Raw genomic sequence first — 134131 nt, forward strand, 5'->3', positions numbered from 1 at the left:
ACATTCGTACGAAATATAAATGTAATATGTGTTCCCAAAATAAATGTTACGTATTTGCGAAAAGTACTTATGCTTGTGGTATAAAAATTTTAACCATTTACCACTCTGGTAAAAAATTAGACGGAAATATTTTTACAAATTGGTTAAGAATTTGGTTAAATAAGGCGTATTAAGGAATATTTTTGTGACAGTTCTTAGTTAGTGTGTAAAGTTTAAAATTTTAAGTGTTATAGTAATTTGTAATATAAACTCTAAATATGTAAGAAAATTGCAAGCCAGAAAGTGGCAAACTGTTGAAACTATTCCCACTTACAACACCAAAAAAATTAACACAGTTAAAGCAATAAAATTTATTCTATTCTATCCTATTCTATATTGATATTTACCTACTGTTATAATATCCCTAGTTTTAAACATGCGTGTAACTGGAATGAGCAATTTTACTTAAATGTGTAAATTACCGGCAAAGATAAGTTAACTGGTTAATATAAGTGTGAATTAAGAACTAATACAAGAAAAAAACGAAAAATATTGACTTAATTAACAAGATCCGCGCAATTCATAGTAGAGCGAACTATGCATATTATGAGAACATGAATTTAAACAGACCAAGTGATAGAATACTATATACTACCATGAATGCGTCGGAAGGTAATCACTTATTTCTATATATATTATATAGTATGTAGAAAATATGAAAAACAAACGAAAAATATTGACTTAACAAGATCTACGCAATACAATAATCGAGCGCTAAAACCTTTGGCATTATGTTAAGAAGAATGTGAAAACAAACCACATTAGGGAAATTAATTGAAACTAAGAAACCAAATAGTTTCACATGAAATTAGACTTAAGATTATTTATCGGTTTATATTAATGGGATGAAATCATGAAGTTATAGCGAAAAAGAATTATATTTTATATCAAACAATTATAAGAAACTATTTAGAAAGTAAGCAAACTGTTCATTTGGTTATAATAAAAAAGGAATTGCAGTTTATATAATATCCTATACAGGTTTCGACTATGTTATCACATACATGATGCCGTATGAAATAAATAATTAATGTGAAATTAAAGAAAGCAAGCCAATATGTTAATTAATATAATCATTAGAAACAACTAAGATCTTATTAGCCAGGTATTTTATAATTATTACATTTTCTGGGAGTCGCAATTTCGGATTAAATAATTAAGTCTTAGTACTTTAATTCCTATTTGAAGAAAGAATATCAATTGATAACTGCTATATCAATAATTGAATATACATGAAATAATAATAAAGAATGAGGAAATGAAATGTTATAAAGAAATTAGATATAAATAGAATATGCTGTAGCTATGAAAGCTATCTTTATCATTAAATATACGTAAAAAGAAAAATTAGTATCTCTTTTTCGGCACTTTGATCGTACGGAGGATTCTTCATTGTGAAAGTTTATGTTGAGGAAAACGGCAGAGAGCTAGAATCGGTTGAATTTAGACTAGTAGATAACGAAATAAAATAAATAAGCAACTATTAGGTTATAATATATAAAAGTGCTTATGAGATTTAATACCCGTTTTCACCGACGACGAATAAGGCAATGTCTAAATTAGTAACACCTAATCTAAGGAAATTCCTAGGCACACATAAACCGTTCAATTATACTAATCACGTAAGAGTTGGTGAAACGTTTTATTTATGGACATCGCCTAAATGAAAATGCATTAGGCGATATGATTTTGGCGATCCTAAGTTTAGTGAAAACTGCCATTAAGGTCGTAATATTTTTGGGCGTAATTATTAAGATGAAAAAACGACAGACATTACCGCACCAAAGAATATAATATTAAATACAGTTTCACTTGAAATACTATGAACCTACTCGTATATCATCAAATCAATTATCATAATTTACCCATTTATATATAAACAAGTACCTACAAATATTTCCACTACGTACATTTATGTTTTAAGTTATTAATCTTTTTCTCCATATATGTGTATTTCAGGTCTTTAACATTAATTAACTGATTTTAACGCTTGTTCAACAGACTCGATTAAAAACCATCGAACATCGTGGCAGGTCGATTCCATCGATACAATAGGCCAGTATATTAGGAGTCCAAATATACAAAAAATGCGTTCCCGCGCCCTTCAAAAGCTAGAGGATTAGGCCGGTCTTGCTAAGGAATATCCCGGTCTTGCTTTGGATTATCCCGGTCTTGCTAAGGCACGTCCCGGTTTTGCTAAGGATTACCACCCGCTTTCGCTACGAGATTACACACGGTCTTCGGCGTAGAAATCTCCCGGTTAGGGATTTTTCTAGTTATCATTACGCAGGTACAATATAATTTGAGTCATTATTTTTATAACAATACATAAAAGTTGATTTTAATATTGTAGGTTATACTAAACTGAAATCTTAGTTACAGCAATACAAATAGTATTTAGTTTCTTCAAAAACTACGCATTATTTAAGTTATTTTGAAACTAAGCATTCTATGCATTTTATTTTAAACTGAGGTATTAGTAAGCGTGCAAATTTATTGCTACGTTTCAATTCGTTCAAACTAACAAAAGTTTAGATCGCTATTTAATGATAGGTTCTAAATAATAATCGTCTAGATGAAGATAAATTATCATTATTTTAGCTTGTAAGGATAGGTATCAGTAATTGTTATTGTCGATTAATTTTCAGATGTTTAGTGTTGGCGCAACAGGCAGGCTTGATCGTGTTATGTTTCGCGAAATAGCTGCGAGATTTTTAGTAACAGATGTAGATTATAACGATTACGGATAAACTCAGAAATCATGCTTAGATCCCGAGGCAGTTCAATTTTAAAATCTACATGTAAGTTAGAGTTTCTGAAAGGACATACATTTCTTTGATAAAAACATAAAATAGTTTGTATCGTTAATGAAAATATGTATAAAATCTCGATATATATTAGATTTTGAAATGATAATATTCTTTGAGAAATTGGAATCGTACATGAATTATTAGATTCGAGTTTGATTATAGGTGTAGCAACGTTTATTAATATTATGATACCTATTAAAATCTTACGCATAATCTTAAACGTATTGCAGATACTTAGCCGGACGATGACGTAGAGTTAGCATAGGATAGTATTAGTTTTAGACTGATATTTTATTTAGGTATATTTCTATCACATTCAGCATTTGACGAACTTTATCTTAATATAGTTTATAAGAGTTTTTAGAAATGGGGTCATAATATAAGATATTAGAATTATACCAGTAATAGATAGGGTATTATTTTAATAAGGTAGCTTATAAAACGTTAGCTGTGTAGCCTTTTTACATAATAGCAAGATTGAAAAGTATTGGAATCTATAAGTAGGTTAACCTGTCATGACTGACTGTCATGCCATGACTTAAACAACATTGATCTAGATAGAGCCCCTTGATACAAACATAAATAATATCGTAGGTCATGGAGACTAAGAGTATGCTCCATTAATGAAACCTAAATTGTTGGCAGGTATAATTTAGATCTGATCAGTAGAGGTTTAGAGTAACTAATTAAAAATTAATGTAGGTCTAAAATTTAGATGGACGCAAACTATTAGATATGTCAAGGTTATTAGCACTGAATGTTAAGCAAGCGTAGTTCAATACAATTTTGCGGCTAAGTCATTGCTCCGGAGTAGATATGATAATAATACAAACAAAAAAATATAAAATATTTAGAAACTCGTAATCAGTGATTTGTGTACGTATATTTTTATTAAAACAGGAATTGTAAAAAGAAAATTAATGTCCTTCTTAAGTTCATTAAATTCGATGACCTTATAATTTAATTTTATAATTTATAACTATCCTAAAAATCAAAAAAGTGTTAAAAAGCAGTTTGACTAATAAATACGAAAAACAAAACACAAGTTTATTTTATTTTTATATCAACTTTTCTTTTTTTCTAGCATTTAATTTTTTTTTACAAAATAAAAGTTTTTATTTTAACGACCTTTACTTGAATCGATTTTTATTTTAAAACAAATCAAGCAACACAAATAATAAACGAAAATAACTTATGGCAGTTACGAATCGGTACATCCAGTTATAAACAAGATGAGCAGTAAGAAAGCAATGACAACTCAAAGAAGGCATATATTTATTAAATAGAATCTTGTTGATATTTTGTATCAACTCAACTGGATAATGAAGATGGAAATTTTGTTAGTAGCATCATCATATTTGTTTTTCAATATTCAATTAGAAGACGCGTACGGAGTAATGAGAATTAAAATTACAACAATTATTAACGATGGAAAAATAATAAATGTAATGAAATCACTCAGGAAATCGATTTTGGACCACAATTAGGTGTCCGCAATTAGTCAAATCGTAGAGCATCCGAAGACAGCATAACTTTAGAGCAATTTTCAGGAGCATTTTAGGGAGCATGACAGATTTGTAACAAAGAAACCCTAAGAATTAGTTATGTTATGGTTTTACGGCATTTAGCTTAGTGCATAAACATAATGTTTTATTTCATATTGAAATTTCAAGAGAGGACTAATAAATAATAAAGATGTTAAAAACATACGCCCATAAAAAGAAACGAGGTTTTACTACGTGTAGAGGAAAAACTCGATAACTTTACCACCCATAAAGGGTTTAGTAGTATACAGAAAGTCGGAAATAGTTCTAAAACGCATACCATCAAGCCAGAATTTGTCCAAAAATAGACGAATCTTCAAAATATATGTGAAGGTAAACTCTGCATCAATAAATACAGAATAGGTTTCCAGAATTACAAAATGTTAAGCAGCAACAGCTGAGTAGATAATACAATTATGAACGGAATAGGATTCTTATTAAAGGTGGTGTCAGAATGACACCTATCGGGCAATGTCGACAGATCTAAGACTGGTGTGTTTATAAGCAAAAACCAAATTTAAGACTAAGACTAAGAACAAGAAAGAAAAAATTTAGTTCACGAGATAAAGAAAATTATAATTTTATAGAATATAAGAATTTTATATACACCGTATTATTTAAATTGGTATACACCGTATTAACTAATTTATACTTCTTGGCAAGTAATATATACTTATACCACATAACTCTAGTAACTGAAAGCACAAGTGCACGAAAATTATCACCATGCAAAATGAATCAGTACCATATGATTTTGCATATTCCTTATGCTCAACCATAGAACGAGTATCGGAATAGCAATTTTCCACAATACTTAGCTAAGAGTTGGAATAGATGAAGAATACCTTGAAAACATATCGAGTTGAGATCTGATTTATTGAAATTATCGAGTCAAAACATTTCTTTCTGTTTTTTTATTACAGATATAATCTATAATAAACGAATTTGATGAATTTTAACACAACACCCGATGCTATAACACTTAACACATATTTATAATTTATGTAATATATGTAAATGTATCAATATTATAATTGTTATTTTTTATTTTTTCAGCACTTATTGTTTTTAATTATTATTTTCATTAGTTTAAAGTAACTATTTAGATAATCTGAAACTGAAGCATGGATTAGATTCTCTTAACGGTTTGTCATTTTGCAATTTATTGCACTGTGTCGCACTTGGATGCCTAGCGGTTAATTCATAAGGTGTGCTGCCCTGTGCTTCTAAATATTTTTAAGGAAATTCTGTTAATAGCTTTACTTCGTTTACAAAGACTTGGACACATAAATACTGTCTGAATATTCTAACACTATGCTTGTCCGCGTCACAAGAATAATCGTATTAATTTTAGAGGTACATTACTAAAACTTATATCGACTTAGGGCATTGTATGGGAAATCTGCAGTGGCTAACAAATTATGGATTGTAAGATTGATATCTTTTGTCTTGATTAAGCATGAGGCTAGAAAGGTTTGGTTCAGTTTCTGAGTCGTTGTTTGTGGAAATGTTGCTATAAAGTTTTCGAAACGGCTTGTACGGTCCTAGACGCATCATCTGCTGATAACACATCAAGCTTTACACCTTTGGAAGTCATTATTATTATTACCATGATTTCAATCATCGGTTTTATTTTGTACATGGGTAATATTTTAAAGACAATATCAGCATCATCGATTAGTTTCTCGGACTGTATTATAACGTTTGCCTAACATCTTCTTTTAGATTTATTTGTAAGTATACGTTATTAGTTATGTTTGCAGGTGTTTACGAGTTTGGCTGTTTTAAAACTCCTTAAATCGCACGTTGACTGTAAAGAAATAATGTCAAAACCAGTACCAAATCGTAAATAGCGCAAGTATGCCAAAATTAATCATTTGGTTTCAGCTCAAGTTAACAGTTTGAAAAACATACAGAATAGCCACGCATAACCTAGAATGCATAATATACTGGATTATTACTTGCGACGATCGAGATTGCAGCTCAGCACCATATGCTTTTTGTTTTTTACACATAACGCCAGTTACCTAGTAACTTTGCAACAACCCAATAGTAAGCTTAACAAACTTCCACTAAGCCTGTGTGAATGGAACGTTTATCTTAGTTGTTACGTGGAATCATTTTGGTAAAACAAAACATGCTAACTCCATAAGTATCAATACTTACGTTACTGGTTACCGCTTAAGTGTTTGCATTGTTCGAGTCCTTTCTTACTAGTTTAGGTATGCTTTTATTTGCAATTTGATCATTAATGATACTTTTAGTAAACACGGTTTATTTTTGTTTATAATAATCTGTGATCTTTGGTAAAATGCACCAACATTTCTTGTGGCTAACTTCAGATTCAACAGGAATGCGCATGAAGCTAGATGGATTCGGTCTTATGACAATTCTTGGAGGTGTGTGTAGAAGGTATACATTTTATGTCACCTTTATTGTTCTTGAGCACAGAAATTGATGTTGGTTATTTAGAGGCAACGTCATCATCATGAGTAATACTGTCATTTGCGCTTGCATTTTGCTATCGTACAATGCTGTTCACCGGGTATGTAATATAAAGTAATTTACTTAATAAGATGCTTATTTGTTAAAATAGAGCTTACAATCTGTGGAATGTATGACACTGGCAAACTTTTTATTGGTAATAATATTTAATGCTGTGGAAAAATCTGCATACCTTAAAAATGTAAAACAAATTGTTGCGCGATTTACATGGTGATATTTATACCGAAATAACAGATATCGTACATCACATTGAAATGTAACGAGTAATATAGCTTTTATTTATTATGGGCCGCGATATTATTATGTGAGGAATGCGGAAATGGTATGCTATTCGCTAATTGTGTGAGGATTTAAAATCATTTTAATATAGAGCTTTAGTTCGATGCATCGGTAGTTACTAAAAATTCCAACTAAAGTTTGTCTTTATACGTTAAAGTGTTTATTATAATTGAAAAAATATGCTTTCAAAATAAACAAGCTTTTTCATTTCTAGTGTTGTGAATAGTGTTTGGTTGGTTTATTAGGTGTTTATTGTTCATTGGTGCTTAATAATAATTTTCTAATTTAAATCTCACCTAGATAACTAAATATAATCAATGTTAACCGACTTTCGTCTTTCAACCAAAGTTCTAACCAAAGTTGAGTTTGAAAATTAATATGATACAGTTTTAGTTCTTGAGAGAAGATAGTTTGTGACAGTGGTGTATTGTTTGATATAAAATTTATGAAGTTTAATTTATAGTAAAAATAAATGTAAAAAAAAAGTTTTCATTGATCTAAGAAATTTAATACAAAAATATCAAACATAAATTTTAAAATATCAAAAATATGAGTGAGCTGTAGTGGTAAATAATATTTTGATAAAAATTTAATATTTTCATAAACTTTGTTTTGTGCTCCTATTACGAGAATTGTGAGTGAGTGGTAATGTGTAATACATACAAGTGTTAGATTAACCAAATCTAAAATTACATTGTAAAAAATAAAATCCTTGTCAGAAATAATAAACACTATTATTTGCAGAATCAATTCCGGTCCAAACGTATACATAAATTTTTGGTGATAATGAATATTCGTTATTTTGTTGGTATAAAATATCTTTTGCAGATTTAACATTGAGCACTATTCAATTATATTACGCACGTAAAGAGACATATACGCAAGTTTTTAAACAGAAAATTAAATAACAATAAGTATTGTACGTAATTAAAAATTCTACGTCCTCAACTGAGACATTTACAATAATGCAAAACATGATTTATATAATAAATTAAGTAAAAGTATTCAAAAGGAAAGGATGTAGAATGGAATATACAAAAATGAAGCATTTTTCGAATTCAGGTAAACCTAATGAACTCGAAAATACCTAACATTTCATAATTCCGTAGCCAGTAAGTGTTTTTTCAGAGTGATACGCCAGGTTTTAAGGTGATTACAGTAGCCAAATATAGGTAGAATAAGACAAATCTCAAAGGGGAATTCAATAATATGTTGAGGAAGGGCCATATACCAATAAAAAAATAACGATTACACGAGTTGAGAAGGGAAAGGCCTTAGAATAACAAATTATAATATAAACAATACAGAACTTGTATTTTACTCATACAGGCGCAATACACAAATTCGTAAGATTAAAAAACATGTAAGACGTTTTAATTTTATCTGTCTTTTGTTTTTCGTGTCCTTTTATTATGCTTACAGAAATTCGAGGAGACCGTCGCAATAAAATAGTCGAGTCTGCTAATTAATTCATTTACCTTTTTTCTCCTTTTATATAGTATGTTGCAGATTTAGGTCGTAGTTATTAAGTATTCGAAGGACGGAAAAAATCTCTGAAAAGTAAACGAATGAAAGCATAGTGGTGGTGTCTGGTTCATCTGTCTGCCGTATCGTGTTACATTTCTGCATTAAAGTGCCATGAAACACATTTTTCGCTTTCCACGGGTTGCAGTTTTCACTGAGTTTTAAACTGAGATGCACCATCATTCAAAACAGCACATACGATACAAATATAGAGATGGAATTTAAACGCACTTAAACACTGCAATGTAGGTACTACATATTTCACAATTTAGTGACGGTTTAAAACATCACCGGTAGCAGCAAATAATATGATTTATTTTGTTATGTAAGTTATTAAATTGTATTTCCTTCTTCCACTTTTTATTACTTTTCCGGAAGTAATAAAAGACGAATGGTTCAAAGCATATCAGGGGTACAACTAAATTAGTAGGTACGTAAAACACATAGAAAAGGAATGAGTTTTTATCATTTAGTTTGTTTGAAGGCACGATGTGGAGGTAGGAAACTAGAATAGTCAGTGTATTTTTATTAGAGAATACCGAATAATTTTGATTTAGCTAATAATCGCCTTGTCATACATCTTTGCGCGTAATTACGTTCTTCTTGCAGTTGACACTTGGGCAGTTTGTGTATTATTTATTATTCCACGGCTGGAGCTGGTAAAAGCACTTGTTCTATAATATTAACGTTGTGTAACTAGCGAGGTGCACAACTTTATGTTCACTTATAAAATATGGCACGTCTTTTTGGTTAACGATTGTAAACTGTACTACGCCCTCTAACATATATCTGCGTGCCTTTTTTTTAATATATTTTTCACAGTTGACGGGTTCCGCGGTGGTTCGACTCGGGCTTAGCACGTTACGTGGCAAACAAAAGCATGCCTTATTGAGGTATAAGTTAGTATTTTTAAAATCTTCGTGAGTTAATTACAATTGTCTTTAAGCATGCTTTGTTACATTTTCTTGTAATATTACCTTTTAGTAATAGTATAATGTTCGTAATTTTGCATTATATGTGTCTTTGTAACATAGTTTTTTTTCTGCGTGTCCCTTTAATTTTTTCTTACAGTTAATTATTCCTCGTTAAATAACGATCGTACGTCGAGAAAACGATACAAGCACATAAAATATCTAGACGCAACAGTAACACAGTTATCGCATTATCATCCCAGCGCATCAATGCCTGCCGGCCTATGACAGAATCACTAATTTGAATTAATCGATGTGAATTCAACGAGCGTTTCTAACGTCTTGTGGAACTCTTAGAAGACACTTGCATAAAGCGTGAGGTGCTCGTAGTTTATTTAGATTTATATTCGTAAATAATAAAAACGAATAAAAAATTCTCTGAATTTTTCTTCGTTTTCGTGTTTTTTTCTTTTAGATTTATACAGTTCACTTAATATTTTGGCTCAGCAAGTTATCGCACAAGATCCTATCGCCTAGGAGAAAGCTTGACGAAGCGTCACACAGTCACAGAGTACCTATCTTCAACTTGCAATTTAACTAATTTTATTTATTTAAAATGCTTCAATTAACAATATTACATTTTTTTAAATCGAATTGAAAGTATTTAGGACAGCGACGGAGGAAAGCAAGTAAAATTAATACTTTAATATGGAGCAGCGAATTATCCTTATTTAACCGTTACCCCGTATTTGGCTTTTCTGCGTATATTTTTTGTCTTCTTCACAGTTAGTATTTGGAAAATCTTCAGCCAGGTTCCCGAGCTAAAAACCGATGGGACCATTCTGTTAAACTGGTGTGTGATAAGGAGAAGCAGCTCAAAAACTAACCATATACCTCTGTCATTCGTATGCCCTGTTAAATATTTTTGCAGTTCAGCACAGCCCATCCTCATTAACCTGCGGTCTCGCGTCTCCATTACTTAAAACATCGAAGGTGCACCTTACATCGATTATGTAAGTCGTAGTGCTAATAATTGTTTACACAGTTTTATTACGATAGAAGATACTTGATATTTATTTGTAAATAGGTTTTTAATAAGAATTTGTATATTATTAGGATTACTTTTTCAGTTTTCTGCCGATTTCAAAATATGAAATCGGATCCATACAAAGTTAATGAATTTAAACTATGGCAAACTGAAGAAAATAAATTTAATATTTTTCATACTTTCGAAATCTTCTGTACAATTGTGTAAGGCGTTTTTTGCGTGGAACCAGTTTCGGTAACTTGGAAGGTTAATGAGAGCGTGCACTTTTGTCAACAAAATAAAAACCGGTCCGTTGCCAATTTAAGAGGATACAAAGTTTGAGATCTATTAACTAACGTATTTAATATACCAAATTTACTTAATAATATGTCAGCCTAATATTTGTAACTTACAGTTTAAATGGAGGTAATTTATCTAAAAAGGTATCCCCATTAACATTAACAAATTATATACTTAATTATTGTTAATGTATCGGACTAATAGCTAATTTTGTTAGAGATACTTTAATCGAAGAGAAAAGGGCAGGAGATCCACCTCTAAGATAAAAATTCATGAATTTTAAATAATATGGTTTATTAGGTTAGTTTGTCAGGTTAGTTTTTAATAAATGTGTTTGCTTGTCTGCGTGTTATCTTCTCTTTTTACAGTTGCTAGTACGTTTTGTCCAGATTTCTTACTGAAACTGAGGAATCGTAACGCTGCACTTTATAATCATGGAGGTAAAGGTAGACAAGGCGTAGATTGAATTTAGGAGTACAAATAGTAATACTAAAATTAATCCTTGTGTTGTGCAAAGGTAAAGGTGTATTAAGTATTATTGAGTATTTTATATACATAACTCTGTTTGGTTTGTGTATCATTTTGAAATCAATGTGATAACTTTGCTTTTACACTGTTATTAAGTTTGACAATCCATGTTTAAATATTTATTTCAAGATATGCTTGTAGCAGTTTTATGTTCCCTGAGTATTGTGTTTCATGCATCACCGCTACACGGTTTGAATTGTGCTAAATGAAACTCAATATGTTTCTGCTTTCCACACTTTAAATGGTATTGGGAGGAAGCGGTGATAGACTAGTGGTTAGGATTTCGGCTCCACTTTCGGGGGGCCGAGTTCGAATCCCGTCGCGCACCTATAACTTTCTAAGTTATGTGCGTTTATTAAAATATCACTTGCTTCAACGGTGAAGGAAAACATCGTGAGGAAACCTGCATGCCTGAGAATTCTTCATAAGTTCCTCAAAGGCATGTCGAGTCCACCAATCCGTACTGGGTCATCGTGGTGGACTAGGGCCTATAGACCCATCTAATTGTGGGAGGAGACATCACCGTAGTCGCACTCCTTCCTGCTACTTGTGTAATCGAGCAGGTGAGAGTTTTTTCAATGGCAGGTTTCTTTTTAGTTAAGAAGTAAAAGTTAATTTCTATAGATTGTAAATGGAGGTACGAAAAAATTGATATATAGGTTGAGCGTGTACTGCGTGTACTGCATAGAATGTGATAACGTTGCTTTTACACAGTTTATTTAGATGTTTGAATATTTATTTCAAGATATGCTTTTAGCAGTTTTTTGTTCCCTGAGTATTGTGTTTCATGCATCTCGCCATCCGGTTTGAATTGTGCTAAATGAAACTCAATATGTTTCTACTTTCCACACTTTAAATGGTATTGGGAGGAAGCGATGATAGACTAGTGGTTAGGATTTCGGCTCCACTTTCGGGGGGCCGAGTTCGAATCCCGTCGCGCACCTATAACTTTCTAAGTTATGTGCGTTTATTAAAATATCACTTGCTTCAACGGTGAAGGAAAACATCGTGAGGAAACCTGCATGCCTGAGAATTCTTCATAAGTTCCTCAAAGGCATGTCGAGTCCACCAATCCGCACTGGGTTGACGTGGTTTGGCGAGAGTTTTTTCCTTTTAGTTAAGAAGTAAAAGTTAATTTCTATAGACTGTAAATGGAGGTACGAAAAAATGTTGATATAGGTCGAGCGTGTACTGCGTAGAACATTAATTAATGTGACACCTTTGCTTTTACACAGTTATTTAGTTTGACAATCCATGTTTAAATATTTATTCCAAGATATAATGTTTGCAGCAGTGTAGTTCATATTGTGTTTCATGCATCAAGTTCTACGCTTTGGATTATGCTAAATGAAACTCAATACATGGTTCACCATTCGTTAAATATGCAATTACTGAGGCGCAAGGCTTCCCTATAGTTATTTTTTACAGACGGGAAAGACCTGCGCGCACATACAGGATGGCTGAGTAATACGCTCTACTCATACATTTCTGTATATCGCTTAAAACTAATCCAGATAAAATTTCCTAATTTAGAGAAGCCTTCTCTAAATTCTTTACAGAAGTGCGTCCCGCAACTTTATGTCGCAGGTTAACTTCAGTATTTACTATTCTTGAGTAGTAGTCGAGATGCAGGTATTCTATGAATATTAAAGGATTCGCAATATGCATTTCCCGGAATCAAATTTGACCGCGCGCAAAAAAGGTATAGGTAATTCAGCGTAACATACGTTTTATTTACAAACGTGAGTTGAGAGAGTCTGCGTAGTAAGTAAATCATGTTCAGCACCAGAATAAGGCGTCGCGATCTTCTACTTGAGGTTTAGCATCTCAAATGTCGCAGTATTTTATTACAAAGATGTACGAGGTTCGCTGTAAGTAAGGATTTAATTGCCTTACTTTTATTTCTCACAGACTCATCACCTCGTAAAGGCGTCCACAGTGCCTCGCGGTTTAAAGACTCCGAAAAGGTTTTTATCAAGTAGACTAAATGTATGGGCTTTAACCGATAATAAAAAAAAGATTTTGAGATTGGTGAGCGCGTATATCCGGTATGCAGATATGAAAGGTTTTTACCAATTGATAATAATGAACAACCTGTAGCACCTGCAATCCTGGCGCCAAATATGTCGAATTAGTGCATACAGAGAAAGCAATTTAACACTGAACGTCAGCTGTTGCATGTTTTGATATGGTACTCGAGAAGTTTTCCCCAGATACACAGTAAGCTATGACGTTGTTTTCTGTGACCTTCCATGGTAGTCCCCGCAATGATAAGATCTTATGAATCTCCAGCTGCTTTGACCACGTGCTTGAAATACACAGAGGAACGGTTGCAGCTGTTTACGATTCAACGTTTGTATTAATTTTAAATGAGCGTCGGCGGTGCTCGATATATTTGATCCGGAATGATTGCAGAATTAAAATTCCGCTGACGGAGGTTGCAGTACTGTAGCTACGAAAGGTTAATCTTATTTTAATAGTACAGAAAATATAAAGCCCTTGCGGCATCCAGATTGAGAGGATTATAGTTCGAGTGTGCGCTCTAAGAACATAGAAGTATATCTCTGTAATCTCTATGCAGTAGAAAAACGACTTCGGTGTCCGTATAACAGCGAGAAAAAGGTATAGAAGGAAACGTTTTATTAGCATGTTCTCTATGTCACAGAATGTCTCTAATCTTTCTATCGGCAGCATCGTGGAGACAACAGAGGTGCCAGTTTTAAGCCTTATTTAGAATTGCTGCTTCCTGTTAATGCCTGCTGTCGTCTACCCTCACACTATAGTTGGTACTGCAGTCTTGGTTTTATTATTAGAACTGTAATTAAGAATAACAAATTGTTTTTCCGATATAGGTGCACTTGGTTAATATAGAGCCTACGAAACATAGCATGCTTCGACGTGAAATAACAATAGGAACTTTTTAACAATCCCATTGCACGGAAATTGGTTTTATATTAATAGCAAACAAGAATACGTTCTTTCAGTTTATGGTAGGGATACATACTTGCGATTATGGATGCGATAATGGATTTATGCAACGGTGGAGGAGATCATCTATAAAATAATTAGGTATATTTTATTGATACATTTTTTATTTTAGCATCTTACGTTTTCTTCTTCACCCGTATTTATGGAATGTGGAATAACTTTAAGTTCTTAACTATTTTGTCCGTTTTTAACATGCAGCTTGCTTTAAACCTGGTGTTTAATTGGATACAATTGAAGAGTTTTTGCTATTGGAAAGATATAATGCGAGCATTTAATTGGCATGTTTGGATTGATCTGTTTCGAGAAGTCGAAAATCTCAGATACATTAGTTGACAAGCAAAACGTTGCCGTAAATTACCTTGGCAACGCTCATGTGTAAGTATTCAGTATGATGTGATGGTATATTTAACTGTAGCTTTCGTAAATTAACGTGCAGCATAATTGTTTTATAGGTAGTCCTTAATGCTAATGGGTATCGATATAAATGTTGATTAACTTTTAGAAAATTTACCTATGTACATGAAGTTCAACATTGGCATTTGTTTCTTAGTAGGTACGCAAATAGTCACTGCATTTACTGTTGTAGCGGTTTGTTTTGGCTTGTGCGTGTTGTTTTCTTCTAAACTGCAATTATGGTTGTCCCTTTTGGCTTTTGTCCCCTAAAATTGAAGTTGTTGTGTTCTCATTGTTAGAGAATAGGGCTTTAAAACAAAAGGTACAAAATATTTTAAAAAACTGATTTTAACGCCTTTTAGTTTTTATTGAATTCTGTATCTATATTTACAACATGATATACTGTATAAATCTTCATTGTTTCATTATCACTAAACAAGATTTTCATCTTTAAATGTGAAATGTCGACACTCAAACCAATGTACATTTTGAAGCCCTTACAAGTCAACATTTAGAAGCACTAAGCTTTTGAGCTTTTTTCTTTGATTGGCAATTAACAGCGTAATTAAATTTGGGCCTTATTAATAAACGCGGCATAACGGCGGAATAGTTATGCAGTGTTTTTTCACGTTGACATTTTATTTTTTCTGTCAGTTAAAGTGACAAAACACTGCATAATCATTCCGAAGTTATGCCACGTTTATTAATAAGGCACTCTATGTATTTATTTGGGTATACTATCGACACTCAGTAGAAGCATCAAAATAATTAATAATTTATCTAAATGTGGGCTTTAAGTATCAATCTATTTAATTTTAAGTTGGTTTTGTTTGTTTATAATATGTATTATTTATCACACTGTAAATTTACACACAGCACCAATAAATATCCTAAACAGTGTTAATGGTAGGGAAAACACGATAAAATTAAGTGACAAATTATATTAATCACTAAGGTAGTGTAATAAGAATAATAATATAATAATAGGTATCGGACAAATAGAACTTATTTTTATAGGTACCAATTAATTAAGGAACATTATGGAAACATAAAATAAGATTAATTATAGAAATAATTAGGATTATAAGAACGTAAACTAAATAACTTAGTTATTTAGGATATAGTTTTGTTACAGATTCTTTAAAATTTTATTTTAGGTACAGAAAACGCGTTAACATATGTTTTAAGAACTTGCCACAGTAGGAAAATTTGATAACTGAAGGAGTTTGATCATTTTATGAAAGAGCGTATTGCTCAATAATCACCTTTATAGGTAGATAGAACCGGGCGATGATAGGTAGAGTTGAATGAGATCAGGCAGGGTGAGAACAAAATTTACATTAATTGTCAAAAAATACGGCTTTAAATTCATTCAAAAAAGGTGATGCCTGTGGAGTTTGTTGCGCCGCTTCTTCTCCACAGAAGTACACCTTCCGAAGCGGTGGTACATTTTTCTAAATTAAAAAAAAAAACACATAAGACTGTAATATTTTTTATTTACTTGTTTTATTCTAACATCATAACTGCCTCAATAGTTCAATAAATAATGTAAAGATAAATTTTTTAAGAAGCAGGTTAAGAATAACATTTAAATTAATTGACAAAGGTTTTACAAACAATTGGCTTTAAATTCACTTAAAAAAAGGTGATACCTGTGGAGTTTCTTGCGCCGCTTCTTCTCCACAGAAGTACACCTTCCGAAGCGGTGGTAGATGTTTTCCAAATTTTAAAAATATAAAATTTTCATCAAAAAACATATTTAATATAAACTAAAATATAAATAAAAAGTTTATTCATTTATTTGCTTGTTTTATTCCAAATCTCCTTTAGGTACAATGAAATTAAACATTTAAAATAACACTACCCTTGTTGTTTTATTTTCCTACACCCATAACTTTAAGCAAAGTATAAAATTGCCTAGCCTGCAATTAAAATGCTACAAATAAAATATGCAACTAATTTCCTGACCGAAATGCATTTAAAGAATAATGTCTGTAAAAAAACACTTGTTAGTGTAAGATTATGAGTATAACACTCGAGCCAATATGAATTAATGAACCTATTTGAAATCTGTGAATGAATGTATTCACAGAGACTTCAAATGCTTTTCATGTTGGTCTCTATTTATTAGTTAGCAGACATTAATTATAATTCTTGCCGCTAAGAAATTTAGCGTATACCTACGATGTCGTTTAGAAACCGATTACCTATCGGATTAGTGTTATCTGTCAGAATTGCGGGTAAATATTGGTAAGAATAATTTATTCGCCAATCTGATATCGGATTGGCGGCGGCACATACATGTTCATTTTGAAGAGGGTAGGTAGGTAGGTACTTAGTAAAAAACTTACTGTTGTCGTAGGTACCTACCTACATATATCCTGTACAGTTTCGTTCGATTTGGAAATCATACCGACCCGCTGTTCTGACCGATACGTTTAGAGGTAGGTAGGACGGTCGACTGGCGCAGTGGGCAGCGACCCTGCTTTATGAGTCCTAGGCCGTGGGTTCGATTCCCACAACTGGAAATTTTTGTGTGATGAACATGATTGTTTTTCAGTGTCAGGGTGTTAACTGTATAATATTATAAGTACCTATTTATTTGTTTTATATTCATAAAAATATTCAACAGCTATCTTAGTACCCATAACACAAGCTACGCTTACTTTGGGGCTAGATGGCGATGTGTGTATTGTAGTATATTTATTTATACTCTCTAATAGGTTAGCTCGCTACCATTTTACAATGCATCATCACTCACCATTAAGTGAAATTAAAGTCAAGGGCTAACTTGTAGAATAAAAAGACAATTTAGCACATTGGTAGCCAAACAAATACTAGGTGAAAAGATTCTAATATATATCTTAATAATTCCCATGCCATCGAGAGAATCGACCATCACACGTATAACTAACAAGTTCATATAAAAAACATGTTTTCGACCAAATATTTGCAACAATAGTATAATACCATCGATCACTAAATAATACCCACCTAGATAATTGCATTGTTTTAATCAATATTTACATGGCTTTGCCATCGTTACATTCGAGTTGGGCGAGGTAAAGAATTAATCCACTGAGTGCAAAGTTTGAGATGTTCTACCTACGATTACTAATTCGAACGCGTGATGGTTAACTACGAGCGCCATCTAGTAACATTACGGGGAAACAGGCTTGTTACAAGATTGCGCTCTTTCTATATCATTTAAATTGTAGTTAACATTAACGAGATCGAATAAGCAAACGTAGGTAGAAAATCTCACTTGGCTCTGTTTCCGGTAGTCTGGCAACAAGTGGCGTTGCCTACGCTTGCGTTGTTGCGTTTTCCAAAGTGTGCCATCTATTGCCGAGTAGTCGAACCAAAAATATAAAGACCTATCTATTGTACAATCTAACCCTAGATCGACAGGCTTGATTAAATGTAGAGCATTAGACTGGCCCCTTTGTGTGTTTAATAGAAGGCCGGGATGTACCAACCTACTTATTACTTTCTTGCAAAGTATGCCAGGGATTTAAGAAGGATGTCGAGGTCTATATCCCCGCTCCTCAGCCTTGAATTTGCTTAAAGTCGGTTTGGAAATTACCCATCATGCTAATTCTAGTTGCCTGAAATATCCAGTGGCGTGCATAGAGGGTGTGCACAGGGTATGCAGATTATATAAAATAAAGAAAATCTCCAGTACGAGTTATAAATACTAAACGGTAGGCTTTTATAACTCTTACAATGCCTATCCTTAAGTTTTTTTATAAATTTTACTAGAGATTTTCTTCATTTAATATCGTTTTTCTTCATTTAATTTAGGCTGTCATGGCCTAATTATTTTCGAAGAAGGTAACGAACTTATTATTTTCTGATGTCCAAAATAAAGACACTCTTGAGCTCTCAACTGACCAAGTGTTGCGTACAACGACTTCAATTATAATTGCGTATCATAATTATTATTATTGTTGTTAACTTATTATTTGCTATTTATGGCAGTACCTGCGAAGTAACTTGAACGAAATTGTTATTTTTTTTTTTATTGCGCTTCAAGCAACCCTGCGTAGTTGATGGTAACGGGCTAACCTGTTAGGGGGTATGGCAAACGTATAGTTTAGTATTAGAAGTAGACTAGATGCAGAGCTTTTTCGGGGAAAAACTAACAACATGCTTATTTCTGCCGCTAAGCAGCACTGTCGCAATGCTGAAAAGCGTAGTTGCCGGTGTGATAACAGGCGCATGAGACTTGACATCTTTTCCTAAGGTTGATGGAAATGGTGTTTATTTCATGCCCCGCGAAGTGCTGCATTTATAGGCAATAGTTTTCCGCTTACCATCAAAAGGACTATCTGCTTGGCCCATCAATTATTAATTATATAAAAGGAAAATACAGTTTTAATAATAATTAAACACAACTACCTAGCCCTAATCGGTTTATACGCGAACTCTAACGAATTGCTTTGCGATTATTATACCGTACCTAGCATAATTTTTAAAGCTGTCATTTCTGTTTTCGTACTTACTCGAATTAGCATGATTATAGTACTACGTTACACCTATTAAGTAGATAAGTACCTCTAATATATATATGCATTAATCACGTACTTTTGTTGCTTCGTTGCTGTGTGAAAGAATTGCAAACGAACAAACAAAATACCTACTTTAGCATCAATAATAATAATAGCAAAATATTTATTAGCATAAAATTTTACATTAAACAACCCGTTGACAACTTGGAGGAGTGTCTTAAAAAGTTCAAAGTTTGTATTCAGCGTTAACTTTTAGAAAATTTAGAACTATTCTAGTATAAAAGGCCTACGTAATCGATAAAAAAGCTTGGGTGTGAATTATTACTCTAAACAGATTGATCTTATAATAATTTTAAATGACATCTTGAGATAGTGCTAACAAAAATGAATACCTGGCTAATGTTGTTGTGATCTTCTGCGTTTGGAAATCTCGTAGCTTTCGTTTTAACTTCACGAATATGGTTATCGCCATCATCTCCACATGCCTACACATTTCTCATACGATGTACGCATCATAAGTGCCATCTATGGGCCTACTTAGTAAAGATATTTTTTACTTTTTATTTTATTGATAGAGGATTTAAATAAGACAAAAAATTAAATGTGTAAAATTATTTTATATTGCAATAATAGTCATAAACTGTCAAAACAAATAAATAGTGCTAATCTGGGTGTATGCAAATCTCAAAACTGGCAGGTCCAAAATAAGTGCTGTAAAAGTGTACTGTGTGAAAGAGACACAACATTTCGTATGAAAGTTTTGGCACTACTTTTGCACCTGTCATTTTAGTTCATTTTGGGTTTGTGCACAACTAAGTTAGCACCATTATATCACTACGATAAACCTACTAAGTATAATACCACTTACGTCAAATTTAAACTTAGCTATGTACTAGAACTTAAAGTTACATCACATGTAGAATGAGATTTCTTTATATATAGTAAAAGGGGTTTAAGCAGCAAAAGCATTTAGCAGCGTGTAACCCGAACACTACCCATAAACCTGGGTATAGTAAACAATTTGTTTCCGACCGGTGAATTTGTTCCGTTCCGGGTGGACAGCACATAAAAATGACACTTTTCAAACAGTCCTAGTTATTATGAAGTTGGCACCTTCTGTAGCTAGTTCAGATTATTACTAGTATTGAGTCTTTCTACTATGTCACCCTAATAAGCTTTTCACGTGTAAATTTAGAATGTTCTTTTGCGAAAACCATACCACGGTTATGTCATTACACTGCACAAAAATGGCTCCCACATCGGTTATTTTCGTACCAGTAATTACTAAAATGATCTTTTTGTAATAAATCTTCATACTTGCAAAAATATATCAAAGCTTCTTTATTTGACTCTGCATCCAGTTCAACTAGGTATCAACTTGCCCACTGTTACTTTGAATTCCTTATAATAGGAACGCCGCATCACTTCGGCACAGTCTAATAAATGCCAAAACTTTTGCACAGTACGCTGGTGACGCTGTTCTAGCTATCCTAGCATTTAGAGAAAACTATGATTGATGAAGTCAAGTTCCTAAGGTCACAGAATTGTTTATTACCAGCCACGTATTGTACTAGATCTACCCGATTTCATTATAATACTTGATAAGTGAAATAAACGATTTGAGAACCTGCTGTGATCTAGGTACGTACTGCCATAACAAAATCAGTCCAGTATTGCAAACAGACATACATACAAACGCACACGCAACCTCCAACTGTTAACCCACATGGATATTATGCTGTCTTAGTCCCGTCGATGAAAAATAATTTATAGAGCTATTTAATACCAAAGTAAAAAGCGCCTTATTATTTTTTTTACTATTATTATGCATATTTGTTATTAACTAGATATTTTACATCAAATATTAAATAGTTTTCTATCATAAACAGTTGTAAAAAGATACTACTGTTTATTTAGTTAGACACAAATTCTGAACAAAGTACCTACACTAAATTGACGGATTAAAAAATAATGATGTACCTACTTATGTAGATATAGTTTTTCGCAGGGAGCTTTGAAATAAATAACACTAACTTTAGATCTGTCAATTTAGTTCAGAGATTTCTGCCTGACCGAATTACCACTATTTCACATCGAATATTAAATAGATAAATAGAAAAACAGTTGTAAAAAGTTACAAGTGCTAATTTGGTTGTGCACAAATTCTTCACAAAACTATTTTTACTACTGGTCTTAAAGTACTTCTTTCCGTTTCATTATGTTCTGTTGAAAGGGATAGCACTTTTATACAGGTAATTTAGTGCTTTCAATTTAGTGTAGTTTAGAGATAGGTTTGTGAACAAGCGAGTTAGCACTATTATTTACTATAGCAGCCATTAGATGTACCTAGATTATAATTATATAATTGTAACACCAAAACATACGCTTAAAACTATTACAAAAGACAATATCTTTACATTTAATAAATTGAAGTATCATAAGTAGATATAAACATGTAAAATACAGTCTTTGCATTTTTCTTTTGAGGTACGCTCTAAAAAAAATTGCACGATATAAAAGCTGGGTTTTGCGATAGTCATCGATTCTTTAAAAATATTGCACTAGATTTATATAATTTCTTCCGCAAACCAATTGAATCTAGAATTCAATATACAACTTGAACTTCATATTCATACACCTAGAACCGTAAATACTCCGAGGCATTAAACACATACCTATCATGTATTTAATTTAACAGAAAAAAGTGCATTTAGGGCTCACATTCTGTATGAAATTGAAGACATTTTGTGACGTCAATTTTCACATCTCTTCATACATTCAAAATACAGTTGAAGGAGAGCCGTTACCAGTGATATTGTGCAACGGTTTAATTTTATTGTTTTGCGTTAAGAGCATTTTAAGAGCCCGAAATAACCTGTACAGTGTTTACCTTTTATTAGAGAAAGAATGCATAAAACCATAATTTCTTTAGTTGTATCAAACATACATTCTTCATTTTATTTTTTATTATTACTCTAGTATATAGAGTAGGTATAGATAAGTATAAAATTATTATCTACCGATGTTTCCATTTCTGTAAACCGTTGATTTGCACGTGTCTTTACAAAAGTTATACCTATGATAGTATATGAACGTGACATTGGTGCCGATTATATGGTACAAGTTACAACGAACTCTGAAATAGGATTCATAGTTACCTAGAAACGTATGGTTTGATCAAGGCTCGACGAATAGATGTGATCAAATCGCAAAACGACTTAAATAGTTTGAAAACAAGCACAAACGATGGATACAAAATAATCAATATCTTTGAGCAGGCTCAGAAACTTAGAAAGGTCTGTACAAAGTACCAAGCCGTTGATAATGTCGAATCAGTTCTATAAAGCTTCCTTTCAAAAAAATTCTACACTTGAGACCTAAAAACAATGTTCCTTACAGCAAAGGAAAACACTACATATTCACATGTCAATTTTGTTCAGTTAAGGGATTTTTGAACGGAAGGTATTGTTAACTAAGTATTTAGGATTATGAATTCGCTGCATTGTACAAAATTCTTAAAGAACCAAATTCGATCATAACCAATAAAATGCCTTGTGCTACTGAGGTAGCGGTGATAGCCTCTAACTTTTCAGAGTTATGAGCGTTTTTAATTTAAGGAATTAAAATATCACTTGCTTTAACGGTGTAGCAAAACATCGTTACGACACCTGCATGCCTAATAGTTCTGTCTCCATAAGGTTCTCGAAGGCGTGTGAAGTCTACGAATCCGTACTTCGCCACCGTGGTAGACTACGGTCTAAACACGTCAAGAAGGAGAGGAGACCCGTACCCTTAAGTGGGTGGGTAATGTGATGATTACGATGATGATCATGATAACTGGGCATGAAGCGTTGTTGGGCGTGGTGTAGATGCAGTCATGGGTTTAGCGTTACGTTCTAAAGTGTTGCTGTACCGGATACTTCTGGTTTTATCGGAAACCATAGCTTTTTTATCGAGTGACCACTAATGGTGCAGTTCAACTTCTTGTTGGGTGTTTATTGACATTTAATATTCTTGTAAGCGAGTTTTCATAACGCAGAATGTTACACTCTAGATTCAGATGCAGATAAGCTAAAACGGAATAAAGTGTAAGCAGCGTACGTAAACAAATTATCTCTTGTTTTTGTTCTTCATGGTAAGACGCCGCCAGAAGCTCGTTTTCTCCGCTGTCGGTTGCTCCTCCCTCGTTTCCTCACCCCTCGTTTCTCCTCGGAGCATATCTAGGAAAGTAGGATCGTTTTTCCGAACATTCTTCTCGATTTTGACAGCCTCTGCGCTGAGTTCGGATTTCAACTTCTCGGGACTTGTGTTTTCTACCTTGAACTCGTTCGGATCTTCGACGAAGGCCTGCTGGAGATCGCGCATGATCTTTTTCCTTATGGTTTTCTTCATGCTGAGATGTCTCTCCAGGGTCTTCACGTCTCCATTTGCGTATGTTTTGTATTCTTCCTTCTTCTTCCTGATGGACTTCTTGGTTTTGTCTTCATTGTCGTCGAAGGCCTTGGTGTCGTACTGCTGGTTGAGTCCGAAGATGTCCCTCAGGTGGGGGATCGCACGCTCCGATGTCATCTTGTCCGCCGGCGCCAATCACGCCCAGTTTCAAATGATCATAGACTCTTCATCGCGGCGACCTGGAATTGAGAAAGAAAACATACTGAGTAAGAGCTTAAAACAATTTAATAGGTAGGTTAAACATGTAGGTAAGGTAGATGAAATAAGACGCAATTACGAATTATATATAATACCTACTAGGTCAAATTATGTAAAGCTGTATGCAATGTAAAATGACCTAGCTCCGTCTGCTGTTTTATAACAATCATAAGGATTTCCTGTGCTTGAGAACGATTAAGTGTTTAGGGTGATACCTACATTACCGTGTATATTTTTTAACTTATTTTATCTATAATGATGCCTAGTATGATCGGCGGTAGCCCAGTGTTTCATCATCATCATCACATCAACCCATTACCGGCCCACCATAGAGCACGGCTCTCCTCCTACAACGAGAAGGGGTTACGTCCATCAGGCTGGCCCAGTGCGGATTGGTGTACTCTACACAAGTTTGAGAACATTATATATACTCTTAGAGATGCAGGTTTCCTCACGATGTTTTCCTTCACCGTTGAAGCAAGTAATATTTTAACTGCTTAAAACTCACACAACTTGGAGGATAAGTTAGAGGTGCGTGCTGGGCTCGAACTCGGCTCCCAAAAGTAAAGTCGAGCTCCTACCCAATGCGCTATCACCGCTGCCTCAGACGATGCACCAATCTGCACTTTGCAACGTGGTGGAATTTTTGTAGGTTTCGTTCCAATGTACGGAACACTCAGTAAGAGTTTTATGACTTAAACATGGCCGGTTTTTATTCTATTATCGAGATAATCTATTGCAACAATTTAACAATGCACCGCCTCGGAACACGACGTGCAAATTAAATGGCGGCTGCAGCGTGACGAGCTGGGAAACACATAATTTGACAAACGCGTGGCGTGACGACGCACCGGTGGTTCTCAGAAGTTCCTACATTTATCCCAACTGGCTCGTTGGTTAGTATGTTTAACTATGGCTTACGAGGGGGTTTTATCCTAAGTCGGGCCAGATTTTTTTACGTATTTTGTACCAAGCCGGAGTAAGCAAATTGGCTCTGTCAACCCTCATGCCCCGAAAAGCACGTTAAGCCGTCGGTCCCGGTTATTTCTACTAACTTGTGCTAAAACCCACCCGCCCGAAGTTTAGCAGCGTGGTGGGTCCACGATCTAAACCCCTCTTTTCTATGAGTCTGCAGCCCAGCAGTGAAATGTTAATAGACCTCTGCAGGGTTAGTCTTATAAGTGGGAGGTCCTTGGTTCTATCCCGAGTATTTAATTAAGATTTTATAAGTTTTTATATTTAGGCTGGTAAAAGGCTTCGCCGTTGGAAACACCGAGCGATTTTGCGTTCCCGTACGTTCCCGCATTCAACTGTTACTACTAACAGTTTAGCCTGCTGCCGTTTTAGACTGCATCATCACTTATCACCAGTTAAGATAGCAGTCAAGGGCTAACTTGTACTGCAACAAATTAATCAAACAAATATTGTCATGATTATCAGTTAGTAACCATCAAAATAGTTCCGCAGGTCGCTGGGCATACGAAATATAAAACTAAATTTGACTTAGCAAACGTTGTATGGCAAGCGTCATATAATCCATGTCATAAATCCATACAATTACATGATAAATGATAATAATATACGAGATAAATCAGTTCCTTACACGCTCTGATACATGCAGGAGAACAATCCAAAGCATTTTCTTTGTGACTGCATCAACGGCCGACAATCAAACAAAGCTTGTACGCGACTGTACATAACATAGTAAAGTCTATAAGGCTAGGATTACACGGAATCCTGCACCCAGTTGCACGCGGTCCAGTGGCATACAACCCAAGGTTATAAACATAACAATTCTTGATTTTTTATAAACATTCATGAAAGGGCCGACGAGGTAACAGACATATACCAAACAACAAAGTTGAACCTAAAAATTGTTGTTGGAATAAAAGCAACTGCTGAGTTTCTTGCTGGCTTCTTTTTGCTAAAATCAGCCTTTGGAGCCGGTGATAGAGTCATTACGAAAACTCGAGGCCTACTTAAAAGTAATGAAACCTTTTTTTAAATATTCTTACCCTCTGCCAAAATTTAAATTCGTTTTTGCACGCTCGACGACCGTAATTAATAATAATAAATATACTTAGGCATCGCCATCCAGCCCTAAAGTAAGCGTAGCTTGTGTTATGGGAAATAGTCTGACTGATGAATATTTTTATCGGTAATATACATAATAAAATTAACATTCATGCTCATCACACAAACATTTTCCAGTATTGGAAATCGAACTCACGGCCTTGGACTCAGAAAGCAGGGTAGCTGCAAAAGCAAGATTCGTTTTACTCCATGCTATAATTATATTCAAAGAAAATAGACTGAAGGGCGGCGCTCTTATAAAATCACTCGCGTCTCTCTTTCTTCCTTTATAAATGAAACGATGAACGATGACGTTTTTCATTCAGTAAGTAGATGCAAAGAAAATCCGTTGACGGATAGACACACGCAAGTGGCTCCCCAAATGTAAAACACCCAACTCGAAAAAAAAAACGCACCGTATTTGAACCGGCAAGGAGACATGTAGTGTGTGTTCCTAGCTTTACGATTACTCCGTGGACTCTTTGTATATAATACAGAGCTCTTCACTTCACGAGCCTCCTCTCACTACAGAACAATGCACCTAGAGTTGTACAGACTGAAGGAATGCATTTGCCTTCTTTTTCAAATATCGAACAGACCAACCAATACCAATGGATACCAATACCAATGGATATTCAACCTGGAACTACTGAAATCAACAATACGATCTTTCAATAAACTATCGGTTGACATCTCAGAGATAACTTAAAAAGTTCGAAGTTTGTATTAAACGTAAGCCTGTAGAGAAAAGTCGTAAAAAATAAAAAAACTTGGGTGTAAATATAAGTTATAACCAGGTTTCTTTTTAATATTTTTTATGACAACGTGAGATGGTGATAACAAAAAGAAAACCCGGCTATGTTATTCGTGGGCTTTTCTGTTTGGCACCCTCCTCAACCGCAGGTTTAGTTATAAGTTTACGAATATACTAAGGTATCGCCATCATCTCACTACCATGTGCACATTATTTTGTAACGTACGTATCCCTAGTTGAAAAAAGTTTTTTTTACTTTGACTTTGACATTCGACTTCAATGTTTTTTTTATTCCACTATAAGCTGGGCCTTCACTGCAATCATATCTGGTGGTAAGTTATGATGCAGTCTAAGATGGTAGCGGGGCGCGGGCTAACCTGTTAGGCGTTTGTTACCGCTGACAGTGAGGTTGCAAGTACCTTTGAAAACTTTTTTCAGAGTGTTCCTATTTTGCAGCTCAGAGTTTATTAAGGAACAACGTTAATGAGTGCAACGTTTTATTTAATTTTAAACATATATCTGCATATGATATAATAAAGAATTTTAAGTTGTTGAAACAGAAAAAAACCGGTGATTTATGGGGTATGTCTGTAATGGTAATATCTAACATTATAGACGTGATTGCCCCTTACTTAGCCATACTTTTTAATGAATGTGTTGATAGAGGTACTTTTCCAAATTTAATGAAACATAGTAAACTTATACCTCTATTTAAATCTGGCAATAAAAACGACATTAACAATTACAGACCCATTTCAATCTTACCAGCTCTTAGTAAGGTCTTTGAAAAAATTATATTAAATCAACTTTTGAATCACTTCAATGTAAATAACTTACTACATCCGGAGCAGTACGGTTTTACTAAAGCTCAACACACAGAACACCAAGACACCTCTGAATATTAATCTATCATATAATAAGAGCTTTAAATCGAGTAACAGACTTAAAAGCAGAGCCTCGTTTGAAAGTAGTACGCTTGCTAAACTAAACCAGTTCTTGATAAAAACAATGGAACATAAAAACTTCGTGTACGTGTACTCAAAACCTTTCTGTTTCGTAATATTATTATAACTTTTATTATTAAGAGGTTATGCTTCTGTGTTTCATTTCCAGTAAACAAACTTCTCTCAGCCACGCGTATACTTTCCTCTACCCGAAATATTTCATCATCATATTATCAGAATCTTTTTGCCCGGTGCTTTGACGGTTGCTAGTCACCTGCCTACCGACGAAGCACTGCCATTATGCCAAGCGATTTAGCGTTACGGTACGATGTTGCGTAGAAATCGATTAGGGATATGTGTTTTATATAACCTCCCCCTAAAAAAACCTAACAGGAAAGCCTGTTACCATCGTAGACTGCATGAGCACGTTCCATCTACATGACATTGAAGGATAAATTGTGAGGGTTGCATGCCTGAGATGCCTGCTAGGCTTGTTTATTTTGCATACTTCCATAGTGTAATGTCGTATGGGATCTTGTTATGGGGCAGAGCTGCTGAAATAGAAACTAAACAAAACATAAGTAATTATAAAAAAAAAAGTCGATATAAACAGTCGACTAACTAGAAATGGACATAAATTAGTGATATCTGCATATCGTCTGAGAAAAGTACAGAAATCCCTTGTGGGGATGGGTATATGCTTTTATAACATGATACCGAAGGTAATATTAGATCTACCTTTACCTAAGTTTAAACAATATATTAAAACACATTTAATAAATCGTGGTTACTACACGATTGATGAATTCCTAAACGACCTTTTTTAATTCGAAACGGCTGCTTGGAAGCAGGCCACTCCGCTCTCATCTCTCCCAAACAGAAAGAGAAAAATTCTAAAGATAACAATCTTTAAAATGATGTTGGAAAAGAGCAATCTTCTGAGTTTCTTGCCGGCTCTTCTCAGTGGAATCTGCCTTCCGAACCGGTGGTAGAGTCACTACAAACAGACTTGACGTTTCATAAGTGCTTATTAATTAGACCTACTTGAAATAAATGAATTTTGAATTTGAGAGTTCTCCGTAACGTTCTCAAAGGCGTGTGGAGTCTACCAATCGGTCCTTGACCAGCGTGGTGGACTACCCCCTTCTCATTCTTTTGACGGCCGATTGGCGCAGTAGAGCTACGATCCTGCTTTCTGAGTTCAAGACTGTGGGTTCGATTTCCCTGGCCGGATAATGTTTGTGTGATGAACCTTAAAGTTTTTCAGTGTCTGAGTTTATCTGTATATTAAAAGTATTTATGTAAATCATTCATAAAAATATTTACTGTCATCTTAGTACCCATAACACAAGCGACGCTTAGTTTGAGGCTAGATGGCGATGTGCGTATTGTCGTAGTATATTTATTGACTGTGAGAGGAGGCCCGTACCCTGTAGTTTTTTTTTTTATATATATTAATAGCGGGCAAACGAGCAAGTGGGGCACCTGATGATAAGTGATCACCGCCACCCATAAACATCTGCAGCACCAGAGGAGCCACCGATGCGTTGCCGGCTTTTAAGGAATTTGTTTATCCGCCGAATCCGAAATACATCAGATGGGAGGTTGTTCCATAATTTGCAAGTGCGCGGTAGAAATGATCTGGTATTTCGGACAGTAGAAGAATACCAGGCATCCAGATGATGAGGGTGGAATTTATTTCTACGGCGTGAGGTGCGGTCAGAGAACAGGGAAGGAGGTATCAACGCAAACAACTCTTCAGAACATTCTCCATATAAGGGCTGGTAATGGGCTGATAGTGATATAAACAATTATTTCCATTGCACAGACGATGGTAAAAATACATCCATCGTCTGAAAACTAAAGCTACGGGGTTTATAAACGTGCCCTGGTATAGAACACAGCTTTCGGTTATATATATAGGTCATAAACTTGTAAACAGACCGAAAGACATAAAAGCTGCCTATAAATCGTCGCAGCCGTTTAACAGCTGACATTAACATTGACAAAGGGTCAACGGACTTTACCTAACATGACCGGCAATCTTGTGGTGTGACGTCATTCGGCTCTAATGTTAGCAAACATGTTTCGTCGATTTCGAATGTTTATGTACTTTTCCTCGTCGGTAAGTAGCTGTGAAGTAAGGTTAAGTGATAGTTGAAGTTTATGCAATTAATTACTTAATGAAGATATTTACAAAGACGATTTTTATGTCCCCTCTGGCATAGCGGGTGAGCGCTTTGATCTTATAATATGTTGGAGGTCCCCGGTTCGATTCCCAGCAGTGCCCTGATTTGAGAATTTTTATTATCTGTATTTTCTCTGGTCTGTTCTGGCTTCGGCCTCGACTAGCCACCACTGTACCGACAAAGACGCGCCGCCAAACAATGTGTCGCGCAGAAACCGATTCCATTCAATATAACTACCATTTACCTATCAGGTTCATTTATGTACGTTATTCATAAAAATATTCATCATCTAAGTACCCATAACACAAGCGACAAATGTGTAAAAAAATTGCTCAAATTAAAAACACACATCTTCGAAAAGAGAGAGATGCGTGCCGGGCACCGAACTCGGTCCCCCTGAAAGGGAGGCCGATGACCTAACCACTAGACTATCACAACTTTAGTAAAGATTCTTAGATATAACATCATTATCATCATGTTTCCCGCGTTTATTACGGTTTGTTAGAAATTCCGCGGAAACCTTTTGTTTTCTTGGGATAAAAAGTAGCCTGTGTAACTTTCCGTCCTTTCAACTCACTCTTTGCCAAAAATTACGTTAATTCATTGCATAGTGAGGGCGTGAAGGAAGGTCAAACAAACACATTTTTGACGTCCACAGACGACTCATAGTGACCAATCTAAAAAAAAATAATCTTCGTATGTTTTTAAAAATATCTCAGAATAAATTCTGGCATAATTTCTTCGCTTGTAAATAACGTGTAAAATATAGGAAACATAAACCAGGGTTCAGAATTTCTTATCATAATAGAAATGATTTTTCCGACGCAGTAAAGTTCTACAATGCATGAAAGGGGGCGGGTATATAGACCCTCTTTTTATTACGCTGAAAAGTTTGTTTAAAGCAAATACCGTTTCATATTTAGCGCCTACCCGTAGTACAAGTTTGTATTTTGCAAAGTTTACAATTATTGGTAAAACTTTAGAGTAAAAAAGAGCGAATATTCGATTTTATCATCATCATCATTTCAACCAGTTGTCGTTCACTGCTGGACACAACTCTTTTGTAGGGAATTCCACAATCCACGGCCCTAGGCCGCTTGCCTCCAGCGGCTCCCAGCGACTCGCCTGATGTCATCTGTCCACCTCGTTGGGGGCCGACCAACACTGCGTTTACCGGTGCGGGGTCGCCATTTCAACACCTTAAGACCCCAACGTCCATCGGTTGTCTGAACTATGTGCTGTCCATTGCCACTTCAGCTTCGCGACTCGCTATGTCCGTAACGTGTCTTCTACGGATCTCATTTCTGATTTGACCACGAAGAGATACTCCTAGCATAGCTCTGTCCATAGCCTGCGGAGTGACTCTCGATTTACAAGCTTGAATTCGCCCGACATCTGTAGCCAGTCCTGAGCATTAGTCGTTGACAATAACAATGATTTCTACGAAGTCAGTTACAGTTATCTTAAGACATAAATCTGGAATCGACGGTATCCAAAGTTGGAATTTTTAACCACTACAGAGAACAATGCACTTTAGGGCAGTCTATACTACCTATTGATAAATTTAAGGCTGAAAATATTACTAACGAACGGAGGTGGATAAAAGTAATTTGCTAACTAAAATTTAAGCTGTTACTGAGAATAGTTAAACAGAAAATAGAGATCTGTTGTCGAAAATGCTAAGCATTGGATCAAGGCATTGAGGGCATCTGTTTTAAAGACTTGTATTAATAATACAAGTCTTTAAAACAAGGTGCATTAGACTCTTTGTCTTCTGGTGATCTGTGGCGATGGTTCAGATCGTACGTAAGAAATCGCAGTCAGAAAGTTTTTGTTAATGGTCATGTCTCGAAGACGGCTGTGATAACATCTGGTGTTCCACAAGGGTCTATTCTTGGGCCTCTTTTATTCATTATATTTATAAATGATATACATAAATGTTTCAAAAACAGTAAAATACTCCTTTACGCAGATGACCTTAAAATATTTAAAACTATTGAAATGACAGAGGATCATAGCCTTCTTCAAGCCGATCTTAATAGATTCACAGCATATTGTACAGACAATAAATTAAATTTAAGCCTGAACAAATGTAAACATATAACTTTTACTAAAAAAAATATTAGTAGCAATTTTACGTATTTACTTTGTGGAGTTAGTCTGGAAAAAGTTGATTTAATTAAAGACCTAGGAATAACCTTGGACAGTAAACTACACCTAGATTCACATGTCATAAATATTATAAATAAAGCTTATAAAATGTACGGTTTTATAATGAGAGCTAGTAATAATTTTAAACGAGCCACAACGTATATACACCTGTATAAGACATTAGTACGTTCACAAATAGAATACGCCGTTTGTATCTGGAACCCTTATTATGACAAATATAATAAGAGCCTTGAGACTGTACAAAAAAAATTTTTACGCAGATTGCATTACAAACGTACTAAGAGTTACCTCTCGTATGACCAACTGCTTAAAAAGTATAACCTACTTGACCTTAAGTCTAGACGAAAACAACTGGAAGCGATGCTCTTATATGACTTGTGTCATAATAAATATGACTGTATTACCTTAACCCGAAAACTTTGTTATAGAATACCATTTAGAACTCCAATACGAAAGAATCGAATGCATCAGCTTTTTGCTACTACTATGTGTCGCACCAATGCAGGCAAGCGTTCTCCATTATTTAGAATGACACAATCATATAACGAGAACTTTAATAATATAGACATTTTTTCTACGCGAATAGGCGCCTTTAAGAAGGCGGTCATAGATTGTTTAAAATAGTCTTAAAATTAAATTTATATACTAGTATTCCGGGTGATAATCAATTATTGTTACAGGCAAAGTTTTGCGATCACAAGATATTCATAAATAATATTACAGATCTCCTTCTTATATTTTTTTTTTTTGTTTGTATTTTTGTAGAAAATGTTGCAACAATAATGTTTTATTAGCTTTTGAATAAGCCCCATTAACAAATATTTCTTGTAATATGTGGTTTACGCAGTTGACGCCGCAGTGAGTAATTATTTGTACTATGGATACCATTGTGTAATGTGATACTGTGATGTTGTTTGTGAACCCAAATAAATAAATAAATAAATAGACGTTTCGGGTTTAAAAACCATAAAGTCTTGCGATGTTTGCAATCTCATGCTAAGGCTGTTACCGATGGCTCTGAAACTCACAATAGACCTGTCTCCCTCGCCATATCGGTAGCCGTCTGAAAAAATAATATTTGCTAAATACTTTAACGCTGCTTTTTGTTTGTTTTTATCTAAACCTATGCCTACTAATATTATGAAGGGGAAAAATTTTATTTTTCGTATGTAAGAAAAAGCTCATGCTCGAAGCCTTTACCCCAAACTGGTTTAGGCTAAAAGGAAACCCTAATAAGGGGTAATTATTAAACGTGGTATAATAACGTCAAAGTTAGCCGTGTGGCGACGGCCGATCATACAGCTGTCACCACCCCGCGGGTGTCGTACGAGGCGACTAAGGGAATATAAAGGAGAGCGGGCAGCAGCGTTCTCAGTGCTACTACTACCATTTACTGCGATAACCAGCCCGTCTGCCCAGCGTGGTGATTATGGGCGAACCCTCCCATTGGGAGAGGCCTTTAGTCTAGCACTGGACATAAATCTGGCCTGGACTGTTACAGGCTATAGATGAATAACGTCAAATACTTATTCAGTGTTTCAGTCACGCTCTGACATTTGAAAAATAATATAAATATACTGTGACAATACACACATCGCCAACTAGCCCCAAAGTAAGCGTAGTTTGTGTTATGAGTACTGAGATGACTGAAGAATGTTTTTATGAATAACTAGCGTACCCAGCCCGCTTCGCCGGGCTAGATTTTGCTTTATTTTATTTAAACAATAAATTTTTAATTTAAGTCTCATAATATATTAAATCATTTATTTATCTCCGTATTCATTCTCTTCTATTCTCTTCTCAAGCGGGTGAAGATCATTATCAACCAACCAACAATAACTACCAACAATACTATATCATCATAGTAAATAAAAGCTGTATTTGACAGTTTGACAGATCAAAAATAGGAGTGCTCCGATCCCTGAAAGTTTCATTGAAATCGGTCCAGCCGTTTCGGAGCTTATACGGAAAATACCCACACACTTTCTCTTTTATATATATATAGATATACATAAATACTTATAATATACAGATAAACATCCAGACACATACACAACGTCACACAGGTAGTTGTAGCACGGAGGACGTTGCTGTCGCCTCGTACAACACCGGCGAGAATACGGGGTGTTACAACTGTGTTCTGATCTGCCGTCACCACATGGCACTATTCCATAACCACTTTTTAATAAAAACGGCGTTACGGCACCATAGTAACATTGTGATTTGTCAGACTTCAACTGACAGCATCGACCGACTGGCGCAGTGGGCAACGACCCTGCTTTTTTAGTCCAAGGCCGTGGTTTCGATTCCCACAACCAGAAAATGTTTGCGTGATGAACATGAACGTTTTTCAGTGTCTGGGTGTTTATATTTAAATTATAAGTATTTTTGTATTATTATTCATAACAATATTCATCAGTCATCTTAGTACCCATAACACAAGCTACGCTTAGTTTAGGGCTAGATGGCGATGTGTGTATTGTAGTAGTGTATTTATTTATTTATATATTTCATCATATAGCTTGGCGATGTGTCGCCACGGCCTGTATCGCGACGCCAACAATCGACTTTACCCTCGCTTATAGATATTTTACATAAAAAGTAGTGTAATGCGAAGAAGCATTACACTACTTTTTTTTTTAATAAATAATAATAAATAATTATAAAATGACAATACACACACCACCATCTAGCCCCAAAGTAAGCGTAGCTTGTGTTATGGGTACTAAGACAACTGATGAATATTTTTATGAATAATATACATAAATACTTAGAATAAGTATACATTTAAACACCCAGACACTGAAACACATTCATGCTCATCACACAAACATTTTCCAGTTGTGGGAATCGAACCCACGGCCCTGGACTCAGAAAGCAGGGTTGCTGCAATCTGCGCCAATCGGCCGTTGAATTTGGATGTATGCAAGATCGTAGGTGTAGCATAACTCCTCGAATGCCTCGCAATAGTTAATGGTATACACTGCTATATTGTAAACATGCGGGTATTGTTAATTACCAACACATTGTGGGTATGTGGGTAACTGGGGCACCCAATTGTGATGCTGGCGATCATCGGTGGCGTTTGTTTGATTGCGATCGTTAATTGCCGCATTCACGTTTTACGACCTCGTCCTAATAGATTGGAAAACATTTATGTATTCCTGGTACTTCCAGGATTTCAGTTTGAGAGGCGCCTCGATATTTTTTATAACTATTAACTAACTACGTTTCTACGTTTCTTCTTCTTCTACGTTTCCCTCAGGTGAAGCTTTATCTGGTTGGAGGCTTTGGCCTTGGCTAATTACCAACAGACAAAGCCGTGCCGCCAAGCAATTTAGTGTACCAGTACGATGCCGTGTTGAAACCTCAGGGGCGCTTGGGTTTCATACAACTGCCCTAGGCCGCTACCATGTTAGACTGTATCTTACCATCAGGTAAGTTTGCAATCAAGGCCCTATAGTGGGGAACAAAAAGGTGAAAACTATAATATAATATCATTATTAAAAAAAAAAACTTATACACTTCATAATTGTGTTGTCTTGCGGTAGTTTAAAATGGGTTACAGGGGGCAGTGTCTTCCCTATATCTATCTATGGTCTGAATAACAAACGTTTGACAAATTAACAGGCAAAATCATATTGAAAAGAAAAAGAAATAAAAAAAAAAGATTGATATAAATTTTGGTGCTCTGAGTGGGTGCGTAGGTATACTTTAGTGGTGTTTGAGTGTGTGTGTGTTTGTTTGTGTATGTGTCGGTGTGAGTGTGTTTGTATCCTACTACATTCTTGGAGTGTTTGTTCCGTTTTTTTTTTTGTATTGCTGAATTTTATGTGGTGTACAAATAAGAATATGAATAAAAAATAAAATAAAATAATCGTAATGTTTTAGCCAACATTTAATGTAGGTCTTAATTTTTGTGTTGGTCATGTGTCGCTACTGACCCGTCCACCCTTTTATAGGTTCTTGATCTGCGCACCTTCTTCTTATAATTCTTATGGTTTCGGAAACAGCATAAAAAAAATGGACTCATACAAAAAACGAGTAATAAGCTCTTAATAAATTTTACCTATAATATGTTATGCTGTGTTTCTTATTGAACTATAGTACCGAATCCTTTTGTAAATCCAACGCGCACTTAGCCGGTTTTTTATCTCTCGATGTCTACAATGTTACTTGCTTAGACATAGAAGTATTATGTAAATAACTTTCTGCCTCTTTCCTACGTCATAAAGCGGACTCATTGCATTATGTGAGCATAGATGTACAATCTAAATCTAACCTGACCATCGGAAACGAATTTGAGTAACACAGTAGGCAACTGGTAATTACGAGTATTGCGTAGGTACTGGAACCAGCTGGTCGAGAAAGAAATTACTTACTTTTGTGGTTTTCTTTTTCGTTACACGCCTGTTTTTAAAATTTTGGATACACGTTTGTTTATAAATGTATACGTATGACTATAAATTTATATACATATAAATATAAATGAGATTATTATCTTATATACTTATATGAAAATGTTATGTTGGTTTGTGTACGCTTCAAAAACTCAAAAAGGTCTCCACCGATCGAGCTGAAATTTTAGCATGATAAATACGCATCAAGGATTGTTTTTATCTATTTTTCTCAACCATTCAATCACAATGTGCTACAGCGAAGCGTGGCAGGGTACAGGTAGTATGAATGAATGAATGAATGAATACACTTTTATTGTACACCACATAAACATATAGTAAAATTATAAGTAAAAAGTAATAGTATATTATATATTGGTGATAGCCCAGTGGGTAGAACTTCGACTTCGCTTTCAAGGGGCCCAGTTCGAATCCCAGCACGTGCCTCTAACTTTTCAAGTTATGTGCGTTAAAATATCACTTGTTTCAACGGTGTGGGAGGACACCCGTGCTATATATATTTATATATATTAAGCCGCCTTATGTTTTTGTTGTATAATAAAGTGAATAAATAAATAAAAAGGTATCTATGCCTACTAAAGCATATTATAAATATGAAAGTTTCTTTGATTGTTTGTCCTTCCTTTACGCCATAACGATGTGAGTAACAAATCAACTAGATTTTGAGCATAGACAGGATGGAGTCACAAAAGCTACTTTTTCCAAGATAAATAAATCGTTCCCACGAGATTTGTAAAAAACCGTTATAAACGCGGACCATAACAATAAAATTTGTAATGATACTTACAAATATTTCGTTGTTATACACAGGTAAACTTTAGTTTCCTTCAAGCTCGATTCAAGATCGATTGCTCCAGTTTTAAGCAGTACAGGCGACAGGGCATTAGGTAGGAGCTCGACTTCAAACCTCTAACTATTCCAAGTTATGGGCGTTTTAAGTAATTCAAATATCACATGCTTCAATGGTGAAGCAAAACATCGTAAAGTCGAGTTCTTTAGACATTATTTTAAAGCCGTTTGAAATCTACCAAACCGCTCTTGGTGGATTTCTGAAATGCATTGGACTGAAGTGCAGTGAACTGAAGTTCAGTTCAGTTCATTTTATTTTATTTAATGTTATTTTATTTTATTTATTTATTAATTTATTTTTATTATATAAATAAAATAAAATAAAAATAATAAACCGAAGAGTTATTTAAGGGAATTTGTATCCCGATAAAACGGCACATTTATACATTGACTTCGTGTGAGATTTGCCGCCATCCTAAAACGCCATAATCGTGCGTGAAATCGATTTGGCCATTAAAAATGACGGGTACAACATCAATAAGCAGTTTGAGAACAAAAGCGACCTTGGGGGAATTTCCAAACTGGATCAATACAATAAAAGTATTATAATTTATTTAACGTTTGGGTAAAAGATATTTGCTCAAGTGTGCGCAGACAAAGAACCGACTGTTGCATATAAGACAAAAGGTGATGCGATTCTATTCTTTTAAAAGGGGAAAAAAAAAAAATTACCATCGATACAAAAAACAGTAATAGCCTAGTGGGTAAGGCTTCAGATTTCCCATCGTGGAGACCGAGTTCGAGCCCCGGCACGCAGCACTATCTTTTTGGAGCTATGTGCGTTTTTAATTTTAGCAATTTAAATATCACTTCCTTTAAACGGTGAAGGAAAACATCGTGAGGAAACCAGCATGAGATTTCACCACAATGTTCTCAATGGCGTGTGAAGTGTACCGATCCGCACTTGACCAGTGTGGTAGACTACGGTCTAAACTCTTCTTATTCTGGGAGGAGTTCCGTTTCCTGTAGTGGGTCGGTGATGGATTGATGATGATGATGTTGATGTACTTATTATGACCTAAGGTATGGCAATACTTATTATCATAGGCTAATCAGGTATGGCAATTAAAAGTACACAAACAGATTAGTAGGTACGTTAGGAAAAAAATGGAGGTTCTTAACTTTTTGTTTGTTTAAAAGATTCCAGCCAGAAATAAAAGTATGGTTTGTACAAAAAGCTAAAAGAAACTTCCCTACTGAGCTGCTTTATCCGCGTGCGCTGCCTAAATGGTACGTGAAACAAAACTACTAGGTTTCAGTAGATCTAAAAAATTCTTATTTCTTACTGTACTTTATAAGTCACTACATTGTGCCGAAAATAATTTAAGAATTAAAGGTAAGTTATTTAAGATTTACCTATCTTTACAAAAAAGTATTTTAATAGCCAGAGAATCTTGTTATCTCTCAAAAAGCGCGTAAAGTTTTCGTCTAGAATGCGGCATATACAGTGCAACCATATTATAACGAACCACTATTATATAACGATTTGTCAAATTCTTCGTAATCCGGTTAAATTTTCAAAAGGACTCGATGTAAAATATACCTTTACATTGCGAACATGTTTTGCGAACAATCAATATGTGAATTTTCGACTATCAAAAAATGTAAATTCGTGAATTGTGTCAACCCAAAACAATATTGAGGCGAATAAAATATTTTTCTTACCTCTTTATAATCAATTTTAGACCAGCCTTACCAAACAAACCTTGATATAACCATAACTTGATCTAATGAATATTTACTTTACCCCTTCCGATTTATTTATGGATTTTTTATGGAATTATGGATTAATATTATTATTTGTTAATTGAAATCGTAATGGCTTTTGTTATATCGAGTTTGCACAGTATACTTTATGACAACGTATGTTACGTAGACGTGGAGAAACAATAAGTATATTTTTAATAAAATAATATTTACGAATTCATTCTAGCTTATATTACTTTACTTCACGCGGTATGCGTTGAAAATTGATCGGTGGAGTAGGTAGGTATGAGCTCATATTTTTGTTTTTATCTGGGAAAAGTGAACGGTTAACTGACATTTATTGTTGTTGGTACCCGCTTCATATGACCGTGACTTCGTCCGTTTGCTAGCCATAAAAAGTAAAAGCTTGAAACAAAGGGACAAAGAATACAGACGTCAAATATTTTTTTAAATTTTACTCGAAACTCCTTACTCGTTTGGAGCAGCAAGTTGTGTGCTGCTAAACGAGAAAGGTATGAGATACAGATAAAGAGAGGTATGCTCGATCATTTCTTTACGTGATCAAATCAGACATGTAGAGATCCGTAGAAGAAAAAGAGTTACCGACATAGCTCATAAAGACGCGAAGCTGAAGTGGCAATGGGAAATTGGATCCCAAGGTGCTGGAATGGCGGCCCCGCACAGGTAAACACAGCTCTGGTCGTCTCCCAACGAGGTGGACAGACGACATAAAGTGCGTCGCAGGGAGTAACTGGTTGCAAGCGTCACAAAACCGTGAGATTTGGGACTAAACACCTGAGGCCAGCAGACATCTCCCGGTTTATATTATGTTGAGAATGATAAAACTTTTAGGCTGCATCAACGTTCACCATTTGCCACGAATAAATTACCAGTATCGGGGTCCACCAATTCGCACTGGGCCAGCGTGGTGCACTACGGTCTTAACCCCTTCTCATTGTGGGAGGAGACCCGTGCCCTGTAGTGATCAGAGTGCAGCGAAGCGTTAGCCTATATATTATTAAAAAAATCTGATCTTTGACCCGTTATGCAGAGCTGTATTTAAGCAATAATGTCAAGTACATATATAGCGATAGATAGAAGGTACAAAAACAAGTTAGAAGTACATCGCACGTCGCGCCCTGATAATCGTGCGCACAGTCATACGTCGAGAAAAATACTTTTTCACCTACTGCGCAGGGGATGCCATGTAAAATTCCTACGTTGTAGGACAATACTGGTGCCACTTCTGACATAAAACTCTTACACCCGTGCCAATTCTGTTCTAAACAAATGTCTAAACTAAACTAGATTGATAGTTCTGAAAGTAGTGCCATCCTTTGTGGAAAAGGATAGCTGATTTTAGACTGGCCAATTAAGTTTAGATTAGAGAGTACCAACAAAGACGTGTCGTCAAGTTATTACAGCATTCCGATACAAAGTCGCGTAGGCGGTGGTGCCTAGCCACGGCCGAAGCCTCCTACCCGACCAGACCAGAGAGAATTAGGAAATTATAAATTATAAATTTTCATTTACCCGTGGTAAAATTTGGAAAATGCTGACTTATTAATTTCAGTTACATTCAACAGAAATTATAATTACTAACAAAAATAACCTATGTTAAATGAAATGTAAAACGTCTTCGAAACCACAGCGAGGATATATTTATAAAAATAATTATCAAAATATTCAAGTAATTGTGCCTTAGCTTAGAGATCTGAAACCACTCCATTTCTCCCAAAAGAATTGTACTCGTCAAACATTCTTTGTGCATCTACTTAGTACACACCTAAATGAAAAAAAATCCGCCCTTGTTTTCTCGAATTCAGATCAGACAAACAATTTTATTATGAAATATTGTAAACAATACCTGGGTTCTAAGTAAAAGTAATACTTAGGAAATAGGCACTCGTATAAGTAGGTATTATTTCTTGTAAAACGACCTGTGTAATAAAAGCCACTCTGACTAATGTTCAATAGACAATAGCGATCTGTCTAGACTGTTTTTGCAAAAATCTAAGAGAAATCGGTTTTTCCGCTATTTCGAATAAAAACGATGCCCAGTTTTTATGAAATGCTACATTTCATTAATACTAAGTATCATCTATTGCGATGATAGACTAGACTTCGTTTTTGTGTGGTGTACAATTTAAAAAAAAATCTAAATTCATTAATTTCAATTAGGCCTAATCACTTTTGAAACTTTAAGTCCGTTTGTTTGTGACTCTACCACCGGAAGGCAGATTCTACCGAGAACAAGAGAAAAGTGTATTAATGTATTCATCCAAAAGGATTTCATAGTGACACAGCGGCTCCCAGCGACTCGCCTGATGTCATCTGTCCTCCTCGTTGGGGGCCGACCTACGTTGCGTTTTCGGGGTCACCATTCCAGTACCTTAAGACCCCAACATCGTTTTTCCGAGCTATGTGCCCTGCCCATTGCCACTTCAGCTTCGCGACTCGCTGAGCTATGTTGATAACTCTAGTTCTTCTACGGATCTCCTCATTTTTGATTAGATCACGTAGAGATACTCCTTGCATAGCTCTCTCCATCGCACGCTCAGTGACTCTGAGCCTTCTTATGAGGCCCATAGTTAGCGACCCCAGAAACCCCAGCTATCTTCTAAAAGATGGCTAATGAATATTTTAATGAATATAATACAATTAAAGATTTTAAACTAAGATTTTCGTGGTTAATCAACATTTCTTAAATATAGTCAACGGGTACATACCGCGATAATATTTTTTTTGTTTTTGGTTCAGTTGCATGGATCATGGTCACACATCGCCATCTAGCCCCAAAAAAAGCGTAGCTTGTGTTATGGGTACCGAGATAACTGATGAATATTTTGTGAGTAACATACATAAATACTTAAAATATGCAGAAAAACACCCAGACACTGAAAAACATTCATCTTCATCACACAAACTTTTTCAAGTTGTGGGCATCGAACCCACGGCCTTGGACTCAGGCAACAGGGTCCCTGCCCACTGCGCCAGTCGGCCGTCATGCTTATTTCTGCAGTTAAGCAGCATTGTTGCAATGCTGTGTTTGCGTTACGGTCTGAAGGGCGTGGTGTAATTACAGGCTCATGAGGCTTAACAGCTACGCCAAGACGTGTTGCTCTGTTTGGCGATGTTTTTCCACTTAGCAGTGGCGTGCACTTCATACATGCACAAAAGCACTGCATACCCTAAAATTGAAATATAGCCCGTATAAGAGGAGGATTTTTTCCATTTTCCTGGTGTATGCATACCCTGGTAAGAAAACCAGTGCACGCCACTGACCATCAGGTAGGGCGTCTGCTCGGACTGGCACTGTGAATTAAAATATCTGTCCACCAATCGTGTCACCCTACGGGGCGCCCGCGCGTCGCCCGCCGGATATTGCGTATACGCTGTCTCTTATTGTTCCCTTATTTATTATTCAGCTCGAATGCCAGAATTAATATAAGGTAAACAAACTTTTACCGTCGGTAGAGTTGATATACTGCAATATTGTATAGCTTACTAGGTTTTGCCCGCGTTATTCGTCAGAGTTAATTTTTCTTTATATCTTTTGATAACGACTAAGACACGGGGAGGTATCATTGCATCGTTTGAGTCTATACAGCACTGAAGTGTAACTTTCGTTTTCGGATTGACACTTGCCGATAACAAAAGCACTGCCTACCCTAAAATTTTTGCATCTCTCATAAAGGAGAAGAATTTCTCTATTTCATGCCATCTTCCTTCTATATGCATACCATGGTCAAAAACTCTGTGCACGCCACTACATCTGAGGGGTTGCTACGGCGTCGACGGGGGAGCGGGGCGAACGCGAGAGTTCGCCACGAGAAGAGCCCCAGGGCTGGAAGACACGTGAGTCCGAGACCTCGCAGGAGGCACGCAAGACGGTGCCTCCTGCGAGGTCTCTTATATTTTTTATCTCGATCTCACATTTGTCATCTTTAATTAACAATTTGATCTAGTAATAAGCTTTTTTGTCGTTTCTATAATCATTTAAATTATTAAAGGATTTTACTATTAAGTATGTAAACTTTGAACTTATTATTAGATATCATCCGGTATTTTATTGTAAAATAGCAGTAATCTTATTTGACACAATTTCATTAACGATAAATCTAAATTCCCCAACGCCCGCATTTATATGGTTAGCCATTTTTAAAGTAAGCCGAGTTTGTAAGGTTAACACAGAGGATATTAGTCCTTATTGCTCAGGCTTTAGCACTCACGGTATTAAGACCATCTACGGTAGCGCAAACGTTGGTTTAACGCTCTCTATTTGATGAGCATTCTCTGTCGGCACGCAATCAGCTAATGGTAACATATCAGGCTATTTCTTGTAGCTCATTGAAATCAGTGAGATATTCGACGGCCGATTGACGCAGTGGGCAGCGACCCTGCTTTCTTAGTCAAGGCCGTGGATTCGAATCCCGTAACTGGAAAATGTTTGTGTGATAAACATGAATATTTTTCAGTGTCTGGGTGTTTATCTGTATATTATAAGTATTTATGTGTAGTCACAATAATATTTATCGGTCATCTTAGTACAGTATTTCATAATGACGCTTACACGCTGTATTTGAGTTGCGACGGTTTTCCAATGTGAGCGACAGTTTATATATTTTTTGCTTTCCACGGACAAAGAAACATGAGTCCGGGCTAATCTTTTGAACTGCTTAACTGATATTAACGGGACTATTATAAGTATTTAAGTATAGTATTCATAAAAATATTCTTCAGTCATCTTAGTACACAAGGCACGCCTACTTTGGGGCTAGATGGCGATGTGATTATTGTCGTAGTCTATTTATTTGTAATATTATCTGTTAAGCTGTACTTATCCTATAGGTGTGCATTAAGTTAATGAGTATTTTGTAACCGTATTGAGAACTCCCTACGTGGCGCAATGGTGAATATTGTGGTCTTATAAGCTGACAATCCTTGGTTCGATTTTGATCTCCGGCGATACCGTATTAATTTTTTCTGGTCTGTTCTGTATATCCATACCGACAACGAGGTGCCTGTCAGCGATTTGGCGTTCCGGTACGATAGACACCGATGAGTGGTTGGGTTTAATATAACTGCCAATGGCCATATCCCTGACAGGTTAAGTTGAAGCTTTACAATGGATAACTGCTTTTTCGAACTGGTATTGGAGCTGACGAGAAGAACTCAGAAATTTCAACGCACTGATTTTCTTGGTTTTCGCGGATTATAGAATATAATATAAAATTAAGCTAATGTATTGTATAACATCATGGAATTCCGCAAAGCGCGACATTATATTCTTCTGTGTTTTTAATAGTATATCCATCCATTTCGTTTCCTTTTTAGTTTTCTAATCCTAAGGTTGCCTGGCAGAGATCGCTACTTCACGAGAAAGACTGCCAATTGTATCCTATTATTTTAAGGGACTACTTTTCTTTTGGTGTTTTTAACTTGTGGTACACAAATAAAGAGTATAACTAAAAAAAATACCTACTATAGTATTCATCATTTTTATCCTGTATGGGAAATTTAACCGAGGACCGCGTATGTAACTCGTAACTAACTAATAAAGTAACAAGGTGCGCCTGCTCAGCGTGAACTTTAGTTTTTCCTGTCGATGCCTTTGCCAATGAGCGATGATTCCCACGAGCGTTGGATAATGGTTACTTTATTACTTAACCGCTGTTCGTACGTTGCGCAAGCGCCCAAGGCCCGCGTGTGATACTATCACAATGCTTTTGCTTTATCACAACATCGCGGTAGCTTAATGTTACTCGTGACGGATAGAAAGGTGACATCGTGATGTGTCCGAAAATTTTCAACAATGCACAGTATCTATGGGCAACGGAGCTACGAATGGCGTTTTTTTTTAATAAGTTTCAAGAGAACATTCTGAGACTTTAATAAAGCTGCAAAGAGTTGGTTTTTTGTTTGTTTATTTAAATGCGTTTTTAATCTTTGAACCAGTTATTTTAAAAAATGTCTTTTTACGTTTGATAGCCCCTTTCTTGAGTTAGTTTAGAGGTATTTTCATATCAGGCTACGACCCACGCTACGAGTTAAGATAAACTTAAATGCAAAATTATTATAAATATAAAGTAGGTATTGATAATTTTCATGATAATCTTTAGAGCTTGAAGCCGTAAGATATTTGCGATAAGATTAATCTCGCAAAATTTTGATGAGGTAATTAACGATACTATTGCTTTATTCAAAGTCAAAGTCAAAGTCAAAAATATCTTCCTTAAAGTGGGCCCATAGGTGACACTTTTGATACGTACATTACATGAGTACCTATTACGCGGTAGTGAGATGATGGCGATAACCATATTCGTAAACTTAAAATTAAAGCTACAAGGGATCCAAACGCGTCCTGGTCTAAGAAGAAGCCCACAACAAACTTAGTCGGGTGTTTTTTTTTATCACCATCTCACATTATTATTCAAAATTATTCGAAGAGCAACTTGGTTAGAGCAATCATTCACAGCCAAGCTTTTTTATCGATTACGTAGTCTTTTATACTATAATAGGACTTTTATTAATTACATATTTATTTATACGCAAGACAACACATATAGGTTCTCGAAAATACGCACTCCGCACATGTTTTGCCTCCATTCCGATTAGGAGATTGGAGTGGGATAGGTCGTAGTGCGCACGCTGGCCATAGTTTACCTGTAATTGTTATGTGACAATAATTAACTTAATCACCTGACATGGTGGTTTCCACCACCGTTGAAGCAAGTGCGATATTTAATTGTTTAAAACGCAAAAACACCCTTAACTCCGAAAGCAAAGAGGTGCCGGGGATCGAACTCCCCTCGAAAAGGAAACCGAAGTCTAACCACTAAGCTATCACCGTTTCATGCTGCTGTCGAATTTAAAGATATAAAAATAAACCTTAATATTGCAGAAATCACTAGATGCTCTTTGGGCGGCAGTATTGACCGATACTTGTGTACCTGTTTTGCCACACATGTGGTTTTATTAATACGAGGTTTAATTGCCATCAGTTGATCACAATTAAGTGCTAAGTTGCAACCGAATAATGATAAAAATGAATTTATACTAATAAACATATGTGCAGTGCGCACGTCATAAGATATTGCACATAAGAATACGTAAAGTGTTACAAGTACGTACGCGAAACATAAGCAAATTAACCGAGTGAACCTCGTTTTATTTTTCCAGACCACCAACAAACTTGCATAGCGAATGTCCAGGAGATTACGTCCAAAGGGGATATAAACACAACGTTGTTACGTCTTGCTATTAAAAATTTATGTCGAAGTAGGCATGCCATGTTGCATACTATAAAATACCAGAACAATTGGCCCATAAAAGAGTCCTGATTTTGACAGGACTTTAACATACTCGTACTATGAAGATAGAGAATTTTTCAAGAGCGTTTTTTTTTTATATTAACAATAATCAATTTCATAGCATATTTAAGTATATTTAATTATTTATTCTGTTTGAATATTAAATATATATATTAGTTTATTTAAAACCTATTTACTAAATATATTACGATGTATTTGTGTAAATTCGTTTATTGTATTCGTAGTTCGGTAGTATGTAATCTAAAATTTTTGTTTCCGAACCGGCAGTATGTTCTCCTCTGTTTTTCCTAATTCTTAAGGTCGCCTGGCGATAAGGACGCCTTTTGTATTCTACTGCATTTTTATGTTTCTGTTTAAATGTTGATTGATGACGGTGTATTATTCAAAGTGCAGCGTTCGTAAATATTCGCAAACATAAAATTAATCCCAAAGTACTAGGTAGTATTTAGGACAGTGTTCCAGAAAAAAGGAAATCATGGTAGTACGCCTGAGGAGTATTTCCATTTCCCGTTTATGGCTGAACCAGTTCCACTTTTTACAGCCTAATTTATTAGTAGTTCGCAACAATGGGAGAAGCGAACATGTTATCATTCGTTGTTGGTACCAATTTTTTTAAACTTTTAGTTCTACAAGCAGCCAGAAAGTAAAAAAAAAAACACATCCAATGCTTAGAACTAAATTTTATTGAACATCTATTATATATTTTAAGGCCGTAACATAAACTTTAATTTATGATCATTGTAGTTTGTTTTTTTTTACATTAATATTTATAAATTTTTAGACAGGCAAGTTGAGCGAGTTCAACTTTAATATTTTAAGCACCTTTATTAATTATTTTACCAATTTATAAGCTCACTGTTGTTGTATGATAAGCAAAATTCTGAAATTAACGCATATAGACATATCGTCGGATATCTACATTGAAATCATAGTTACTTTGTCTATATTTTTGCCTTTTACATCTTACCTAGCTAAAGCATATAACTTTTATACAACTCTATTTCACTTTTTTCACTCATTTTATATATTCGGGATGAGCATCCACTTTATTTACTAATTAATTAATTTGTAGTTTTACTTAATAGTTTTATCTATTTGGGTCAATCAATTCAATGACGTAGGTACTAAATTTACGATTTGCATGTCTGTTACGCGATCATAATAACAGCAAGTTCACAACAAAGGTCACTGCGCAGTTTGGTTTGTACGAATTCACTAATTGAGTACACAATAGATGCCTATACTATTTATATTTGTTCTAAACCCTATCTTTACTATTTATCTAGATTGCCTTATTTAAAGAAGAATTAAGAAAAAGTAAGTATTTCAGTAATCGATTTGTCAAGGGATGGTAAAAAATTGCGTAAGAAAAAAGAATCTCAATAAGAAAAGGCTTGCCCACGTATGCATACCAAATAATCATAACAATTAGCTCTATGATTAAATAAATATATTATAAACCAATTATTAGCTAAATTAGAACTTACTCGTATTTATCCGTAGGTTAATTATTATTTGCGGTCAGAGAAGAGACAATTGCAACAGTATTCTGAGCACTAAGCTCTAATATATAGTACTATTGTACTTGTAGAGGTTAGTGTTTCTGAGGGTAGGTACGGTTACCATCAAAAGTCGCAAAGACCTTACCAAAGAGGATACAATCACATGGAATTTTCTACCATATTTGATAGGTTCGTATAATTAATATTATTTATCATATTATGTTGGGATTATTACCGATTTCTGATACCGAGACCGATTACGGGGACATTAGTATTACAGTAGAGCTAGTTAGCTCTGCAAGAACACCAATTTCCTCCGGACTTTCAAATATAGAGGTTTACTTTTAATAAAATAATACCTAGTACCTAATCCGTATTCATTATTTATCTATGGTAGATCAAAGGAAATGATGAGACCGTATTTATATTATATTCTAAAATACTGCTAGATATTTTTAACCAAAACAACAAGCCTGATTTCGAGTTTGAAAAATACATTTTTATGACCAAGTTAACGCACGAAGAAGACAAATTGTAGTATAATCTAAAAAATATAAATCAGGCTTCTAAACTTTTTTATTTTATGAAGCCTGTTCTAGTATAATACAATGTAAGCGTGTCACTAAATCTCACGGTCATTTACTCACGGTCAGAATTTTTTAGTGTCAGTGACATAACACGTGCTAAAATCGCGCACATATACACGTGCATATAGATGCAATATCATCATCATCATCAAACGCCTATAACAGTCAAAGGATGAAGCTTTGCCTATAATCACCACACTGGGCAGCCGAGTTGGTGATCGAAGTAGATCTACGTGATCTAAACAGCTTGGCTTGGCTAAACAGCTCTTTGTTAGTAGTGTGGTAACTACCCGGGGCCGAAGCCTCCCACCAGACGATACCGGAGAACCATTATTCTTTATTTTTATAGTAATAACAGACGGACCAAACAGATCGCCCACGGATGGATGGTAAGTGGAAAAACATCGCCTATAAACAGAGCAACATCTTACAGGACATGCAAGGAGCTGGTCCTGAAACATCCTGTTCTGTGTCCATCAATTTGAGGCAAAGGGGCTTAGCCTCATGGGCCTGTTATAACACCGGCAACCAAGCCCTTTAGACCAGAACACAGCGTTGCAACAATGCTGCTTAGCGGCAGAAATAAGCATAGTACTACGAGTCACACACATCTCTACTACTACTAAAAATTCGCTATTTGTCTAATATTTTAAAACACCGAATCAATTGCAATCGAATTAAGTGCAACCGTGACTCCAGTACTTATAACTAAGTAACCAACCGGAGCTGCCTCACATAACCTCGTCAGTTTCTTCGCAATTCGGAATGGCGCGATCTGATAACCAAGTCCACAGCCACCCGACCGTTTTTAATTGCTGTTTTATGTTCATTATGAGCCAATGATACCACGTTTTAATGTTAATTTTATAGCAGCTCTGTGTCAAGGTATATGTATACAAGAACTTAAATATATGTATTATAATAAAACGCTGAATATAGAACAATAACTTTTGTTGGGACCGAAATGAAGACCTGAATGAATTTATTTTACGAATTCTGATCTTTGCTTCTTCTAATAGATGTCGTTAGTGGTATAATCAATCGCGCTACTTTTTGTTTTTAGAGAGGTTTGTTATCTGTATGCATACTGTGATATCTGTATGTCTGATAATTAAAAGGCCCGACTAGAGCACTGTGATATGATTTTGAACGATTTTCTCTAATATAAGCTTGGGATATTAGAGAAAATCGTTCAAAATCATTTCGTTTGTAGCACGCATTTTTCAGTACAAAAACTGGCGAGCGATGGAGAGAGCCAGCTCGGAGCTACGTGGAATTGGGGAACGCTGAAGGGAAACATTCGCCAACAATTTGCAATTAGGAATCCCTGGAATCCCTATCTCTATGGTGGTTAAATCTTTCTTCTTCTGTGTCGATTCTGTGTCCTTCGGCTAGCAGAAGGATAACTAAGACTATAAACCGAATTCAACATTTGCATCACTCCAAACTACATTCGCTTTAATCTAGGTTGGTGGGACACGCATTAACCTACGTGTGTTTTTGTCTCGCTTAACATTTAATTAGTCATAAAAAAAGTTGTTAAGTTAATAATAAAATTACGACCTTATTTTTCGAAGCTTTTAAATGCATTCCACATACAATAATTAGTACGTTTACTATTATACTAGCTGTTGCCCGCGACTTCGTCTGCGCATGTTTTCGTTTTTCAAAAGACATGTGGCATTCAATTTAGGTGTAATTCTACTGAAATTTTTAATTTGTGTATTCTTATATAAAAAGTAAGGAAGTAATTATTTAAATCGGTTTTCATTTTAAGGCGTTATGTTGTCCCCTCTCCCAAAATAACAGAGCTTAATTTCGAGATAAAAAGCATTCTATATACCTTCAGGAATATGTGTACATAGTTTTATGGTGATCGGTTCAGTAGTTTTTGCGTGCAAGCGTAACAAACAAACTTACATTCATATTTATAATATTAGTAGGGAGTAGGGATAGGGATGAACATGATAAAGTAGGTAATGACATATTTAATCATTTCAAGATATAAATTGGACAATACGGAGCGTCTAGTGTAACATAATCATCTTCGTCATCATCATCAGCCCATAACTGGCCAACTACAGAGTACGGGTCTCCTCCTAGAATAAAAAGGGTTACGGCCGTAGTCCACCTCGCTGGCCAAGTGCGGATTAGTAGACTTCACAACCTTAAAAAGAGTAACTGCTGAGTTTCTTGCAGGCCTTTCTCGGTAGAATCTGCCTTCCGAACCACCGGTGGTAGAGTCACTACACACAGACAGACTTGTCGTTTCAAAAGTGCTTATATTAGGCCTACTTGAAATAAATGAATTTAGAATTTTTTAAAGAGCAAAGTATGTCGAAAACTTTGCGCTTTAAAAAATTCAAAATTCAAAGTTTAGATGTAATTTTTTACAGTTATTTTGATTAAAAGTCCAAATTAGTTACTGAACCGAACTAAATAAAATTTATATGGGACCAATCTAAAAGTATATGTATCCTTTAACTCTGTTAAAACTACGGAGTTCTGTATCAAACAAATCCGAAATAAAAAATTAATTGACATCTGTGTGTCTTTCATTATCGCATGCAGAAAACGTATAATGTAGGTAACGTTTTAACTATTTCGTTATAATTGCGTCCTAGTACAACCTAAATCTGTTGTTGTAGATACTACTATAGTTCACAATAATTTGTCTGCCGTTTTATTTGTATAGGCTGTATCCATTGTATGTAAATTGTTTTGACATAAATGGAGGTTAAATAACCGAGAAAAAACCAGTTTTTCTTGAACAATGTAATAACTTTATTTATGTCCTAGATGATCCATGACTGTGTTCACGGAGTATCAATTAGAAGGTATTACGACTAATAATAATAATAATAATAATAATAATAAATCTTTATTTGGAACAGTTACAATGGCACTTAAAATACTAGCAAGGGTGGCACTGCAATAGTAAAAACTGTGCTGCATGTACCACCGCCCACCTCCGAGTTATAGTACAGCAATTATACAAATGTTCCGTTAGATTTAGTGTGTGTGTGTGTGGGCGTGTGTGTGTGTGTGTGTGTGTGTGTGTGTGTGTGTGTGTGTGCGCGTGTATATTATAGATACTCGTACATACTACAGGATGGCTAGGGATGTCATATATTTGATAGAATGAACTCTTCCGTTTGATCATAGCTCATTTGCAGTAGCCATGTAGTAATTTTCGTTTTAGCTAGGTATTTAGTCATAGGATAGATATTTAATTTTTTATTGATCTTGTTATATATATAGGGAGCTAAGAATGAATGTTGGTGTTTAAAGAAGGATGTTCGAGGCTTGTAAATGATACGACAAACAATGTCGCTTCTGCGTTTGTTAGCGGGGAATGTGGGGTCAAATGTAAGGGATGAATGTATCTTGAGGGTAATGGACAACAAGAATAGTTGACGTACTGTAAGGACTTTATAGGATTCATACAGTAGGTGAGTTGGAAAACGGTAGGATTTATGACCCATGACTTTAAGAACCGATCGCTGGGCCCGTTCAAGATGAATTATATGCGTTTTTCCGATTCCTCCCCACACAGATATGCAGTATGAGAGGATGGATTGGCAAAGGGCAAAATAGATTGTTTTCAACAATTCCGGCTTAATTATGTTCCTTAATTTCTTAAAAACCCATACTAGTTTTCTAACGCGTCCAACCAGGTGAAGTACTTGTGGAATCCACGATAACTTTTCGTCAAGTATGATTCCCAAGTACTTGATACTTTCTACGCGGTCAATTTGTGGGCAGGTGCAGGTGACAGACTGAGTGTTATCACAATTATGAACTTTAAGAGTATTTTGAGGTAAGGTTATCCTCGGTGAAATGGACAATGCTATATATTTGGTTTTGTTTACATTAAGCGTTAATAAATTTAATTTTAACCAATCAGTTACATTCTGTAGGCCTACTTGAGCTACCGAGTATACCTCGTCCCAACTCTCTCCCTGAAATACGATGGCGGTGTCATCTGCGAATGAAAAGATGTTACCGTTCCTGAGGCTAATTTGACATAGTTCATTTACGTAGATCAAGAAGAGAGTCGGACCAAGGATACTACCTTGGGGCACTCCATAAAGTATAGAGCAGTCATCACTAAAGTTGTTATCAATTTGAACCTTTTGTACTCTGCCGGTCAAGTAACTATTAAAAAGATTTGATGATGTGCCACGAATGCCAATCGAGTATAATTTCTGTAAAAGGGAGGGTACAGAAACGGTGTCAAAAGCCTTGGCTAGATCAATAAATATAGATAGGCATTTTTGTTTACGATCAAGATTATTAGAGACAAGATTGACAAGTTTAATAACAGCATCTTCTGTTGACCTGCCAGCCCTAAAGCCATACTGGTTGTTTGATATTAATTGGTAATTGATTAAGTATTCATTTAGTCTTGTATGTATAAGTTTTTCAAGAATTTTGGAGAGGGCTGGCAGAACCGAAATTGGGCGATAATTACTCACAACATTTTTGTCCCCGCCCTTGAATGTCGGATGAATAATCGCTCTTTTTAGTGCCTTAGGAAAAATGCCCTTTTCGAAGCAAAGATTGAAAATGTATGTTAATATTGGAACAATCCTGTGTCTTATCCTTTTTAAAAGTGATGAAGGAATATTTTCCCAACCCGTGGCACAATCGTTTTTAAGATTTTGTATTATTGTTTCAGTTTCTGATTCGTCTGTGGGTAACAAAACAAATGAATTAACACATATGGAATTGTTGGGAACGATAGGCATAGTATTACGACTCTGGAGAGAAGATATAATATTCTCAACTGAGTGTTTGCCAACATTCGCGAAGTAGGAATTAACTGCATTCAAAGAGTCAATAGGGGTTCCTTCTATTGTAAAAAGCTGACTTGAATTGTGTTTTGTATTAGAAATATCAGCTATTCTTTTGATAGACTGCCAAGTCTTGGCCGTGTTACCACTACCTTTTTGTATCTCCGACTGTTCGTAAGATCCATGATCAACATCATCTTCATGCCATCAACCCATGACCGGCCCACTACAGGGCACGGGTCTCCTCCCACAACGAGAAAGGGTTAAGGCCATATTCCACCACGCTGGCCCAGCGCGTATTGGTGAACTCCACACACCTTTGAGAACATTATGGCGAACTCTTAGGCATGCAGGTTGTTGCATGCTCTTAGACATTAATCACGATGTTTTCCTTCGCCGTTGAAGCATGCGATTTTTTTATTACTTAAAACGCACATAACTTAGAAAAGTTAGAGGTGCAAGTTCGAATCTGGGATTCGAACTCGGCCTCCCGAAAGTGAAGTCCAGCTCCTACCCAAAGCATTATCACCGCTTATGCATGAAAATTATTAAACACTGGTAGATTTCTCCGCCTAAATTACTTTAATAAAATTTTACTCATAAAACTGCATCTTTTGGTACTCCTGAACTTCAAAACAGGAGGATCGACCATAGACATTAAGAGAGGTCTCCGGGAGGAAGAAATTAATTGCGCAAGAGCATTAACAGATGCCGAGTTCAAGACGAGGCTTGATTTGGTTTTCTTGCACAAAAAAGAATAAGAAGATTTAACACCGGTTCTTCAGAATGTGCTGATGATTTCAATTGCAATATTTGCAGCCGTAAATGTCGTCGTTTAGACAGTGTATGAATAGTCTCTCAAGACCTTAAGATCATTAAACTTTGAAAAACAGGACTTACACACAATCTTCTAACCCTGATTTACTTTATTACGGATGGATTTGTGAGAGACCGTCATGCTAACCTACAAACTAACGAGACAGTGATTTAACCCTTTAATATTGAATACCCCCCTTTCGGAAGGCATATGCCAAGAAGTGGGGCACTCATAGGCTAAGGATAAAACGCATGGAAACCTATTTAAAATTGGCATTTACGTACACAGAGAGTTGTGTTGTTCTAAACAAGAGCAAGTTTTCCCACGTATAAACCGCTATCATCAAATCGCGGGAAGAATTCGGGCCGAGTCGAGAGTCGAGACTCGAGACGTCGCGGCGCAGACAGAACTTCCTACATCTATGTCGTGACTACGGGAGTGTGAGAAAACATTTTAATTGACATTTTAGTTTATAGACAAAACCCTCTGCACACGTAGACAATACTACACGCTCAAACATACTAAAGTGAAGTGCAAACGCTGATGTGTGTGATATTATGATTCGCATGCTCGCAATCATGGAGTGGTTACGAATATCAAAAGACTGACTTCAACGCAAAAAGGACCTAATGCTATTAATTTCAGAGTCGCAAATGATATATTATTTAAATCTCCAACAGCACATGGACTTTTTACCCCGTCAAAAGTGTATAACGCTTCCCATAGGATAGGTTTGTTTTGTTTTCCACAGAGCAAGATGTTTGTTCTATAGAATAACAATATTTCCACGCGAATGAAGCCACTGTCAACAACTAGTAACACTATGTATCTGGTATTTGGGTGTTTATCTGTATATTGTAAGTATTTATGAATGAATGAATACACTTTTATCCAACACTGAAAGAATTTTTCGTACCTGAATAAATCAGCCGTTTAGTTGCAGTATAAAATCAAAATCAAATTCAATTCATTTATTTCAAGTAGGCCTAATATAAGCACTTTTGAAACGTTAAGTCTGTCTGTGTGTAGTCAGTAGTGACTCTACCACCGGTTCGGAAGCCGGATTCTACTGAGAAGAAGCCGGCAAGAAACTCACCAGTTGCTCTTTTCCAATAGCAACAATTTACATTTTACATTTTAAAATTCATTTTTCTATCTTGTGAGAGATGAAAGCGGAGCCGGATGCTTTCAAGCAACCTTGTATAGATAAATAACCTAGATAGCAACTGCAGCGCCATCTCTCGCACTGATTTGTGAATCTAAACCATCCAGAGTGCAACCCAAACGAAGAATCATTTATATCGGACCAGCCGTTGAGAAGGAGTTCACTGACATACACACGTACAGTAGAATTATAAATATATAAAGATATATAACATTCTTTTTAGTTTCACCGGAAATCACAGGACTTTTACTTAAGCAGACCTTTAGCGGAAATAAACAAAAAAAGTAAAAACCTTCAGCAATCTCATTCTCGCGGCATGACTCTTGAAAGCAATTACGTAATTATTATGTTATGTTATAAGTAGGCCTTCTTGTTGAATACGTTGCTGGAAGATCGTTGGTGCTTACTCGTTGATGTAATAGATTAACTTGGTCTTCCGACTCATCGGCCATACGTATGCAGTCATTATGCGTTGAAGGTGTACCTACATTTAGTACCTACTACTGAGTACCAAATAAGATACCTACTACCTGAGTAGGAACCTATGTTTTTGTTACTTAATACATAATCTTTAGACGATTATTGTCCCACTGTTACTTAGTCTTGGAATTAAAAGTATACAGCACCAGTAGCGTGCACTTCATACATGCTCAAAAGCACTGCATACCCAAATAATTTTTTATAAGTCATATTGTAGATGAAAATTTCCATTTCATGCCATGTACCTGCTTTATGCATACCCTGGTCAAAAACCCAGTGCACGCCACTGTACAGCACCCCCAATCAGTCATTATAGCATGAAGTGCATTGTGACCAAAACAGTAAAAACGCCTGGCGTACTTCAAACCCGCGGAATGGTGCTAGCTCACAAACTATTCTGCTTTTCCCCATTTTATGGTAAACTTTTACAACATTCGAGGTTTAATAATTACTATCAACTGCTATATATAATGAGTGACTAACTGCCTGCGAAACACTACTAAAGTGGAGTGGTTGTTTATGCTTCAATATAAGTCGTGTACACGGTTTCTGTATGTTCTTAATTCTGTGGTTTCTGTTTACATTTTTGAGTACTTTTTTTAACACGCAAACCTTTTCTCATTTTCCCCATTTTATGGTAAACTTTTACAACATTAGAGGCAATATAATAACTGTCAACTGCTAAATATAATGAGTGACTAACCGTCTGAGAAACACTTCTAAAGTGGAGTGGTTTTTGATGCTTTAATATTACTCATGTACAAGGATTCTGTATGTTCTTAATTCTGTGACTGCATGGCAATTTGAGTTACATATAAATTATAAGTACAAACTTGCACACGATTCCATCATCATCATCATCAGTATAAATCCATTACCGGCACGGGTCTATCCAGAAACTGAATACTATATATTTACATATCATTTTTGAATACTTTATTTATTCCACTGCAATGATTACTCGACCATGCGTTATTCCAAAGAATTATTTTATATATCTATTAAACTCTTTATTTGTATACAAAATGTCACAGTAATTTTATAAAGTGGGTAAATAACTAAACTTTTTATTTTGATAACTATAAATTCATGTTTGCTATATGTTTGCCAGATATTGATAAATAAATATTTTACAAATACCCTAATAATTATGAATTACTTAATGGATAGTTCTCAAGAAACAATTAAAATTATATTTGATTAATAACCAATGTTCGTGACATTGAGTTGGTGGGTGTTTTGATATTAATACGACTGCATTATCGATACCTACACTTCAGTCCTACATGGACTCGAACGATGCAAAGACACCTTCCGGTGTCTTAGACGTTTATCACACAACATTAAAATATAATAAAAACAGAAACAGAAGTAGAATATAAGAGGAGGCCTTATCGCTTAATAGCGATCTCTGCCAGGCAACATTTGGGAAAAAAGAAGTGGAGAATAAAATTTAAAATATATACATGCGAATAACTACATCTATCTTCTTCTATATATACGAGTATAAAAGGGAAAGTGTGTGGGTAGGTTCCGGTTATGGACCTGGCGAGTAATCCTGTAAAGTTTGGTGACGATCGGAGCTCTCCTATTTTTGAACTGTCAAATAGGTTTTTTTTACTATGATGATATTCTATTGTTGGGTGTACATGGGTGTAGATAATGATCTTCACCCGCTCGAGAAGATAATAGAAGAGAATGAATACGGAGAGAAATAAATGATTTAATATATTATGAGACTAAAATTAAAAATTTAATGATGTAAGTTTATTGTTAAATAAAGCAAAATCTAGCCCGGCGAAGCGGGCTGGGTACGCTTGTACTAACATAAACTAGTGTACACAAATAGATATTTAGGGATATGTCAAATTAGTCATCATAGTTATATTAAACCTATACGCTTAATCTAAGCTTGGAGTATCTTTACTGTGTGATACTAGTCCTATTATGCAGACACAACAGTTCACACAGTTATTTCTATTACATCACAGCAATAACCAGTCGAATATTTTACGTGCCTCTTACCTACATCATCCCGGCGTGTATCACGTGCAGCTGTTAAATACTTCGGAAGTCAATCTTAAAGTCATTTCCTTCTCTTGGTATCTATATATAAGTTGAATTACTTATATATAAACAATTTTTTTTTATTTCACTACAAGTTAGCCCTTGACTGCAATCTCAACTGGTGGTAAGTCGTGATGCAGTCTAAGATGGTAGCGGGCTAACCTGTTAGGAAGTATGGTAGTCATATCCCTAATCGGTTCGCGACATCCGACCAGAACACTACATCGCTTAGCGGCACGTCTTTATCGGTAGGGTGGTATGCCACGGCCAAAACCTCCCACCAGACCAGACCAGAGAAAGTTCAGAAATTATAAATTGCTTGCCAGGAATCGTAGCCGGGACCTCCTACTTAATTTCACAGCGCTCACCGTTGCGCCAGGGAGGTCGTCAATAATATTTTGAATTATGTAAGAAGTCATAAAACTTAAAAATTTAATTTTAAGTTTTATGACTAGGTAGGTATAGGTAAATAAAAATCGTATGATTAGTAGTGGTATGACTAGGTAGGTCCAACACTATCAACAACGATGCAAAAGTTTTAACGATACTTTAAAACGTATTGTAAGTTTTAACGATACGTTAAAACGTATTGTAAGTTTAAACGTATCGTTAAAAGTTTTCATCTCTCACAAAATAGAAAAATAAACGTGAAAATGTATATTGTTGAAGTTGGAATAGAACCAGAACAAAATTATTTTAAGTAGTCTTATAAGTGGACAATGGAAAAATCAGCTAAGTGCGAGTTTGACTTGCGCACTAATGATTCCGTACCATTATCTATAAAACGGCAGAAAAATCATGTCTGTTGTCTGTCATGGAAGCCCCCTTGGTATTTATGTTATTCTGTTCCAAGTATTTTTAGATTTAAAGCGGCAACAAAAATACATCATTTGACGGCCGATTGGTGCAGTGAGTAGTGACACTGCTTTCTTAATCCAAGGCATATAATATGTATATTAGATTTATTTACGTACATTATTCATCAAAATATTCATCAGTTATCTTAGTACCCTTAAAACAAACTACGCTTTGTTTTAGGTTAAGTGGCGATGTGTGTATTGTCTATAAAAATCTGAGCGGTCTAACTATCACGGTTTATGAGATACAGCCTAGTCACAGACCGACAAACAGACATATAGGCCGGACGGACAGCGGAGTCTTATGAATAGGGTCCCATTTTACCCTTTGGGGTTATCATCATCATATCAACAGTTAGTCGTCCACTGCTGGACATAGGTCTTTTGTAGGGTTTCCAAATTCCAAGGTTTTGTGCCGCTTGGGTCCAGCGGCTACGTGCCGTCTGTCCACCTCGTTGGGGGTCGACCAACGCTTCGCCCTTTGGTAACGGAACCTAAAAAAATTAAGTCTTTAAACCTAACCTAATATGATTTATTTGAACGGAATGCATTGTAATATTGACCCGTGAGAGAAATTACTGTCATAATGTTTAGGAAGTGAACGTCTACAGTTGAAGCTCATATACCGGTACATCCGTCTTAACTCGTAAGCAGCAAGATGTATGGATTAACAGTGATTTGCACTTTGTCTGATAGACACTTCGTTATCCATTGATCAATTTGGTGTGTCACTACGCTTTTTATTTTTAGGGTTTCGTATCACAATAGTTGTTGGAGTAGAGCTTTTTATGACAAAGCTCGTTCGGGGAAGTGCTTCCACCATGAATGAATGAATGAATACACTTTTATTGTACACCACATAAACATAACAAATTAACAGTAAAAATTTAACAAAAGGTATACAATTTGGCGGCCTTATCGCTACATAGCGATCTCTTCCAGGCAACCAAAGGCGCTAAAAACAGCACAAGAAGAGAGGTAGGTGGTGCATTTAACTGTACTGTGTTGCAAATAAACATGCATAAACCTATATATACAAATATAATATGTACATATAACAAACTTACAATAAAATATATAGATAGTGATAATAATTAATATCAATAATAAATAAATATATACATATATAATAATATATACATGTTAAGTTAACAGAGTAATTTTTAACATTATTTAATAACTAAACAATTGGCTGAGCAATTATTTAATATTATAATAGCTTTATTAACTTGACGATATTTAATAGTAACTAATTATTTAGACATCTGATAAATATATTTTTACTAGCACTAATTAGATTCCTAAGACATAAATCCTGTATTTGTAATAATTATAAGGGTCAAACTTTTATATATAGATAAGATCGCTACCCCCTGACAAGGCCCCATGACTATGTTAAGGCATGGATGCAAGTAAATAAAATAAATTAAAAAAAAAAATGCCCCTAAACAGCATTGTTGCAATGCTGTGTTCTGGTCTCAACAACGTAGGTTTAATTACAGCCACATCAGGCTTAAAAGCTCTACTACCTAAAACTAAAACTACTGGTTACTAGCTAGGTACTGCTATAATTCTGCCGCCAAGCACCAATGCTGCGTTCTGTCGTATACATATACACCCAGACACTAAAAAAACAATCATGTTCATCACACAAACATTTTCCAGTTGTGGGAATCGAAACCTCAGCCTTGGACTCAGAAAGCAGGGTCGCTGCCCACTGCGCCAATCGGCCATCATAAATGATGATTTAAAAGTTCAATAAACCTAAATCTTTGGAGCCTATACAAACTAAATACTTAATCAAAGCTATTTCGGAGTTATAAATATGACACGGACATTCTATAAGGCATAAAAAAACAATCCAACCATTGTAAGCCAAACAATGAAATCATTATCACTTGAAATTAATCACTGGCTTGCACGACAACAAAGAAAAAGAAGCCTTTTTCTACAGAGATCTGGTAAACCGTTTAAAGCTGCTAACAGACGAACCAACATGGTTGACGCCAACGTGAAAGCTCGACTTGACTGGTTAGCACTAATAATTAGAACGATCCTTCTGTATAATACAGAAACTACATAGGGATTGAGTATATTGCATTCGATTTATAATACATATTTGATTTTTCCTCCAAATGTTAGGTAAAAACCCTTTTATAAATAATAAAAAAAATACATAGGTAGCTAATATTAATTGACATACTAAGTGACTTAAGTTGAGAACATTATGTATTTTCCTTCACAGTTGAAGCAAGTTATATTTAGAGACTAAAAAACACTGCGTAAGTTTAAAACGCCAAATTTTGCTTAACGCCAAATTTCGTAGTGATATGGATACATATTTTAGGGACTACTAGTACTTTTGGTGAGCACTAGTTGGAACCTCTTTGATCTGAATCTTGGGGTTTATGGGAACCATTTTGAAATATTAGAATAATATTTATATCTTAGTAGCCAAATCGCTAGAAATAAGTCAGTGTTTTTGTCTGGTGTATCCACATTTTTCCGGTTACAAAATGTTTGCATTTGATATGATAAAATTATGAAGTATTTTGCTTCAGCTTCAAAGAGAAATAGTAGAGTATTCTGGAATATAATACGTGTAATCGAAATCCTTATCCTTATCCTAATCCTTATCCTTTGTTTCTTCCTTAACAAAGGATAAGGAAATTATAATTTATACATTTTACACTGAGTAACATTGGTCTTTATTCTATATCATGAAGGTACTCCAAGGTATTCAGGTGTTACTTACACCTGAATCTATTCAATATAAAGTAGCGGTTTTAACAATTACATTTTTTAAAGACTAACAAGTTTCTAATAACCAAGTTGGGTCGTCTATTAACAATCGTGGTAGCAAAATGTATAGAAAACGGTTAAACATTATCTGTCAGATCGCCGATAAGTGAACTATTAACTATCACCCATTGGGAGAGGAGAAAAAAGTCTGATCAAGAGAAAGTGCACAAGAATATAGCGCCATTTTCACCGACTTTACAAAGAATTATGTTGGAACCAGACATGCCTTCAGTGTTTATAACAGAGAAGGGTTTTTCAACTGAACGGAACGGAAAATGAAATCATATAAGGAGGAGGTTTTCAATTCGACTGTTTGTTTTTATTCTTTTTATATTTGTTACCCGAATAATCCGCCAATTATTTTTTATTTGGTGCGTAACACCTCAGACCTCACCTGGTGGTACCATTTTACTTGAGAGAAGATTTATTGGAGGGATCGTGCAGAAATCGAGGGAAGAGCTCCCTCTTCAAATATTATAGACACATATATAGCAATTTGAAAAGCACCATATAGTCAAGTGGAACTGATCTATCTAAGCGAAGCGCTGTTAGGGCTTCGGCCTGAGGCCTCCCTTTGGGGGGGACCCAGTTCGATTCCCGGAACGCACCTATAAATTTTCAGAGTTATTTGCGTCGCAATTTATGCAATTCAGTATCTCTCGCTAAAAAAAAGGAAAAAAAAAGAAGGAAAAAATCGTGAGATAAACTGCATGCCTGAGAGTTCTGCGTAATGTTAACAAAGAGAACAGACTAAACCTTCTCATTCTCAGAGGAAACTCGTGACCTTTAGTGAGCAGGTAATGGGTTAATAGTGACGATGATGATGATGATGATGAAAAAGTGGTTCTTGTGTATTTCCCAACAGACGAATGACTAATGATCCTATAAAGAAATAAGTAAATGATAAACAGTACGTTTTATAAAAAAGCTTGGGTGTGAATTATTGCTTTAACCAGGTTGCTTTTTAAATATTTTCAAATAACAATGTGAGATGGTGCTAACGAAAAGAACACCCGGCTAAGTTTATTGTGGGCTTCTTCGTAGACCAGGGCGCGTTTGGAACGCTCGTAGCTTTAGTTTTAGGTTTACGAGTGTAGTTTCGCCATCACTACTCTATCTTGTAGTGTGGCCCGCTTCAGCGATGCACTTCGACCCTCCAGGATCTTTTGTGCTCGCCATCACTACTCACTGCTATCTACATATTTTGTATATAATGAAAGCGTAAAAAGTGCCATATATGTGCATACTTAAATAAAGAGATATTTGACTTTGACTTTGATACCGTTTTGTTTATTTGCATATAGATCGTTTGTACATAACCTAGACACATTTTAGTAGCAGTTACCAGTCGATTTTAATTACCGAGTGATAGAACGAGTTTATTAAATAAAGCATACCAATTTTCAATACTAACCACATTATGTAATTATAACAGCTTCGTTACTTGATTTGCAGTTTATATGACGTCGGTACGCAAGGCGATAATGTGGGAATGTTAACTCGATTAAATGTGGTTAAAGTGTAGCGCCAGCTTAACCTTGATAGTTTAACGACTTTATTGCGTGTCAGTTTTTACATTATGAGCTACTGTGGGCCTAGCATCAACATCAAAATTAATTGGAAAAAGTTAAAAGAGAGAGAAGAGAGAGAAGTTGTGATAGCCCAGTGGACAGGACTTCGACTTCAATTTCGAGGGGGGGATTTATGATCTAAAAGATGATGTTTAAACAAGATTTACTACTTAATAATATTAAGTATATGAACTTCTTCACGGCAAATAAAGGTCGATAACATACAAATATATATCAAAAAAAAAAATGAAAGACCAAGTTGTTTTGTAGGTCGGGAACGTGCGGGAATGTCTCGCTCTTTATAGCAGAGGATGACGACGATGGTCAATGAAATGCTGAGAATCCGCATGCAAATAAATGTATACTTTTGAGATAATGTCTTATAACAGAGCCCCCCCCCCCCCCCCACCCATCGGGGGCTATAAATCATCTGGTCCAGTACGGCCTCAGCCTTGATAACTATAATGATTTAACGACTCTATTGCATGTCAGCTGTGTGCAGCATTACCACGGCCTATGCATCTGGGAAAATAATTATTGTTTTTCTGTGTAGCAACACTTTAGGTCTCTCATACATTTTATGCTGTCTTCTATACTTATTATTAGCTGTTCACCGCGGTATCATCCGCTATACTTTGGGTCGTAATGTAATATATTGGCCAAAACAATACCTTACCTACTCTACTCATAGCTGATTGCGTGGAGATAGTGTTTGGAAAACCTCTAGATAAAGGATTTCTTAATCTTATTTTGTAACTTTATTTTTAACAAACGGTAGATCAATAAATTTTCTATTAAACCTCGGTTTTGCAAATAAGAGCAAAAGATTTCTATAGATTGCCTAATATAAGGAAAATAATGGCTATATTTCTGATTTCAACAATCAATACATTGAGTACGGTCACGACTTCGCGAAATTAGCTTCGGAGTTCGGGTATAGCAAACTGGGGTTTTTATTCATCCAAATTGTCTATTATCTGGTCTCTAATCTAAAGAAGCGTTAATTCCGCAATGTAATGAATATGTAAAAAAATAAACCATGAACCACTGAATACTAAATAAAGTTAAGTTTTATAACAAAATCAAAAACCGTCTTCAATATACACTTAAACTTCTTCATCGTCAACATCGTCATTATCAGCCGGAGGTCAACGGTTGAACATGGGCTTTCGCAAGAAGCGCCACCACACCCAGTCCTCAGCATTCCTCGACCATCCACTCCTCTTTATGTCGTCGGTCCATCGTGCAACTTACCCCAGCCAACCAACGCCAACCCTTAAACTTGACAAAGATTGTCATTTATTACCTAATTTCTTTTGTTTTTTTGCATTCACATCACTTTTCAGAGAAATGCGCATAATAAAAATCCAGATCACCTATCATGGTCCTGCATCAACGGCATTGGCTTAACTACGAAACCCATAGCAAAAAAACTTGAATACTTTATCTGTCTGGCTGTTCCATCTAACCTCCAAAACAGCTGGACCAATGTTGACGAGACTTCCAGAGGCAAGTAGATGATAATACATCGTAATATAGTGTAATTTTATTCCTGATATCTACCCTAAATTACAGGACTGACATAAATTACTGTACAAAAGCACCATGTTATTGAAAGCTAGAGACATTTATTATTTTACTATACTACTATACTTTAGAACCTATTTATTACGTAGTACCTACCATAGGTTCTAAAGTATAACGTAGTATAGCATATATAGTTACTCTTGTTTGGTATAACTACGCTCAGAAAGAGTTTCTATAAAATGAACCCTTAAAAGGGATGAAATGGGGGTTGGAAGACTGTATAAAATTCCTTGGTTTCTTTAACATAGTTAAAATCTGCAAAGTTTTAAATAAAATCTCTAAAAGCGTTTCGTAATCCCAAGAACTTTAAAGGGGCGTAGAATAGGCATTTAAAAGTTTTTATAGGAAAATTTTACCTACGTAAGTACTTATTAAATAAATAAAACGAGAAGTCGCGTGCAGCTACTAGTAAATAATAAGAATCAGTTGTAACCTAATACTTCATAGGAGATAAAACACGTCCTAGATAGATAGTTGAGGATGGCACAATATGACCTTGTGACTTTCTTTTACGTTATCTCTCCACAAGTAAATTTCATATATATTATTATTTATGTATATCGAAGTGCGGAATGTTTTTTTTTTTACTTATACTTGACAGATTTGCGCTTGACAACTATCACGCCTGTAAAGCAATGATGCGGTCTAAGTTGGGGCGCGCTTGCCTAGAAAATGCCTATTCACTCTTGCCTTGAAAGCATTCATGTATGTATCAGGAAACACCGAAACTTTAGCAGTCCGTATCAGAAACGTAGATGAAAAGCGCTTCGTGCGTGTTGCCTTTATCAACCACATAAGGATGCCAACGTTCACGGCGTCTCGCTGTTCTGTGGAAGAAAGGTGCCGGAGGAACAAGATTGAATGAATGAATGAATACACTTTTATTGTACACCAAAGAAAAAAATAGTTGCAGATATATAAATACATATCAAGAGAGTACAATTTGGTGGCCTTATCGCTACATAGCGATTTCTTCCAGGCAGCCAATGGCGTAAAAGGTAAAACATAGAAAAGAGGTAGGTGGTGCAATAAATAAGATTTAAAATTATACAAATATATAAATAATATATATATATATACATATACATATATATACATATATATATATATATATACATATATTACATATAAATACAGATAAAATATATACATACATGATAATACCCATAATTAATGTAAACTACTAACAATCATATACAACATATATAAATATGTAAATATATAACATAAATACCTATATAAGATTATGAAGTTTTTAAAGCAAAAGCCTAAAACAGTCCACTGCTCGGAGCACTGAGGACTAAAGACCCAACGAGATGGTCTGCTAGTAATCACCGCGCTGGGCGGACGGGTTTGTGATCGTAGTTAAAAGTTAGTTGTACGACGACTGTATTATCACGACACGACAAACCGTTACAACATTTATTATCATTTCGTAAAAAAGAAATTATTATATTTTGTGCATTTTTCTATTATATGAAGTCGTGTCATAATATGTTGTCATGTTTTTTGGTCCGTAGTTACGATAAGAATCATCGTCATCATATCAACCCATTACCAGTTACCGGTTACTAGAGGGCATGGGTGTGCTTCCACAATGAAAAGGTGTTAAGGCCGTAGTTCACCACGCTGGCCCAGTGCGGATTGGTGGACTCCACACACCTTTGAGAACATTATGGAGAACGCCCAGGCATGCAGGTTTCCTCACGATGTTTTACTTCACCGTTAAAGCAAGTGATATTTGTATTACTTACAACGCACATAACTTAGAACCGACGACGGCCTTAGAAGACGGCCGATTGGCGCAGTTTGCAGCGACTCTGCTTTCTGAGTACAAGGCCGTGGGTTCGATTCCCACTACTGGAAAATGTTTGTGTGATGAGCATATTGCTATTTATTTATGTATATTATTCATAAAAATATTCATCAGTCATCTTAGTACCCATAACACAAGCTACGCTTACTTTGGGGCTAGGTGGCGATGTGTGTATTGTTGTAGTGTATTTATTATTATTTATTAGAAAAGTTAGAGGTGCTGGGATTCGAACTCGGCCCTCCGAAAGTGAAGCCGAAGTCCTACCCACTGGGCCGTCGCTTTAATACGAATGTCACGGCGACATATATATATTATCAGTTAAATCTTATATCTTTAATCGAGCAATTCTTGTTTATACATAATTGGATGCTCGGAATCGGCTCCAACGATTTTTATGAAATTTAGTATACAGGGGGTTTCCGTGGCGATAACTCGATCTAGCTAGGATTCATATTAAGAAAATGTCATTTCATTTGTGTTTTCCGGTAATAACCGATTTGGTGCAACGAAGTTGCACGGGTCAGCTAGTAAAAATTAATTCGAAGACTTTGTGACGTCAAACCAAACTGTTCCGTACGTTACTTACCTTTTGAGAACACAGATTTTGGACTAAATTATTATTAATTGAAGAGTTTTTTTTATTAATATATAATTGTATGTAGTTGTTAAGGTTTAGATGCATATTTGTTGAATAAATACTTTCATCAATAAACAACCTTTTACTGAATAAAGGGCTATATATATATATTGAATCTAAATAGAATTCGTTCCTTCTTTTTACATAAGTCGTTAGCCATAACGTAGTAGGCAGTAGAGCTTCTTGTGACAGAGCTCTTCCGGGAAAGTAATTAGTACTTATGCCATGTTTATTTCTACATCAAAGCAGCATTGTTGCTGTGCTCCGGTCCGAAGGGCGTGAGGCACGTGAGGATGGTAATAATAATAAGAATAAATAAATAAATATACTACGACAATACACTAATCGCCAATTAATCTGGAAAAGGAATTAACACATTTTGATTGCCATATTAAAATTGTGTTTCCTGTTATTGACGGCCGATTGGCGCAGTGGGCAGCGACCCTGCTTTCTGAGCCCAAGGCCGTGGGTTCGATTCCCACAAGCGGAGAATATTTGTGTGATGAACATGAATGTTTTTCAGTGTCAGGGTGTTTATCTATATATTATAAGTATTTATGTATATTATTCATAAAAATTATTCATCAGTTATCTTGGTACCCATAATACAAGCTACGCTTATTTTGCTTAGCAAAAAACATGAAAACCATTCAGCATGTTGCAGGACGAGCTTCCTGCATGCCCTGTGAAGTTTTTCTCTGCTTATAGACAATGGTTTTCCACCTACTATGGACTGTCTGCTTGGTCCGTCGATTATTATAAAAAAGTAATAAAAACATTTGATCAGTATAGCCCGAAGGTTGTTGGGTGAAGATGGCTCTATACAAAAAGTTGGAAAGGAAATTCATATTTTCAAGTAGATGCACTTTTGAACCAACTTGACCTCTGTCTGTTACTAGGCTCTCAGAAAATCCACTGCAGTTAAATAAATAATATAATTTTATTAAACAGTATTATTTCAAACAAAGAGTCAATTTAATCCTGTCGGTACATAAAGCTATATTTTCCGCAAACAAAAGCCCTTATGGAAGCTAGAGACTTTTAATTTCCCAGCTTACTTAGTTTGACTTTCCAAACAAAAGAAGTTAAGAACCTTTGAAAGAGTCAAGTCTAAAAACTTTTTTCTTTTGTTCAACTCTCGGAGCTGAGGATGTAGGTAGGTAGATAGACTGAATTGTTTTCCTCAAATGCCAAGGCGAGCGACCTTTCAAACTTTACTTCCTGCGTCTAATTTTACGTTCTTGGAGAAAATAAAAGTACGTACGTACGAGACGTTCGTAGGTAACATTTATAAGAGAGAGAGAAGTTGTCCAAATTACTCGCACCTACAAGTTTTTTATAAATTTTAATAAATTCAAATTCAAAAAGTAGAGCAATCCATACCCAAGCTTTCTCATCATACATGTAATCCTTAATATTATAATAGGATTTTTCTATAAGCTTACGTTTTATATAAACTTTGAACTTATTGAGAGACATCTCAAGGATTTCATCTGGTAATTTTTTTTTTAAATATATATATAATTACCCTTTAATGAACACATAACTAAGAAAAAGGATTGCAACTCAACTGTGGTATTTTTTGTTTCAAAGAAAATTCTAAATCAAAAACATTCTTCAACGACAATCGATTAGATTGAGTAACGTTGTAATTTGCTTTTTTTCAAAGATATGGTGTATTAAACATACATACGTTTCAATCATTGATTTAATATTACTATCGTAACTCAATGAAAACCGATTTGATACATACTATCAATTTTTTATTTAAGACATAAATTAACTCTCAAAAGAAACAGTTTCACTGAATAAAAAATTTATGTTAATTTTGAAATTAAATTAACATATAAATAAGTTAAGCAGCTTAAACTAATAACAGCTTTTAGTAGATAAAAATTAGATATTTCAAAAATAAGTTTAAAATTGAAAAATATATGTTTCATATTTTTTTTTCTGCGATTACATTTTCTGGTCAATGTTTCGAGCGAAGATTGATAAAGGCCAGACTGTCGATACTATTAGTTTTGCCTTACCTATCGATATCGGAATATGGATATTCTACAATAATATATATTACTTAAAGCACGCGTATTGTGCACAACTGCATATCCTTATGTTCTCGTAACAGCATATATAAAATGATCACGTAATGTCGTGGTTGCATCGGTCAAGGTCCCACGTAGGTATTATAACCTTATGTGTTTACAGCCTTAAGAATAAAGGAGGCTGTTAATACGATCTCTTTTTTTTTACCCCAACGCAAAAAAAGTGTGTGTTATGTGTGCTGTGTCTGTGTGTGTGTGTGTGGGTGTGTCTGTGGCATCATATTTCCTGAACGGATGAACCGATTTTGATGAAACTTGTGATTGATGAAAATAAGTCGGCCGCTACAAAATGGCGGATTACTTATTTTTTCATAACCCCATCAATATTGGTATCAAATGAAAAGGCTTGACTAGTTAAATGCTATTCACTCTTACTGATTTCATATACAAGACGACCGCCACATAAAAATGTCGAATTACCGAAATTCTCCGAATACCGAATTCTACAACTCTCTTAATATGGGTATAAAATGAAAGGACTTGACTAGTAGAATAATGTACCTACCTACTATACTGAAAATCGGGGATTTTTGGAATGCTTAATTTATTTAATTGAATTTTTGAATAAACAAAATACCGCGGGAACAGCTTTTTATACTGGGACAAAAAGTAGCCTTTGTTACTCCGTCCTTTATACTAACTCTATTCCAAAAATCAAATTGTTTAGTTGCTTAATATAAGGGCTTAAAGAAAGGACAAACGAACACACACACCTTCGCATTTATATTATTAAGTTGGGATTACGATCGAAACGAAAGTTTTTTTTTTATATTCCATTACAGGTTAGCTCTTAACAGCATAACCTGGTAGTAAGTGATGATGCAGTTAAACGCATACTCTTATTGGCTACTACGCGGCATCGTACCGGAACGTCAAATCGCTTGGCGGCAGTTTTTTCGGTACTAGCCCTAGCTAAAACCTTCCACCAGACCAGACACAATTAAGAGGCTTGAAATTCTAAATTTACTGTTGCCGGGGATCGAACCCTGGGTCCCCCATTCTTAAGTCAAAAGCGCTCACCACTGCGCCAGGGAGGTCGACAAAATGTAAACGTAATGTTTCAGCGAATAAAATTCAGACAGGAAGAAAGAAATGCGGAGAAAACCGCCTAGAATAGAATAGAATAGAATAGAATAGAGTAGAGTAGAGTAGAGAGAAGTATCTCTACGTGATCAAATCAGAAATGAGGAGATCCGTAGAATAACTAGAGTTACCGACATAGCTCAGCGGGTCGCGAAGCTGAAGTGGCAATGGGCGAGGCAACCGGAGAACCGATGGACGTTGGGGTCTTAAGGTGCTGGAATGGCGACCCCGCACCGGTAAACGCAGCGTAAGTCGGCCCCCAACGAGGTGGACAGATGACATCAGGCGAGTAGCTGGGAGCCATTGGAGGCAAGCGGCCCAGGACCGTGCATTGTGGAACTCCCTACAAAAGACCTATGTCCAGCCGTGGACGTCAATTGGTTGAGATGATGATGATGATGATGAGAGTAGAGTGGAGTGGAGTGGAGTTTAGTGGAGTGGACTGGAGTGGAGGGGAGTGGAGGGGAGTGGAGTGGAGTAGAGTAGAGTAGAATAGAATAGAATAAATTTTATTGCTTTAGCTGTGTACATTTTTTTTGGTGTTGTAAGTGGGAATAGTTCCAACAGTTTGCCACTTTCTGGCTTGCAATTTTCTCACATCTTTAGTGTTTATATTACAAACTACTATAACACTGAAAATTTTATACTTTAGACACTAACTAAGAAATGGCACAAAAATATTCTCAAAGCACATAACAAACAAAGCCTCAAAATCTTAATTCATATTTCGTGTTTATCCGGTCAATTTTAGAATAGAATTTCACGGGTAAATTGTAACGGTATAAATCGTCTTTATTCGGTCCCTCGAGGGTGATTCAGATTTATAAACAACTATTATAGGACGACATTGCTTGGGTCCAGAGAAAATTAGTTTATGGTAGACACTTCACTTGACAGGACTATAATTTTGTTGCCACTAGCTGTTGTACAGGATTTGCTAGCTCGCAATCGAAGAGTCGTTTTCGAATATAGAAATACTTGTACGTCTTTGTGAAATGGATCTTCTCTGTATTGTATTAAAGCTCAAATGCCTACAACTTTTTAGCTTGAACTATTGACAGAATGTTTGTACAACAAAAATCAGACAGACAGGACCGTAAAACGAGTTCCATTGCCTAAGACCATTCTACTTTGATTATACAGAGTTTGATATGCGAAAATGCTTATAGGAAAAGCATCAAGGTTTTTTAACGCATAGAAAAAATCTTTTGAACCCACATTTCTACTAGTACCAAGTGGGTAATTTAATCGAATCTTTATATCAATGCGCGCAAAGAATAACAATAATATAGGTACTAAGAAAGGCAATGATAAGTCCGGCCATTCATATAAAGCAAGATAAATTTCTTAGAAAGACCTGACCGTTAATAAAATTCTCGGCTTAAGAGATAACGTTAATAAATTGCAGCAAATTAAAAGATTTATTTGTTTACTTTTTGGCACTGGTTCATAAGTTTCAAAAATAAAAGAACTAATCTAGGTATAATCATCGTCATCAGCATATCAACCAATTACTGTCCCACTACAGGGCACGGGTCTCCTCCAACAAAGAGAAGAGGTTAAGGCCGTAGTCCACCACGCTGGCCCAGTGCGGATTGGTGGATTTCACATACCTTTGATAACATTATGTAGAACTCTCAGGCATGCAGTTTTCCTCACGATGTTTTCCTTCACAGTTGAAGCTAGTGATATTTTAAATTGCTTACAACGCACATAACTTAGAGAAGTTTAAGGTTCGAACTCGGCCCTCGAAAGTGAAGTCGAAGTCCTGCCTACTGGGCTATCACCACTTCGCCAGACATAATATCTTTAGCTATTGGGACGTCTACATCATATTATTTGATCCAATATACGTAATTTACGAAAAAGACAGAATTTACGCGAAAGACATACACTTAACTATGTTTTGGAGTTTCTGGCCTCGTAGATAAAGGCGTGAAATAACTTAAAGATATTAAAGAAACACAAATCTGTTCACTGTTTAGAGTAAGCAATTAATAATGTCCAAATAACCTCGATAGAAGACAGAATTTAAAGAAGAAGAATCCATTAAGAATCCGTAGAAGAATCAAAGTTGTCAATTGGCAATGGGTAGGCCAAATCCATCGGTTCAATAACCAAAACATGTTGCGGTCCTAAGATACCGGAAGAGCAACCCCGCACCAGAAAACAAAACGTTACTAAAACCCCCCTAGGTGGACAGACGACGTGAAAAGTCGCACGGAATAAAAATCGTCACAAAACCATTAAATCAACTCAATCGAATCTGCATTTGTATGTACATTTGGTTAAAGATAAAAAGGTATCCTGGTTCAGACTGATCAAAATTATGCATAATCTGTGGTCGGTATAAGTTGGAGTAGCAATTCAAAATGACAGGAGCCCAGATAAAAAAGGAAGGTCATATAAAATGGCGGGGAAAATAGTGGTACAGAGGAGTACGGACATAAGTGTCAAGGAAAGGTTGAAGAAGTTATCTGTTTGTAGTTAAATAATGTTTGAGTTTATTATTTGCTATGTTGTAATTAGAGATACTAAAACGATTAAACGTTGTAAGAATGGGTTTCATTTATTATGATATAACTTTGTCCAACATCATTACGAAAAAGATGTTTTTTTTTATTCCGCTACAAGTTAGCCCTTGATTGCAATCTCACCTGGTGGTGAGTGATGATGCAGTCTAAGATGGTAGCGGGCTAACCTGTTAGGTATGGTAGTCATACCCCTAACCATCGCATCCTATTCCTAGACACCCGACTAGTGGCACGACTTTGTCAGTAGGGTGGTAACTAGCCGGATAAAAAATGTTAGCAAAGCAGATCAATAAAGTCGGCTACGCCAGTTTTTAGTAAAGATTATCCGAGTTTAAAGAAAGTTTTATAAGTGACTTTCTTTATGAGAAAGAAAAACATCGGAAATATCATAAAGTCGTATCCGCTGGAGTTATTTGAAATATCTTCATAAATAAACCATCTGCGGAATATCAAGTTGGTATTATACAGTTGCGAGTGCACTTTTTCGAACTATCGCAAAACTGGGACAGTATAACTTCAGCTATCCCATTATTTGTAGCATAATACAGACTGCGGTACGAACTGACATCCCACCGTCTCCCAGTCAGTATACCCCATACTGAATGTTTTCACAAGGGTAGGAACAAGAAAGGCAAACATTTAAAAACCGAAAAATACTTTTTCAATACAGGTTATAAGGAATATCTTGGTATGACTTAATGCATTGAAGTGCTGAATGAATGAATACACTGTTATTGTACACCACACACAGAAAATTCACAGCGAGCGTTAAGGTAGAAGAAGGTACAATTTGGCGGCCTTATCGCTATATAGCGATAGCGATTTTTTCCTGGCAACCAAAAGAGTAGAAGAAAATTCTATAGATGCTTGGTAGGTGGTTCAATATGTATATATGTGTGTTGTACCACACACATATATATATATATATATATATATATATATATATATACTAGCTGTTGCCCGCGACTTCGTCAGCGTTTGATTTTGTTTTTGATTTCATGTATTCAATTTAGTTGTAAGTCAAAAAAAAATTAAAAGTATTCTGTATCGCTAAGACTTAAATGAGGGGCTTGGTGCTGTCCGCTGGGGAGTTCTGTCAGACTGTCCTCTATCTCCAAACACAGTTAAGGCAAAATTAAACACATATTATAACCTCTATAGTACAAAAATAATTATTTAAATCGGTTATAATTAGTCGGAGTTATGGTGTAAAATCGTCAAACACTCATCCCCTCTCCCAAAGTAACCGAGCTTAATGTCGGGATAAAAAGTATCCTATATTACTACTAACACTCCCAAAAATGTGTGTACAAAGTTTCATGAGGATCGGTTCGTTATTAGTTTTCGCGTGAAAGCGTAACAAACCAACTTACATTGACATTTATAATATTAGTTGGGATTGGGATATACATATGATATACATACATAAACTTAAAAAAATAACGAATATCCTGGTACATATTAAACAACCAAAAATCTCTATCCCTCAACAGTAAGCGCTGTCGTTTTAAGATGGAAATCCCGGATTCAATTCCTGGCTAGAGCATTTCGGGACTTGTAATTTCTAAATTTTCTCTGAATTGGCATGGAGACTTCACCCGTTGGTTATAGGCACTAAGCAATCTACGTTTGGTACGATGTCGCGTAGAAACCGCTTATAACATCTAGCTAAAATCTTAGTCTGCATCACTTCTAACCACCAGGTGAGACTGCAGGGCTAATTTGTAGTGCATTCCAAAAAAAAAAACAATCTGATTTAAGGAGCTGCGAGGCTCGTACGCCGGTGTCGAACATCTGCAGCGGCGTTGTGTTTGAATTTTTAAAGAAATTGCTTTGGACGGCTGCCAGAACGAAGAACTAGAGCGCATTGAACGCGGAAAGAGATGACTCTGACAGAATTTAAAACATTCTAAGTGTATCAAGTTATAAAAAAATGAATCGTATCCTTAACGTTCAGATAACAGATTGAATATAAATAATAAATATACTACGACAATACACACATCGCCACCTAGCCCCAAAGTAAGCGCAGCTTGTGTTATGGGTACCAAGATGACTGATGAATATTTTTATGAAAAATATACATAAATAAATAGCAATATACATATAAACACCCAGACACTGAAAAACATTCATGCTCATCACACAAACATTTTCCAGTAGTGGGAGTCGAACCCATGGCTTTGTACAGAGAAAGCAGAGTCGCTGTAAACTGCGCCAAACGGCCGTCTTCTAAGGCCTTCGGTTCTAAGTTATGTGCGTTGTAAGCAATACAAATACCCTTGCTTCAACGGTGTACGAAAACATCGTGAGGAAACCTCCATGCCTGAGTTCCCCATAATGTTCTCAAAGGTAAGTGGAGCCCACCAATCAGCACTGAGCCAGCGTGGACTACGGCCTTAACCCCTTTTCATTGTGGAAAGAGACACGTGCCCTGTAGTGGGCCGGTAATGGGTTGATAATGATAAATAATAAATATACTACGACAATACACACATCGCCATCTAGCCCCAAAGTAAGCGTAGCTTGTGTTATGGGTACTAAGATGACTGATGAATATTTTTATGAATTATATATACATAAATACTTAGAAAATACATATAAACACCCAGACACTGAAAAACACTTAATGCTCATCACACAAACATTTTCCAGTTGTGGGAATCGAACCCACGTCATTGGACTCAGAAAGCAGGGTCGCTGCCAACTGCGCCAGTCGGCCGTCAAAAATTGATATTATGATGATGATGATCTAAGTAGAAATCTGGGTTAAAAGAAGAATACAATCAAAAAAACGGAAATCTTATAAAGAAAATTTCAAGTTGAACGACTCGATTTGAAGATTCCTATTCAACCGCATAGTCTTTTATACGATCATTTGAAATTCGATTGCTAAATTAGGTCGGTAGATACTTTCAGACTTTATACAAAAAAAGAGTTTTACATTTTATGTACGCCGCTGATTTCACAATAATAGCAATCATGAAAGACACAATAGTTCTGAAATCTTAGCTACTTGGTTTAAAATTACTCAACCATTGAAATAAATATAAATAAGTCCAACCAATTCAAAAAATAAGAATCACGTCACCACACGTCGTCATACTAATATTTTCGTGATTCTTATTTTTTCAATTGGTAGGATTTATTTATATTTCTTTCAATGGTTCTTTTGTTTTTAGAGTCGACCAATATTTTTTGATATATCTAACACAAATTGCATGTTCTCTACATAGCAATGTAGTTTAATGAGTTAACTTAAATAGTGAAAGTAAAAGGTATTTGCAGTTGTGATCATATTTTACAGGTGGTGGTAATTATGTAATCTAGGTATGTGCCATCTTGCCGTACACGACGTTCGAAGTGAGAGCCGAGAGGGTATAATTTGCATACAATGCAAGAATTAGACTGACTGCAGCACATTGGCACAAACATTGGATCAAATTCTCTTAATACATGCATCCCAAAAACAATATTGGCCCCAACACTCTCGTCCATTAGTAGTAAGCCTATGAAAGTCGGTTTCTTCAAAGAAGCACTGAAAAATTTTTCGAAACGCCCCCATACAACACTTTGTTATTCTACTACAAGTTCACACTCCAGTGTAATTTCACGTGGTGGTAAGTGATGATGCAGTCTAATATGGTATTGGGCTATACTTTTAGGTGTGCGGCAATTATATTAAATACATAACTTTTATCGGTTTCTTCGCGACATTGTTCTGAAACACTAAATCGTTTTGCGGCACGGTCTTTCTTCACGGTCAAAGGACAACATGTTTAAGCATTGGCGCCCGGGGGAAAATAATATCAAAATACTATGCTTACTCATAGTACGTCAGTGCTCATATATAATAAACGGGGATAAAACTCTCCTTTCATATGTTACCGTGGCAGGTGGACTAGAACATTTTATCCTTCGTGAGTTGATACATAATAATCGGTGTTAAAAATGTTGTCTCCTGCCTATGCTAGCCGTGCGGGATCCTCCCAGAAAATACTAACACTCAAAAAGACACACAAACACACGCACTCACACACACGCGAACACGCACACACACACACCAACACATGTATGCATACGATCACATTACAATCTATAGAAACACTAAAAATGGGAAATCCGCAACAATAAATCGTTAGAAATCCATTTTCACACGAGTTCTGTGGCCCTTAGTACGAAATGTTTACGCTGCTAATCGAACGTCGGTTAGGAGCGGCTATGGATACTCAGTAAAGTCAAAGTAAAATAGAATTTATATCCCTTGTTTTAAAATAACAGGATTACAGAATTTGCGACTCTAAACTTTGTCGTCACAGTGCTTCGATATTCGAAAACGACTCTACTTTTGCGAGCGTATAATCTTGCATAAAGGGTCACCATTATCATCAATCCAGTACCGGGCACGCGTCTCATCTCAGAATGAGAAGGGCTTAGGCCTTAGTCCTCAAAGCTTAAAACCAAGCAAAACTCAAAAATTCAAAATTCAAAATTTCTTTATTCGTGCAGGCCTATCACAACCACTTATGAAGCGTTCATACATATATGTTTACATAATTGTAAGGTGATGGTGATAACTTCGTTCGCCAACTTAAACCTAAAGCTACGAAGGTTCCAAACGCGCCCTGGTCTAAGAAGAGCCCACAACAAACTTAGCCGGGTAATTTTTTACTTTGTTATCTCACAGTTTATTTATATTAAGCTATGAAGCTAGAGAAATTCACAACAAGCTTGAGAACGTTACGGAGAACTCTAAGCCATGTATGTTTCCTCATAATATTTTCCTTTACCGTTACAGCAAGTGATATTTGACGGCCGAGTGGCGCAGTGGTCAGCGACCCTGCTTTCTGAGTCCAAGGCCGTGGGTTCAATTCCCACAACTGGAGAGTGTTTGTGTGATGAACATGAATGTTTTTCAGTGTCTGGGTGTTTAACTGTATGTTATAAGTATTTATGTGTATTATATTCATAAAAAAATAATCATCAGCTATCTCAGTACCCATAACACAAGCTACGCTTACTTTGGGGCTAGATGGTGATGTGTGTATTGTCGTAGTATATTTATTTATTTATTATTTATTATTATTTCAATACTCAAATTAAAAACGCACATAACTCCGAAAAGTAAGAGATGCGTGCTAAGGGCGATGTCGACCTATGGTCCGAAGAAAATCTTCGGTAATATATTAAAAGCTCTGTATTATCTTGAAGGCTTGTCGTGTATGTTTTTAAAAAGGAAATACAATAATCCATTATTAACTGAGCTAATTCTGACATCGTGACCTTAAAGTTTATAATAGCAACCGGTTTCCGCAACGTACCATGATATTCGCCAACTACTGATTAACTTTTGCGCGCGACTTCCTACGCATAGATTTAGTTCCCCGAAATAAAAAAGCGCACGAAACTGTCACGCAGCTTTTTAGGTCTCGTTTTAGTTTATGCGTATGCCACTCGGCGGCTCTGTGAATATCTGTATGCAATAAATCAGAGTGGAGAGACATAAGTCGCTACGACAGTACGTGAGTGGTAACTAGCCGCGACCGAATCTTTACACAACCTACAAATCCTTATCTCTCACTAGCTGATCACAATAAACAAACCAAAGTGTCACGTTCATAGAAATGGACACGATGTCACGAAATTAATTGCTTCAAGAATTTATTATTATCATTGTCAGTTTAATTAATGTATCACAGGCTCTCTTTTATTGAAAAGTTTCGACCCACTATGCAAATCAAATCTTTATTAGAACGTTTTATATAAAATTGAATTTATCAGTCGTGAATTTTCACAAATTCTGTCTTACACAAACTTTGATCACGCACACACAAACATACACACACAAGCACAAACATACACACACACACACACACACACACACACACACACACACAAACATACACAGAAACACGCATACTTATTTTGTATATTATAGGTTTTAATTTTTTATTATCATCTAAATTTCTTTATAACATGTCTGTCCTGTTATATATCATTGTATCTCTTGTTTTTTTTGTTTACCTACCTTCATTTTAATGTATTTTGTTAAGTTTATTTTAATTGTAATTGAAGAGCGGAGTCTTCTGACACAGGGGTAGTAATACTAAATACTGTTAAAAGAAGCTCAGCGATATATTTATATCACTTTGTTTCTCGAAATAAACTATTTTTTTTTTAATCAAAAGCGTATTTGTTAATGCAGGTACCTTCTTCAAATTTTTGTTACGATAAAGTTGACAAATTTTTCCTTACACACGTTAGGGGCCTCTGTAGCCCAGCGGCTCTGTATCATTGATACGGCCCAGGTGATTGTACTTTCGAAGCATTATTATATAAATTATTGCACTTAAACCTCTTGTAACACTGGACGTACGGACAAAGTCGCACGATAAGGGTTCCATTTTTACCATTTCTGTACGGAACCCTAAAAATGCCCAGATACAATCATGCACATTGTGTACCTAACCAAACAACCTTCAGCCGTATAACTTAACCGCAAGGTTGCTTAGCTCACCTTTCAGACCATCTCTTTACGCGAACTGAGGTAATGCTTGTCTGTTTCTAGGTACTTACCTATAATAGCAATGGAAATTGCCTCATTGGCCTAGTGGTTAGCATGTCCGACTGCAATTCACCAAGTCCTGGGTTCTATTCCCGGGAACATCCAATGAACAGTATTTGTATCAAGAGGTAAATTATGTTTTTGGGATATTGGCTTTTTTATGAAGTTCTTTTTTATTCGACTACAAGTTGCTAACTAGCCACGGCCAAAGCCACCCACCAGACCAGAACGGAAAAATCAGTAATTATAAATTCCCAAATTGCCCTGCCCCGCCGGGAATCGAACATGGGGCCAGTGCGGATTGGTGGACTCCACATTCCTTTGTGAACATTATGTAAAACTCTTAGAAAGCAGGTTTTCTCACGATTATTTTCCTTCACCGTCGAAGCAAGTGATATTTTTAATTACTTAAAAAAACTCACATAACTTACAAAACATAGAGGTGCGTGCTGGGATTCCAACTCGGCCCCACGAATGTAAAGCCGAGCTCCTACCCACTGCACTATCACAGCTTCGAACTGTTGGTACTTGAACTTAATTATATTTTTACCTCTCAATAGTTTCTATAACACTAAGAACGGATACAAACGCTCTACATCATACACGTATGTAAATTCAAAATGATTATGTAAATTGATATGAATACAATTACAAACAATTACATAAACACTTTCATATTTACACGCAATAATTGATTCCTGTTCACTTTGATTAAAATAAATAGGCAGGAACCCTTCTCGCCCTGTAGTAAGTAGTTTGAATTAGTTTGAATTTGAGTTTAGAATCCTAGAATATTTAAATTCAATTAGTGATATTCCGATAGCGATAGATGGAGTCACTGGTACTTTGTCTCGCGCTATCGATGTGTTATCCTAATATCGTAATATAGTCCTGAGAACTCGGCGTCAGTTCAAAAGCAGATCATCTACAGTTCGGTTGCGGGGTACAACAAGGGTACAACGGGGTAGGTAGTAGGTGCCTAGATATACATAATCTAGTTGAAAATGACTGATTTTTGCATATGCTTATCTTGGTTATCTGATTTCTGCTGAAAATATTATATTAATTATTATATAGTTAAAATCACTCTAGGACTCACGGACTGCATTCGTATTTAACCCCAGCTAAAAATTGCAGTTTGGATGCAGTTTTTGTGCAGTTCGCATAACTGCATTAAAACTGCAAATCGATTGCGTAGTCTCCTAGCAGTAGATGTGCAGTTCTGTCAACTGTACGTTGACTGCACGCTAACTGAATGGTTTTTATGCAGTCTTGATGAAGGTTCTTAATTCCACTGCATTAGTAAGGACGTTAATCACGAACTGCATGGCTTTTACACTAACAAATAGACTTTCGTAAGTTATATTGCCAAAGTACCTATAAGCGGCATACGGCTGTTTGCACACAAATTCTACACTACTAAGCATGTTGAGTCGAATCAAATGTAAGTATTTCAGAAGTGTTAAAACCCGATTTACCGGTATTTACAGTAGTAGGGTCAAAAGGTTACGATAAAAGCTTGTCTAAATATAGTGATTACTTACGCGTTTGATTTCTGGTTTCCTTTCCAACTGAATCCTTGAAAAATCTCCGCAAATATAACCTGAAAAAAATTACAATAATTATTCAAGGATTGCCAAGTCAGACGGAAAATTACAGCACGTAGGTAACAGAGCGTGTAAATAAAGTAACACTAGGTATTAACGTATTAACAAGTTCCAACGATTTCATTATGCCGATAATTTTATTGCCCTGCCTCAATTTTAATAATAGTAACAATTATTATGTCTTAATTGTTGGCAGATAAAGAGTTTATTTCTTAAACTTAGGAAATTTAATTAAGTTAAGTTTTACGTCTTTAGTTGCCTGCAAGAGCAACTCAAGTCTACCGTCTACCTAACTTGTACTATGAGCTGTTTTTGTTTATCTGTGGTAAAAAACTCAAAAGAAAAAGTATCAACAGCGCTGACGTAAATTTCGTCAGTGGTCAAAAGTTTTGGACTTTATCCTTTTTATAGGAGATACGGGAATTACAAATCTTATTTAATTAACTCCTTTTTCTAAGAAAATTATGATACCAAACTGCTCTAGCTAAATTAAAACTATAGCAATTTAAATAAGGTGATAACTACGTATAAATAATAAACCTTACTTAAATTTCATTATTGATTTAAATTTTTTTTTCAATACCCTTGCCGAATTCTAAATAGATCACTGTATTTTATTTCCCGTAAATCTATGTAAAGTCAGATATTACTGTAATCATAAAACGCAAAGAAAAAATAAACTTTTCTCGATTTCAAAAATCTGCACATTTTTTAGAACGACCATGACCAAATTCTAATCATCGTAATTATCATAGTCCTGGGGCTCTGTTGGCGGGCATTAACGTATTTTATTATCACTTTATAACAGCGATATTAACCGATGATTATCGTGTTCTCCGATGTATATAACCTAACCTATGATATAAAATAGAGGTACCTCTTAACTGTAATTCCATGCGAAAACTACCAAACTATTTTTGGCCTGACCTGGAAAATCTACCAATTAATCAGGATCTCTTGATCCGAATTCATGCATGCTAACGACCAAACAAACAACGCAATTAATGGTTGTAAACAAATCCTAAACTGGCAGGTCTAATTCAAAATTAACACAATATTTTTTAAAAGTAGGCCCCCGGCCCACTTTTAAAAGGTAATTAATCTTTTTAATTATTCCGGCAGATTTAAATGACACCGATGCATCATGCACGCCTCAGATAAAAAAATCAAAATGCCGACATCTTGCGATCATTAGCGTTCGAAGTTCAAATAGCTGGAAAAAAACAAAATCTGAACGGAACGGTACCAAGAACAGAAACAAGTCCTTTGCCCGGTTTTTGCGTGGCAGCTGCTTTTAAAAACAAGTTTGGCGATCTGGAAAGGCGATTGACGCCGCTGACATAATCTGGCCTTCGCTGCAGCGATGAACAATAAACGTAGCAAGGATTTTTAACGATTATTATAGACCTTTCAATTTGGTGTATTAATTAATTTTATATATTTTTTAATATGTAGAGAATTGAGATTGCGCCATGCTTCGCCGACTTTACCTGAATTTAAAAAATAAATATTCGTAACTGTATTAAGAAAGTGCGGCAATTTTTCGGGAACGCTTGACAAGATCTCATATTTTTTACAGATTCCTTTTGGACTGTCAATAATAAACATACTATGGGAATTTATTCACTTTTAGCTGGCAAAGTCAACATAAATCAGGTACGTTAATCTTGAAACGTCTCGGATGATAAAGGTAAAGATTCCAACTACTTCAGAGCGTGATTCGATTTCAGAACGTTGCAAATTCAAATGCGACTATAATTATACGTGGCAGAATTGTACACTTTTCCATCCGTAATTTTTGTTGCCTAAATAAAATTAAACATCCGTAAACAAAACAATCAGTCCCTAAGCAACTACAAAGTCTTTTTTATATCTTTGTAATTTTTTCTGTCGAATAAACTTCGTGTACCTACAACGGATGACCATTTCAGATAATATATGGTCGGATATTTTTTTCCGCTATGGAAACCTTCAGACATTGAATAATATAAGTTACTGTTTTGGAAAGCTCAGCCACAGAGTTAAGAACGTACAGAATTATTGAATGCAAATTTAAAAATATAATATTTTTTTTAAATAAATTAAATAATATTTATTTTATTATTTATATTTTTTTTATAATATTTGAATTATTAAATTATTCAGCCGTTATTGTATGCCGTGCATTGTGTCCCAAAACAGTGAAAACAACGCGCACACCGTCGGAATGTGTCAAGCTACAAACTTTTCCCATTTTATATTAAACGTCAGAGGTAAAATAATTACTGTCAATTTCTAAATTAATGAGGTGACTAACCGCCCGTTCGAGTAACACTACTAAAGTGGAGTGGTTTTTGATGCTTCAATATTAGTCGTGTACACGGTTTCTGTATGATCTTAATTCTGTGTGCTCAGCATGCAAGTGGATACAAGTCAACGGGATGGGCTGTGCGATTTCGACCTTCCGGTATCTCGAGGTCTTATAGGTTTAATGATCACAAATCAGCGTAGGTATCAGGTATAGGTAGGTATTAAATAAAATAAAGAAAAAAAGAGTCCCCTCGACATATCGCGGACTATATTCGATTCGTGACTAAAAAGCGAGTCAATGAGGTGAGGTATTACTAATTGGTGCATGTAGTGCACTTTTGTGCTTCGCTGCAATGGGGTTTCCCACATTTTTTTTACATAAGGCTTTTGGAGTTTCATCAAAAACAATTTTATTTTTTGTACTTTTTTGACATACTCTGTTGCCCGCGACTTCGTCTGCGTTTGATTTTGTTTTTTCATGAGGACTTAAATTTAGCAGTTCTAAAAAAAATTAAAGTATTCAGTATCGCTAAGGCTAAAATGAGGGGTTTGCTGCCGTCCGCTGAGGAGTTCTTGTTTCTATCTCCAACCACAGTTTGGGCAAAATTAAACACATATTATAACCTCTATAGTATAAAAAATATTATTTAAAACGGTTATAATTTGTCAAGCACTTTTATCCCCTCTCCCAAAGGAACCGAGCTTAATGTCGGGATAAAAAGTATCCTATATTACTTCTAACACTTACAAGAATATGTGTACAAACTTTCATGAGGATCGGTTTAGTAGTATTTGTGTGAAAGCGTAACAAACAAACTTACATTGACATTTATAATATTAGTAGGGATAGGGATAGGGATAGGGATTACATAAGTGTTTTTTGCTGGACGTTTTTTTTACTGGCGTAAAAGCTTTATGGCTACTTCTGTCCACTTGTGCAGGACCGAGGTAGTTATGTGGAACTCGTTTACCCAAACTTAAACCACCACGGCAGTAGACGTCCGGGGAACCCGCTGTATACTTCCCAGACGTCTAGAAGCGGATGTGCGTCTAGAGCTTCTTCACGCGACCGCTCCGCGGCCTCCTTCTACGAGATAACTTATTCGCAGAAGTCAACCACGGCTTCCCAAGACCTCTCGCTGCTCAGCATGGCAAATACAACGCCGACCTTTGCGAGAAACGCGACCTTCCTGGCGCAACGTTGAGCGCTGAGAATTTAAGTGGGAAAACCCGGGTTCAATTCCTGGCAATTTGAGAATTTATAATTACTAAATTTTCTCCGGTCTGGTCTGGTGGGAGGCTTCCGGCTTGGCTAGTTACCACTCTACTCCATACTCCCTACCAGGCTAGCCCGCCCCCCCATCTTAGACCATCATAACTTTTCCCCAGGTGAGATTGCAGCTTGTAGCAAAATAAAATATTTATATTTTTAGGTGTGGCAACCCCGCGCCGAAAGCGTTCATCGACCCGTCACAATTTCCCTGACCAATTTCAGCCACGGTAGCCAATCTCCAGGGAGATTTTTCAGCTACCCGGTATAAGTAGTGCGCTTAGTTTGTGCGCAAACAAAGGTGTCATCTATATTACCTCACTCTCATAGTCCAAAGTGACGGCCGATTCGACACGACCGGAAATAGATCAGGCGCAGGACCGACAGCTTTACTTTCTCTCCGAGGCACGGGGGCCCATATTGGGCTGATACTAAGAATTTATTTGAAAGAAAAACCTCAAACATCGTTAAGTAAAAGGCGCTTCACTTTAAATCACATCAGGTATGACTGCAGTCGATCTTTGACCTAAACCAGTTGGTAAGAGAGAAGAAAAAAATTACGCGGTGACAACCATTACATCAGCTGTGTTTGTCAAACATGGTCACGGAGATAAAATGAAACAATAATTCACTCTCGTGTTCACATGCACTACTAATAACGCTTATTAAAATTATATGGTGAATAACTGTGAAGTCATTATGGTATTTTTTTTTTATTTTCCTTTATAAGAAAACTGAAATAGACGTTACTTACTTGAAATTACTATCATTTATTTGAATCGAGTGTCAATGATACTTTTCCTAGACAGTTTATCAGTAGGGGGTACTCATAATAACCTTGTACGTACCTATATTTAAAAAAAAGGAACAATAGATTATTCGTGCAAACTGTACCAGTATCAGTTTCACTGTACGTGTAGGTAACTTTGATCTGTTTAAGTTTCAGATACAATTTCCAAACCGAAGTGAAAGGCCCAAGGCCGGCCAGCGAGTAACAATGGCCGACCAAAGCCCGCCGGAAGAACCCTCCATTCATAATAGGAGCCTTCTTGAATTGTAATTGGCGCCATTTATTATCCGTGCCTTGTTATGAGGATCGCTGTCGCGTCAACACATTTGCAATTTTCAATACATTATACAACCAATCAATCATATTTATTATTATCCTTAACATATGCATAAGATAGGCCTGTTCCCACTAGGGGTAAAATATAAGGGGGGCGCACCACGAGTTAATCATGCAACAATTTTTTTCCAAATTTGTTGCGCCAAATGTTACACACGAGTGTTTCTGATAGTTTCAGAAACACTAACAACTTAGGCATTAAAGCTGTCGACCTTTGCCTCATCGGCCAGTTCTTCCCGCCAGTATAAAAAATATAATAATTGTGCAGAGAAATAAAAACCCAGTTATGGGGAAGCAAAATTTGCATGGTAATCATTTATTTATTTATTGGATTTATTTAATGCAAAGCCATTTAAAGGTAAACACTACATACTAATTTCGCTTATGAACTAATAATTTTCAAAGCGAGTCAATAAAATCATTTCATTGATTTGACAAGATATGCAGAGGTATGGTATGTTGAGGTTAACTATGTGTCGTAAACGCGATGTAATTTTGACCAAGCTACTATAACTAGGTATAGTAATCTCTGTGGCGCGCACAGGGTTTTTGACCAAGGTGTTCATAAAGAAGGTAGATGCCATGAAATGGAAAAATTCGCATTTATGAGTTATACGCAAATTTTACGGTAGGCAGAACTTTTGTGTATGTATAAAGTGCCACTGCTGATACCCTAAACTTGATGTGAATGTGAAAATGACTGATAATTTTTTTAAGAATTATTGTTGAAGAACTGAAGAATTAATCAGGGATAACGTAGGATTCTAATGGTGAAAGATGTTTTTAAATCGGTCCACTGGTTTCAGTGCCTTTTCTATTCAAACAAAATCACTCATCTTAATAACATTAGCATAGACAAGTCAAAGAATAAGAAATAGGTTTATTTATATCACAGGCAACATATCAACGGAGACGCACGTAAAAGACCTTGTTTAATATTGGTTTAATATAAGTCATTATATTATTATTTTAACCTTATGTACATTAGCGGGCTAATAACAAAACGTAGGATGAAAACTGGTTTACAATAGGTGCTTAACCTTTTTTAGCTCACCAGTTTAGTCTAGTATCGGGCTTTTAATGTTTTTTTTGATAGCCAAACATCAATCTTTATTGTGTATTTTAAATATTAATTGCGAAATCGTATCCGCGTAGATATAATTAATGTACCTACAACTTATATATAATTCGAAATGGATAATTATATTCTCTTAACAAATATTTATTTATTTAAAATACTATTAAATATTACGATCATAGATAAAAAATGTCAAGATACGGCGCTGAGGATTTGAAATTCTATCAAATTTGGCAATGAAATAGTTTCTGGAACTTTTCACTACAGCATTTGGCATTCTGCAAAAAAAATAATACCAATCATTTCCGAACTCGAAACTTTGAACTCATTTACACAATATATTGTCCTCCCGGTCTCTTTAATCACTGCTTAAGCATATCCAGATTGTTAGAAGTACTTTAAACTTCATAGCACTTTTACTTATCTGTAGAAATATTAAAAAAAATATCAACTGAAAACGTCAAATTATTTTTTTTGTTACACTAATCTGCGGTAATAGGCTCTTTATCATAGCCCCAGAGTAAAAAGATGGGCTAAACATTTCTGTTCAAATATTTTTGTAAAATTTATCGATTCATAATAAGAAAAGGGACGATGAACTTAACATCTGACTAGGTTACCTTTTGTTTAATACTCAGCGGAACGGAAGACCTATTTAGGCTGGGAAGCTCTGTGGGTAATTTCATTTAAATGCGGTGGGATGGGGGTAGAAGGCAGGCAGCTTTATAATGCTAACTTTACATTGGGTAGGTGCCCAATAAATATTAATTTCTTAGCAAGAAATTGTAGAAGAATAGCTATTAAATTCAAAGAAAATCACCAGCTACCAATTCACTTGTATTTAATTTATTCTGTGATCTAAATTTGTAATATTTGTAAATAATTCATGCGGAGATAGGTAGGTAGGTACTTTAAATATACTCTTCAGAAGTGCCTTCATAATATGTTATATGAGCCTGCTGTAGTTAAATCAATAATATGTTTTTGTAGTTTTTAGGCCTCCAATGTCCATCCGACATACTGCCTTTAGCAGGCTATGTTCCATGAACCGTAAAAGGAGAGAGAGTAGAGAGTTATGATTTTCATAGAATGTGTATTTTCTACAGCCCCTAAAAATATATTCTATCGCAATAATGTTAAAATTATGATGAGCATATTGCACCTTGGTCTGGAGTCATGTAAATAAGCAAATATGTTCTCAAAGGCTGTAAAGTCTTCGAATCTGCACACTGCTTTTCAGGGTGTTTTAGCTGATCTTTACGTATCAGATATGTACCTAATACATTCATCATCATTTTTTATTAAACTTTAACTTAAATTGACATGCAGCGTCAAAAAACTTGCTGTCTTAAATTTCAGCTTTACATCCCATTACAGAGCACGGGTCTCCTCCCAAAATAAGTAAGGGTTAAGGCCTTAGTCCACCAAGCTGGCTTAGTGCGTATTGGTGGACTCCACACGCCTTTGTGGAGAACTCTCAGATATGGAGGTTTCCTCACATCGATTTCCTTTAAGCAAGTGATATTTTAATTGCTTTAAACGCACATAGATTAGAAAAGTTAGAGGTGCGTGCCTACAGCTTTATTCGCTTCTAAATAATATTGCCTAGACATTTCCAAGACGAATAAATGAACAGACATGACAAAAAAAAGGTCTGGAATTCAAGTAAAGTATGAACTAGCTAATATCTAAAGCTCATGTCAGTTAAAAGCGCTTAAAACTTTTATTTAACGTAGCTCGACGAAAAAGCTCATGTCGGAAATTCAAGTAGCCAAAGTGTTCTCAAACAATTTTCATTATTAGTTTGAAATTGAAGAGAGGTCTTTACTCTTTGGTTAATGAACTTTATACCGGCCTAGATTCTCTTTTGTTTAATATCCTACAAATTGAAAGATTCAAGTTTCGCTCTGGATCATTAATTTATGAGGAAACTTTATGAGGTTTATTCTCGATTTGGGGAATAGTTCAGAACTTGTTACAACGCAGCTGAATTTTAATCGATTGGTTAAATGACTAATGGTAGTTTGATATGTGTTTCTTATTGTAGCGGGACTATTTTGGTGATTTAATAGAGGTAATTTATCAATAAAATAAAATTGAGTAGGTATGATGCCAGTTATAAAGGATCGCTTAAATATTGTATTCATCGAATGATATACCTATTTGTTATTAATGTATTATGAAGATCGTATATTTATTAATATGCAAAGTGAGGTTAGTATTTACTTTCAATATCTGCAAAATCTAGCGATTCGCCATGCAGGTCAAACGCCGAATTCGAAATTATGACGTCACATCTATATAAACATAATTTTGCACCGCTTCGAAAATCTTTGCGTATATGCTAATATTTTGTGATTTCATACTTTCATTTGCTTAGTTTTTAGTTATATATACCAAAATCAATAATCTAAAGCTATTTTTACTAGAGCTTACTAAAGCTCTAATTTACCACGGGCGTTTCTGGGGAAATTATTTTTACTAATATAATTTGCTATTTAGATCAGATACCTACTTCCGAAAATATATACGGCAGTTTTTCAAATTTGTCATCGTGTCTGTTGTCTGTTGGTTATCCAGAGTATCCAGCTCAGCTTTCATCTCTCACCAGATTATTTATTATTTATTTATTTATTTTATTATTTAGATATAGGTAATGCCTATCCCTACTAATATTATAAATGTGAATGTAAGTTTGTTTGTTACGCTTTCACGCGAAAACTACTGAACCGATCTTCATGAAACATTTTATACATATTGTTGGAGGTATTAGAAATAACATAGTATACTTTTCATTGAAGAAAACAAATGACGTAAGATAAAAAAAAAATTGTGAAAAAATCTCAAAATCTCATATTATATGACCAACGGTGTAGACTATGTAGCAGTACGCTGCCTCCCAAAATTACGATATGATATATATTAATGTTAAAACTTAAATTGTTGATGTTGAACAAGAGTTACTGCTAAGTTTCCTGCCGGCTTCTTCTCGGTAGAATCTGCCTTCCGGACCGGTGGTAGAGTCACTACAAATTTACACGTATACTTGTCGTTGCAAAAACTAGTAATGCAAAAATAGTAGGTCTAATAGAAATGTACCTATGAATTTTGAATTTACTAAATAACGGATTATTACTACCATCATATCGACTCATTACCGGCCCACTACGACACGGGTATCCTCCCACAATGAGAAGGGGTTAAGGCCGTGGTCCACCACGCTGGCCCAGTGCGGATTGGTGGACTCTTCACTCCACATACCTTTGAGAATATTATGTAGAACTCGCATGCATGCAGGTCTCTCTTACCATGTGTGTATGATTGAACCAGGTAGAATATTATACGGCGGCTAACATTAGGTACTTTTTATATAGTAAATCGTTACTAAACATTGTGAGTGGTGGATTTGTATGAGAGTTCTATATTTTTCAAATTTACGAACACTTTTTAGAAAGTAGATTAATTTTAGGGTGGTGTCCTCTTTGATAGGGTTTTTTTAAAACCCCTAATGTAATGAAACGAGATTTAGAAAATTGTATGTAAGTCTGTTTAAATAGGTACCTAACTTTTAAATCTGATATTTCAAATAGTGTCAAGTGTTTTATAACCCTTAAAGGGTACAATAGCGGATTAAAGTGTGTGTTTTTTAAATATTTATATTATTGTATAAAATTATACCCACGCGGACGAACCGCAAAATTAATATTGCTTATACAATTTCATTGGATTTCTATTTGAATCAATTAACATTTTATATCCGAGATATTTCTAAGCCTGTGTGTTCTTAAGTCACCATCTACTGAGGATGCTCCGGTATCGGAGCGAAACGTGCGCAGAGAGCGTATTTTGAACCATCTGTGTGGTGTTGCGTATACAGAATAGAGAAATTATAAATTACACCGTACCGATTTATTTAACAAATTGTTGAAGATAAGTAGGTAGGTATACTTAGATATAGTCGATATAGTAAAGGCAACAAAGAGTAAATTGAGAAAGTAAAAATTGTTCCATTTTACACGTGAAAGTTACCATTTCTAAATGAGCCATTATTACAGATGCTCTAATACAGTGTGCCATTGAACCCAGCAATTCTGACTAATTCCAACTAATGGATGGATTGCCTCCACTTCCGACTCCTAACCATCCGTCACGATCGGACAAATAACACGTGGTTTGTTCGTGACTTGAATCCTTTATCGTTTTCTTTTCGTACTGTTTTGTTTATATCCCTACTAATATCATAAATGTGAATGTAAGTTTGTTTGTTACGCTTTCACGCGAAAACTCCTGAACCGATCTTAATGAAACTTTTTATACAGATTCTTGGAGGTATTAGAAATAATATAGCATACTTCTCTTTGAAAAAAATAAAATTGCGTAAGATAAAAAAATGTTTGTGAAAAAATCCAAAAGTCAAAAAGGTGTAGACTATGTAGCAGTACGCTGCCTCCCAAAATTACGCGGGGTGAAGCCGCAGGGCACATCTAGTCTTTTATAAACATAAAGTTTGTCCTGATGTACCTTAGTTGAAAATTGGTCAAAATTAATCGTATCGTAAATCGTAAAAATATGACTTCTAGAGTACTTGTCCATACTGAAAGGCATATTTTATTAAAAAACGCCATGGTACGACCGTACCGTGGCGTAATTGGCAAAGCACTTAAGCCGCGATTGGCGGAAAAATGCGGGTTCTAAATTTAAAATCGTGCAAGTTCCGAAATGTTTGTATGCATTTTAAAATATATTTGTTATTTACTACGAATATAGGTAATCAATAAATAATAACACTGTAATAATAGCTTAATATGAAAATATCCATAGGCACGTAAGTAATACCTATTACAAATACGCGGCGTGTCGATTTGTTTGTAAAATATTTACCTAATTTCGACGCTATATATCACTGTACTGATTTTGGAATGCACTGAGATAGAACATGCATCATTGAGATGGACGTAGGATACCTATTATATCGAAAAATCACTATTGTATATTAGCGCTATGACTTGCACTCGATGTATGGAATGTTATGGATAAAGTATATCGTGGTATAAAGAAAAATATTGTCTACCAATCCGCACTGGGCCAGCGTGGTGGACTACGGCCTTAACCCCTTCTCAGTGTGGGAGACCCGTGCCCTGTAGTGCAAAGTAAAGGGTCGATATGAGGAAAAAAATATTTTTTTTCCATAAAAATATTATAAATCGATACTGCTAAGTAATCAAAGCCGTGAGTGAAGTGTATAATAAATAGGCGTATTTGAATTGAAAAGTAATTTGTTTTGCTTTTTTTAGCTGAACTGCATTTCAGCACAATCTAGGTGACCTATTGTAAACGTAATAGTTTGCTGTTCTAATCATATTTTATAATGGATTCTCATTTTTAGCTTAAGGCAGCTATTGCCAAGACAAAGAGTACAAACCTACTCGGTTAAAGTAAGAAAAAATTTACTATTCTGTAGCTCGGGCTTATGACAAGACGTTTGTAAAATAAAAATCCGAAGTAGGTACAGGATTTTTTCCTTTAAAACTTTATTACTTTCCCTCCCACCTCCTCCCTTCTCCAAATATTTATTAAAATTCAAAAAAAAAATTCAAAATTCAAAATTCATTTATTTCAAGTAGGCCTAATATAAGCACTTTTGAAACGTCAAGTATGCATGTTTGTGTGACTCTACCACCGGTTCGGAAAGCAGATTCTACCGAGAAGAGCCGGCAAGAAACTCAGTAGTTGCTCTTTTCCAACATCAACATTTACAATCATTTTGCTATCTTGCGGGAGATGAGAGCGAGGCTGGCTGCTTCCATTCTACCTTGTCATTGAGGAATTCATCAAATGTATAGTAACCTCGCTGTACTAGATGCGTTTTTACACATTTTTTAAATGTATGCATTGGTAGGTCAAGAATTTCCTTAGGAATCATGTTGTAAAAGCGTATACTCAACCCCACAAAGGAGTTCTGCACCTTTCGCAGACGATATGCATATATCACTAATTTATGACCGTTTCTGGTAAGTCGATTGTTAATTTCAGCTTTTGATTTATAAAGAGTAATATTTTGCCTCACAAAGACTATATTATTATAAATGTATTGCGAAGCTACTGTCTGTCTATTTCATATTTAATCTACTATATTATATTTAAGTATCTAAATATTATTTTTATATATTGTATATATAATTGTAGTTGCTTATTTATTTATTTGTCTTTAGTTACAAATATTGTTTTTTTATATATTATATGTTATATGTTTTAGTAATGAAATATGTATTTTATGGGTATATGTATATATGCACCACCTAATTCTATTTTCTGTAACTGTTTTTTATCTTCGCCATTCCAGGTTGCCTGGAAGCAATCGCTATGTAGCGATAAGGCCGCCAAATTGTGTACGTTGTTTTGTTATACTTTTCTTTTTGCTCTATGTACTTTTTGTGGTGTGCAATAAAAGTATATTCATTCATTCATTCATACTTTAGGTCCATTTTACTTCAACGATACGATACTCGAAAATGACTCATCGATTGCAAGCAAATTTTGTACTTACTTTGACTATCGTAGACTAGAGTAGAGGAATTCAACGAGCACTCAGCACATGGGACAGGCAGTGGTGCGAATCGCTGCTACTTGCAATCAGAGCTTGCTATTTCCAGCGAGGAAATACCTTCTATTTCTAATCTGTTTATTGCTCCGATTTTGTATCGTTTCTAGCTAATGTGAGGGTGTTTTATTTATTCCATACAAACTGTTGCCCGCGTTAAGCGTCCGCGTTTATTACAGTTTTTGCAAATCCCGTGAGAAGCTCCTTTTATTTTTTTCCTGGGAGAAAAAGTAGACTATGAAACTTTAAAAATTCGTTGCAGAAAATCGAGATTGGTTGCTTAATTAGTACGTGAAGAAAGGACAGACAAGTACACAATCGCATTTATAGTATTAGTTGGGATAGTTAGAATTTTGTAAGCACTAAAAGTAAAATAACTGAGACTGGTGAAACAAAATGTGGCGTAACAGCTGCACCTCAGCTTTATACTAAATACTAATAAATAAATAAATAAATAAATATACTACGACAATACACAAAGTAAGCGTAGCTTGTGTTATGGGTACTGAGATAGCTGATGAATATTTTTTTATGAATATAATACACATAAATACTTATAATATACAGATAAACACCCAGACACTGAAAAACATTCATGTTCATCACACAAATACTATCCAGTTGTGGGAATCGAACCCACGACCTAGAGCTCAGAAAGCAGGGTCGCTGCCCACTGCGCCACTCGGCCGTCAACCTTAGTGATGAACCTCAGCAGTGTCCACCCCATCACAATGCACAAATAAACGAGTTGCAGAGAGAAGCTTGTCAAAAATGCCGCAAGACCGTGTGTAGAAACCTCTTAAACTATGCTGCAACGAAGGTCCATGCAATCATATACATTTAAATGAAGCGTCACATACCTACAAATGAAATAAAGAGTGATTAGAAAACCGTAACTGGATTCACTATGTATATCAACTGGAACATCCAGTTGATATACATAGTGAATTCGATACGTATCTACTGTCGAGGTATCAAGTGCTAGAAATCGAGAGCTCGCATATTTGCATTCGTTCACTGCAAAATTATTTACATATTTTATTAGTAACTACTTATTTGAAAAATAACACATTCTGTTTTTTGTTTGTTTGCTTGTTTTTAATCTTTATTGCACACACAAATAATTTTACAACAGAAAAATTAAAGGAAGCATAACAATAAATATTTTAGCCTGCAAAGGCGTTCTTATCGCTAAAGCGATCTCTCCCGACGACTTATGGTCATTGAGATTTTTTTTACAAATACGCTTAGAATAAAAAGAAAATAGTTGCAGTATCTCCAAAAGATAATGTAATGTGAAATAAATAAATATTTTATTCTATTCATTCTTATTACAAATGTATTTATTACAAATCAAAGTATTAGTCATTTGAATGCTCCGAATCGCAAAGTGCCGATATACACTGTGTGTGTACTGGTACAGCACGTGCCGAACCTTTGAAGTAGCCGATGCCTTACTAACTTGAGCGACCGAACTATAAATACTTACGAAATCCGACAATGCATTACGAAACACTATAAACTGTCCTGATCTTATTTAAGCTATTTTTTTTCTCACAATTAGGTATACAATTGAATAAAATATAAATATATTAGAAAAATAAAGTACCTACTTAATATACTCAAAAGGTCACTCATTGTGAGGAAACAAAACGATTACGAAAATGTAACGTTTCCCAACAAAGCTCTCAAGGGCAATAGCCCAATAGATTTTGGACATTAACTGGCCCAACCAGTTAGAAATCACCTAATTACACGTCAACATTGGTATGAATACACCATAATTTGACCCGTGACCTAGGGCTTTAAACTGTACCTGTTAGATACGGTACAGTACTATTCAGTGGTGCTCACTAGGAACACGTGATTCTCCTTATTTAATGTATGTCCTCAGTATTAGAAGATAGCTTTGAAACAACTTATAACTAAGGTACTTGCATAGATCGTTAGCTTAACTAATGACCCATTGCTGGCCAAAGGCAGCCTCGTTAATCTCTCAAAAGAAAAAGTAATATACAGCGTACATTAGGATGATTAGGTCCAACCTTTATCAGGCTGTTTTTGATAATTACGGCCACCAACCGGCACGGAAAATTCCTCATTTACTAGAGGTTATTTATGCACTCTGTCTTCCTGATGCCCTAGTACTTGATGCTAACTTAATAACTAGAAAATCAGCTGTAACTAAAACAATTTAACGTATGCGATGAATCTTATAATTTTATTATAAGTATGTAATTGTTTGAGTTACTTTACGTTACTTTAATTAATTATTTTCTCAGTATTTTTAAAAGAATTTTCAGACATTGAGTGGCGTACATAGAGGGTATGCACAGGGTATGCAGATGATATAAAATGAAGGAAATCTCCAGTACTAGTTATAAATACTTAAGGGTAGGCTTTCTATAACTCTTACAATTCCTATACTTAAGTTTTTATACTTTCTACTAGAGGTTTTTTTTTATTTTATATCATCTGCATACCCTTTGCATGCCCTCTATGAACGCCACTGGTCATAGCGATATAGCTATGTTGGTCGGATAGGCGAACTAAACTAAGAACGATGGAAAAATCCATGATAGATGACCAAACTGACCCCCATCCATACCTACTGCCTTATGGATAGTATAATGAGGCTCGCTTACAATTCTCACTATGGAAAGATTATCGGCCGAATGGTGCAGTGGGCAGCGACCCTGCTTATTGAATCCAAGGCCGTGGGTTCGTTTGCCACAACTGAAAAATGTTTGTGTGATGAACATGAATGTTTTTCAGTGTCTAGGTGTTTATATGTGTAATATAAGTATCTATGTATATTATTCATAAAATTATTCATCAGTTATCTTAGTACCCATGACACAAGCTACGCTTACTTTGGGGACAAGATGGCGATGTCTTATGTCGTAGTATATATTTATCTATTTAATAAAGTACCTAAACTTACCTGTTTTAACCAAATTATTCCTTTTAAACAGGAAAAGCTACTTCCACCTAAGTACTCTGTTCAATTTTTTTAGATGGCACCAGAACCAAGAAAAAGTCATTGACAAAGTCACAAAAATCAAGGTAGTTTCAATACCTAAGTACTAACTTGAGACTGATACCTGATACTAATTTAGTTTGAAAGTTGAGATACGATCCTTGAATTTTTTGTTGCAAACAATTCGAATCTCGTTAAAATTGTCTAGATTACGTTAGATCACCACTATTTACATAAAAATTCAGCTTCCGTATGATACTGCTTACGTACAAATTTTGCTCGCAAAACACGAAAAATAGTTATGGATTGTCTTGAAAATATTGCACGATGCTGCAATTCTATATAGCTACGTTTTTTTTTTAATTCCTCATTTCCCACTGGAATTAGTATTACACTTAGCCAGGCTATTTACAAAGCTTAATGGAAAGAAAATCCTAAGCCGAGAAAATTTATATCCAGAACTGTTTGTTGAGATAAATACCTTAAGAGAAATAGCTGTATAAATTCATATAAAATTACGCACTACCATAACATCAGCTGTGTTTACATTGAAGGTCAAATGGGGGGACGGATTACTAAGGCACAAGCAATCCTAAGGTAATACACACTCATTCATACGTACATACACATGAGTAATTAAGCCAAGTCCGAGCTTTTAGTTTATTTTTCACCGACACTTTTAACGACTGACAGAACATCGACGTAGTGAATCGAATGTTACATAAGAATAACACACATTTTTTTTATTGCGATTTAGTACTTTGGTCTGAGTGTATACTTCGTAGTCCCCACTCACTCACTCACAAGTCTAAATTATGCAAGTTTTCAGTAAAGAAGTCAAGGCAATGCCCAATAACGCCTAAACTTAGGAGATTCCTAGGCATACATAAACCGTTCACCAATGTTTATCACCTAATCGTTGGTGAAACGTTTTTTTTTTGTATAGACACCGCCTAAATCATTAGGTATTCAATTTACGTGATGCCTAAGTGTAATGAAAACGGGCATAACTCCCATGAAATTCCTCTTTACTTATTGTTATGATCCAAATCGCATTTATGATGTTTCACTTTGAAAATAAAATGATCAAAATTCTAAAATCCTTTCCTGTCCTTACACCTGTCCTTAGACATAGTGAGCGTCGACAGTGAGTCATGACTGGTCAACGACAACACAGATATTCCATAGACACAAAGTACTACGCTACAGAATGACGCACACAACATGTACTGTCGTGAGTCAGGCCCGGGAATGTATGTCTGTGGTTTTTTCATTTTTTGTTTGGCGACTGCACTTACTTTAATGTACGTTTAATTATTGACGCTGCACTGAATTATGTGGGTGGAGATAGATAAACGACGTACTTAACTGAAAAACAAGCTTCAGGCCCCACCTCCGTCAGTCTTTTTTTTTTATTTACCTTGTCACATGTTTTCTTTGTAACACACCTTCAGCCTAATGACGTCACACGGTTGGGCACAACCTCCTATCTCATAGGAGAGTGGATTTAGAGCATATACCATGGTGGTTAGTCTCTGTATGCTTGACGGCTGATTGGCGCAGTGGGCAGTGACCCTGCTTTCTGAGTCCAAGACCGTGGGTTCGATTCCCACAACTGGATTTTTTTTTGTGTGATGAACGTGACTGTTTTCAGTGTCTGGATGTTTATCTGTATATTATAAGTATTTATGTATATAATTCATAAAAACTTTCATCAGGCAGCTTAGTTACTTAGTACCCATAACGCAAACTACGCTCACTTAGGGGCGATTTGTTTGTTTGTCCTTTCTTAACGCCGTAACTAAGCAACTAATTAACTTGATTTTTGGCATCAAGTTAATTAGTTCTTTAAAAGGATGGAGAGTAACATAGGATAATTTAAACTTTTTTGATCAAAGAAACTGTTCCCAAGAAATGAAAAACACGGATGAAGAACGCGTGCAAAATCAAGTACATTACGTACGTAAAGGTACGCTTAGCCCTTTTATTTGCCACACTTTCTTGGCGTGTAAACGGAACACGCTAGCCTACAATAACCCGGTGACTGGCAAAGTGGGACCGGTTTGTGCACTGCTCTAAACTACAACTGCAATCACACAATGTTGTGTATAACATGCTGGGTGGCAGATAGAGGCACCATGCTGTCAGATTTTTTATTAAATGGATTCGATTTTGTACAAAAGATTGACGTTAAGCTAACCTTTAAATTAAAACTTAACCTGTCTACATTAAAATTAATTTTGTAAAACGTTTTTTTTTTATGTTTATAGACGAGCGCTTGACTGCAATGGTAAGCGTTGATGCAGCTTAATAATAATAATAATAATAATCATTTAAATCAGACGTTTCCGTCCATAGATTGTTAGTATATTAGTAACAATTTAAGTAACTAAGGTGGAGCGCGCTTGCCTAGAAGATACCTATTCACTCTTGATTTGAAGGTACTCATATTGTAGGAACTGGGGAAAATGGAAGCTGGAAGAGCATTCCAGATCCTAGCGGTGCGGATCAGAAACGAAGATGCGAAACGCTTCGTACGCGTCCGCGGTATATCGACCACGAAGGGATGCAGTTCATCGATGGCTAGGTCATAGATTAGCCTTCTAGCACGGCGATCCACCGAATCCAGGGCATCAAGCTGATACTTGGCAGAGCCATCCCAACAGTACTCCATGCACGATCGAACTTGAGCTTGGTACAAGTTGAGAAGCTGTTCAGGCGAGTAAGTTACCTAAACGACATCCCAGGCGCAGTTGTGAGCGCTGTGGCAGATCCAGGGTTCGAAAGATTGTTAAAATGTATGTCGATGTTGAAAAGAGCAATCTGCTGAGTTTCCTTCCGGCTTTTCTCGATGGAATCTGCCTTCCGAACTGTTGGTAGAGTCACTACAAACAGGCAGATTAGACGTTTCAAAAGCGCTCATAAACTAGGCCTACTTGAAAAATGAATTGAATTTAACTTACCACCCTACCGAAAAAGACATGCTGCCAAACGATTAAGCGTTCTGGTAAGATGGTGATAACAAAAATATAATTACCCGGCTAAGTTTGTTGTGGGCTCTTCTTAGACCAGGGCGCGTTTGGAACCCTCGTAGCTTTAGATTTTAGTTGGCGAACGAAGTTATCACCATCCCCTTACAATTATGTAAACAAATATGTTGCGATGTCGCGTAGAAACATGCGGGTTTCCTCACGAGGTTTTTCTTCACCGTTGACACAAATGATAATTTAATTCTTTAAAACTCTTAAAACTTATTCATATCCCGTAAAACATGGCCACCTTAGTTGCAAAGGCAAACGGTTCGACTCGTTTCTGCAACATTTCCTTTTAGGATGCAGCGAAATCGAACACATCGTTCTATTAATCTTATTTATCATTATCTTTTGTGTCTGAACTACGTAATACTTCTCCTTTTAGGTCTTGTCAATATTAAATTGACATATAATTGTTTTTATTTTGTTATGCAAGTTTATTGGATAACTATACTTATTTCAAACTAAAGTTGAGTAAACTTCAATATGTTTTGAGCATTATGTTACAAATTTATAATTACTTAGGTGATCCAGTGACTCCTTTTAACTACGGTCACGGGAGAACCTACGTCATCATCATCATGACATTATAATCGGTATATTATAAGTATTTATGTGTATTATATTCATTTAAAAAATATTCATCAGCTAACTTAGTACCCATAACACAAGCTACGGTTACTTTGGGGCTAGATGGCGATGTGTGTATTGTCGTAGTATATTTATTTATTTATTTATCAACCCATTACGGAGCCACTACAGAGCACGGGTCTCCTACTCCTACTATAATAAGGCGTTAAGGCCGTAGTCCACCACGCTGGCTCAGTGCGGATTGGTGGACTCCACACACCTTTGAGAACATTATATAGAACTCTCATGCATGCAGGTTTCATCACGATTTTTTCCTACGCCATTGACGCATGTAATATTTTAATTAAAAAGTCTTGAGCACTACGCTATCAAATGCCCTACAAAATAGTGGAAGCTATTAATTTGATATGTACAATGGTTTTCGGTATGTATTTTTGTGGAAGTCTACCAATGTGTCTTGTCCTAATCCAAAGATTGCCTGGCAGAGATCGCTACTAAGCGATAAGGCCGTTTTGTATTCTACTTCTGTCTTTGTATTTCTATTGTTTGTTTTTTTCCTAATTTCACAGTGGTATACAAATAAAAAGTTGAATAAATAAATAAAAATAAAATGTGCGCTTGGCTAGCGTAGGGGGACAGATCAAAGGGAGTTTGTTCCACAATTTGCAATTTTCTATGTGTAGTTTGAAACCACCTCCATGGCGGATTATGGAGTGGCGCCACAAACAACGGAACTACATAGGATAGGTGCTTCATAAATATACGAAACGGAATTATCATGAATAATGCAACCCGCGTCCGCGAAGCATCAAGTGTTAGCGTTAATGCTTCCACGCGGTTCAAAAGTATATCTTAATTATAACATCTGTTTGATCAAATTTTTAAGCGCCGTAATTACCCCGTTATCTGTAAAGCAGTGTAAAGACTACGTTTTTGCGATGCTTGCGTGTGAGACTCTGGGCCTGCGGTCTTCAGACACGATCATTTTTAGTGATATAGTGCCCCAAAAATTGGTCTAGACCTCTGGTGAGCTGGCGCTTATTCAGCCCAACGGCAAAGTTTAGCAATTCTAAGCGGCCAGCGCCGCGCGCAATTAATAGCGCCAGCATTTAGGGTATCATGCCCATAAATTAATAGTTAGTTACTTATATTTTTTGTAAATATTAATGTAAGTTTGTATTTATTATCATGTTTGTCAATTATTATTCATAGAGTTGTATTCTGATAAATAAATAAACTCTGTTGGCTGTAATGGCATAATTCAAGCGTTCATATACCTAAACGATACAACTTATAACAGTTTTCAATAGTGACGGTAGATTAGAAAACAGTTGTCATCACCTCTCCCCATAGGTGTCGTACGATGCCACTAATGGAGTATACTTAACGGAGAACCAAACCCCCCCGTAGAGGTAGGTCCTTTAGTCCATTCCACTTACGCATTATAGTTAGCTAAACGCCTATCCATCTATCTATATCTCAATACGAGCGGTCCTTCGGGACTTCGACCGCGTATAAGTCAACCTTAAAAGATAAACATATGCTGTCGCGAACTTTTTTTGGAACTTTTAAAGGAAAACAACTTAGTCATATATGATTTAATCGAAACTTGAACCGATTACGTAGCGCATGCAGCGCAAAAAATCCCTGATTTTGTAACATTCTTCGTTAGAGCTATGCTCCTATTGGCCTCAGATTGATGATATATTATATCCTATGGCCTTTTTAGTAAATGGGTTATCCAATACTGAAATAATTTTACAAGTCGGTCCAGTAGTTTCTGAGAACATCGCGTTCAAGTAATTAAACAAACTCTAGCTTTATATATTATACTATAAGATTTTTTGAACTAACAGTTAGGTATATTTTTCTGCAGCAGTTCAATCGACCAGGGTTTCTAAACAGGTTATTATTTGTGTTTAATGTTTGCGCAACTGTACGCAGTGTCACAAGGCTGCGGGCTCGTTTAGGTCATTGTTGTGTGTCATACAAAGGTATCACGTTTTGTTCTTTATAAGATGACGATTGCGTTTTACAAATTGTAAACTAGCTGTGGCTTTTTAATAGAATACTACAAATATTGCCAGTGCCGAACCGAAATTTTCTACGCCATAATTATTTGATTAAAAGTCAAAGTCAAAAAATATCTTTATTCAAGTAGGCCTAGGTGGCACTTTTGATGCGTAGGTACATTACATGAGAATTACACGGTAGTGAGATGATGGCGATAAACATATTCGTAAACATAAAACTAAAGTTACGAGGGTTCCAAACGCATCCTGGTCTAAGAAGAAGCCCAAACTTAGCCGGGTGTTATTTTTTTCTTGTTATCACCATCTCACATTGTCATTTAAAATTATTAGCAGAGCAACCTGGTTAGAGCAATCATTCACACCCAAGCTTTTTTATCGATTACGTAGTCCTTTATACTATAACAGGACTTTTCTATAAGCTTTCGTTTAATACAAACTTTGAACTTTTTAAGAGACATCTCCAAGATGTCAATGGGTAGTTTATTGTAGAATTGTATGCAATTTGCTTTAAACGAATTATGAATTTTATTTAACCTAGTATATTACACTGTAAGTTCATTCTAACTTATTGCTAGTTGCAGTTAAATTATTGCAGTCACTTTTTTTCTTAAATATAGAAATGTTTTTTATGAAAATTGAATTTTCAAATATGTAAAATTATATTACCTTGGTCGACTCGTATGACATCCGCCGGAAGAGGAGTAGTGGTGACAATTATTGTATTCTAATCTGCCATCACCACAACTTATATTCCCAAAAAAACCACTCCACTTTAGTAGTGTTTCTCGAACAGTCACTGCATATTTTACCTCTAATGTTCTAAACGTAATACCATAAAAAGATATGGGAAAAGTTTGTGAGATAGCAACATTCCGCGAGTGTGAAATGACGTGTTCTCTGTTTTTGGACACAATGCACTGCATGCAATAATGGCTGAATGAGGATTCTGTACGTTCTTAATTCTTTGTCCAGCAGTTGACTGTAGGCTATTGATGATAGTAAGATAATATGAGGATAATAATATGTTCTCCAATCTGAAGAAAGGAAAATCCAAATTCAAAATACTTAAGACGGTAATTATAAAGCAAACAAAACGAGCAAATCTCCTTAATGCATATAAAACCTCAGCTAATGGTGATAGATATAAAAAGGTAGGTAAATCAATTAAATATATATATATATATATATATATATCATACGACAATGCACCCAAAACCATCTAGCCCTAAAGTAAGCGTTATGGGTACTAAGATGACTGATGAATATTTTTATGAATAATAGACATAAATACTTATAAGTTATAATATACAGATATACATTCGTGCTCATCACACAAACATGTTCCAGTTGTGGGAACCGACCCCACGGCCATAGACTAAGAAAGCGGGGTCGCTGCCTACTGCGCCAGTCAGCTGTCAAGATATGTTATTAAATTTATGAATATGAAATTATCATTGTAAGTGATAATTTATGTTCTAAAAACTGAGGAAAAGCAAAAGTCAAATCCAGAGTATCTTAGTCCTTTGATTTATAATCAAACAAAACGAGAAAATCTGCTAAAAGCTTATAAAACCTCGGTACAATGTCCTGCGGTGCTGTAAATAATTTTCTGCGTAGCCAAAATAAGAAGAAATCCGCGCGATCGTATCCGACGCGTAGTGAACTTGGCCGCAAACATGCTTGACCGGTTTACGACCGATCCGAGCTAATAAAGCTTTTCTTATGAACTGTTTTCCTTAAACTAATTAGTCCTTTATTAGTATTTTATGCTTGTTTGTACTAGGACAACATACAGGAAGCCCAGCACTTTAAAGCTTATGCGATGAGTGATTACATGGGCCTGTCACGTGGGTGCGGCTGCTACCAGTGCCGAGCAGGCCAAGAGCCGTCAATATGAAAACCTGGATAGCAGCTTCATTTTTGAGCATTTTGGAGTAGAGACTTTGGGACCGTGGGGTCCGGAGGCAAGAGCCCTTTTCAAAGAATTATCGAAAAGGGTTATCGAGTCTTCCGGTGATCCTAGAGCGGGCAGTTACCTTGGCCAACGAATTAGTTTGGCCATCCAAAGGGGCAATGCTGCCAGCATTTTAGACACTGCCTCGCTGCGGTGGTTTCGAGGACGTTTTAGATTTTATTTAGTTTTAAATAGTTTAGTTTATTTTAGGTTATATTTGTTAAATTAAATTACGAATTATATATTTTTATACTAACGGTGAATGACGGAATAGTGTGCATTTGACTAAAGCAACACCACAAGATTACGGGGCGTACCTAGACGTAGATAACGTAGGTATTTGGTATATGTAAGGAGGATAATCCACCTCATTAACAGTGTAAAGCTCTGGCAGCAAACTTGGCAAGCTAAAGAGCCTATAGACGATGCAGTTTACCATTTAAATGTTAGAATTATTCTTGTTTTATGTATGTGTAACTATGTACTTAAAGAGAAATAGTGAGACGGCTAGAATCACTCGAATACATGATACGTCTAAAAGTTAAAGCCAAGTGCATTTATGTGAAACTGAATCTTGAAAGGTTATTTATTTATTATAAATAGTTTTAAATGACAATGTGAGATGGTTATAACAAAAACAAAACCGGCTAAGTTTTACAACAAAAGTTTCATCTATATGCCGAATTTGAATAAAGATATACTTTGACTTTATTTATTTATTCTCTTTATTTGCACACTACAAGTTAAAAACCAGGCAGAAACAGTATACAAAAGGCCTTATCGCTAAAGGTTATTATATTGTTGTGTGTTTTTTTTTCTTTATATTATAGAAAGATTTGAAAGATATTTTTTTTTATCGGTTTTTAATATAATTTTTAATATGATATTTACTCACTTACTTAAAATATCAATCTTACATTTTAATTACATATTAAATATTAATTTTACTATAAAATTTCATATTAATATATTCACTTAAAATTTACGAAAAGATTTCATAAAAAGTATGTTGAAATAACTATATGAAAATATGGTATGGTATCCCTGGGTGTCCAGTGATTTTTCACTTATATGGACTCCAAGTATCCGTAGTCGGATAACAAATGAACGTGGGAATGAATGAATAGTACGCGGCATCGAGCGAGCTCCACAGCAAAATACTACAGCTTCAATTGTGTACAATTAATTAACATTCCCCGAATGACACTATATTGCAACACTGGATTGCAAGCTAATTGGATGACAAAAAACAATAAAAAACCGACCAAGTGCGAGTCGGACTCGCACACGAAGGGTTCCGCACCATTATCTATTAAAACGGCCAATTAAATCAAGTCTGTTATATGGCGGCCCCCTTAGATATTTATTTTATTTTTTTATTTAGTGTTTGTTGTTATAGCGGCAACAGAAATAAATCATCTGTGAAAATTTCAACTGTCTAGCTATCAAGTTTCATGAGATACACCGACCTGTGGAGTCTTAGTATTGGGGTCCTATTTCCCCTTTGGGTATGGAACCCTAAAACACGAAACAAAGAAGTTAACAATGAGAGTTAATACATAAAACTGGTTAACTAATGTTTGACAAAAAACTTATGACAAATTATCATTTTATAAGAATCGTCTAAAACCATTGTTTGTAAGCTCACTGTTTAAAACCATTGATTTATTATGTTACTGTCGGTGAAAAGTGTCGTATTCCGCGAACATAGTATTAATTTTCAAAAGATTATTAGGAAAATACTTGATTCACGAATGTTTTCTTAATAAATTCGCTAAATGTTTTATGATCATCAATACTTTAACCGACTGACGTCCAAAAAACCTATGTCGAGCAACATAGGTCTATTGTAGGCAGTTCCAAAATCCACAGTCCTGGGCCGCTTGATTCGAGGGGCTAAGCTCCCAGCGACTCGCTTCTTGTCTCTGTCGAGTCGTGCCCACCTCTTTGGGGTCACCAACGCTGCGTTTACCGGTACGTCCAAACTCCTAACTCAAGCGTTTCTTCAATCTGGGTGGGGCACCCACTGCCATTTAAACATGGACTTTTTCGGTAGCTCTAGTTCTTTTACGGATTTCCTCATTCCTGAGTTGATAACGTAACTACTCCTAGCGAAGCTCTTATATCTGACCTACAATGACGCCTAAGGTAGATGGACACAGGACGGCACTTTGCAGGACGTGTTGCTTGCCAGCTCTGCGAAGTGTTGACATGCTATTTGCGATGGTTTTCAACGTACCATCTGCTTTGTTTATCAATTATCATTATAAAATACAAAATTATTCGCGAACTCAGTGGCGTCAAAATTGTTTTGCCAACGGTATGTCACAAGTTAGTATACACAGACTTGAAATAAATGAATATCGCATCGTTTTAAAGGCTTTTGTGTTTTAAGAGATAGACATCCATTTGTGGTCATACGTTTTATAGTCTATGGTTTTGTGTCCAGAAACTCCTTGCGACACATTTTATGTCACCTGCCCACCGGTCTATCAAATACTAAGTTTTCCTGTGGTACTCAACGTGTGATGTCGATCAATCAATAAATAAATAGGTACTAATTATTCCATTGTTACCGCAGCCATTCATAAATGCGATATTCCTCTCGCAGTGTTGCGTGTCAACCAATTAATTGGATGACAAAAACGTGACTCGTTCCAGTGATGATTAACTGAATTATCACATTTTCTATAGTATTCAATTGAAATCTAGCGATAGAAATCCACAGGAATTCATCATTTGCCATTATTTTGAATCCATTATTTTATCCACAAAAGCGTCTAAGTTGGCAGATCTAATTTTAGTATAATTTATTTATTTGTACAGGTCTTTAAATTATATAAATGACCTAAAATAAACTTTGTAAAACTAAATAAAATCTAAAACGTCTTCAAAACCACCGCAGCGAGGCACAGTTCCTAAGATGCTGGCAGCATTGTCCCTTTGGATGGCCAAACTAATTCGTTGGCCAAGCGTCTAAATTATTTTTTAACTTTGTTCGTTTGTTTTTGTTTAATATAAAAAGTATAAAAGTATTCTATAAAAAATTATAAGACTAACTTTTTACAGAACAATGTGAAAAATATCGTAGCTTCTACATAAATAGATAAGTTGGATTTTTACTGTGCAGAAGTTTATTCTTTAACGTTTGATAACCGTTGTGGTTTTCAAAAGTTAAGGAAAAAAAAATTTTAATTTGGAAACTGCATCTTTGAGAATCGATTAAAACGGCGAATAAAGCAAGTGCAGTAATTAAGAGTGAATTATTGTGTTTTATTCTGTCAACTAATTGACATTCCTCAGTCCTTAGCCACCGATGGTAGCCACTGATTGCAGGTCTGTACCTACATTGTACGAATCATTAGTGCGTCAATTGCTTTTCAACGGACTAATTGGTTGACAAAGCCATTGTGACACTAATTGGTTGGCGTTGAATTTTCTTTCGTTTTCGTTTGCGACACAGGAATTAATGTCCTCGTTTTCCTGGATATCAAGGAATCTATGCCACTCTTCCACTTCCACCAGTCTCCAACTCTTAACTATTTCCACCCACGTAATAAAATAACCCATTAATGCCGGAAACATAGACAAAACCGAAAAACTATATCGAATGTATTGTAAATTTTTAAGAAGTTACAAATTATTTTTCTTTTGTATGAATCAGCATTCTATACAAAAAATCTCATTTAACCATGACACTTCTTTTTGTAACAATGAATTAAAACTCTTTAGTTTTAATTTTTTTTTGTTGATGTTCGTAAATTACGACCTGGGATGGCGCAACGGTGAGCGCTATGAATTTAAGCGGAGGTCCCGGGTTCGAATCCCGGCAGGGGCAATTTGGGAATTTATAATTTCTGAATTTTCTCTGGTCTGGACCGTGGCTAGCTACCAACCTACCTTGTCGCTACGCGACTTAATGTTCCGGTGCGACGTCGCGTAGAAACGAGATACTCCCTAACAGGTTAGCCCGCTACCATCTTAGACTGCATCATCGCTTAGCACCAGGAGAGATTGCAGTCAAGGGCTAACTAGTAGTGGTATAAAAATATATTATGATAATTAAGCTTAATTTGCTATACTCCGCGAACAGCAGGAGAATCTGTATGGTGTCATTTATAATTTCTTCTAACCATATACTCCACGCCAAACAGATCCTCGGCAATGTACCCTCTGCGCACGTTTCGCTTAGAAACCGGAGCATCCTCAGGAGATGTGGAATTAACAATGAATAATTGTTAAGACTTAACAATGAATAATTATGACACCATACAGATTCTCCTGCTGTTCACGGAGTATATAGCGAATTAAGCTCAATTTTCATAGTATATTATGGATTTCCGCAAAGTAACGCCTGCTTCTATCCAATCGTGCCGTACAGAAAACATTTGAGCTCAATTAAGCTATACAGCCCGGGGGACAGATCGCGGCCGGGACAAGTACTTACTATAAGCTTGACCTACTTCGCCCGGAACGACTCCGGGGAAAGGTAACGTTTACCGCTAACCGTTTGTTGTTCGCTTAAGCTGTCTTCCTGTTAGATATCACTACTAGCGGTCCCTCGCGACTTCGTCTGCCTATAATAATATAGCTTAAAAGATAGATATATGCTGGCGTGGACTTTTTTTAGAACTTTTAATTTTTTTGGGAAAAACTTTGCCATACATGTTTATTTGATTTTATTAACGAAAAGAAACCCCGATTTTGAAACATTCTTCATTGATGCTATGCTTCTGTTGGTCTCAGCGTGATGCTATATAGCATATAGCCTTCCTCGATAAATGGGCAATCCACACTGAAAGAATTCTTCAAATCGGACCATTAGTTCCTGAGATCATAGCGTTCAAGAAAACAATCAAACTTTTCAGCTTTATATATTAGTATAAAATTTATCCTTAGCTTATTAACTTGTAGTAAATCTACATTAACTATTACTATCACTTATTTTAGGGCCTTACTTATTTTATCTATAGGATCTCAAGGTTGTCATCATACATATATCACTATTATTTCATAGTAATAAGTGACGGACCAACTACCAAGGAAGAACTACGCTTTATAAAAACAGAGACACCAGAGCACAGAGTACCCATCATCTTGATTTTAAGCCTACGACCCCGAAAACAACAATACCGCTTGACGGCAAAAGTAAGCGTAACAGTAGTATTTCCCGGGACGAGCTTTGTCACAAAAAGCTCTCATTTTACTACAAAAAGCTCTCCTACTGCCAATCTGTCATAAAAACATTCGAATTGTCATTTTAAAATAATATAGCTTTGAGCGACCCCAGTGGTGAATGATTGAATGAATGAATGAACACTTTTATTGTACACCGAAGAAAAAAGTAGTTACAGAGAAATAAACATAGACCAAGGGGGTACAATTTGGTGACCTTATCGCTACATACCGATTTTATGCAGGCAACCAAAGGCGTAAAAGGAAAAAAAAACATAGAATAAAAAAGTGGTTGACAATTTAAAAAAAAATTTGCTTCAAATAATATTCAAATATTACGAAGCGAACGCACACGCATATATGTATCATCATATATATATATATATATATAGTTATATATATTCTATAGATAATTTAAATATATTGCACCTGAATCCAAAACAACGCTGATCCTCGTGGTCTACCCTATTCTAAAAACGATATGATCCTAAACAAACAATCAACAATTTCAAGAATCGATACCACCAAACAATGTGGGGTGACGATCCTCTATGGGGTAACGAATGGAGCCCATTTTATTAATTACAATACAATTAGCTGGCACAATTTAAAAATATACGACATATTAGAACGGGTGTAATTGAAGGTCAAAAGAACAAGCCTAAAACATACTATAGATAATTCCCAAGCGTCTTTCTATTCCGAAGCGTGTTTAAATAAATTGATGTTTTATATATGCGTATGTTTAATATTTCTATTTCTTTTTATATGTTTATTTTGTACCTAAATAAGTGTAAATATCATACACACAAAAGTAAGCAAGAAATCTCTTTTAGAGATCTCTACCAGTGACCCTACTCCCTAGGCAGGATAGATGAGAAAAAATAATTGCTGAAAAATAATACGACTAAAAAGTGTATTCGTATTTGCACTTTTTATAACAATAATAGAAAGCTATTATTGTTCTAAATGTCTTACAATAAACTTTAAAAAAAAATACCAAAAGAACACAATCTTTTGGTATTTTCTTTTTTAATATAAGAAAGGTAAGAAAAAAAAATATATATTAGATTATTAAATGTACGCAACATACAGGACCAATTGGTCCGATATGTTGGTAAATGAACTTAGCGTGGAACTTTTTGTCGTCGGGAGGACCGAGGAGGGTTGGATGGAATAATTTAATTTAATTAATAGGGGTGGCATAATGAATTTTTACAAAAACATTGACAAAAAGTAAAAATTTTAAAATTAGTTCAAAAACGTTTTTATACCGTTCGTACCCACACTTTATCGCGGATCGCGCTTTTTTTCTTTACTACGTTTTTTCACTGAGACACAATTACAATATTCTACTACAATATACTTAATGCTAATACATTGAGTTGGTTCTCATGAGAAAAAAAGGGTATTTTTTAAATGTCTTCTTCGTTCTAATGTTAAGTACAGCTATGTATGGATTGCGAACCCTTTTGAATTTTCCGAGAGACAATATAGTCTGTGAGTTACTTCAAATCCATCTACATTACAAATCTCAACCAAATCAGTTCAGCCGCTGTAGCGTTAAGTATTAAAAATAATATATTACAACTAAATAACAGAGTAATAAATTTACATGTCAAAAGGTACCATATCTTAACTCTGGAATTAAAAACTATGGCACAGTGGTCGATCAATGAGTTTAAAAAAAATAATAGTACAAATGAAAAAAAAATTAGAAACGTTAATGTCACAAACAATCAAGCCTGCAAGCCCCGTGGATTCCTATTTATCATTGTGTTTAATTTTCGTCTGGAAACATACCGGAACCATTTGAGTGAGTACATTTTGGAAGATCTGTGGTTCGGTGTACAAAGATTTAAAAAAAAATATAAATTACAATGCGCTATTTTTTTATTGTTTTGTTTTCGATAAATATAGCAAATTCATCCTAAATTTATTGTTTAATATAGTAGCATCCTATCCTACTAATATAATCTAACATTATTATAAATGCGTAAGTTTGTATGAATGGATATATTATACTCTGTCACGCAAAAACTTCAAAACAAAAATTTTGATAGGATTTTACATTAATATAGGTTATACCTCAGAATAACATAAATGAGGCCTGTGTTCTGTAGTGGGCCGGTAATTGGTTGTTGTGATGACGATGGTGAGATTGTTACTCTTAAACTGTTCTAGTAAAAGTTTGCAATTGCATATATCTATATTTTATATGGAAGCCATTATAGCCATAATAGTGAGTAAAAGATACCGATTGGATACTCTATTTACAATGCATATTTTATAGTATAAAATGAATTCTCATCAAAATAAGTACCTTTATCGCGTCTGATATTTAGAGTACACAAACTCTCTTTAACAGTAACTGTTTATGTACAATGTATGTACCTAATTAGGATATATAGTTTGAAGGTTATCGACGATGATCTTTTGCTTAAACGTGCCAGCTAACATAGAGCCAGCTAGCAGGGTACGACGCGACTTCTTACTGGCAAGAAATCAGAATTCCAAGGCAGACAAAGTCACGGACATCAGCTAGTTACAAATAAACGTTGAATAGTTAATAAGGTATTTGCCACGCTCTGACATTTTAAAGGTGATATCAGTTGAGGTGTGACAAAACACTGAATTCCGATTTTATTCCACGTTTATTTCTAAGGCCCTTTATGTTCATTATTCGTTTCCTTTTAATTAAAGTAACATAGGCATTGACTTAACCGCAGACAGATTAATAGAAATAATAATAGTGTCTGCGAGTACCTCTAACGTTAATAAATGTTACATGAATCACACCAGCGTAACGCTTCCTAGAAAAAAATCACATCTATAATGAGAATCTTAAACAACATGAGAATTATTCATCAGAATTACACAAAAACCACTGTTGAGTTTATTAAAACGAAAGTTTTTTTTAGTGCGTCGTGATGACGACGTTAATCCATAGAATTATATCTTCTTAGTTCTTGTATTGTACATACGAGTAAGTTCAACAATTTACAAATCAAATAAATTAAAATTAATTATTTAATTTAGATAAATAAAAAAAAACATATGAACTAAATCAATATTAAGTAAATAACGAAACTAAGAATATCTCTCAAAACTGTCTTTGCGGCATTGGATGGAAGAGAACGAAAAGTGCAATATTAGTTAGCCAAGTTAAGTAGTGGTCTATACCTCTACCTCTACAGTGATCACTGTCGTGCACTTCATACATGCACAAAAGCACTGCCTACCCTAAAATGTATATACAACTTGTATAAGAGGTGGATGTTTGTCGTTTTATGCAATTATCCTGCCGTATGCATACCCTGGCAAGAAACTCAGTGCACGCCACTGACAGTGATCATGAATTTTAACAGTATAACGCTTCCTTAAACAAAAAATCACAATCAACGTATAATGAGAATCTCAAACCACAGCTAAATAAAAACTTTATTTACTGTGTTTTTGTTATTACAAAGAATTGCACAAAAAATATTTATTAAAAGTGCACAACGAATATTTTTTCGTGTGACGAAGCGTCGTTAAATTAATTGTATTTACCTTGGCCAAACAATTGTACACCAATGCAATAATTTTAAGTCCAAAGTAAATTAGACGCAGAATGTGAAAAAAGCCAGCCTAATGCGAGTCGGACTCGCGCACTATGGGTTCTCTATCCATAAAAACGCTGAAAAAATCATGTCTGTTATATGGGACTATTTCTTTAGAAAATTATTTTTCCGCCTTTTATGTGTTTTATTCTATATTTTATTATTTATTTTTAGAGCGGCAACTGAATTACATTTAACTATCTTACCATCAAGGCCTGTTGAAAGATGGATAGCTAAACTGACGGACGGACAGCGCAGACTTTAATAGGGTCCCGTTTTACTCTTTTGCTGCGGAACCCTAAAACGTACTAAAGTTCACGTTTTTGTAATGATTTTTTTTATAGTTTAATTACTCTTTGTTCTCAATCTTAATCCACATGATATACCTTTTTATTGACGTGATATTTACGTGAGCTTGAAAATTATTAATTTGAAACGTGAATGATTTTTATTTTGTTTACGGAAACTCTTTTTTTATAGGTCTACGAGTAAAAGTCTTAACGGATTAACGATTTAAATAACAGTCATCATTATCATATCAAACCAATACCGGCCTACTATAGGCCACGGGTATCCTCTCACAATAGAAATGGTTTAGGCCGTAGTCCACCACGCTGGCTCAGTGCGGATTGGTGGACTCACACACACCTTTGACAACATTATGTAGAACTCTCATGCATGCAGGTTTCATCACGATGTTTTCCTTCACCGTTGAAGCAAGTGATATTTTATTTACTTAAAACGCACTCAGAAATGTTAGAGGTGCGTGTTGGGATTCGAACTCGGTTCCCCGAAAGTGAAGTCGAGCTCCTACCCAATGCGTTATCACCTCTTCAATTTGACATTTTGAATATTAAAGTTTTACCAATAAGTAACCCAATCGGTTTCTAGGCGTTATCGCACCGGAACGCGAAATCGCTAAGCGGCACGTTTTTGTCGGCAGTGTGATAACTAACCACGGCCGAAGCCTCCAACTGGATCAGACCAGATAAAATTCGGAAAGAAATTCCCAAACCGCCACTGCCCGGAAACTAACCCAGGACCGGGCGCTTACCGCTAACTTGAAGTATGGGTTATGGTCAAGCTTTACGGGAGCTTACTTCAGTGCTTGAAGCGATCAAATCTAGGTGGCCTAACTCTACATCGTGGGAGGAGAACCCTCCTCTGTAGTTGGCCGGCAAAGGGTTCATGTGATGATGATGATGATTGGTCACATATAACTGCGATACGCCCTAACAGGTTAACCCGCTACCATCTAAGACTGCATCATCATTCACCACCAGACCAAGTGATATTGCAGTCAAGGGCTAACTTGTAACGGAATACAAAAAAGTACTTATATTAAACATACCTATCGTTAAAAGTAATCCTCATATATATTATTTTTAGTTACTAAAATATTATTTATTTAAATTTTTTAGACACTGGTAAGGTAACAGTTAATTAATATAATTATTAATATTTTAATGCACGTTTATAGACACCATCAACGTACCAGGATTCTAGTAAACGTAGATACATCTGTAAACTCTTAATGCTCTAAAGTACAAACCAAAACATTCACACTTCTCCTGGTTTCTAACCTATTACACTTCGGTTACATTTTACACTTTCGGGAGCTTTGACCTTTGAATAATGACGTCAATACACAAAAGATACTTACAAAAATAATAATCCAAAGTCCTCACTTGATATGTACAAGACACAACACGGTTTTTATACAAAAGAGTTAACTTTTTTATATCGGCACTGATTTTAACGCGTACAAGCGTTCGCTCGCTATCGAAGTTTGAGGTGGACTGAGGCTGGCCCTCCGAGAGAGGAAAGAGGGGTTTAAACCTCCGTACAACGTTAATATAACATACTCTAACGTTCTTTACTTAAAGTCCGCGTACATAGCTTGTCTAAAACTGATACTCGTTTGACTCATTGCTTGATAACGCAGCAATGAAATTCAGTAGCTTTTCAGGAATGACTAATTACATTTAGACCTGTAAATCGGTCGTTTTCAGGTTCAAGACTTTTTGATCGATTAGCACCAATCTATTTATACTATACCAGCTTACCACTTCTGAAAAGATTACCATTAAAACTTTCTTCCGCTATCCTACACAATGTACCCCGACCGACCGCGCCGACTCACCCACCTTTACGTTTGCTCGATTCAAGAATTTTGCGATTAAAAAAAAAGGTTAAAGTTACATCTCCTGAGTCCAAACTACATAGACTATTACAACTAAGTTCTAGACAATATCGCGTTCCAACAGTTACAAGTGAGAAGTGTCGGGTTCGATTCCAGCGGGGGCAATTTATTTTATTTTTTATTTATTTATTAAAGCAGTAGCAACATAAATATTACATGTTTTTAAAAATAGCGCGTATAGCGCACAAACACAATCATAAACTGATATGCACGTCAATCACAAGTAAAAATAGCTTCGACAAAGTTATATTCAAACTTTATTACACAAAAATTTGTTAAAAATTAAAATAAATACATAAAAATTTAACTATATAATAAAATAACATAACGAATTTTGCTGAATATCAAATAAAAGAAAAAAATCTCAGTTCATAAATATGAATGTATTACAATTAGTATATTATGTATACATTTTACAAAGTGCCAGATAACACTGTTATACTAAATTATTTGAGTGCTAAAGTATACAATTTTTATTTATTAGGTACTTCATTTTACCATCCATTGTTACAATGTTACAGTTTTTCACAAATATCTTTCTCCCGTATTCGGATTATATTTAATATTCCAGTTCCAATTTATTTAAAAGGCAATAAACTGAATAGGTATAATGTCATAGCCACCCTTACAGAGTCTGCACCTTGGTCACAATTGATTGATCACATCAAATAACTTCATATCCCCAAGAAGCAAGAATTCTAATCGATAACGATTCGATTGGGAGGGGGATTGACATTGGGGGCAAATCTTTCCCCTAAGACGAGGGGAATCCTATAATATCATTTCCTGATACTACTGACTGTCAAATGCGTTATTTATGGCTTCTTATTGGTATTAGGTACGGTTAAGGGAACATTCAAAAGAACAATATAATAATTTATTTTTTCGTTTAAATTTGGAATAGTGTTGTTTTTATGAACATTGTTAAGAATAAAAAAAAAGTGTAAATTATAGATAATAAAATATTAATTCTGTTGAATTATGAAACCGTCTAATTTTTTTTTTTTTGGGAAACCGTAAACGGAGATGCCTTGATAAATAATAATTATATTACAACAATACACACTTCACCATCTAGCTCCAAAGTAAGCGCAGTTATGGGTACTAAGATGACTGCTGGATAAGATCAAGTGAGAAACAGTAGACCTTTTGCAGATGTAGGAATAGTCTGAATCTCAGCTTTAGCTAAATGCTTTCATCACATTTCATCAGCACGGAGCATTCCACTAATTATTATTGATTTCTATTTATATCTGAACTTAAGTATCGTAAGTATATATTTTTAAGTTTTTTTTAGACGTAAACAATCTTTTCATATTTTTTTTAATGTAAAGTATGTTTTAAAAATAATAACAATATACATAACGAGTTTACCGGTGTTCCTAGAGCTGGCAGTTACCTTGGCTAAACAATTCGTTTGGCCATTCAAAGAGTAAGCCACTATGCCTCGCTGCGTTTTCGAAAAAGTTGTAGATTTTATTTAATTTAATTTTGGTACATAGGTTATTTTAGATTATTTTTGTTTATAAACATATAGAAAAGTTGATTTTTTTTCAACACGGTGTACTGTAAAGAGGGTTGGTGCCGTTGGCAGTATTTTTAATGTGATTTAATTTTCTTCAGCATTTACCCCTTCGTTTGCGAAGTGTATAATACCGGAAATGTTTAATAACTGCAAAAACCTTAATACGGTTAGGCGGTACTTCACGCCAGGTCAATGCCTCGCACTGTACCAGGCTTAAGTGCTAACAAGCATGGAGTATTGTAGTCACCTATGGGGTGGCTCTGCCAAGTACCAGCTTGAAGCTTTAGATTCGGTGGATCGTCGCGCCAGGAGAATTATAGGTGACAAATCGATTACGCAGGCGAAACTGCATAGTCTGCAGCACCGACGCAACGTTGCCTGTTTATAGATATACTTTGGTGAGTGTGATCAGGGACTTCACAATCTTGTTCCTCCGTCCCCGTTCTACCAGAGAACAGCGAGACACCGTGAGCGATGGCATCCTTATGTAGTTGATATTCCATCAACACGCACGAAATTTTTTTTATCCACGTTTCTGATAAGCTCCGCTAAGATGAGGAACGCCCTCCCGGAAACTGTGTTTCCTGCCATGTACAATTTGAGTACCTTCAAGGCAAGAGTGAATAGGCTTCTTCTAGGCAAGCGTGCTCCAACCTAGACCTCATCATTGCTTTCTAACGGGCATGATTGTCGTCAATCGCAGGCCTTACGTTAATAAAAAAAATATCGTATGCCTACAGAGTGTAGATGCTGATGAAGACAATGACGTACAGTGGCGTGAATTACACAGACATGCAAAACATGCAAAAACACTACCTATCCTGAAGTTTTTTTTTTACATTGTATAGAAAATCTATTTTCATTTTATTTGTTTTATTTATCTTAATTTTCCGTTCTTTTTATTTTAAAGAAAACTTACACTTATGACAAGTAGGAAAAAATAGGCTATACGTAGTATACTAAAATACAACCACTGAGTATCAAGTTTACCTAAATATACTAATGTTTGTAATCACAATTTGCGGTACATAAATAATAAAAATAAATAAAATAAAGTACCTACTAGTTCATATGCAGAGAATCTTCTTTTTATTTCCCCAAGGGGGCATAAAACCGCCTTAATTCTTTCGTCTCGTCCGGAAACGGTTCATAAATCGGAGCGCGCACTTTACGATCGCGTCTCACTTAAGTTAATAAAATTCAGTTATACGAACGGCTCTGACTAGTAATTGACCTACCTTTTATCAGTAGCAATGCACAGGGTGTTCGATCAGAATGGTTAGCATAGATGGGAGTCAAACATTTCATCCACCGCTTATTTCCCTTGGCAAGGCATAAAATTAACGTAACCAAAGCATGGCAACAGAGAATAGCAGAAGTTTACCCCCATTTGTTATATTGTTTTCATTTGTGACTCCGTTCCGTTTGTGTGAGTCGATAAAGTGAGAGAATATTAAATTTTATCCTTTCCCAGGGCTGAATAATATCTCCTGACCACGCGCAGCGGGTGGAATAAAATAAATTAAAATATATAATATAGACATAACTTCCTAATCTAGCCCAAGAGTTAGCTTAGTGTAATCGGTACCTACTAAGCAGTGGCGTGCACAGGGTTTTTGACCAGGGTATGCATAAAGAAGGAAGATGGCATGACATTGAAAAATCCTTCCCCTTTATGAGTTATACAAAATTGTTAGGGTATGCAGTGCTTTTGTGCATGTATGAAGTGCACGCCACTGCTACTAAGATGTATGGTGAATATTTTTATATCTTAATATATATAAATCTCCTGTCACGATGTTTGTCCGCGATGGACTCCTAAACTACTTAACCGATTTCAAATTAAATTGGTACACCGTGAGCAGTCTGGTCCAACTTAAGAGATAGGATAGCTTACCTTTAATTATAGTCGCAATTTTTTTTTATTGCAAATTATTTGTCTATGATTAGTTGAGTCACATGTTATATATATATATACTACTATACTCATTGAAGGCTTAGCGATACAGAATACTTTAAAAACAAAATCAAACGCAGACGAAGTCGCGGGCAACAGCTAGTATAATATATATAAATACTTGTTATACACAGATAAACACCTAGTCAATGGAAACATTAATGTGCATCAAAAATTCAATATTCAAAATTCATTTATTTCAAGTAGGCCTAATATAAGCACTTTTGTAACGTCAAGTCTGTCTGTGTGTAGTGACTCTACCACCGGTTCGAAGGCAGATTCTCACCGGTTCCGAAACTCAGCAGTTGCTTTTTTCCAATATCAACAATTTACATTTTACATTTTAAAATTTTTCTGTCTTGTGAGAGATGAAAGCGGAGCCCGATGCTTCCAAGCAACCTTGTCATTAAGAAATTCATCACACAAAGAAAATGTTTTTGTATCAGTTCAGCTCACCAAAAACTAATCTACTACACACACAAAGATACGGTACAACGCCTTTGATCTCGTGGTAAATGCCGATATGGTTGCCATAGTGTATAGTTCTTTACTAGTTTTACTACTAAGGCTAGTAAAGGACATCCCTAGCAACACACGATTGCTCTGTCTAGATGGACTCGTCGGAACACTTTTAATCTAACTGAATAATGAAGAATGATTTATTCATAAAAAGGATATACAAAACATTGATCCTTTGTTGGAACTTACCTTAATAAAAGTAATAAAATGTATGTGTGCCAAGAGATCCCGCCCTTCCGTAGATTTTATTTATCTTGGATTAACAGACCAAATAACATTTAAAAAAATGGTTCTTGCATGGTTCTTGTTTGTTTGTGTGCGTGTGAGTGAGTGAGTGTGTGTGTGTGTGTGTTTTTGTTAACCGCTCTTGTGTGTGGGCGCAATGTAGGAGTAGATTTTTCATGTGATTACTTCGAGTAAGGCGTACACAACCCAGTGAGCAGTGACGTTAATGTATAAATCCATTACTACTGCGACCTGTATGGCCTCGCACTACACTTATCACACGATTGCTCTATCTAGAAGTCTTCGACCTACTTGGAATAATTGATAAACGAAGCTGATGGCTCACGGTAAATGGAAAACGCAGGGCATGCAAGGTACACATCATACAAAGAGCCTTATCATTATTTATTATCAACCCGGTAGCCGGTCTCATGGCAGAATGAGAAGTATTTAGGCCGTAGACCACTCTACCAAGTGCGGATTGGTGGACTTCACACGCCTTTTTAAACCTCATGTGCCTATAATAACACCAGCAATCACGCCCTTCAGAAGATCATTACACATTCACATTCATTCACATTCCACATCACCTATTTTACATACTACAAAATACTTTATACTATAGCAAATTAAGCTTAATTTTCATAATATATTATGGATTTCCGCAAAATATGGCCTGCTTCTATCCAATCGTTCTGCTACTATTAAAACAACTAGAACCCCTAAAACTTGCCTCTGTTTGACTAGCTCTAGACTGTGCTCTTGTTTAGTCAGATACCTCGAGACAAACACCGGCGATATCTCTCGACACCGGATATCCGGGGTGAAAGTGGGGTGATCCATTCCTAGCATTGTTGAAACACCTCCTTATCACCCCATATTAGAAATACCATCGCATTTTACAGACCAATTAAAAAAAAATACTCAATTTTGAACCCTTTTAACTAGATAATACGGTCTTCATTTTCTTCGAATGGATGAATGTATCACATGCATCTTTTATTGTCTAAGGGTGGAAAAGACAACAATTTTACTTTTACACCTACCAAGCCCGTATATGTGGACGAGCAAAAATAAACGAACAGAATTCCTTCCTGATAATATTATAAGTGTATTTTTGGAAATTATGTACCTCAGTATGGTGTGGTGATGGGCAAGTCATTTTAACGCACTTTTTTTCGTTTTCGTCCCCCTAAGGGCTGAGGAACAGAGCAGGGGGACACATAGAAATAAAACATTTTAACGCATGCTTTATTAGTTACTAAATTTTATGAACCATACCTAAGTGCTTTCCTCTAATAATAATCTTGACCCTTGAGCGTAAGTATATTTTTATTTATTGCGTAACTTTTGTGGTTTATAAATGATTAGTTGTTGCCCCCTACTTCGCCCGTTACTTCGGTTTTTTTAACCCTAGAAAGATAACCATATCAAGACATAATTTAAAGATAACCAATACCTACGATTTGGAGGCGCTTTCTCTTTAAATGTGTGATATCTAAATTGTATTATTAGGTAGGTAAATTCAAATTTTATTGTTTTTTAAAATTTTATTGTGTTAGTATGTAGAATTTTGTTATTATATAGATATATAGAATATCCTTAGTAGTTATAATGTAGTATATTGTACCTTTATTTGACCTATACAAAAATTTAATCATCTTACTCACATCCTGGGGTAGCTGGAAGAGATCTCTTATAGAGATAAGCTTTCCTTTGTACACTTCATGTATCTTATGTTCACAATCACAATTTATGGTACATAAATAATAAATTAATAAATAGGTATAGGGGAAACTTTACTTTATTATTGTAAAAGGTATATCTAAAGCAATCATAACAATTAAATATACTTAGTCAAACATTTATATGTTTATATTGAAATGAATGAATAAGTAGACATCTTAAAAAAAGAAAAAAAAATAAGCAGCCTTTTTTAGCAACTAAATATCACTTTTTTTATATACTATTTGTCGATATTATTATTATTATTTAACTTTTCATTTGTACAGCACTATGATGTTAGGAAAATAAAAAACAAAAGGCGGCCTTATCGCTTAGTAGCGATCTCTGCCAGGCAACCTTTGGATTAGGACAAGATGAGCGAGAGCGGACAGCGATAGTCTATACAATCTTAAAAAATATTGGACTGGAGAAATTGAGGGAACTATTCAAATATTATAGCGACTATAGATGTCCACTATGAGTATTTTTTAAATTAGCTTGAGCATTTGCTATGGAAAATCACCATTTGGTCAAGGTAAACTGATGATGATTACCACTGGTGGTCACCGGAACTAATCAATATTATTATACTGGTTGCGTTTCGATTATGGTATATAGTCGGTAAGCAATTTATGCTTGTCACAATAAAGGAGGTGCTGCTGATGCTAAAGTGCCTAGAGTATTCCTCAAGCATTAACGCCGCGGTAAACTACTAGTTGATATCTTGGAGATGTCACTGAAAAATTTCGAAGTTTGGGTTAAACGTAAGCTTAAAGAAAAGTCCTATCATAGTATTAAGGACTACGTCAACGATAAAAATGCTTGGGTGTAAATTATTGCTCTAACTAGGTTGCTTCTTTAATAGTTTTAAGTAACAGTGTGAGATGGTGAAAAAAACCTTGGCTAAGTTTGTTGTGGGCCTTATCTTATCTTCTAAGACCAGGACGCGTTTGGAACCCTCGTAGCTTTAGTTTTAAGTTGACGAATTAATTTATCGCCATCAACTTACTTCTATGTTATATTTTACATATATTGTACGCATCAAAAGTGCCATATTTGTGCCTATTTGAATACAGAAATATTTGACTTTGACTTTGACTTTGAAACGGCTTCGGGAAAAGCAATATTTTCAAATTCATATTTATTTTGCATAAACATTTTACATAAGGTGTTTCACAGTTTAAGTAGTAGGTATAGACATTAGATATGCAATTGCAAAATGCAAACCTGGATAGGTTTGAATGAATGAATGAATACAATTTTATTGTACACCACATAAACATATAGTAAAATTATAAATAAAAAATTAACAAAAAGTATATTATAACAATTTGGCGGTATTTGGCAATTTGTTAGGTTTGTAAGAAGGCTTGGAAAAAAAATGGACAAAAAAGAACCGTCTTTGTTTTACGACTAAAAAGCAAGAAAGAAATATTTTCTACAGCATTTTTAAGCCAGTGCTAGTTAAAATGTACCGACAAAGTCAAAGACGTACCTCTAAACGATTTAGTGTTTCGGTGCTATGTCGCGTAGAAACGGATTAGGGGTAAGTCCATACTCCCTAACAGGTTAGCCCGCTACCATCTTAGTTTGCATCATCACTTACCATCAGGTGAGATTGGAATCAAGGGCTAACTTGCAGTAGTATAAAAAAATGTAGAAAAATAGCCGAGATCGAAGCCAAGACCAAACAAGAACTTAAAAAAATAGTATTTCCGTAGTGCCGTTGCCGAGAACAAACCTGGTACCTTCCACTTATAAGACCGCGCTCACCACTGCGCCAGGTAGGTTCACAAAAGGATACCTATTCAAAGAAGATAAAGGAATAGGAATTTCGGATATTAATATAAAAACAATTATTGTTTGTACCAATTTCCATAACAGTTGCGTCAATTCAAAGAAAATACAAAAATATTCATTGTACAATCGAGTTACCGTGAAACGTTCCATAACACTGTATTAGTATATATAAGATATTTTTTTTCTAGAAGTAACTATTCGTATTACATACCTATACTTATCTACTTGTGCCAAAATGCTGGGAACAAAGATTGCTTGTATTTTCGCTGTTACACTTTTGGTGAGATTTCAAACGTATTATTACTTATTTTTTAGTTATATACTTATAGCTTTCTGTGAGTTAATCTGGAAAAGTTTTAGCGCCATGCTTATTTCTGTGTTACGGTCTGTAGGACGTGGTTGCCGGAATAATTACAGGCATGCATCTCAGGTTTTTTTTTAAATCTTTTTTATTTAAAGGGGTTTTTGTCACAACGTGACTATGTCCCCCCTATGGCAGCTAAACATAACAAAAAATAAACTATCACTAGTTTGCTCTCCGCTTTAACGCTAATAGAACAAGTTTATAGAGCATTCTTGCCTTCTCGGATGCCGGGAAGGCAAAATGCTTTCCGGTTGGTTGTCTTCCGGTTGAATGTCTTTTCGGTTTATAGGTAAACTTTTCGTTATTTGTAAAGAGAATGTGCTAATTAGCTATTCGATTTGGTTCAACCATCTCCTTTTTCTTGTTCAATCTTCTCCATACATATAATAAACTTACACAACACTAAAATACATAATACATACATATTAACGTTAATAAATAAATACAAGTTTATGTCGCTATTTAATACTGCATTTTGAAAGGTAATGATTTTTGACGACTTTTTTATAATTTTTTCTACGTAACAGATTGTTTATGTAACAGCCTCTAAGCTTTTCTAACGAGAAGTAATCAGTGGGTTATTACCTACCACCCTAGCGTACCTCTAGGTTTTGTCCACCCCCATGACTCAGAGCCCATACAAACCGCAACCAGTGTGACCCTAGGCCCTATTACCTGATGCAAATAAATAAAATATGCACCCTATTCCAGGTGTTATTCATCACTGCAGAAAATGAAGGTAAGTTTTCTACTCACCGGTAGATGGTGCTGTATGGTGGTCAATGATAATGGAGTGAATATAATTTGATATGTTATCTTTAAATAATATCTTCATCTTAGTATTATTTAAATATTTGTGTGATTTAATAAAATATTTGAATGCATTCGTTAATCATTCTGTTTATAGTGATATCTAATTCTTCTTTCATTGACATTTTTTTTAATTCTTTTCCGTGAGAGAGCCCATAGCAGGTCTAGGAACCTGTATTTTGAAAGTTCTCAAACTTAAAAAACTATTTGGGTAAGTTTATTTAATTAAAAAATATGTTAAAATTTGTAGTAAACGCAGCTCCAGAGCCATGTGGAGATATGATGTCATATTACCCGTACAAGAAACCGGCAAAATCAATTAAACCTAAAGAGGACAAAGAGAAGATGGAAAAAGACAAAAAGAAAGAATTTATGAAGAAATTAGAAAAAAGTAATTGACTTTAATTATTACTTTAAATATTAATTATTAATAAAGCCAAAATTGAATTTGAACTACATATTTAAAACTTAATTAATTGTCAAAATTGCAGATAAATGCAAAATTGGTGGATTATTAACATGATGCTTTTCTTTGTTCTAGTGTTTGGAAAATTTCGTAAGTATAATTTAATTTTATATACAAATTATATTTTATCATTTCATATTCTTTATTTACCAAGTTCATTTTTTACCAACTTTACTGGGCCGTTAAACAAAGTGAATTAACACCTTATTTTTATTCCACTACTTACCAGCCCCGTCTGGTGATAAGTAATAATGCAGTCTAAGATGGTAACGGGCTAACCTGTTATGACTGTAATTAAAATCTATTTTTGTCCAAAAAAACTTTTCTTCATTTGCATAGTGACGCTAAACTGGACTTATAGTTAGGTAGTCTGGGTTAAGATTTGGTTTCTCGCATTTGCCACTTTCAAGGATCTGAACATTATCACGTCAACGAAAATAAAGCAAATTCTGTGGTTAATACTTAATAGTATTTTACAAACGTTTCACATAGTGAAAATCTTTCACAAAGAATTAAGCTATTTATGTTTTTGAGACTAGATCAATGTACATTTACGTGTTGAGAATAAACTTAAAAAATACTTATTTTTTTACAGTGGGAATGAAATAAATGAAGAATGAAAACTTTTTGTCTAAAAACCTTTTTTAAGCTTTCAAATTGCAACAATCATTATTTATTAAAAGTAAAATAGTTCAAATATTTTTATTGCTTACGTGGAATAATTGCTATTAGTACAAATATAAAAGATAAAGTTTCGACCCAATAATTATTTCTTATGCTGATGTTAATAATTATTGTACTTACCTGTGAAGGGTTTTTTTTAAATGAAAACGAACTGATTGAATTGATTTAACCGATTATTTAAAAAAAATAATAACTAATAAACTTTTTGATTACAATCCAAGTTGTTTTTAATTGCTTAAAACGTTGTTGTGGAAAATTCTCACGACAATTGTCCAACATTCGTAGTATAGGTCTCGAGGCTTTTTTACCTGGGTGTACTATCAAGCGGTGATTTGCCTTCCAGGTTCTATAATTTATACCACGAAATTAATAACATACAGAAACCGTGTACATGACATATTGGAGCATCAAAAACCAATTTAGTAGTCACTCGGAAAGGCGGTTTGTCACATCATTTATTTAGGAGTTGACAGTTATTATTTTACCTCTAATGTTCTGGACTGAGAATTTTTTTGGACACAATCTACTGCATATAATAATGGCTGAATGTGAATTCTGTATGTGCTTAATTCTGTGATTTAAACCTTTCTAATAAGTTGTCTCTTTCTCAAGGCAGTTGTCAACTTATCGAATTTCTCGTATGGAGATAACAGGTTTCCACCATTTAGCAACTGTTGGAAAAGTTTGTGAATCGGGCAGTAAGACAAGGAAAGTTCGCGAATATTGACTTTACATTTATATAAGAAGCTTATGCCCACTGTTTAATTCCATTATTATTCAAATTTCAAAACTCTAGCTTGGGGACATTGGATTAATTTTCAAAATCCTTTCTTATCGCTTTCGTTATAACTATTTCTACGCTAAATTTCAACCCTGTCTGTACAATTTATAAGAAAAATTATATTAATTTATATATTTTTTTAAACATTTAAATAACTCTTGACAACAATTAAGACTTATTTTTATTGTAAAACACACATTCCTGATCAGTGCGGCGGGCGCTGCGACTGGAAGACTCCGAAGAAACCTCAGAGAAACCCAGAAAATTTACGGAAGAACTTTTGAGTAGTTATATTGACTTTTTGACACGTTTATGGAATCTATGCCCACGTTTAATATGAGCTGAATAAAATAATATTGTAATAAATGTTAATTATGTTAAAAATCTTTTTATTTTCAACGCTATAAGTTACCTACGCTCCGCTCGCAGTGTTTCCAGCCTATCTTTTTATGGATTTACTATTCCGAACCACCCCAAGATGAAATATGTGAAAAACGAGGAGATATATTACATCGATTAAATTCTTCTTCTCTCAATTTTTACGCACCTACTCCACTTTAAGTTCCATTATATCGTTCTAGTTATATGTGCAAAATGTTGTTGTTTTATTATTGTGCCATACCTATCCCTATCCAAATAATATAACAGAATTTTTTAATTCACAGATTTGCACCGTGTAAGAATCGTAAAAAATAAGTTTAGCAAAAAGTACCAAAAATAGACATTCTGAGCTGATTCTTGAATGTAATTTTCCTTCCTCAGTTATCTGCTCAAAATTAATTGTGACAAAAGAAAACTTTCCGAAGGCCACATTTCCTCATTAAGCTAAGAAAAAAGAAAAGAAATAGAAAAAAAACAAATTTAACCCAATCAGATTAGCAAATAAAAAACAATATTAGTTTATATTAATTTAATCAGACTCATTTCACAATGTAAACTGATAACACACTATTTGCTTCACATTATCGCCAAACACGGCAAACCAAACAGACCAATTTGGCATGCCAAATCTGCCGATATTAACCACATCGGCCAATATTGTGAAGCAAACACACATTCATCGACACACAGTGCCGCATATAATATAAATAACAAATAAAACTGATCGCACCCTTAATTATATACAAAATCAGTACACCGTAGACGCATGGTCAAACGCGCCCGGATTGTAAGAGTCCCCACACATTTAAAGTAAAGTGCCATGACACTTAAAAATTGCCTGACATTTTATTTTTTAATACCCCCAAAAAAAGTAAGGGCCATAAACTTTCTCTTTAAAACTTTCGTGATACTTATTAGGTATTACTTTGAAAAACCCTTGTGAACGCACTTTCTATTTAATATTAATTGTTTATTTTCTTTGAATTACTGAGCTTTTAAAAGGGTTCGTATAGTTTTAGATCTCTGGGGCATATACCATAGCTCCAAAACAATGATCCAGATGGCTTATGTATTGTTGTTTTGGACACTTCTAAACAATCATATCACCCGTGCTATGTATGGGGTGGGGACGAAAGTGGAATATTACGAGTCACACGTGCTACAAGACCTGTATCGACAAACTAGAGAACTAAAATGCCTCATTGGATCGGTTACACTCCGCCCACGATACTACTTTCTTTCTACGTAATGGGATCTGAATATATTTATTCAATGTTTAGGTTATTTTTAAAAAGCAACTTTGTAATCGTGAATGTTACCATATGTAAAATTCCAAACTGCACCACAATATATAACCTCTTTTGTAAGACATAAAACAAGTGAACGCTATTGATACAAAAGATTTCTGAAGACTTAAATGACGAGAAATACAGAACTTGACGGCCGTGTACAAGTTTATATCTGAGATCAGTCTTTGGACTGCATTTAGGGCCGATTTCACTGTTTGCCTCAAAGACAGAGTTAAGTAAAAATTTGCATATCGCTTTATTTAAACAGAAATTAGTTACAACGGTGAAATCCGTCCTTAGTGAATTGCCTGATTCTCTTTTACATTTTGATCATCATAAATGTAAATATGTATGGTAGAGCAATGCTGAATTCTAGGCTGGAGCTTTGAAGGTACACCAGTTATAACATGACAGATGATCTGATCAGTACGAGTTGAAATGAATGTCAAGTTCATAAGGATACTACCGTCGCACTGTTCTGTGGTAGGATGGAGGGATAACAAGATTGTATATTTCCTAAGTACATTCACTAAATTATTTCATGTTAAAAATCTGATAAACCAATGTATGAGTATCTGTCAAAAGTGACGTCACAAAATTTCGGTCGATATGTCCAATGCCTTAGAGAATCAGGGTCCCAATTGATGTCATTTATAGTGCAGGTAGTAGAAAATAGTATAATGGCGGGTGCACACTGTATAGAAAACCAAACATGCACTCATCGGTGAAGCGCGAGCGTGCATAGCACTCACTGTACCAGTACGTTAGGTACTAACTGTCTTTTATTGCACACACTACAACGTTTACAGCTCGTCGTGTTCCTCCTGTGGGAAAAAAAATAAAAAAAATTAGTTCACTTTGATATGTTACATTTTTCATCATCGTCATCACAATATCAACCCATAACCGGCCAAATACAGGCATGGGTCTTCTCCCACAATGTGAAGGGGTTAAAGCTGTAGTCAACCACGCCGGGCCTGTGCGTTAAATTAGTAACAAAACAAAAGGGGGGTTTGAAAACAAATTGATAATTTTTTTTATCAGATAGTAAGTTAGTAGTTTATATTCTAAGCATGATTAGTATTTATTTTCAAAAAATAAAACTGCAAAATCTAGCAGCCCGCCATGACAGGTTGGACGCCGTATGACGTCACGTCTATATAAACATAATTTTGTGCCACTTAGTTTAACCGAGCGGCACAAAAATAGTGTTTTGGTAAGTTTTTTGTTATCGATTCCAAAACTAATAATCTGTAGCTATAAAACAATGACTAACTGCGGCAGATAGCTCTTATTTGCCAATAACGTCACGACTGCGGCCATGAGACAATTATTTTTCAAATATAATTTGCAATTGATTAAGCAAAACTTTAATTTCTGAACTAAAATATATTCTTTTGAAATAGTAGCTATTTCCGAACATCTAAAGGTACTATAATACTCTAGTAGGTAGGTAATACTCTTTACGTAACTTAATAAGGATATTTTTTTTATAAATTTAAAATACATATCAAAATTTTCGGAACCGACAGGATTTGAACCTGCGACTCTCTGGCAATAGCGGCCTGATTTGATAAAGCGCTCAGGACGCGATTGCCAGAGAGTCGCGGGTTCAAATTCTGCCGGTTCCGAAAATTTTGATATGCATTTTAAATTAATAAAATTGATAATTCCTCCAAGTGTAGGTAAAAACACTAATAAAAATTATAAAAAAAAAAGTAAAATAAAAAAAAAATTAATTAGGATAGAAAAGATTTTGAACTCACCACAGGAGCATCAACTCCCTCGGGAATAGCATCGTCATCCAGATCTTCATCATCATCGTCCTCGGGCTTCTCAGACTTCTCCTTCTCCCTCTCGGCCTCATCCTGGGCAGTCTTCATCTTCTTCTCTCCTTCTAGAGTTTGCTTCAATAGCGCCCCGCGTTCCTTGGCCTCTTCCAGGTCATCAGTGAACAGAATGTTGTCAAAGATGGTTCCGGATTTGACTTGCCACAGGTCCAGACCGACTGCGCAGATTTCCTTACGCAGGTAGAGATTCTTGTCCTCTGTGTACTCCGGGTTGTCGATTTCAGGGTGAACCCATATGCCTTTGTAAGCTGGGTTGTCAATCTGGAAGGAAAAGTGTGATTTAATATAGATTTATTGGTTCAAGGGCTATTTATTTTTTATTTATTTATTCCACTCCAGGTTAGCCCTTGACTGCAATCTCACCTGGTGGTAAGTGATGCAGTCTGAGATGGTAGCGGGCTAACCTGTTTGGGAGTATACCCCCTTATTGGTTTTTTGGCACGTCTTTGTCTGTAGGGTGGTAACTAACCACGGCCAAAGCCTCCCACTAGAACATACCAGAAATAATAAATTCCCAAAATCCCTCTGCCGGTAATCGAACCCGGGGTCTCCTACTTAAATTCAAAAAGCTCAACGTTGCGCCAGAGAGGTCGTTATAAGTCGAGGTATATTGCCCATGATCAAGGGCGCTATTTTTATGACTGGCTGGGTTGGTTTTTCTTGGAATAACACGGGTTGATCTCCAAACCTTGGAATACCAAACTCAAACACAAACATTGGAATCTGTATCTTGTCGCTCACTAGTTACGTTTGAATTCACGTTGGCTAAATAATTTGCGGTCGCAGTGTAGCATACATACACCATAATTTCTTTTCAAAAATGGCGGACATTCACAATAAAGGTCGAACGTTAATTTCTACTTATAAGCCGCCGACTTTATAATTTTTTTTTTCTTCAATTTACATAGATCTCTAAAAAAACTTTAAAAACCCTAATCAATTATTTTTTTTATTATGTATTCCATACATAATAAGTAGCTGAAATAAAGAATCGAGAAAGTCCCTCATGGCTGAAAACGTAAAAGTTGCATTCAAGCTAAAACAAATATGTATAACGGAAAAAGTCTATGTATGTATAAGATACATGAATGCCAATGACCGAATTTATTTACATAACCTATTATCACATTGGTCTGTCGCACGTCTTCGACGTCGAAGCAAATACGTAACGGTATAAAGGGCAATGAACTGGTGCAAGCGTCTGTATTATATGTGCTAACTATACCAGGAAATAAACTGTACAATATGCGAAAAGAAGTATCGACTAGTTTATGGGTCATACAAAAAAAACTTTCGGTTACTCGTACATTATGATAAATTGTTAATGTTGGAAAAGAGCAACTGCTGAGTTTCTTGCCTGCCTTCTTCTCTCGTTTCGAAAGGTCTAGACTCTAGTCTACACCTTTCGAAACAAAGGGTAGAGTCACCACAAACAGACAGAATTGAAGTTTCAAAAGTGATTATAGAGTAAGCCTTCTCGAAATAAATGAATATTGAATATTTGGAATAAAGAAATTGATGGCAGAGTGGTTTTGCCAAGTCTATATCTCAGTTTTAGATCAACGACAAATGGTACTAGAAAAAAATATAAAAACGTGTAACATTAATCGATATTACAATAAATAAAACTTCCGTTGATACCCAAACTCTGGAGCAAACTTCTTTTACTATGTTGAATGTGCGTGTAATATGACTAAAACAATTATTTTAATTTTTTTCTACTATGATATCTCTAATTGACCACTGAGATAAAATAGTCAGTAGTAAATACCCCAAACGTCAACTTTCTCTTTTATTTGTTAACAGTTTAATGGTCCAATAAAGAAAAATGTTCAATGTTTTATATATTATGGGGTTCACCTGCACCATTACTTGGGAGGGCTGAACTTAGCTATCAGAGAGGTTTGCGCTTGTGCCATGGTACAAATGTAACCTCTTTAATACTGAATTCCTAAAAACTGTATCTACGCTGCCACACGTGACAGCGTACGACGTTCAATCCGGCCAACAAAGATCGCGCGTAATATTGTAGACGTAATGACAAAGCGACGGCTCGCACACTCACATCACAATGAAGTCATTTAGACAATGTGAAACTACGATATTAATCTGTTTTGAAGTTATACACCTTTTGGCGCGTTAGGGAAATAATTTTTAAGATGCGCGTGCACACCGTCACAAAAACCGACACCCTGAAGTTAGCTTATAAGGTTTGACAGTGCACACTTTCAATTGTCAAAGTCTGCGGGCACATTTCGGTGATTCAATTGTACAGAAAACTCAAATATTTATGTTGGTTGTCCGATTATAAGTCTAATAGTATTCCAAATTTAATTATGTTTATTATGTCAATTTCTTTCATTACATAGAATTGTTTTTTTGTGATATTTAAATAAACTTTATTTAACTAACTGATATTGCGTTATAATAAAACTTTCAACGTATTAAATACCCTTTTCTACAAACGTAGAATAAGGCGAAAGATTTGATAAAAAATTTTTGAAAGATCTAAAATTTTTATCTCGTTGCGCCAAAGGAGTATAACTTCTAACGCGCGTAAATAAATAAGTACACTAACGTTTTTTTTTTTATTTCACTACAAATAAGTCCTTGCCTGGAAGTCATTGTCGGTAGGGTAACTATAAACGGCTCTCACATCACACCAGACAAGATAATTGCGAAATTGTAAATTCCCATATTGACTGAACCCGGTCGCTTTACTTATAAGGCAACAGCTCGCACCACTGCGCCAGAGAGGTTTTATTAATTACAATAGTTCTTTGGTGCGAAGGCAATCTATAATTCGCCGCAACTTTCAGGGTATTACGCATGATTGTTCCCAGCCAAAAAACTAGTCATCCGGCTACCGCTATCCGGTATATTACGTAACTTTATGAGGCAATAACTTGAAACGTGCTTGCTACTTATAAAATAGAGAGTTATCGCAATGAGCAGTAGAGATATCTCTACGAAAATTACGCGCGGCATATGTTAATCGAAGTTAAGTGCAAAATGTGAGATTTTTTACATACGTTTACTTATTCGAACGCGTGAGAGTTAACTACGATTTATATGGAATCTAAAGCGCCATCTAGTGACATAAAATTGAAGTGTTGTTTTTGCCACACCCACACTTGTTTTTTCTCGCACGTCCGAAGGTTGGCTGGTAAATAATCTTTTATTCGTTGTACTAGTAGGTAACAATATCCGACGATGACTTTGAAATAACCGCATCTTTAATTCGTTCGTAGAAAATGCCTGTAGGTACAATAACTTTGGAAAACTAGAATTTGGTAACAGATTAAATTTTTTATTTAATTAATTTATCATTTTAACGCACAATCCATGCAATTGGGTCCATTATCGTGGTATGTACCCTTTGAATTTTTTATTTATATCTTTAGTAAATGAGTAATTTCCACAAATTAAAATTATATTTGATTCACAGCTATTCTAAATGGCATTGCATCGGGGGGTATTTTGATATAAACTTTGGCCATTTTCGATACACTACAGTCTTGATAGAGACTCAGATGACGTCTATACCTCCCAATGCTGTGTAACGATTACGTTAACGTAAACAAAAAAACGCACGCAATTACCTGTTTAGGGGTCCACGCGCCCTTGTAGTCAGGGTTGTCGATCATGGGCGGTTCCCACTCGCCGTCCATCTCGTCATCCCAGTCCTCAGGCTTGGCGGCATCAGGGTCGGGGATGTGCTCCGGCTTCTCCCAGTCCTCGGGCTTTGTGTCGTCGGGGTCAGGGATGGTCGCACGCTCGTCCCAGTCTTCCGGTTTCTTTGCTTCTGGGTCCTGGAATTTCGATTATCGATATAAATTAATATTAATAGGTCTATATATAATCAGAGGCGATAGTTGTTGTTGTTATAAATTGGATGTACTTATGCAACAAGTCTCACATGTATAAACTATCTTATATATATATTTCTTGTATGCGTGTGTATGTCACTGAACTCCTCCTAAACGGCTGGACCGATTTGAATGATTTTTTTGGTATTCGTTTGGGTGGGACCCTGGATGGTTTAGCTTCACATATCAGCCCGACAGATGGCGCTGGGGTCCGTTAGTATCTCTATATATATCCCTACTAATAAACGTTAACCTGGCGATAAAATAAACTATTATGTAAACGTATATGTAGTAATGTTATAAGTACCTGTGACAGGCCTACATGAATTAAGAATTTTGAATATTTTCTCTCTATCTGACATCAGTAATTTGACATTGATTAGCTATTGGTAGTTAGGGCGATAAAAGATTATGTAATGTGAGATGTTGATAAAAAAAGAATAGATTTGTTGCAAGTTTTTGTAAACCAGGGCACGATTGAGGCACTGGTAGCTTTAACATTAAATTAACGCGTGGTAACTCAACTGGCCATCATCTAACTACCATGTTCAAATGTTGTTTGTAATACATGCACATATCAAAAACGCCATCTATGGGCTAATTAGTAAGAAATGTTTGACTTTGACAAACCTTGATCTTCTTGGGTGGCAGGAAGTCCCAGTCATCCTCGAGATTTCCACCTTCAACCTTCTCATTGTCGATGAGAACTTCATATGTGTTGTCTGGCTTCACCACGAGGGTGTACATATGGGAGTAAACATCGTCCTTGCAGCGGATGTCTTTCTTGATCAGGTGATTCTTGCCTTTGTAGCTGAAGATAACATGCACCTGTTGATAACAATTTGCATTGGTACTAATTTAAAACATAAAAACCTTTATAATGTCCTAACTAATTACATAATAATACAAAATTGAAATTAATTTA

The 134131-nt window shown here is 35.5% G+C and overlaps 2 protein-coding genes and 1 long non-coding RNA gene across 3 annotated transcripts in view; 1 reads left to right on the top strand and 2 right to left on the bottom strand.

Annotated features, from left to right (window-relative positions):
- The first annotated feature begins 10748 nt into the window (after window positions 1–10748).
- LOC120625673 lies at window positions 10749–16320 on the top strand. Its single transcript, XR_005658825.1, has 2 exons — window positions 10749–14536; window positions 14654–16320. It is a non-coding gene; the product is annotated as an uncharacterized LOC120625673 (long non-coding RNA).
- A 6622-nt stretch (window positions 16321–22942) lies between these two features.
- On the bottom strand, window positions 22943–114540 carry LOC120625666. Its single transcript, XM_039892785.1, has 3 exons — window positions 114422–114540; window positions 80965–81023; window positions 22943–23990 (listed from the first exon to the last, which is right to left on the bottom strand). Exon 3 carries the CDS (start codon window positions 23926–23928, stop codon window positions 23470–23472), a length of 459 nt encoding a protein of 152 aa, XP_039748719.1. The 5' UTR covers window positions 23929–23990; window positions 80965–81023; window positions 114422–114540; the 3' UTR covers window positions 22943–23469.
- A 12172-nt stretch (window positions 114541–126712) lies between these two features.
- LOC120625665 (calreticulin) overlaps window positions 126713–134131 on the bottom strand; it is an 11232-nt gene continuing 3813 nt past the window's right edge. Inside the window, exons 4-7 of the mRNA XM_039892784.1 lie at window positions 133837–134034; window positions 132940–133149; window positions 129254–129598; window positions 126713–128311 (exon numbers count right to left, since the gene is read on the bottom strand). Coding sequence (XP_039748718.1) covers window positions 128291–128311; window positions 129254–129598; window positions 132940–133149; window positions 133837–134034 — 774 coding nt within the window. The 3' untranslated portion in view covers window positions 126713–128290. The remainder of the gene's footprint in view (window positions 128312–129253; window positions 129599–132939; window positions 133150–133836; window positions 134035–134131) is intronic.

Source organism: Pararge aegeria, chromosome 8 (assembly GCF_905163445.1).
Source record: "Pararge aegeria chromosome 8, ilParAegt1.1, whole genome shotgun sequence".
NCBI lineage: Eukaryota > Metazoa > Arthropoda > Insecta > Lepidoptera > Nymphalidae > Pararge > Pararge aegeria.

Bases quoted from the DNA above. Each gene is read 5' to 3' on its own strand.
- LOC120625666 (XM_039892785.1), bottom strand. From the start codon at position 23,928: ATGACATCGGAGCGTGCGATCCCCCACCTGAGGGACATCTTCGGACTC.